At 43.7% G+C, this 141,715-nt stretch overlaps 1 protein-coding gene, 2 long non-coding RNA genes and 1 pseudogene across 7 annotated transcripts in view, besides 16 other annotated features; 1 reads left to right on the top strand and 3 right to left on the bottom strand.

Annotated features, from left to right (window-relative positions):
* Positions 1–16,357, bottom strand: part of SVIL2P (supervillin family member 2, pseudogene) — a 24,740-nt pseudogene extending 8,383 nt beyond the window's left edge. The window contains exons 1-7 of the transcript NR_036438.1: positions 16,334–16,357; positions 12,554–12,709; positions 11,119–11,255; positions 10,116–10,514; positions 8,369–8,544; positions 4,965–5,109; positions 3,942–4,218 (exon numbers count right to left, since the gene is read on the bottom strand). The product of NR_036438.1 is annotated as a supervillin family member 2, pseudogene (transcript). The remainder of the gene's footprint in view (positions 1–3,941; positions 4,219–4,964; positions 5,110–8,368; positions 8,545–10,115; positions 10,515–11,118; positions 11,256–12,553; positions 12,710–16,333) is intronic.
* Positions 2,866–3,389: an enhancer, noted in NCBI's record as "NANOG-H3K4me1 hESC enhancer chr10:30994171-30994694 (GRCh37/hg19 assembly coordinates)". NCBI's record gives its function as "activates a minimal SCP1, AML or CMV promoter by ChIP-STARR-seq in naive H9 embryonic stem cells {active_cell/tissue: H9 hESC(naive)}" and the evidence as "EXISTENCE:reporter gene assay evidence [ECO:0000049][PMID:30033119]".
* Positions 2,936–2,985: an enhancer, noted in NCBI's record as "active region_3224". NCBI's record gives its function as "activates an Ori minimal core promoter by ATAC-STARR-seq in GM12878 lymphoblastoid cells {active_cell/tissue: GM12878}" and the evidence as "EXISTENCE:reporter gene assay evidence [ECO:0000049][PMID:35858748]".
* Positions 3,506–3,565: an enhancer, noted in NCBI's record as "active region_3223". NCBI's record gives its function as "activates an Ori minimal core promoter by ATAC-STARR-seq in GM12878 lymphoblastoid cells {active_cell/tissue: GM12878}" and the evidence as "EXISTENCE:reporter gene assay evidence [ECO:0000049][PMID:35858748]".
* Positions 6,502–6,551: an enhancer, noted in NCBI's record as "active region_3222". NCBI's record gives its function as "activates an Ori minimal core promoter by ATAC-STARR-seq in GM12878 lymphoblastoid cells {active_cell/tissue: GM12878}" and the evidence as "EXISTENCE:reporter gene assay evidence [ECO:0000049][PMID:35858748]".
* Positions 6,572–6,711: an enhancer, noted in NCBI's record as "active region_3221". NCBI's record gives its function as "activates an Ori minimal core promoter by ATAC-STARR-seq in GM12878 lymphoblastoid cells {active_cell/tissue: GM12878}" and the evidence as "EXISTENCE:reporter gene assay evidence [ECO:0000049][PMID:35858748]".
* Positions 11,803–13,002: an enhancer, noted in NCBI's record as "P300/CBP strongly-dependent group 1 enhancer chr10:30984558-30985757 (GRCh37/hg19 assembly coordinates)". NCBI's record gives its function as "activates an origin of replication core promoter dependent on BRD2, BRD4, P300/CBP, MED14 and CDK7 cofactors, with strong dependence on P300/CBP, by STARR-seq in HCT116 cells {active_cell/tissue: HCT116}" and the evidence as "EXISTENCE:reporter gene assay evidence [ECO:0000049][PMID:35650434]".
* Positions 20,591–21,129: an enhancer, noted in NCBI's record as "NANOG hESC enhancer chr10:30976431-30976969 (GRCh37/hg19 assembly coordinates)". NCBI's record gives its function as "activates a minimal SCP1, AML or CMV promoter by ChIP-STARR-seq in primed H9 embryonic stem cells {active_cell/tissue: H9 hESC(primed)}" and the evidence as "EXISTENCE:reporter gene assay evidence [ECO:0000049][PMID:30033119]".
* Positions 24,150–24,649: an enhancer, noted in NCBI's record as "H3K27ac hESC enhancer chr10:30972911-30973410 (GRCh37/hg19 assembly coordinates)". NCBI's record gives its function as "activates a minimal SCP1, AML or CMV promoter by ChIP-STARR-seq in naive H9 embryonic stem cells {active_cell/tissue: H9 hESC(naive)}" and the evidence as "EXISTENCE:reporter gene assay evidence [ECO:0000049][PMID:30033119]".
* Positions 25,510–26,709: an enhancer, noted in NCBI's record as "P300/CBP strongly-dependent group 1 enhancer chr10:30970851-30972050 (GRCh37/hg19 assembly coordinates)". NCBI's record gives its function as "activates an origin of replication core promoter dependent on BRD2, BRD4, P300/CBP, MED14 and CDK7 cofactors, with strong dependence on P300/CBP, by STARR-seq in HCT116 cells {active_cell/tissue: HCT116}" and the evidence as "EXISTENCE:reporter gene assay evidence [ECO:0000049][PMID:35650434]".
* Positions 26,060–26,199: an enhancer, noted in NCBI's record as "active region_3220". NCBI's record gives its function as "activates an Ori minimal core promoter by ATAC-STARR-seq in GM12878 lymphoblastoid cells {active_cell/tissue: GM12878}" and the evidence as "EXISTENCE:reporter gene assay evidence [ECO:0000049][PMID:35858748]".
* Positions 46,207–47,406: an enhancer, noted in NCBI's record as "CDK7 strongly-dependent group 2 enhancer chr10:30950154-30951353 (GRCh37/hg19 assembly coordinates)". NCBI's record gives its function as "activates an origin of replication core promoter dependent on BRD2, BRD4, P300/CBP, MED14 and CDK7 cofactors, with strong dependence on CDK7, by STARR-seq in HCT116 cells {active_cell/tissue: HCT116}" and the evidence as "EXISTENCE:reporter gene assay evidence [ECO:0000049][PMID:35650434]".
* Positions 64,127–64,698: an enhancer, noted in NCBI's record as "H3K4me1 hESC enhancer chr10:30932862-30933433 (GRCh37/hg19 assembly coordinates)". NCBI's record gives its function as "activates a minimal SCP1, AML or CMV promoter by ChIP-STARR-seq in naive H9 embryonic stem cells {active_cell/tissue: H9 hESC(naive)}" and the evidence as "EXISTENCE:reporter gene assay evidence [ECO:0000049][PMID:30033119]".
* On the top strand, positions 78,878–102,410 carry LYZL2 (lysozyme like 2). 4 transcript variants are annotated; one of them, XR_930469.3, is made up of 5 exons: positions 78,878–79,038; positions 81,691–81,854; positions 82,368–82,526; positions 101,096–101,209; positions 102,331–102,410. XR_930469.3 is itself a non-coding variant. In NM_183058.3 (5 exons), exons 2-5 carry the CDS (start codon positions 81,716–81,718, stop codon positions 96,674–96,676), a joined length of 447 nt encoding a protein of 148 aa, NP_898881.3. In that variant the 5' UTR covers positions 78,878–79,038; positions 81,691–81,715; the 3' UTR covers positions 96,677–96,852. The 4 variants fall into 4 exon arrangements, 3 of the variants coding, with proteins under 3 accessions (NP_898881.3, XP_011517608.1, XP_011517609.1); NM_183058.3 differs by lacking the exons at positions 101,096–101,209; positions 102,331–102,410 and adding exons at positions 95,731–95,809; positions 96,607–96,852; XM_011519306.3 differs by lacking the exons at positions 101,096–101,209; positions 102,331–102,410 and adding an exon at positions 96,607–96,852.
* On the bottom strand, positions 91,761–93,384 carry LOC124902404 (uncharacterized). The gene is made up of 2 exons (XR_007062103.1): positions 93,210–93,384; positions 91,761–91,827 (listed from the first exon to the last, which is right to left on the bottom strand). It is a non-coding gene; the product is annotated as an uncharacterized LOC124902404 (long non-coding RNA).
* Positions 102,573–103,388: an enhancer, noted in NCBI's record as "H3K4me1 hESC enhancer chr10:30894172-30894987 (GRCh37/hg19 assembly coordinates)". NCBI's record gives its function as "activates a minimal SCP1, AML or CMV promoter by ChIP-STARR-seq in primed H9 embryonic stem cells {active_cell/tissue: H9 hESC(primed)}" and the evidence as "EXISTENCE:reporter gene assay evidence [ECO:0000049][PMID:30033119]".
* Positions 110,411–111,025: an enhancer, noted in NCBI's record as "H3K27ac hESC enhancer chr10:30886535-30887149 (GRCh37/hg19 assembly coordinates)". NCBI's record gives its function as "activates a minimal SCP1, AML or CMV promoter by ChIP-STARR-seq in naive H9 embryonic stem cells {active_cell/tissue: H9 hESC(naive)}" and the evidence as "EXISTENCE:reporter gene assay evidence [ECO:0000049][PMID:30033119]".
* Positions 111,026–111,641: an enhancer, noted in NCBI's record as "NANOG-H3K27ac hESC enhancer chr10:30885919-30886534 (GRCh37/hg19 assembly coordinates)". NCBI's record gives its function as "activates a minimal SCP1, AML or CMV promoter by ChIP-STARR-seq in naive H9 embryonic stem cells {active_cell/tissue: H9 hESC(naive)}" and the evidence as "EXISTENCE:reporter gene assay evidence [ECO:0000049][PMID:30033119]".
* LOC105376479 (uncharacterized) lies at positions 117,472–120,945 on the bottom strand. The gene is made up of 4 exons (XR_930794.4): positions 120,845–120,945; positions 120,386–120,477; positions 119,430–119,585; positions 117,472–119,026 (listed from the first exon to the last, which is right to left on the bottom strand). It is a non-coding gene; the product is annotated as an uncharacterized LOC105376479 (long non-coding RNA).
* Positions 134,122–134,704: an enhancer, noted in NCBI's record as "NANOG hESC enhancer chr10:30862856-30863438 (GRCh37/hg19 assembly coordinates)". NCBI's record gives its function as "activates a minimal SCP1, AML or CMV promoter by ChIP-STARR-seq in primed H9 embryonic stem cells {active_cell/tissue: H9 hESC(primed)}" and the evidence as "EXISTENCE:reporter gene assay evidence [ECO:0000049][PMID:30033119]".

The following is a 141,715-nucleotide window of genomic DNA, read 5'->3' as shown; positions in this document are numbered from 1 at the left end:
AGGTTCCATAAATGATTCTAATAATTTCTTAAAGCATTTTCACTAAAAACAGCCTTTCGTACCATCCACTGTGGATCTGAACTGGCTAAGTTTGTATGTTTTTGAGAGGGCAAAATAAAATAGGAACCATCAATGACTACATTATAAATAACTATAATTAATTTGGAAGCCACTCAACTGAAATTTCTGCTAACTTAGCAAAAAAATTTTGCCTTTGATTAGCAATCCTGTTCCTCAAAGTAGTGAAAATCTGTTGCACCAACTAGATTACTGGGGAAAGGCATGTTTCAAATAGCTCATAACAGTCTATAAAGACCTAGACATTTTTAGCACTCAAATACATTGTGTAAATACACATTTACACTTAAATAACCAATATTACGTCCTAACATTCTAAACAGACTTGACCGTATATACCCAAAATACAACTGTATCTCTTTTTAAAAGTATTTTTATTTTAGAGACAGGGTCTTGCTCTACTGCTCAGGCTGGAGTGTAGTGGTATAACCATAGCTCACTGCAGCCTTGAACTCCTGGGCTCAAGTGATCCTCCTGGCTCAGCCTCCCAAAGCGCTGGGACTACAGGCAGATGCCACTATACTGGGCTGATTTTTTAATTTTTTGTACAGATGGGGTTTTACTGTGCTGCCCAGGGTAGTCTTGAACACCTGGCCTTAAGTGATCCTCCCACCTCAGCTTCCCAAAACTCAGGGATTACAGATGTAAGCCTAGACTTTTATTTCTTTAAAGATATTTTACAAAATGGGCATTTCACTAATTTTCCTTACAGTTTTCCTGCATGTATTGAAATGTAGTCCTATATACAAATTAATTTTTCTTATGTGTATTTATTTTTAATTTTATCAATGTAAATATTCAATTTTCAGTGTGAAGAACTTATGGGGTCATTCTTTTCACAGCCTTGATCAGTTGCCTAATTTAAAGTGTAATACAAAAATTAATGGGGTGTGGTGGCGGGGGCCTGTAATCCCAGCTATTTGGGAGGCCAAGGCAGGGAGAATTGCTTGAACCCAGGAGACAGAGGTTGCAGTGAGCCGAGGTTGCGCCACTGCACTCCAGCCTGGGCAACAGAGTGAGAACCTGTCTCAAAAAAAATAAATAGGGCCGGGCGCGGTGGCTTATGCCTGTAATCCCAGCACTTTGGGAGGCCGAGGCAGGCGGATCACCAGGTCAGGAGATTGAGACCATCCTGGCTAACACGGTGAAACCTCACTTCTCTAAAAATACAAAAAATTAGCCGGGCATGGTGGTGGGCACCTGTAGTCTCAGCTACTCAGGAGGCTGAGGCAGGAGAATGATGTGAACCCAGTAGGTGGAGCTTGCAGTGAGCCGAGATCATGCCACTGCACTCCAGCCTGGGCAACAGAGCGAGACTCTGTCTCAAAATAAATAAATAAATAAATAAATAAATAAATAAATAAATAAAATAATAAAATAAATAAATAAATAAAGTTTGGATATGTTATGCCATCAAAAGAGTTTCAAGAATAAGTTTGGTACCAGTAGGAATAACAGAAAACAGAGATATGAAGACTGCTCGTGGTTAAGTATTCTTGCCCCAGAGCCACCTATTTATAGAAATTAAACCCCTATCACGCCCCGGAGGAGCCTGGCTCAGCATCCCTGAGCACCTCAAGCAGCTGTCTCCTGACCCTGGTGGGGCACGAGCAACCCTACCCTGCAGGCACTGGGCCAGGACATTGACCCTAGCAGGCCGGCCAGCATTGGCCAAGTGGAGGCTGTACCACCTGTGCAGCTGCTGCTTTTGCTGACCCTCTCCCAGAAGTGCACCCTGAGCTCTGACTCAGTCCTGTTTGCAGGTGTGGCCCTTGTGCGCACAAGTGATAGGGGAGCCGGACTAGTGTCACCAAGGGGCCAGAGCTTCCGCGTTGGCTACGGAGTGACTGCAAGTGCCATGGGGCTGTGCTTCCCCCCTGCTGGAGGGATGGTCTGGAATCTGAACGCTCCCTGCTCTATCTTAATTCTCCAAAGCTGGACTTTTTCAAAGTTATAAGTCTGCTGGAAAGAAAGAAAGAGAGAGAGAGAGAGAGAGAGAAAAGAAAAGAAAAGAAAAGAAAAGAAAAGAAAAGAAAAGAAAAGAAAAGAAAAAGAAAGAAAGAAAGAAAGAAAGAAAGAAAGAGAAAGAAAGAGAGGAGGGAGGGAGAGAGAGAGGGAGGGAGAGAGGGAGGGAGGGAAGAAAGGAAGGAAAGAAGAAAGAAAGAAAAGAAGGAAAGAAAGAAGTGAAGAAAGAAAGTGCCTGGGCAACATAGTGAGACCCTGTCAAGGAAGGGAAGGGAAGGGGAGGGGAGCGGAGGGGAGGGGAAGAGGGAGGAAAGGGAGTTCCTCCCACTGGGGGTCCTTGTCTGACACCCCACTACTCCCTGGAAGGAGAGGCTGGAGCTGCCTGGGCCCTGGAAGATCCCCTTCCTGCTGTTTAAGAAGCCCCTGAAGTTTGGTGTGTTCAGCGGCCCAACCTCAAGTCGCCTTGCTGCTGGTTCAACCCTGACCTGCTCCACAGTCTGGTGACTGGGATCTTCGGCCCCTCCTTGTAGCCAAACTCACGGCTCTCCACATCCTGTGCTGGAGCCCCACTCTGACTCCCTGCATGCAGGGTGGGTTAGCAGCACAGTTGGGTTTGAAAAGAGGCAGGCCTGGATGTGAGTGTCCCGCTCCACTCCCTGCTAGCTTGTGGCTTCAGGCAGGTTCCTTGATCTTAAGGTCCTGTTCCTCATCTGAGAAATTAGCATCACAACAGAACAAGTCTCAGGAAACCCAGGAGGCACTCAGCTAGAGGCAGGGTAAAGCCCCCAGCATCGTGCCCTGAGGGGGCAGGGGGACCTCTGGGCCACAGCCCGGCTCTGCACAGCACACAGCCCCACTGGCCGTGTGCTCAGTGAGACCCGCCTGCTGGGTGTTCCTGCACTTGCTTTACATCATGGATAACTGTCTTGGAGACAGGGTCTGAAATCTTTACTTGGTCCCTACAGAAAGTGTCTCCCATAGAGTAGATGCTCAGGAAATGGTGTCAGTTGATGAAACAGATGCATTTTGTATAAATCAGGAAAGAAATCACGTGGTTCCAAGCCTGCAGTTTTCTGATCAGCAAACAGCTGCCTGTGCTTCCTGTGGCCCCGGGGGCAGGTGCACCCGCACAGCAAGGAGGCTGAAAAGAGGTGAAAAAACTCCCTTCTGAATTGAAATCACAGACCTGTGACCTGCATGCTCTCCTAAATGGGAAGGGGTGAGGAGCGCTGTGGGAAAGGCTCCTCCTTGGCAAGGAAAGGGATGATTTCTCCGGAGTTCACCGGACTCCCCCTTTCCCCAGCGCCAAGCATCCGGGTGAGTGTTTTGCAATGGGGTCTGTCACCATCAGGAACCGAGGAGAGTTTAGACTCTGCATTTACTACACCAGACCCACAAAGCACCACCTGTGCTCTCAGTCTCAGGAGAAACAGCCTCTTTCACTTTTCAAATCAATCTTCTGTGCATGTATTTACTATAATGTTACAGCACCATTGGTTCCAGCTTTAAATCACGAAGATATGCTCTACTTAACGACTTTAGTTGAAGCAGCACACAGCCACATGGGAAATACCATTTAGAGGCCAATCATCTCTTTCCCAGAAAATCTCTGGGGACAGGGGCAGGGGAGGGAGAGAGGGAGCTGAGAAGCCTTGATGTGCAAGTTCAATTTCTACAGGTGAACACCAGCGGCCTCGGCAATGCTAGGTTGTTAGGAATTCGGCCTTACTTCTTTTCATCTCTGTGGTTTACTAACTGGCTCTCAAAGGCGTATGACTGCGGTGCCCCACTGCACGCACGCAGCAGAGGGCATGACAGGGTTCATTGGAGAAGCTGGCTCCCGCAGGGCTGCTGGGCTGACCTCTTTCAGCTGGAGAAAGCCATAAGCGCTCACTAACCTGCCGTGCTCACCATGAACTTCCACTTGACCACATAGGCATCCCCCTCGTGGAACTGCCCGATGCTTTGTTTGGGGAGCCTGCTATAGTCAAATTCCAGGATGTACCAGACATCCACGGAGACACTGGTGATCTCAAACTGCCTCCTGTGGTGTCCTTCCACCAGGCCACAGCCACAGCCAATGTTCACCCTGTCCAGGATGGCACCTGCTGTCGTCTGGGGCACGGACACCATCCGTGTCACGTTGTTCCGCTTGACATCGGCCCTGGAGTCTTCCTATAGGGGAACATGAAGACATCGGTTCAGTTGCCTGTTTCCGCAGCTATTCCTTGTCACACTCAACGCTGCTTCAGCTGTTCATGGGACAGCATAAAAATACACCTTCCACACTCTGTCTCAGGATGTTTAACTGCAGTCAGGGAAAGGCTGCATTTTCAGAAAGACTCTGGCAGGTCTGAACACCCATTGGCCACACTGGTGCATGGGGTGCCTGAAAACAGGTGCAAACCCGACTCTTCACCTCCCAGAGTCAGATTAGAATTGGAGGCCAGTCTGCTGTTCTATTAGTGAATCCTGGGAAGGCCTCTTAGCTTTAAGGGGTGTGTGTGTGTGTGTGTGTATGTGTGTCCATTTTTTTTAATTAAAAAAGTATTTTAGTTGACACATTATTATGGATATGATTTGATGTGTTGATAAATGCATCTGTTTCATGGGGAAGGGGGTGTGGGAAGGAGACGGGACAGGGAGGATAGGGAGATGTTGGCCAACAGGTACAAAATGACAATCAGAGAGGAGGAATGAGCTCTGGTTTTCTCCTGCACAGTGGGGTGACTGTTTTCCAATACTGTATTGCATATTTCAAAATAGCTAGAAGAGAAGATTTGAATGTTCTCACCACAAAGAAATGATACATCTGGGGTGACAGCCATGCGAACTATCCTGATTTGATCATTTTACATCAAGGCCACTTTTGTTGGGACCCGAACCAAGCCCTGAGGTTTGAGACTTGGTCACTGGAATACCTTGTGCTGGGCAAGTTCCCCGGGGTTCTTCTCATTTGGTCTTTTCAGTTCTGTCCAATCCAGAAACTTTTCTTTGAACAAAATCGTCTCATTGTGTTCAGTAAGTCTCCCAAATATCGCCCAGTCGGGCCGCCCCTGTCCTTTTCTGTAGGGTGGGAAGGGGGTTGGGAGAACAGACAGGAAAAGAACCAAGATGAAGCCAAGCTTAAACAAAGGAATCTAAAACACATGCGGCTGCTGGAAAAAACCTCAAAGTACGTGAGTACATATAAAATAAATGGTTTATTTTCCTGCATTTTACCAAATACTGACATTTTGTTATTTTAGTCTGAAGTCTTGCAAAGCTTTGTGTCCATGGAGTTTTTGATGTGCCTTAATGTGACATGAACCATGTCAGGACTAGACTTTTCTTACATTCTAGCAAGTTTTTTTTGTTTTTGTTTTTTGTTTTTTTTGAGATAAGGTCTTGCTCCGTTGCCCAGGCTGAAGTGCAGTTGCACAATCATAGCTCCCTGCAGCCTCGAACTCCTGGGCTGCAGTGATCCTCCTGCCTCAGCCTTGCAAATAGCTGGAACTGCAGATGTGTGCCACCATGCCTAGCTAATTTTTTAATAGAGACCAGGTCTCGTTATGTTGCCCAGGCTGTCTTGCACTTCTGGCTTCAAGCAATCCTCCCACCTCAGCCTCCCAAAATGCTGGGACTACAGGTGTGGGCCACTGTACCTGGCCACATTCTAGCAAATTCTTGTCTTTGGGATGCCCTGGGAGTGGCACGCTGGGTGGAGATTTCGGCAATAGCAGGAGCTGTGGGCAAACCTCACTTGTCATCTACTCTGTGCCACCCAGTCACCTGCAAATGCTCACCAAGTTTCCTCCAATTAATTAATAGACGTAGGGAAGAGGTAGCTCCCTCCTCAATTCTCTATTATTTTATTTCATGTTACAACAAAGCTCTCCAGAGTACAGAGATTCTCCCATCACTAAAATGAACACACTTTCATAGATCTTGAAGTGCCTTTTTGTGCACTTATTTCTAGGCCACTGACCAAGACGGCAGATGGGGAGAGCACAGAAAGATAGGAGGTCTTGTGCGGGCTTGGGATTTCAGAATTTGTGCTGTCCCCAAGAACACAGGTAATTTAGAAAAAGGTAGAGCTGAGGGCTGGGTGTGGTAGCTTATGCCTGTAATCCCAGCAGTTTGGGAGGCCGAGGCAGGTGAATCACCTGAGGTCAGGAGTTCAAGACCAGCCTGGCCAACATAGTGAAACCCCGTCTCTACTAAAAATACAAAAATTAGCCAGATGTGGTGGCGGGCACCTGTAATCCCAGCTACTCGGGTGGCTAAGGCAGGAGAATCACTTAAACCCAGGAGGTAGAGGTTGCAGTGAGCCAAGATAGCACCATTGCATTCCAGCCTGGGCGACAAGAATGAGACTCTGTCTCAAAAAAATAAGTTAATTAATTAAAAATTTAAAAAAAGAAAGAAAAAGAAATAAAACAAAAGGTAGAGAAGATATGCGTGCTGCGGAGGGAGTAGCCCTGGAATAATATGCACGATCTTTCATCCCTCCAGACCCATCTTCGGTTGTGAATCTGGCCTGGGATGCAGCCACCTCTTAGAGCAACCCCCGCTGCTGCTTGTGCCCTGCTGTGCTACTGCCTCAGTCACTTCCTGCTTGGTCAAGACCACAGCTGCTGATGTCACAGCTGAGGCACATCAAAAAGGCTGCCTGATTCAAAGAAAGCTGCCGGATAAATCATAGAGCACAGACACTTCTACCTCATGCTCTTATGGGACTTTAGGAACCAAACATAAGCACCTATGGAAAATGCACGGTGGTCTTGAAAGGCTGTGTGGTCTTTATCAGAAAATATCTGAATGACTGTCTCTTATGTCAGTCCTACTCTGCAGGCTTGCTAAGATGATAATTGAAAGGGCTTTTGGTTTCTGCTTTAGAATCTGTCACTTATGTTTTGAAGCGTTGTGAGCAAGCGATGCAGCAGATTGCAGGGTGAGGGGGATGAACCTGGGCCAGAAGCCAGATGTGTTTCTCCACGCACTGCCCTGACCTACAGCCGGAACTGGGCTCAGTGGTTTCAGCCTCATTTGCTAAGAAGGGCTGGGTGCGTAATCTTGGCTGCACCTTAAAATCCCTGGGAGCTTTTAAGACATATTGACACATAAACTGTAACTCACATGAAACGAAAACACATCTCTGGGGCTGGGCTGAGCAAATGCCTTTTTTTTAAAGGCCCCTCAGGTGATTCTGTCTCAGAGATGTTGAAAACCAGTGGGTTAGGAGCTCAGTCATCTACTTTCAGATCTGTGATTATGCCACTATTAAATACAGTTGGCTATCACATAGATTTTTATGCTTTAGCTTGTTTTTTTTTCTCTGCTATACCAAATAAAATCTTTTGAGCTGTTGTAGTTCCAGTCCTTAAAACAACAGTTGTTACCATACTGAGGTTAAACATTAGTGCATTTGCTTAACAAGGACATTAAAACTTCTTACCACACTGACATAATTTTAATGATTTCTATAATAATTAATAAGAAAATCAATAATTGGATTTTAAAGCAGGAAACTAGGCAGGAAAGTTGAAATTCATATACCAGTTCAATGGAAAACATTAAAATGTAGTTGTGTGATGCCCAATATTCTATGCTGTTTGTTGGTTCATTGGTTTCTCATCTATTGTAACAGCACCCATAGTTAAAAAGCACTACTTTTTTTGGTCTGATAGTTAAAAAGACAACAACAATCCTTTGCATGTAAGAATTTTTTTCTCATAATCACAATTTTAGAGTTTGCACATATTCTATTCAATTTCAAAAATAACTTTAAAGAGTCTAGTACCTGCAGGGAATATTACAATTGCAATCATTGTTTTAATACCATCTCCTCTCCCTCTTCCCTTCCCAAAAGGTATAAAGACATAAACATCATCTGCTGCCAAATAAATCCTGGAATTCGAGGGCGATGCTGGGAAGGTATGAAATTAGAGGGAGGCATGTTGCTTTTGCACTTTCAGATCAATGGCTGAATTCCAGACCCGGGGAAGCCTTTCAGATCCGCATGTAATTTGTTTAAACAATTGCTGTTCATCTGCCACAGCAGCACTTGGAATGCCGCAGGGAGGAACTTGCAGCATTTCTTGCTCACTTCAAGAAATCAACTATAACAAACCTCTTCTGGAAGACGACAGCATCCATATTTCTATAATAGTTAGATAAAAGTTAAAGAACTGTTCCTTTTGTGAATATTCACAGTCCACTGCATATAATCGTTTATGAAAACTGAACCCTATAAAGAGCGAGAGTAGAGGACTGTGGTGAGAACAGAGGGATCGAAGGGAATCAGCTCGCTCAGGGAGCCGTCCCAAGGTGGGGGCAGTAGTACCTGCGGATAAGCGGATTGCATTCTCCAGGATCCAGGGGATTAATGTCACAGTTCTCATAGTCAAAGGTTCCATTCCATAAGTGCTTTGCCAGCTGAAATTCTATTTTTCGTTGTGCTAACGTGACTTCTTTCCCATGCCATACGTAAACTTCACTACCAAAATCAAACACCAGTACCTGGGAGAAATGGCACAAAAGAATTTGTTAACTTCAAGAACATGCAACAGTTGAATCAGGTGCAACAGGGTCTCTGTTGACAGTGAGTCAAACGGAGGAAGACAGAAATCCTAATGGGGTGACCAGCACAGACACAAAAAGGCCAGGAGATCTCAGCTGGCACTGCCCCACCGAGCCAGCCTCTGCCCTGTGGGCACGATTCCTCCTCCCAGTGTCCTAAGTGGCCAGGATAATGTTCCCTCCTCTGAACTCTCAACCTGCTTACAACTTGCGATTCACAAGAGTTCTTTAGGTACATCTTCCTGTCGACTTCCTGCCTCTCTCCCCTATTCCTCCCCCTCTCATGTGCTCGTTCATTCACTTAATATATACACAGAGGCCACTTCATATACCCCAGGCACTCATGGTCCAATGGTGTCTTCTCTCCAGTACACAATTCCAAGATCCTTAAGGGCAGGGATCAGATCATGGTGATACATACAGGAGGGGTTGATTACTAAGTGTTTGCTGAATGAATACATGAATGTAATGCTATTTCTTACGTTCATAGTTTGTTTTATTCTTTCTCTTAGAATGATTTCTCCCTTCACTTCCAGCAATTCAAATTTTGCTTAACTCTAAACTTGGCTCAATTTCACTTTCTATTGAAAATTATTCCTGATGATTCCTGTATTTATTTTTCTGTGACGTTTCCCCCATGTAAAAGACCATACATATCACACAGTCAACCTTGCTCCAGATTACATTCCTTCTAATACTCTTCCGCCCAATTAAACTTAAGGGCCTTGCGTGTCTTCCACTTTCTTAATACTTAGCATACTTAACGGTACTGGAAAAGTATATAATTAATAAATATTTACTGGCATGACAGGACAAAAACAGCACATTAATTGGCAAATCCATAAATTATATATATGTATATGCATCTATTATTCCTCAAACTTAAGGACTGAAAAATATTCCATTAATATTTATACAAAATGCAACAGATAGGACTAAGTAACATTTACATTTTGCCTATGATGCTGTCAATGATCCATGCCACCTCTGAACAATATTCTGGATTTCATATTAGCATTTAAGATGTCAGTAAAGGGGTGAAATAACAAATACCCTGGCTGGGCACAGTGGCTCATGCCTGTAATCCCAGCACTTTGAAAGGCTGAGGCGGCTGGATCACGAGGTCAGGAGATCGAGACCATCCTGGCCAACATAGTGAAACCCTGTCTCTACCAAAAATACAAAAATTAGCCAGGCATGGTGGCATGTGCCTGTAGTCCCAACTATTCAGGAGGCTGAGGCAGGAGAATTGCTTGAAGTCGGGAGGTGGAGGTTGCAGTGAGCCGAAATCTTGCCACTGCACTCCAGCCTGGCAACAGAACAAGACTCTGTCTCGGAAAAAAAAAAAAAAAGAAAGAAGGAAAATCCTTTTAAAAAGCTGTAAATGTTCTACAATGGATACTGACACTGGCTAACCTTTATTGGGAACTTACTCTCTAATCTATTGGGCAGCCTGTGCTGAGTGCTTTCAATGTGCTTTCTCATTGAAGGGCAGAGGCCACAGGCTGTACCTCTTTGGGTTGCAGAAGAGAGCACTTTGGAATTTTCCCCCAGTAGTCGTCATCAGGAACAAGTTTGTCATCCATGAGACAGTAAATGCAGTTAGTTTCTATTATGGCTGCTTCATAGAGTTCATCTTCTTTTGGGTCTCCAGCAGCTTGGGGATAAGAACAACAGGAGAGCATCACATTTTACATTGCAAAGTAGCTGGTTTAGAAGAATGAGCTAAGGGAGAAGAAAGGAGATTCAAGTCTTGTCAGTCTCTGAAGTACAATGAAGTCTGACATTGGTAACTGGTTTGGCCACCCAGAAGCTTGCAGAAGTCTTTGGCTGCAAGAGTGTGTATATTAATTCCTTCTTCAATGATTTAGATATAAGTAGCTCTACAATCAAGCTGCAAGTTCTGAGGCCTAAAAAAGAAACGAACACAATTACCTGGGTAGAAAAGCCCTTGGCTAGACAGAGTGGCACATGTCAAAACCAGAGGGAGAAACAGTGTGCCTGCAAGGAAAGCCTTGTGACCACGGGTGTGGGTGGATGCTGGTTACTGGGTATTTTAAATGACCTCAAGAAAATGTAACTGAACGACCAGGGAGTATCAATTCTTTAGAGCAATAGTTCTCCATCTTCAATAGGTCACATATGATGCTTTTAAAAAGCACTATTCTTTGGGCTTTACCCCATGACAGTGTCATTCAATAGGTCTATGGCAGAACTTCAGAACTACCTGGGATAAAGGACTTTAAAGTGGGGCCGCTTCATTTTTTACACAGGAGTAGGAAGGAACCCAGGACCTAAACACTGGGGTGTAGGTCATAGTCCTAAAACATCCCATTTAAACATGTAATGAAAGCTTGTTTGAGAGACATTCAGGAAAAGAAATCCTACCTATCCCTTCTCACTTGAATGCAACACCTGGCTTTTGAGAAGCTTTGTGACTGACGCCAGGAAGAACACTCCACCGGTGTGTAAAGGAGATGTTAGCTAAAGCGTTTTTATTTTTCAGGTACCAACCTTCGCCTTTTCTATGGCGTTTGCGAACTCTCCTACCCACAGGAAGCAGCAGTGGGGAGAGAGCAGGAGGAAGCAGTCCCCACTATTGAGCGCCGAAGCTCGAGGTTCCACCAGCCTGGTCTGCACGTGTCTTCTTCCTGAACACGAGGCAGACACTCACCGTCTTTCCAGACAGAACGGGGATAGGACGCACCCCATATCGGAAGCATCCCTGCTGCGGACGCTTTCACTTCTAGAGTCTTGTCTGCTAATAAGAGTGCCCATGGCCCAGGGTGGCAGCAGGGGGATTTAGAAAGGGCATGATGATGGCACTAGCGGCTGCTTTCCTGGTTTGTGCTTTCCCAAATGTCACCCACTTATCAGGACCATTATCAGTGTCATGTGCGTGGGTTAATGAAGGCTCCCTCTTCCAGGGAGATGAGCACACAGGCTCCTTTTCCCTCCTTCACTCTTCTCCCGGGGCCTTTCTCTCCCCTGGCCACCTCCTGCACCCAATTACATCTGTGGCCCAGGCAAGGGAAGCCATGCCTTCAGGAAGGGTCCGATCTTCCCCTGGGGAGTTTCCACTATGAACCCTAGGGGCCTCTCAACAGGAAGGATGGAGGCGCCACCTTCTGTGGCTTTCAACACCTTTTCCTAAATATTTGTTGATTTTGAGCTTTCCACAATTACACTGATCATGTAGTCTCTGGGTTAGGACTCAGGACAGAGATTGGTTATGTGAGCTTCTCACTAGTCTTTTTAAATACACACAATAGGATAGTGGTTACACAGAAACATGTGGGAAACCCTCCTGGAGGGAGAGGATATTTCCTTCATTCTCATCTCAAGGATTCATCTATACAGTGGCCACCAGGAGGCAGCCGAGTCTCCTCCTCATGGCCCAGAGACCCCTGGTTTGTCTTTGGAATCTCCCTTGCTACGGACAGGAAGGGCACTGGAGCGGAATGCAGGTGGGCTTCATCTTCATCGACCTTCCCTTGATTCCTTCTCCAAGCTGTGTCTTCCTCCCCAGTTCTGTACTGACTCAGGCAGAACTGGGCAGGGAGCAGAGAGCCCCTCTGATGACGTAGGGCACCTCTCGTAACTGCATGGATGTGTGGCTGCCTCGTGGGGCATGGGGCGCCAGGAGTAAAAGCTGGGATTCTGGAGTGGGGGGACCTGGGTTCGAATCCAGCTCTGCCACCCAGTAGCTGCTGGGACCCCAGACACATTCCTGCCTCTGGAAGCCCTGGTGGGCAGAATACTTCCTATGTCATGGGATTTGGGGAAGCTTAAGAGACAGGAGGTTGCATAGCAAGGAACACACAGTAGGTTCTCAAAAAACGTGCGTTCCCTTCCTGGCACATAGGATGAATTACACAGTCAGGACTCCTTACGTGACCAGACAGAAACCACGGGCCCTGAGTCACCGTGCCAGGCTGCTCTGAAATACCTTTAATCTGCAACAGCATCAGCCTCTTGAAGGGCACGGCGCTGTTGTTAGAGTTCTGTTCCGTCAGGTTGACGCTCCGCAGGCTGACGTTGCTGAAGTTTTCTTTACTGGCTAAACCCGCCAGGGTGACTTCTGAGAAGCTGGAGTTGGAAGATACTGGGCGGGTTGAATAAGGAAACACAATGCAGGAGGTTCAGTTACAGTGACAATATTTACAGTCAGAAATTATTCAGAACTGACTCAACACCTTTGTCTTTTCAAGTTAATCCCGAGAGGGAAAACATACTCAAGTTTGATTAAATGTGCAATTCAATACTTAACCACCGCGTTAAGAATTAAATACAGCATTGAAAATATAAACTGCTTGTTGACAAGTGTCACACCGCGCTGTGCAGAGGGACAAGAACTGAGTGATGATGTGGACCAGCTACTTTAGCAGAAAACCAGGAGCTGGATTCACTTGTTGCAATTCCACTGAAAGCTGTTCTAAATCCTAACAACTTTTACATGCCCAAATGTATAGATGCCAGATGACTGTTAGACAGCTTTCACCAAAAGCCTTTATATGTTTAAAAAAAAAAAAGTAGACACTCTGTAAGGGATTATTAGGTTCTAATCTTTTGCTGAAGCAAAGTGATCAACTAGACATTATCTTGAGGTCTCTTGCTCTCAGAGTTGAGATTGTAATTATAAGATGCCAAGTTTTCAGTGCAAACACCTATGGGTCGGTCAGTTATCACTAATCCAACCCCTGAGCCCCCCAAGAGTGGAAGCACAGGAAACACATGTAAGATTTGTGCTAACAAACCTTTATTTCTCCAACTTATTGTTTTTAAAAATGTATATGCTTGAGAGAAATTCAGAACATTTTTCACTGGCATTATGTTTGGAGAAATATGACAATACTTGTCAATTAATTGTGGTGTCGTGATTTTGAAATATGCCGTTTTTTTTGAGAAAGGGTCTGACTCTGTCACCCAGCCTGCAGTGCTGTGATTACAGCTCACTGCAGCCTTGACTTCCCAGGCTTAAGTGATCCTCCTGCCTCTGCCTCCTGATGTGCTGGAATTACAGGTGTGAGCCACCACACTCAGCCTGAAATATACCTTCTTAGTAAACTAGTTATAATGAAAAGACTCAACCACTTCATCTAAATACTATATTTCTAAGAAAAACATTACGAAATAGGTTTATGAGTGTTATGGGAAAATGAAAATTATAGCAAGATTATTCCAAAAATCAAGATTATGCATGCTATCACCTCAAACCAAGAAAAGCACTGTTTCAGAATGATGGAACCCCACATTATTGGGCAGATAAGAGCAGTGTGGCTCAGCCTACAATGAGACTGAGAGTCTGGAGCCTATCTCCTCGCCTCCATTCATTGCCCCCAGCCAGCTCCCTCCAGCCAACATCCCAACTCCAAGAACAGGGTCTTACCAAGAACAATTTGAAAAGCACTGGTGTATGTGTTGATTAATAATATAAAAATCTAGGATTACAGGCTGGGCGTGGTGGCTCACGCCTGTAATCTCAGCACTTTGGGAGCCCAAGGCTGGTGGATCACAAGGTCAAGAGATCGAGACCATCCTGGCCAACATGGTGAAACACCATTTCTACTAAAAATACAAAAATTAGCTGGGCATGGTGGCCTGCGCCTGTAGTCCCAGCTACTAGGGAGGCTGAGGCAGGCGAATTGCTTGAACCTGGGAGGCGGAGGTTGCAGAGAGCCCAGATCGCGCCACTGCACTCCAGCCTGGGCCAACAGAGCAAGACTCTGTCTCAAACAACAACAACAACAACAACAACAACAACAACAACAACAAAATCTAGGATTAGAAATTCCAGTGATTTGAGCTGTTTTACTATAAGAGATCAAATGACTTGCTTTTGAATAAGATTAAATGAAGAATGATTGTGTGTTCAGGATCTACAGATCTGAAAATGGCCAAATTACCATACTCAGAAATATCCATCTCTTCTAACTTCCAGAAAGAAAACTCAACAAAACAGGATAATTCGTAACCAGGCACGGTGGCTCGGGCCTGTAATCCCAGCACGTCGGGAGATCAAGGTGGGAGGATTGTTTGAGGCCAGAGAGTTTGAGATGAGCCTGGGCAACATGATGAGACCCCAGTCTTTAAAAAAAAAAATAAAACAAAAGCCAAACCCCAGGACAATCTGAATTAACCAGTTGAACAGGTGATACACACTTTGAGAATTTCCATGAAAAATATTTAAAGTCTAGGTAAGCGTGCACACGTATGTGCAAACTTACTCCTTTTTACTTCATGAGGGCCTTCTGAGCACCATTATTGGCCTTCACAAGGCAGAAAACCAAGCAATGAGTAAAGCATCGGAAGAAGCCATTCCCAAACACAGAAGCAGGGTGGGGGTTCAAATACTCTCTCTTTTCTACTTTTATCCGCTTTGACTCCATGAAGGCAACGTTTAATCTCTGCTCAGTGTATTCCTGAAGGAGATCTTCTCTTGCCGCCAGCATTTTCAGGGGGTTTTTGGAGGCCTGAACCTGGCGCTTGGGCCTAACTGCCCACTTGTGCTCGGCCACGGAAGACGTCAATCTGCGGATGGAAGCAGAGCCGCGGTCCCGGTCTGTGACACCACCACCCCTGGATGACCTGGGGGTCTTGGACTCCACAAAGTATTTCCTGATTTTGTTACAAATCTTGCAACTCCTCCTCCCACCGCCACTCCCCTCACATGGAGTCATAGATTCTTGGAGATGGAAGAGGGATGCAAGCCCACTGAGTTCAAATCTCAGCCACGCCCAGACGCCCCCACTCACTCCTGCCCCTTGGTCTCCTCCTGGGAGGGTGTGGAGTACTTCCGGGCAGCTCACGGCTCTGCTAGACAGCTCTAGGGTTTAGGGAGCTCTTCCCTCTCCTTACCGCGCCCATGCACACGTCCTAATTCTCACTTTGGAATCATACACCCATGTCTACTTCTCTGTCTCTGGCAAGCCCTTCGGGAATTTGCAGACCATGGCTCCTTGATGTAATCCTTTTCACTTAGACTAAACTTTCTCCCTATGCAATAGCTTTCGGTCCCCTTACTGACCCTCCATGACTAGCTTCCACTCAACTCACTGCCCCCTCTGAAAAATAACCACTTTTTGGAAGAATATATTGAAATAAAATAGGCCCGCAATCATCTGTGACCACCCCACATTCTCACAACTCTTTGGGGTGGAAAATCAGACTAGGGTCGGTGAGCAGACCGAGCGAAGCGATCTCCCAATAGACTCCTGCTGCCACTCTCCACCTCCAGCTGCACGGCCTTCTGTTCCCAAAAGGCCTCTTTACGTACCATGGTGTCATATGTGTGTGTCAATATACATATATGTTTAAATGATGATATACAACTCTTTAAACAGTGACATTGGGTGGGCGGAAGATTGCGAAGTGGTTAAATAGCTATGTATGCAAATACCCAAAATACTATTTTGAGGTGGAAAATGGCAAAGGGTTCATTTTTTAAGATAGGAAATGAAAATATGCAAATTGAAACAAATTGAACAAACTGAAACATGCAAAAAATATCTCAAGAGCAGTTTACAGAAAAACATATGATAAGGGAAGAGACTGTCACTCTGACAATTTCGCAGTTAAGACCAGATGGATGTGGTGGATTGCCGTGGATGGAGCCTGTCTAGCGTGTCTCCCTCTGCTTCTGGTAATAGCATCTGGATTTTCCTTCGGGGAAACCACCTCCCTGCGTCCCCACCGTGGCTCTAGAGGAGACCCAGACACCCGCCTTTACCCAGTCAGCATCTTCTATCCCATTGGCCACAGTGACTGGTTTGGGGATGGACACGGGCTCAATTTGAAGCCAAGAAAATCAAACCTGGAACTTCTGCTGGGACTACTGGGAAGAGAAGCTACCCGTGCTGGGCTGGCCAGGGAGGCAGCCTTGTGACTCCAGAGGTGGGGTGTCCATCTGCCGCCAGGCCACTGCCTAACGGAGAGTGAGGCCAAGGAAAACAGCCAAGACAGACTGTGTTCTGAGGGGCTTTTAGAACCCGAGGCCACTTCCGTACTTTTCAGCGAGTGAGCTAGTAAACCCCGCCTCACTTTTCAGCGAATGAGCCGGAAACCTGCCCCCCAGCACTTTCCAGCGAATGAGCCCGGAAACCTGCCCCCGCACTGTTCGGCAAGTGAGCCAGTAAACCCCTCTCATTTTTCTTTTTGGCTGAAGTCGGTTTGAACTGGGATGGTTTTCTGGCACTTGAAATTGACGGGATCCTAATACCATTATCGCTTTTCCTAGTTGGTTTAGTCATGATCCCGTGGGAAGAGAAACCCTTAGTCATCACTGAGAAAACCCGCAGATCTATTGATTTTGTAAATGATTGGAAGCTAAGTAACATGCCTTACTGATTTTCTAGTGAGCTGTACTAATTTGAGCCCATCTCATCCAAATATTTTGCAAAGTTATGAGTAAGAAATATGTCAAATGAAAGACAGGTGTTGAACTCTCTGCTAAGTGATATAAACATAAAAACTGCAAAACGGTATTCAAATTATGTGAAAAATTCATTGACTCTTTATGGCACAGGACAAGCATCTGTGGCCCACGCGGTCTGCCTGCATGCACATCTGGTCTGCCGTCTGCATGTTTTATCTGCTGCGAGGCTCCGTGCCCCTGGCTCCTGCAACACGGTGCCCTGGCTCTAGAATACTAACGCGGCTGTGATGGAGTTAGAAAGAGAAGGAGGCCACACTGGGGGAAGAGCCTCATGGATGTGCCCTCTGCAGGCGAAGGAAGCCCTTCTCAGTGGAGGAAAGACGGAGACCCAAATAACTCACTTGGGTGCATAAGGATCGAAAATGACATCGAAGTCCTCGTCCAGCTCCACAGGACTTCTCAGCATATTACAATCCACGTTGCGGTAAAATTGGGCAAAGGTTTCGTCATCATCCGGCTTCATCAGCTCCTTCACAGATTTGCCGGTGACAGTGAGCACCGTTTCGTGCATCCCGCCAACTATCAACAAACAAGCAAATGACGTAAGAGTTTTATAAAAACAAGGACTCCAATTATGCTTCACCAATAGTTTAAAAATTCTATTTCCTCCTAAGTTCCAGGAGTGGAAGAAATACGGTTGTGATATACAAGGTCCTGCGGTTGCTTCCCACCTGAACAAATCTGCAGTAAAACGGGAGAGAGGGAGGCTGACCTTACTGCACACAGGAGCCCACTGAACGCTTCTGAACCTGCACTTGCTTCTGTTGAGGGTAGATGAACCAGCCTCAGCCTCATTCTACATGAAGGGCTGGCAAACTTCTTCGGAAAAGGGCCAGCCAGTAAACATTTTAGGCTTTGCATGGGGAGGGGTGACATGGGGCCCGTGTTACAACAACTCCGTTCTGCTGTTGTAATGCAAAAGCTATTGACAATAGTTCACAAATAGGCATGGATGTGTTTCAGTAAAACTTTATTTACAAAAACAGAGCTGGGCATGGTGGCTCACGCTTATAATCTCACCACTTTGGGAGGCTGAGGCTGGAGGATCGCTTGAGCCCAGGAATTCAAGACCAGCCTAAGCAACATAGTGGGACCCCATCTCTCCAAAAACAGAAAAAGAAAAAAAATTAGCCAGGCTTAGGGGTGAACACCCATAGTTGGAGCTACTCAGGAGGCTGAGGTGGGAGGATTGCTTGAGCCCAGGAGTTCAAGGCTGCAGTGAGCTATGATGGCACCACTGCAGTCTAGCCTGGGTGACAGAGCAAGACACTGTCTCTAAAAAACAAACAACAACAAAAAACCAAAGCAGGTGGGCAGCTGGATTTGGCAGTGGCCATCGCTTGCTAACCCACAGGCTAGATCACTGTTCCACATTTGTAATAAATGCTTTGCTGATTGGCATTCCCTGCTTAGCTAGTTTAGTGATTATATTATACTTTTATATTTCTGTTCAGTGGTGGTTGTATTATTTTTAACCTTTTAGTGGTCACTGTCAATAGTAGGGGCTCCCAGTGCCTAGTATTTGATAAGTTTCCCGGATTGGACATTTTAATCAAGAGATAAAAGGCAATTTCTGCATATTGCTCTTTTATTTTGCATATTTCTTTGACTTGTATATTGAAATATTTAGTTCAACATTCATTTGCCATAATTTTACTTTAGAAATCGTTTGTGATTATAAGAAATAATGTCAGCTTTTACCTTATTGGAAACTGATAACATACAATTTAAAGTTCACCAGGCCCAAGATCATGTTGATTTGCTGATGTATAATAATCTGCTTTCAGAGTTATAAGCAAAATCACTTAGTTCACAATTCCAATTGGATGGCATCCCAAGGGCTTAGATTCAAGAACAAATGTGATATTGGGAGTCCCCAATTTAGTATGTTATCAAATGAATTAGGGCTTGATAGTCTAATCGGTCTTGACCAAAACTTCATTTTTTGAAGATAACAACAAAGGCGGTGATTACAGTATGAATTAGGAAAGCCATAATAGAAAGAAAACAATTTAGCTGAGGAAGAAAAGCAATCAGAATTAGGATTTAGAGATTCTGAGAGCAAAGCCTTCTGGCTTCCGGTAGGTATGTTTTTGTTATTCAGTCTTCTTAGAAAGGTTTCCAGCCTGTCCAGCTTCAGGTCCCATTCTAACTGCGTATCTGGTCTGGCTTCGATATCTAGGCAAGCAGAAACCGTCAGTGAGACAGCATCACTAAGGCCTCTTCTGATCAGGCTTGGCGTGGCCGAGGCCTTGGCGACTTACCTTCCAGGGGTTTGGAAACGGGTGTGGTGCCTCTTGTTTTACCGCAAATGGCTGAGGCTACTGGGGTTATGGCAGTAGGTGACGCCAAACCTGTGGAACACACAGACGAGCTACTGAGCATCTCAGGGTCACTTCTGGAAATCTCCGGGACCCTGACCGATCTCCAGGAGTCCCAGGGTAGACGGCACAACATATAAGAATTTACACACATGCAGGCACACACACACACATTTCACACGTACCACGACTGTGGGACAACCAACTGCAGATGTAGACAGGATTTTATTATTTCCAAGGACTGTAGTGGCTGACGAGCTGATAATCCAAAATGAACGGTGGAGATGTGGGAAAACATGTCCATGACACGTAGACTTGAGCAAATGCAGCTGTGAGTTCTGAGGCCCTTTGGAGATGGTGGGGGCAGCTGAGAGTGCATTGGTGCCATCTGCAGAATGAACTGTGTCACACTTGCCAGCAAGTGGCCCCCCACACTGGAGCTCTCCTCCAGGCTGAGGGGAGGGAGGGACAGTGGCCTTGGGGACATGACACAGACAGTAACCCAAGGAGGGTCAACCTTTCAGAAGAAACCACAGAGCAGGGCAGGTCTGTACCGACTACAAGTTTTGGAAGGTCCAGTCCATCTCCCGTGTGGGCAGAAACAGGAAATGCTTTTCCTCGTATATTTACCGAGAAGCAGGGTGGGGAATCTTTAAAAGGGAAAGTGGTGAGAGACACATGAAAGGGAAAGGGAGGAATTCCTGCATGGAGAAAGTATCCAGCTAGAAGAAGAAAACTTAGTAAAGAGAAGGATGAGTATTGCTTCCCTAACCTAAGTGGAAGGCATTGGAAAGAAAACTAATTAGTGCATTTACAAAAAACCAAAATGAGATGTGAATGTTCTCTGTACTCATTTGTAATAAATGTGAAATCCTTAGATGACATTGCCACTTAGATGACAATGCAACCCTGGACGAACAACATCGACAGGATATGCAAATCACTATCACAAGGAAAACCAAATGAATGAATGATTCTGCCCCTTCCTCCTGTGAACGGGAGAAGTATTATAGCATAAAAAATTTAATAAAAATACAATTAAATGGTTTAAAACTCAAGTTTTAGGTAATATCCTAGAAGTACTTCTCATTTTATATATGTTTGATTGATGATGTCATTAAAAGTTTTAAAAGTTGTTTCAATTGCCAGAACTGCAAAGGGTTTATATCCATGAGAAATTAAACTTTCTTGAAAGATTTAAAGATAAATAAAATCTGGTATCACAGGGTGGGGAGGGAAATCATCATTCACTAGAAGGATGCTTAAGAGACATCAGAGGAGTTCATTAGCAAAGAGGCCGTTAACTCCGCAGCTAATAAACAGGACTGGCTCTGAAGGCTGGTTTCCAAAGCAACCGGAGAAATCCATCCCTATCTTGGCCGGTGCCGGGCAAATCCGCTGCCATGGCTCCCCCTGCTGGCGGTTCAGGCAGTGGCACTATCCAAAAGAGCTCTTCTCCCAGCTAGAGATAAGGATCTTTAGGCAATGAATGGCTCAGGGCATGGAGATGCAGATTACAAAATGTTAAGACAAAACAAAGATCCCACCATAGCTCTTTTCAATGAATTCTAGGTACAGCAACCAGTCACCTACTGTCTTCGGGAACATTTTCACGTCTCTCTTACTCCAGGTGTGGTTGGAGTACTTGGCTTCCAGGAGAATCCTAGAATACCACGAGAACCTTGTGGAGTGCTAACCGTTACACAGAATCAAGGAATATAAAAAAGGGAGAAAGTCCTAACGTGGCTAGCGGGAGAAGAGAGGTTTCTGGGGTAAGAGAATGAAGGTCAGGTCCCAGATGCCTCCTGGCAACGCGCTGAGAGGTGGTCACTCCTGGTGGCCTGATGTTTCTGGGAGATAGGACCCCAGGCTGTTGTGCAGGGGGTTATTTTATTCTGCAGTGAATGTTAATCGGTTACCATATCACTGCAAATCAAAAAGTGCTAATGACTCAAGTGAAACATATAACCCAGGAGGTGATGGCAAATATTAGAAACAGAAGAGACAGTTTTTTCATTAATTATAAAGTATAAGAAGATAATTTCCTCAGTGAGCCATATAACACCTGTTAAATAAAGATCTCTGATATATTCAGGAAAATATGAAAGCGAACTCATCCACCGAGAAATGGGAACTGTTGCTTCCACAAACCTGAATAAGAGCAAATCTATATCCTCTGATGTCAATGTGGACAAGGGCAGTGGCATTTGGTAGTAAGAACCCACTTACAAATAAATTCAGATTTTTAAGATGGAAGAGGAAAAAAGAAACCAAAGCAGAAAGTCATCAAGATGAAAGTCTGGGCTAGAAGTTGGAAAACCTGAGGTCTGGTTCAGGTTCTCAGTTCCAGTTCTACTTAGTCACCCTGCACCTAACGACGTGCTTCTGTTAAAGAAGGGTTGGGGCTCACGTTAAAGGAGTTTAAACATGAGTGTCCAGTTCTGTGATCTGATGCAGAAAATTGGCAAATAATTTACTGTAAGAGTAAATTATCTTCTCTCATCTTTTCACAATTCCAAGATGAGGCTGAAGAGATGTATTGGAAGGGATTCCCCACTAAGATTTGAGTTATTTACAATTCAGGGATTTCCCCTCCTTTCCTTCTGCAAACATTTATTATGTACCTATAATGAATTAGGTACTATTCATGAAAGCATGGACCCCTAAAGGTTCTGAGAAAAAGGAAAGCTAAGCCTATAAAGTTGATGACAAGATGTTAAGACAAAGTGAATGTGAAAATGTTTACCACTAAGTTGGGAAATCTGCTTTTAAATAATAGCTTAGAAAATGATGGTATGTGCATATAGGTGACAAAGGGACCCCAAATTTTAACGATTTCCTGCAGGACATGAAACAAAGCCCCAAACACTCCTATGAAGACTTAAAGCTCTCAGATGACTTTACTAAGTATTTCATATGTAAGTCAATTTCATAAATGTTTGAATACAGACAACAAATCAGTTCCAAGAGCTCAGCAGCAAAGAATGGACTGCCCCAGAGACATCCCACTGCCTTGGAACTGAGGACATATTTTAGACATCTATTAAAGCATATCCAGGATTGACTTTGGTCAGTCAGAGAAATCAGGTTTGATGGAGAAGGACCCAGGAATTAATATAAAAGGAAGAGGAGACAAACTTCTCTATTGTGAAAGGCTGACTTGGGGTAAGTGGTTGCCAGGTCACAAGAAAATGGAAACGATTTAAAAGTAATTATGGGAAAGGACCAAGATTTGCTAGCAGACCTGAATTGCTTTTGAAACCTACAATTGCATTCAATTCTAAAGGGGTAAGTTTTGAAATAGTGACAAATTAAATTATGCATTTGAAGATGACACTATTTATGACAAAAAGATATTCAGTAGGACTATCTCACAGAACCTACCCAAAAAACATGTACAGAATGTCAGTAAGTTTAAAACTTTTTAAAGAAAGCTGGACAGGGTGTCTCACGCCTGTAGTCCTAGCTACTTGGGAGACTGAGGCGGAAGGATCACTTAAGCCCAGGAGTTTGAGACCAGCCTGGGAAACACAGTGACACCCCATTTCTACATAAAAGTTTTAAAAAGCCAGGCATGGTGTTGCACACCTGTAGTCCCAGCAACTAGAGAAGCTGAGGTGGGAAGATTGCTTCAGCCCATGAGTTTGGGGCTGCAGTGAGCCATGACTGAGCCACTGCACTCCAGCCTAGGCAACAGGGCAAGACCTTGTATCTTAAAAAAAAAAAAAAAATTAAAGAGACCATGGTTTCTTCTTTTAAATTGAGCTATCGTGTACCACCATGCCCTCCATGGGTGAGTGTGCTCACATGTGTGCATTGTGCACACACCACACACATACACAGGCACACACACACAACTGACCTTTCTTCACCATCCTGCCAGCCACAGTGAACTGGGTCGAGTCGTTGGCCGCTCCTCTGCCTCTCGTCTTCCAGGCCTCCTCTCTCACAGTGATGAGCTGCTTCCTCTCCTCAATCATCATTTGGCTCTCTCGACTTTCTGTGACCCGCTGTTCATAAATGTACAGAAGAGAAAACAGGAGAGAGAAATGACAGCGGTGTGGATCTCAGCCTGCAGCATTTCATGCGTGAAAAAAGCAGGTAGACAAAGAGGAGTAAGTATATTGTCCAAAGATGTTCAAAAATGTTCTATCTGAAATGGGCTCAGCTTCCTTACGTGCAGGTTGGGTGGGAGATCACCATTGGCGATGCTGTAACTTTAGATGAACGCCTCTGTCCTGTGACTTACCGGTTTGGGGCACTGGAGCACCAGAACAATTCTTTGTAAACACAAACAATTAAAAATAGATTGTTTTCATGCCCTGGACTCTACAGGGTTTTAAAGTTTCTCTGTCTTAACCCATCTAGTTAAACTCAGTTAACTGGGAGATTTTTATCCCTATATACTCACAAAGAACATGATTGATCTAGAAAACTTTATCCATGTGAGCACACGAGGAACTTGCCCAGTTAGAGACAGGGAAGGCTGGTTAGGAATAAGGGGCAGGAGGTTTTCTGGCACTCTGCTTGGTTTTTCCTGCAGCCACTGATGTTCTGCGGGCAGGTAGACAACCAGGAGAGCCCACAGAAGTGGCTTTAAACTGTGAGACATCTGATGTTGAGGGTGAACTATGCTGTAGAAAAAACCTACATGCACGGTAACATTTCTACGTAAAATGCTCTCAGCAGTTTCTAATTGGAAAATTTCTGGAGAGATCTGCTTCTTCCATTTCCAAGCCATTGGTGATGCTCATTAAGCTTGTGGTTGGGGATGTGGCAGGAGGGGAAGGGGAAGAAGCTACAGGGGACTCAAAGGGTATCAGGAAAGGAGGAGGGGCTCAGGACAGGCCTAGGATGAGGAGATGGGACTGAGGAGGGAGGGAGAGGAGCAGCGATGGAGGCAGAGGACAGGACTCACGCCACTGAGTGATGTGTATTGGGGAGAAGAGTGTAGTTGGCGGTCGCGGGCAATACCAGGGCAGGAGATCCTCAAACGCTGGCCGGCAGAGTTTGCTTTTCCTCTGTCTTCAAGCCATCCCTCCCTGCACCACAAGACCCCTGTCTATGGCGAGGCACTGGGCTGGGTGGGGAGCGGGGGAGAAGCACAGGAGGTGTGGAGCTAATGCCAAGGAAGGAAGAGTGCAAAGGTGACCCCTCCAGAGCAGAAGGCATGTCCCTGGCCGTCACCTGCAGGTCTCCTCTGGAAGGGGGTCTGGGGGCCGGCGATAGCCTCCTAACTTTGGCCTCTCGCTTTCCCCTGTCTTTTGGATCTGAGGAAGGCCATTGCTGCTAGTGCATCTGCTTTCAAACTACATCTGAGCACTCCACACCTTCTTCTAGCAGGTCCCCCAGATTGCTGCTAGTGCATCCGCTTTCAAACTACTTCTGAGCACTACTCAACTGCTTCTGGCAGGTCCCCCAGCTTTTCTGCCTTCCTAGGGCGTTTTCCTTGGCTAAGAAGTCACCGTGGATCAATGTGATCCTAAGGCCTCGTGCTGACACAGGGGGGGACTCGGAGAGCCCCGAGTGAAGCCCATCGTAGAGATTCTCTTCCCTGATGCCTCTCCTCCTCACTGCGGCAAACCACTTCCCTTAACCAACCCACGAGAGAGAAGTTCCTAATTCAGGAGGGACAGGCAGAGAGTGGAGATGGGGGCAGTTCATTTTCTTAATGCCCTGGAATAATGGGGGTTGACAGAGGAAAGGCGCCTTCCTTTCCTTTCCAGCAGCACAAAACCAGGTCTGCACTGGGAAGATTTGGTTTAAGCTATGAACGTGGACTTCTCCATCATCTAAATGATGAATCTTTCTTTCACAGGATTCTTCTATAAAGCCCTCATAGCCAGAAGTGATTTCGAGGTCCCTGCCAACTTAAATTAGGTTAAAAACCTTTTCCTAAAGAGACATGACAACCAAACTCAATGCATGATCCTGGCTTGAATCCTAGATGGGGTGGGGGCTACAAAGGGCATTATTGGAGGAAACTGACAATTTTAAGATGGACGTGGATCAGATAAATATTGTATCAACATTAACTTCCTCCTCTTGGCCACCATATTGTGGTTATGCGAGGAAATATCTTTGACTTTAGGAAATAAAGTCAAATATTGAAAGGTAGAGGAGCACAATGTTTCCAAACTACTGGCACATGGTTGGGGTGGGAAAAATGAGATGGGGGAAGAGAAGGCAAGAAAGTGGGGTGAGGAGTGGAGGGAGGAAGGGAGCGAGAGTGAAGGAGGGGGGCCAATGTCAACAATGAGTGGTTCTGGTAAAGGGTACGAAAGTGCTCTGCCTATAATGGAAATTTTTCTATAAGTTTAACATTTTATCAAAATTAAGATTTACTGATTTTTTTAAAACCCTAACTTTTCTGCTTATGATTGGCGAGAAGCTCCTAATTCCAAGTAACTCTCTGAATCACGTATCCTTTTTAAATAAACGATGAGGTTCACTTGCCCAAAAGACCTCATCAAAATTCAACAAAGAGAATATGTTTTCTTTGAAAATGAAGTTTCAGGAGTGAATTTTAATCAAACCAAGATGGCACTTGGGTTCAAATATTTCCAAGAAACACATCAAGTGCCAAGAAAGTTGGCGTCTCCAAAGGTCCAGCCATCACTATGGTGACTCACTATTCACTTAGTCAACTCTGCGGTGAATTATCTCAGGCATCTCGACAGTCCGGGGTGGGGTAGTGGGTGTGGATGGTGACTCAGAAAGATGGTGGCCTTGAGTCAACAATTTTGTTTTTCAAAGCACTGGGATTCCCCCAGAGCCCTTCATGCACATGATGGATATGAACCCTGGGACAATATGACCTTCTTAGAATTTAAAGCTTCCATTTCTTTGCCAGATCTAGGTCAAGAACAAATAATTTGTAATCTCTGCTAAATGATAATATTAAACATAAACGTTTTTGCTTCTCTAAAAATTTCTACTTAACATTGCTACTTAGTAGGGTTGGCTTATGGCTCCCCAATTCCTGCTATCTGACTTTACATGGCTCTATAAGGAGGTAAATAATATATAGGCTGTTTATACTCCAAAGAATTTAACAAAAATCTATCACAAGTTGCTCTTCTATTTTGAACTCAAAGTGTGAAAACAAAGAAGATGGATATCTTTGTCCGTTTGCTTTTTCTCAGCTTCTTCATTATTGTCTTGTTTTTTCCTTTTAATTTTTTCTTTCCTTGTTTAGAGAAGGACATATGTACATTAATAAGTACTGTAGCATTTCCCAGGTTTAGCCGATACAAGTTGAGTGTTGACTGGAATCGTAAGAGAGAATTGGAGAAGAATCTGAACAGAAACCTCTACCCCATCTGTCCTTTATTCTTTCAAAGATAGATCCCATGAATGTGGTGGGGAGAGGCAGAGGGAGAGGGTGGAGGAGAAAATGAGTATTTGTGTATGTGTATGCACATGTGTGTGTGTGTGTGTGTGTGTATAGAAGGTAGTGAAACAGGTAGAAAGGACGGTCTTCTTTTAAAGATGGTCAGAGACTTGGTAAGTCACAGCTGGAAACTATGCAAAGAATGAATTAACATGAATGCTTTTAGGTTGCATGATGTTGCTGATGGGTTTGCTTCTGTCTTTATACATCGACTGAGAAATCATAGCAAATCTCACTTAATGTTTCTCACACAGGGATGTGATCCAACAAGAGAGAGCACAACTAAGTCGTATTATAAGGATTAGGGTAGATTTAAGGGTAAAACTCCTCCACAACCGGAGAGCTTCATGGGAAGAAAATACTGTGATCTGGCTTTTAAATTTTTATCTTATTCACATCTAGTTAAACTAAACTATAAAGGAAGAAATTATAAGAGCACGTATTAAGCAATAGAAAAAAGGTCAAAGTAATAAAGTTGTACTTTTCAGTTTTCAAAAACGCTAGCATCATTTCGATTTCTACACACTGTGAAAGAAATTTAGCTTTGCCCCTTCCTTAAGAGAAATTTCAGTCCCTTGTCACTGCATGCAGCCTCAAATAGCCTGAACAAGAGATGAAGATCACGGGTCTAGGCTCAGACCTTGAAGTAATTGTTTTCCAGTCCTGTCACCATCTACCAGCTCCTAAGATGAAAAGAAGGGAATAAAGTGAAATCTTCTTCTGGTACAGCCCTGAAGCATGAGAGAAAGGAATTCAGGCTGAAGCCTGACACAGAGACAAACAGTCCATTTAGACAGAGCCTGTGTGCTGTTTAAATGCTCTCTTTTCTTCTCTGAACCTCTGTATTATTAAGTATGAAGACACCAGTACTGCTGGAGGAAAGAAAAGGAGTGACTTGACCTCTGAGAACACAGATGAGCTAGTGCTACATACTTAGTATATAAAATATTTACATTCAGCTGGGAAAAACTGGTCAGAAGTAAAAATATAGAATTTTTTGAAATTTTAATTTTGAAGTGATGAAACATAAATGTCTTTGGCAAATGTTATTTTCTCTTAAACTTAACAATATATGGAGAGATATTCCATGTTCATGGATAAGAAGACTCAATTTTGTCAAGATGTCAGTTTTTCCCAACTCGATCTATAAATTCAATGCAGTTCCAAAGTCCCTGCAAAATATTTTGAACATATTGACAAACTGATCATAAAGTTTACATGGAGAGTCAAAAGACCCAGAATAGCAAACACAACACTGAAGGGGAAGAAAAAAGTTGGAGGACCAACACCACTCAACTTCAAGACTTACTATAAAGCCTCAGTAATCAAGATTGTGTGGTACTAGTAAAAGAATAAACAAATAGATCAATGAAATAGAGAGCTCAATAGTAGATTCATATAAATATAGTCAACTGATCTTTGACAAGGAGCAAAAGCAATAGAATGAAGAAAAGATACTGCTTTCAACAAATGGGTGCTGGAATAACTAGACACTCACATGTGAAAAAAAAAAAAAAGATCCAGGTACAAATCTTCCACCATTCACAAAAATTAACTCAAAATGGATCACAAAGACCTAACTGTAAAATTCAAAACTATAACACTCCTAGAAGATAACGTAGGAGAATATTTAGATTATTTTGGGTTTGATGATTAGTTTTTAGATGTAACAGCAAAGGCAATATCCTTGAAAGAAATAACTAACAAGCTGGACTTCACTGAAATTAAAAACTTCTGTAAAAGACACTGTTAAAAGAATGAGAAGACAAACTACGAATGGGAGAAAATATTTGCAAAAGACATGTCTGATAAAGGACTGTTACCCAAAATATGCAAATAACTCTTAAAACTCAACCATAGGAAAACAAACAACCAGATTAACAAATGGGAAAAAAATCTAAATAGATACCTCACCAAAGAAGATATACAGATAGAAAATAAGCATATGGAAATATGCTGAATATCTAATTTGCAAATCCCTAATGATGGGATTTGCAAATTAAAACAAAGTGACACTATTACACATCAATTAGGATGGCAAAAACCCAAGCACTGACAACATCAAATGCTGGCAAGGATATGAAGCAACAGGAAGTCTCATTCATTGCTGGTGGAGATGCAAAATGGTGCAGCCACTTTGGAAGACAGTTTGGAGGTTTCTCATAGAACTAAACATACTCTTACCATGTGATAAAGCAATCATGCTCCTTGATACTCAAATGAGTTGAAAACTTATGTCCAAACAAAAGCCTGCACATGGATGTTTATAGCACTTTTTTATAACTGCCAAGATGTGGAAGCAACCAAACTGTCCTCCAGTAGATGAATAGATAAGTAAACTGTGGCATGCCCAGGTAATGGAATATTATTTGGCACTAAAAAGAAAAAAGCTTTCAAACCATAAAAAGACATAGAAGAATCTTTTTCTTTCCTTCCTTCCTTCTTTCTTTCTTTCCTTCCTTCCTTCCTTCTCTCTCTCTCTCTCTTTCTTTCTTTCTTTCTTTCTTTTCTTTCTTGCTTTCTTTCATGCTTTCTTTCTTGCTTTCTTTCTTTCTTCTTTTTCTTTCAGATGGAGTCTTGCTCTGTCACCCAGGCTGGAGTGCAGTGGCACGATCTCTGCTCACTGCAACATCTGCCTCCCTGGTTCAAGCGATTCTCCTGCCTCAGCCTCCCGAGTAGCTGGGATTACAGGCATCCGCCACAATGCCTGGCTAATTTTTGTATTTTTAGTAGAGACGGGGTTTCACCATCTTGGCCAGGCTTTTCTAGAACTCCTGACCTCGTGATCCGCCTGCCTTAGCCTCTCAAAGTGGGATTACAGGCATGAGCCACCACGCCCAGCCAGAAGAATCTTAAATGTATATTGCTAAATGAAAGAAGCAAATCTGAAAAGGCTACATAGCGTATGATTACAACTAGATGACATTCTGGAAAAGGCAAAACTATGAGACAGTAAAAACTTACAGGTTGCCAAGGACTGGGCAGTGAGAGTGACGAAGAGACAGCACACAGAGGATCTTCAGGGCAGGGAAACGATTCTGTATGATAGTGTAATGGTGGACATATGTCATTATGTATTTGTCAAAACCGAGAGAATGGACCACACCAAGAGTAAATTTTAACATAATCTATTAACTTTGGGGATAGTGATGTGTCAATGTAAGTTCATCAATGGTAGCAAATGTGCCACTCTGGAGGGGGATGTTGATAATTGGGGTGGCTGTGTGTGGGAGGGCAGGGATGATGTAGGAACTCTGTACTTTCTGCTGTGAACCTACAACTGCTCCAAAAAAATAAATTCTTCTGAAAAATATATCTAGTTGTCCCTCAGCTTCTATGGGGGACTGGTTCAAGGACCTCCTACAGATACCAAAATCCACAGATGCTCAAGTCCCTGAAATAAAATGGGGTAGGATTTGCACACAGCCTGTGCACATCCCCGCTGTGTACTTTAAATCATTTCGTGATGACTTATAATACCTAATACAAGGTAATGTTATGTAAATAGTTGTTCTGCTGTATTGGTTTTTAATTTTTTAACTGTTGTATTGTTCTTTCTTATTGGTTTTATTCCCAAGTATCCCTAGTTGGTTGAATCCTTGGATGCGGAACTGGAAGAGATGAAGGGCCGACTGTATACACTTAAAGACTTCAGTAATATATCTTTTCCTTTAAAGTTTAATATTGGCTTATTTCAAAGAAACACAAGCTCATTTCCCCCGTTCGTGATGGAATAGGAAGTTTGCTCCACATTTCAGCCCCTTTCTTGGGGTGGACACTGGCTGGGTACGTGGGGCCTGGGCTCTTAAAACCAGCATTTCCAGCTTCGGGGGAAGGAACCAGGAGAGTGAGGGAAAGGCCGCCCCAGGGAGAAGAAGTGGGGAGTTTCCATCTGTGAAGAGGCGAGATGACTACGGGAGGACCCCAGACACCTTCCCTGTCAGCTTCGCATGTGAAACCCTGAGCCACTCATTCAATAACTGCTGGTGCTGCTGGAGCAGGCCCATCGCGGCACTGTCAGAGGCCACCTGACAGCTAAGAAAGCCCCAGTCCTGCTGGGGAGGCAAGGCCCTAGAGGGAGGGGACAGAGGCCCTAGTGGGAGGGGACAGAGGCCCTAGTGGGAGGGGACAGAGGCCCTAGAGGGAGGGGACAGAGGTCTTAGTGGGAGGGGACAGAGGCCCTACGAGGGAGGGGACAGAGGGCCTAAGAGGGAGGGGACAGAGGGCCTAAGAGGGAGGGGACAGAGACCCTACGAGGGAGGGGACAGAGGCCCTAGTAGGAGTGGACAGAGGCCCTAGAGGGAGGGGACAGAGGCCTCAGTGGGAGGGGACAGAGGCCCTAGAGGGAGGGGACAGAGGCCTCAGTGGGAGGGGACAGAGGCCCTAGAGGGAGGGGACAGAGGCCCTAGTAGGAGTGGACAGAGGCCCTAGAGGGAGGGGACAGAGGCCTCAGTGGGAGGGGACAGAGGCCCTAGAGGGAGGGGACAGAGGCCCTATGAGGGAGGGGACAGAAGCCATAGAGGGAGGAGACGGAGGCCCTATGAGGGAGGGGACAGAGGCCCTAGAGGGAGGGGACAGAGGCCCTATGAGGGAGGGGACAGAGGCCCTAGAGGGAAGTGATGGGGCAAAGCCCTACAGAGAGGAGATGGGAACCTGGCATTGATGGAAAAGCGGAGCTGTTTTGACACCAAGGACATTCCACGGGGAAATAAAAAAACAACTGTTAATATTTTTCATGTTATTCACCTACGGAGTGGCTCAGTCCAGGCAAGGTCTCCCTTCCAGGGTGGGAGTCCAAGGTCTCCCTTCCAGAGCGAGTACAGCGAGGATGGAGGGAAGGGTGAGGGGGTTCATGGTCTCTTGCTTTAATAGGGCCATTGGAACCAGCTCCCCCTGGTTCTTTAATAGGGTCACTGGAGGGGCCTCCCCTCTCTGAGTCTTCCTCCCTGTCCCTCCACACCCCAAACTGCCTCCACCATATCCTCCTCCTCTATGAACTGAGCAGGACAACATCCTCACTGAGCCGGAGCAAAGAACACGGACGCATCTCCTGGGCTCCTGACTCAGGATCCAGGCTTGGAGGCTGAAAGGGGACACTCTCCTCTTAAACCAGTTTCATGACTATGAGGTGAATTAATGCCATCAAGTCCACCTGAAAATCTGAGCCAAGGATCAGTGTGTGTGTGACTGACCCTAAATATATGAAGAACCAATTAAACACACATAGGCACACACTTAAAGACACACACACACTCTCATAGACACACACACACAGACACGCTCTCATAGATGCACACTCAGCACACACACTCATAGATACACACACAGTCTCATGGACACACTCTCATAGACACAGACACACTCATACAGATATACTCTCACAGACACACTCAGAAACACACTTATAGATACACACACTTTCATAGACACACACACTCATACAGACACATACACTCATAGATACACTTTCACAAACACACACTGTCAATGGTACACACAGACATTCTCTTATAGATACACAATCTCATGGACACACGCAATCGTACTGAAACACACACAGTCCTCTTTCACAGTGAAATGTAGCAAAGAAATTATTGCCCCAAATTAAACAGAAGCTCCTCCCCTGCGGCTCAGAAATTGCAGTGAGGCTTAAGATGAGCGGCTTTTCCTCACCCGATTAGTCGACACAAAAGACAGGTATTTATGGGCAGCAGGAATAGCACGATAGTAAGTAGAAGCATATACAGGTTCCTACAGAGCAAAGCAAGAGGATTTAAGATGAAGAGAAGATTTATCAGAGCGGGGCCGGGCAGGGACGTGGGGGAGGGAGAGACAAAACAATGATTTTTCTAACAGAATGTTAATTTACTCATTGCAATTTCAGTTCTCTTTTCAAGAGAGTCCTCCCTTGAATGCTAATGCTAAAGTAAATCCACACAAGCGCGGTAAATATACCTGAGTCAGCTTTGTGCAGTAATTAAATGAGTTAATTTATAGAAGATTGTCAGTTACAGAGAGAGGAACCATGACTTTCATTGACAGTTTTAACATTAAACAGAAAATATCATCTTCTTTAAAGTATCTTCATTACATGATTAAAAAATAGTTTAAGGGCACGGGCTCAGCTCTCCACTCCGGACAAAGGCTGTGTCTGGTCTGGAGATAAGAAAAGCACCAGGGAGGGTGCACGAAGGAACCACCCAGGATCAGGATTACCCACGCGAAGTGTAATTCTGGCCACCATCGAGAGGACACCTGTGTTAGAGTCAGGCTTACCCAAAGCAGATTAGAAATGGCACTATCATCCGCAACTCCTCCTTCTTCCTGCAGGTTAAAACAAACAGGGAACATGGCAGAGTACTGGAAGAGAAGAGCCTGGTCAGGGCATCGCAATCACCTTCAAGTATTTTGTGCCTGGGTTCAAACAGCAGCATGCACGTGCTCACACAATAGGGTGATGTGAACCTCAGGCCAACTCATTCCCTGACCGCAGAATGATCATCTGGAGTTTAGAGAGCATTCCCTCAGCCTTTCTCTCCCTCCCATCCTCGCACTTTAAAGTGACTTCATTCTCCTGAATTATGATCTGGAATTTCAATGGCAGCAGACACTGAGAATATAAATGTGCAGATTCACCTTTCTTAAAATTTCAGGGACTTGTTCTGGGGCTGTCATGGACACTGACCTCACAGCTGCTGAAGCACAGTGGGATATCCAGTTCCCTCTGGAACTCAGAAACAGACACAGGGTTTTAATGGCCAAGTCTATGAAGAGTTTTTTCTTCTTCGAAAAGGTCTGATTCGCTGGAAAACTATCTTCACAAAAGTTGCGGGGTCACCGTGTATGTCTTAATGCCAACTAAGCCGAAATGGGGTTGGAATTGAAAATAACTATTTGGTGAAAATAAATACAAAACCGAAAGTTAGTTGTAACAGAGAATCCTGCCAAACCACTTCTTTGAGACTTTGCTTCATTTCATTTTTCTCTCTCTGTTAAAATGAGTTACTCTGGCCTTCCCTTCCCTTCCCTCCCTTCCCCTTTCTTTCTTTCTTTCCTTCTTGCTTTGTTGCCCAGGCTGGAGTACACTGATGTGATCATGGCTCACTGCAGCCTCGACCTCAAGCAATCCTCCCACTTCAGCCTCCCGAGTAGCTGGGATTATAGGCATGCACCACCACACCTGGCAAATTTTTGTATTTTTTGGTACAGACCGGGTTTCACCATGTTGACCAAGCTAGTCTCAAACTCCTGGGCTCAAGCAGTCCTCCCACCTTGGCTCCCCACAGTACTGGGATTACAGGCATGAGCCACTACACCCAGCCCCAATATAAATCTTAATATAAAAGACCCAAAATGGGCCAGGCACAGTGGCTCATGCCTGTAATCCCAGCACCTTGGGAGGTCGAGGCAGGTGGGTCATGAGGTCAGGATATTGAGACCATCCTGGTCAGCACGGTGAAACCCCGTCTCTACTAAAAATAAAAAAAAAATAGCCGAGCATGGTGGCGGGCCCCTGTAGTCCCAGGTACTCAGCAGGCTGAGGCAGGAGAATTGCTTGAACCAGGGAGGCGGAGGCTGCAGTGAGCCAAGGCCGCGCCACTGCACTCCAGCCTGGGAGACAGAGCGAGATTCCGCCTCAAAAAAAAAAACAAAAAACAGAAAACAAAAATGAGATGCTGGCTAGAGCACCTCAAATATGTTTTCTTTTGGGACCAATGCCTTGACAGAGACAAAACAGTTATAGATTTTTCAAGGCACCCTTTAATATATTTTTAAATGTGACTCCAAGAAAATTTCAAAATGACCTGTGTGGCACACATTCTATTTTTACAGGACGGTGCTGACTTCCATGTTGCACGTGTTTTCACAGGAGCAATGGAAGGAACTTCTAGAGTCCCCTCTCTTTCCTGCCCCTTCCACATTTCCACAGACTGCACACTCACGGCAGCAGCCTCTCAGCACACAAAAGGAACGTAGGAACCGTGAAGGGCGTGATGAGCTGACCATAACGCCGGCTCCTTTCTGCCTTTGGTGCTAAAGATGGAAGGTTCCGGCACCTGCTCTCCTGGGTACCTCTCCGTCAGCAAGGCTAGAGCTACTCCGTGCAGCAAGTGCCCCTGTTCAGGCCCCACGTGTCATGACTGTCTGTCCTTCTCCAAGGCAGCATTCAGACACCCCGCAAGCAGTGGGCATGTCAAGCCTCCTCAGCTACTGGGGGAATCCCTCAAGACAGACCAGGTTTAAGGCGCCTCACCCACCACATCTGAGCACAGCCGGCGGGTGACTGAAAACAGTGCCAGCCCTCGGGAAGGAACGAACCGAGGGGTCGTCAGAGGCCGTCTGAGAAACACCTGACCTCAACAGAACCTGAGATTGCCCAGTGTGGGCTACAAAGGCCTAAAATAGATCCGCTTATTTTAGCTTCAAAGAGCTTATTGTCTCCAGCCAAAGGGAAGCAGGCCACTGAGAAGAGTGGGAGAGTTCACCGTCTGCAGAAACAGCAGCCTCCACGCGCCCAGAGGCAGCATTTCCCATTCCAGCCCTAGCCTGCTTGCAAGTCCCGGGGCTTCAGGTCACTGGATTATCAACCCCAAGGGCAACTGCAGTCAACTGGCCTCTCTTGCCTTCTAAAAACCTTAGCCAGCATTCAGGTGGTTCGGATCTCATCCTCCACTCAAAGCCTTCTGGCTTCCACACCTAAGGTGATCCTCCATTCTTCTAAGGGGGCAGTGCACCCATTTCACTATTCACCAGGAACCTCTTTTGCTTCGTGCTTTTTGGCTTCATTTAAATTTCCACTGGCTCTCTGGGACTCCCAGTTCCTGATGGGCCAGGGAGTCTCTGCACCTTCCAAAGTGATGGAGAAGGGGCCAGGCGCTGCTTGGTGCCAGGACATAGTAGTTGGCAGGTTTGCTAATGAGGAATGTGTTAAAGTCGTTTTTGAAGCAATGATTTCAAGATTCTTTTAAATAAAGTTTGTGGGTAGCAGGGATACATTATTTGACAGATGGATTTTCTTTCACTTCAGGATCTCATTTTTGAAATCTGAATTTCACACGGTGTGTGAAAAATATGCGCATGGGTATACTTTCTAAATATCTAGTTATATTTGAGAACTTTACAAATGGCTGAGGGTTAAATGTCTTTAGTTATGTTATCTTTAACACCATGTATGTCTCAAAGAAGAGAATTCAAATTGCCATTCCAGTGTAATCTAAGAAGACACAGAAGTATCAGAGGAAATAGTGTCAGAACTCCTGACTCACACTTCTATGTGCACATCTCATTTTTATGTACGTTTCTTAATGCATGAAAGTCACACTCATCATCTCTCCCTTTCACAGATGCTTAACTTATTGTAGAGCTAGAAGGGGCCTGGGGATCATCTGGTTGAAAGCATTCTTTTTCTTTTCTACTTGAAGACTTCTGATCCTAGAAAGTGACCTGGGAGTGCATCACCGGTGCATCATTTCGCCTCCAGCCAGAAGGTGCATTTGCAATTGTAGGGCCAGTCAGCAAGTAAGTCACCATCGGTTTTGAAAGTGTGCACTATCTGGTCAAAAGCTGGTCATCATCACATCTGTGATTTAACAATTCATCAATATTTTCGCATATAAATGCTTGGTAGTATTGATCACCATGCATTACCTAATTTTGTTTCAACTTATAACATACATTACTGTACATTCTCAATAAAAGGCATAGCTACTCATGAAACACGCTTAAATGATGAACTAAATACTCGTAAATCACAATTATGTGCTTATTTTTTATACTTAGGTTTAAAATCTCTGCATAGGAAACACAAGTCCGTATTTTACATGGAACTTAAAGATATTAGTGGTGAATTCAATTTTTTTCATTATAAAGGCTTTAATAACACACTAAAGCCAGACTTCATTTAGAAGGTTTTTAAACTGAAGAAGAAGTCCACACTTTAAAATTCAGGCACTTGCTTGCTGACACAGTGTGTGTGTGTTGCTGATCCCAATTCTGAAACATCTCCAGGCACAGCCTTCTGCCCAATTTTAGCTGCTCTGTGACAGGTTCTCAGTGTTTACCCTAAGGGCAAAAATGCACAAATGCTTCACAGAGTAGGAATTAGGTGGCACATGCTTGTCTTCCAAGCACTTCCAAGAGTGATGCACTTCCAAGAGTGATGTTAGTCTGAAGGCTTTTCCTAACACAGGGAATGTTACCTTCCTGACGAGGGACTGCCCTGCAGGCTGCTGGCTGGTGCCTTGCTGCCCTCCTGCCTCCTGCTGAGTCTGTTTCTCCAATCTTCCTCCCCGCTTTTCTTCAACAATGCCAATCTAGGAGGAAAACATGCCAGCCACAAAGAGTTCAGCACCAAACTCTTCCTTGTGATAGAACCATAATCTAGGTAAGTGAGGCGGCTTGGGCCAAGACACGACCACGACCACCTCATTGTAACATTTTGAATTTTATTTATTCTGAAGATAGCATGTCTGGAAAAATAATAGAGTCCCTTTTCTAAGACGGCCCCGAAGATTTTACAGTTGATTGAAACACAGAGCTGAAATCTGACTTGCTAGATAAAAGATGCACCATTATCCCAGCCAAGGAATGTTTTTCCTTGCCCTTGGGCTGAGAGCAAGAGAACCGTTCTCAGAGGAAAAAAAAAATGCCTTCTAGCGACGCCTTCTGGTCAGTTGGTGAAATAACATGAAAGGACTAAAGCTGTATCGTAGCTCCTACTTGCAGAAGAGAATGCAGACGTGGCTTAAAAACATAAAGCCATGAGGTACTAACAGTCTCTTAATATCATCCCTTTCAATTAGAGGTAAAATTTGATGTTTATGACTGTTTCTCTTCAGATATTCTAAGCCCTGTTCTTTTCCTATAAATGAATTTGGTCTTTCTAATCTGTCTTCTTTAAACAGAAACTATTTTCTACCAACCCGTTTTAAAAAAATTATCACTTCAACTTTCCTCACAGGAAAGACATATACAAAAAAGGTATCTAATTAACTGAGGTTGTTACCTAACCCACTTTAGTTCAACAATGGCATCACTAGGAATCTGCTTGAATATTGGAATCTTGAATGGTTATTTTTCACAAACATGAGGCTGTTTCAGCTAACTGTATTGTCATGAATGAAGAAATCTTAGGCATTTGCATTGAACGAACAAACATGGGAAAGATAAAAGGTAAAACAAAAAAGGTGATGATCATTAAACTCATCTGAGCTGCTGTTCAAACAATTTAAAGAGTAGGGAAAAAACCAAATAACTAGATCCCTTTCCCTCTGTGCTGGACCTGATGGGCCAGGTCTTCTCAACATCACTAATGCATAATCCATAAATGTTGTATTTTTTATTTTTATAAATTTGTTTTAGAGACAGGGTCTTACTTTTTCACCAAGGCTGGAGTGCAGCAGCATAATCATGGCTCACTGCAGCCTCGAATTCCTGGGCTCAAGTGACTCTCCCACCTCAGCCTCCAGAGTAGCTAGGATGACAGGTGTGCATCACTATGCCTGGCTAATTTTTAGAACTTTTATTTGGTAGAGACAGGGTCTTGCTCTGTTGCCTAGGCTGGCTTTGAACTCCTGGCTTCTAGCGATCCCCCTGCCTCAGCCTCCCAAAGTGTTGGGATTACAGGCATGAGACACCACGTCTGGACAACAGTGTATTTTTAAGCAGCACATCAGCTCTGGTCCCAATTTGTCCACTAACTCCCTTTGGGTATCTCGGTTCTCCCTCTCGTATCTGTCACATCAGGAACTGGACCAGATGATCTCTAAGGGCCCTTCTTGCAAGCTTCCCAATTCCCCTTAAATATTTGTTTTGGAGATGGGATGACATATATCCTATGATAAATGTTTTGTTAAGTTAATAAGAAAACAAATTTTGTTGTATTTAAGAATCCAGTGACATCTACATATGTGTACACAATTACACCTATACTTGTCTATTCACTCAGTCAAATAATGGAAAGTAAAGCCGTGAAGAAAGGAGACCCCCAAAGGAGGAAGGAGCTTCAAACTCTGGATCTGTCCCCTTCCTCAATCTCTTCCTTCTCCCCCCTTCATTTCTGTTTTCCTCTTTCTGCTAAGTGGCAGCAGATAAGATCTCAAGTGCTCAATCTCTAGAACTGGGATAAGGCTGCCTTATCAATCTCATGCAGATCCCTTTGGGTCAAGGTCTCATTTAGTCCTAACTCCTGTAATTCTCGAATGTTTAACAACACCCTGCATGCTACAAGAGCTAGTTCATGGGCTTGGACACGAAGTCTAAATTCCTTCAAGAGTTTTAATCCACACCATTTCATACTATGTAATGACTATGATTCATCTTTTCTCCTATTATTTTGAATGAGTCAGTTTTATTCTAATAAAATAATCTCACAAAATAAAATCATTAAAAGAAATTGGTATTTGCATGCTGTATTTGAGCTTTCAAAGCTCAAATCAATAAATGAGACTTTCAAAAAGTAAACATGCCAGCACTTTAATACCCAAATGAGAAGTCATTCTAGTTCATCATCTTGTGGGGCCAGACACTCATCTCACTGATATTCTCCCTGCAAACTGGCCTCAGAACCAGCTTCTCTCACTTCACCTTCGACCCAGGCCAGCAGCTACTCCTCTTGACCATCCATCTTGTTAATCAGATTGGATCTAAATGATGAATTTTTAAAAGATCAAATTCATCTTCCTGAGTTGAGTTCATTAAAAGTCATGAGCTCCGGTCTTTGAAGACCTTCTCAAAAAGAAGCTCCCAAAAGTCTGGGGCAAGGACACCAGCACCTATGTCATCGGACGGTTTCCCTGGTGGTTGCTTTGTGGCATCTAAAACTGACTTAGAAAAACACAAGCTGTGGCATCTGAGATCACCTCCTCGTCCATCTTATACTCTGCTGATCTGCACGGCGACCCCTAAGACACTGGGAATTGTTATTCCCATTGTGACGGACAAGGAATGTGGGTACATCCGGGTCAAGAATTCCATTGGCTGAGGTCACACTGGATGTTAGTGGGCAGAGAGACATGACTGCAGCCCTCGCCTGCCTGTGCGTAGCTTGTTTCACTGCGGTAGAACATTAGCTGACTGGACACATTTTTGCCACACCGTTTTAGGAAAGGCATAGGATTCTGGCTTTCTTAAAAGGTTTTTCCCACCATGGGATGGCCTCCAAAGAATTCCTCCATTCCAAAACCCTGAAATTTTGCTTCTACATGTGCTGGCAGGGTTACCATTGGGGACTTCTGAAGACTACAGAGTAACCAGAATAATCTGGAAGAAACTGTGCTTCCATGGAGCCCACCTGGCACTTGGAGCCAGCCCTTGGCTCCAGCCTACGGAGCACATGATAAATAACTCGAAAATAACATGCACTAAAACTTGAGTGTGTTCTTCCTGTCCCTTTAGATTTCCTCATTGGTGTCCACCACGCTGAGGACGGAGGGAGATCTTCCCAAATGTGTTCCTTCCTCCTGTGAGCTCACAGCCCTCCGGCTCACCGCAGACCACCAGGCTCTGAGAGGGTCGAGGAGCCGACGTCTGGGCCTACGCAGGACATAAATTCCTGCCGGTGCAATTCAAACAACTGTCAGTGCTTCTAACAACTGCCAAGCCGAAGTGCTGTTTGCAGGACTGTGATGCTGGGAGCCTGGGCAGCGGGTTGGCCTGGGCTGTGTGAACCCAGGGAGAGGCATGACACTGGCCTGCTCACCCAACGCCTGGCCCTGGGCCACCGTGACAGGTGCCTGCCAGGACACCCGGGGAAACGGTGCCTCCTCTTCCATAGCCCACACTGTTCCAGCAGGGAATGCTGGCCTGAGAGCCCTGCTTGGTGAGAACAAGGACTTCAGGCTCAGAGCAGTCAGGGCTGGGTCAAACAGGAGACATGACAACCATGTGCCCCTAATATTAAATAAGGTGTGTTTTCTCTCTCTTTTTCAGAATTTTCCCTTCATTTTAGAGAATTACAGGCACCCCATAGATCTCAGATAGGGCTGAACAGCACACATAAGTACTTATATTAGATCTTGGTCTTGGCTGGTTCACAAACTGGAGACGTGAACAAACTAAAGTGTCTTTTAAGTGGGAGATAAATCAAACATCTGAAAAGCAGGGCCAGGTGTGGTGGCTCACACCTGTAATCCCAGCACCTTGGGAGGCTGAGGTGGGAGGATCGCTTGAGGCTAGGAGGTGGAGACCAGCCTGGGCCACAGAGCAAAACTCTGTCTTTACAAAAAAATAGAAATAATAAATCAGCTGAGCATGGTGGTGTGTGCAGGTAGTCCCCAGCTACTTGGGAGGCTGAAGCGGGAGGATCATTTGAGTCCCAGGAGGCTGAGGCTGCAGCGAGCTATGATCACACCACTGCACTCCAGTCTGGGTAACAGAACAAGACTCTGCCTAGAAAAAGAAGAGAAAAAAGAAAAGAAAAGAAAGAGAGCAAAGGGGAATTGCAACTCTATTCTTATTCCCACATAAATCTGGGGCCCTCTAGGTGGCTGAAATATCCCAGCTACAAGGTAAGAACCTGGCGTTTGTGGAGACATGGAGATAGCCTCTGGCTGGGTGGGATATGGAAGGGTGGATGGTTGGGGTGGGGGCCGGCAGGCAGGAAACACAGGAGCCTCCAGCCGGTCCCTCTAGGGCAGAACGCCACAGAGGTGTGAGGTGGATTCTTCAACAGTTCAGGGAGTTCCACGAAGTCCTAACACGCCACCAACTTCCCAAAGTGAAACAATGGCTCTTGTATTCTTTTCCAATGTTCTTCTTCGCCAAATAAGAAAGCTCAGATGCCACTGTTTCTGACATTGTGGAAATAAGATTTCTAAAGGCCTAATGTACTCTTTAAGCAATAGTAAAGGTTTTATCCCTAAATAACGTAAGAATTATTTAATTCACAATCTTTCTCAAAGAAGTTCCCAAACAGGGATAATTTAAACACAAATAATTTAGACAGTTATAAAACAACGATTTTACTAATCCAGTGGGAAAGTCGGTTGCATCCTATGTTTTATGCTGGTTATGGTTCAAATTTGACATTCACAATGTCAGAAAAGATGAAAACAGAAAAATAACTTTTTGGTATATTTTCTTGAGCAGCAAACATTTTCTAAAAAAGGAGGGTGTGGAGGGTTTCCTATAATTTCTTAATTTCTCCACTTTTTGTCTCCAAGTGGGGATAATATTGCTTTCTTCTGAAGGCTGTCTTCAACATCAAATGAGATATCGTGCAAAATGTGGAAGGCAGTCTGTGATGCTGGGTAGCACTGAGCATGGAGCATTCAATATAGTCAGGCCCCGGACAGGGGAGAGACTGACGCAACAAGGCTGAAGAAGACAGACCTGCCCTCCTTAGCGGGCGCAGCCATTTATAAAAAACGATAAAGGAAATCTGTAAATTCCAGGCTCTATTTCTTAGACTCTGAAATGTGAATGTGGATGTGTAATTTTAAATAAGCCCTGTTAAGAGCATGTGAACTGAGAAAATTCATGAAGAAAGAGGGTGTGTTTTTCTAACTTGCTGTCTAGCTGGAATTTCTGTCCTTTTACCATATTCTCCTGTTTAGAGCACACGGGGTTGGCTGCTGTAACACTAATCTGAGCACACCACGGTCTCGCCATGGACCAGGGGAGAGATGGAGACGTGGCACCTGGGTCAGTTCTATTCACTACGTGGCCCTGGAGGCTACTGGAGCCGAATCCCTCCTTTAGTAAAATGAGGCAGTCAGAGGTGTGTAGAATAAAGTTTGAAAGTCCTATGATTTTATATATTTCTTTCTCAAGAAAGAAAAGTAAAGCCCAAATGTAGGAATAACATTCTTATTTTAAATAGTTTAAGCTTCATTATTTCATTTTCACAAAAGGGAGAGATGAAAGTCTCATTTAGGAAAAAGCTATCACAGATAAATTGTAAAAATCTGTGGTTTAGGCTGGGTGTAGTGGCTCATGCCTGTAATTACAGCACTATGGGAGGCTGAGGCTGAGGATCACCTGAGGTCAGGAGTTCCAGACCAGCCTAGCCAACATGGTGAAACCCCGTCTCTACTAAAAATACAAAAATTAGCTGGATGTGGTGGTGCATGCCTGTAATCCCAGCTACTTGGGTGGTTGAGGCAGGAGAATCACTTGAACCCGGGAGGCGGAGGTTGCAGTGAGCCGAGATTACTCCACTGCACTCCGGCCTGGGTGACAGAGAGAGACTCTGTCTCAAAATAAATAAATTAAAATAAAAAGAAATAAGAAAATTGGGTTTTTTGTCTTTCACAGAGAGTCCTAAACATTGACAGAATCATTCCACTTCACAGCCGTTCCCCATCTGCACCCATCCTACCTGGACACAAGGCCATGCCCCATCTATACCTGTCCTACCTGGACACGAGGCCATGCCCCATCTATACCTGTCCTACCTGGACACGAGGCCACTGACTTGCCTTTGAAAACTCTGGGGGAGAGCCGATGCGAGCACAGCGTGGACCACCTCATTTCCAGGTACCGTGAACTATTAATTTTCTTTTCTTTTTTTTTTTTTGATATTGCCCTTTTTTTTTTTTTAAGATAGAATCTCACTCTGTCACCCAGGCTGGAGTGCAATGGCACAATCTTAGCTCACTGCAACCTCTGACTCCCAGGTTCACGCAATTCGCTGCCTCAGCCTCCCAAGTAGCTGGGATTACAGGTGCCTGCCACCATGCCCAGCTAATTTTTGTATTTTTAGTAGAGACCTGGTTTCACCGTCTTGGCCAGGCTGTTTTTGAACTCTGGACCTCGTGATCCACCCGCCTCGGCCTCCCAAAGTGCTGGGATTACAGGCGTAAGCCACCGCACCTGGCCTAATTTTCATTTTTTTTTTTTTTGAGACGGAGTCTCGCTCTGTCGCCCAGGCTGGAGTGCAGTGGCACGATCTCGGCTCACCGCAAGCTCCACCTACCAGGTTCATGCCATTCTCCTGTCTCAGCCTCCCGTAGCTGGGATTACAGGTGCCCGCCACCATGCCCGACTAATTTTTTGTATTTTTAGTAGAGATGGGATTTCACCGAGTTAGCCAGGATGGTCTCGATCTCCTAACCTCGTAATACACCCGCCTCGGCCTCCCAAAGTGCTGGGATTACAGGCGTGAGCCACCGCGCCCGGCCCAATTTTCTTTTTGATATGAAATCTCATCTGCCTCCTTGTAATTCTACACGTTATTCTTACTTTTGGCCTCTGGAGCAACATAGAATAAACCTGTATTCCGGCTGACAGTGTTGTCAGTTCTTGAAAATTGCCACATGTATCTGTCTGGGTTTCCTTCACCAAGCCAAATCCCCTGAGTCTTTCAGACATTCACCCTCATCAGACTGTGTCTCGGCCTATCACCCGTTCAGTTCCTCAGGATATATTCCAATTCGTCAGCGGGACTTTTTAACTGGATTTACTTTCTATTAAAAGAATATGTTTTTTGTTCTAATTTCTCTGGGGCATGATTTTTGCTTTTTCTTTCAGAGTAGAAAAAAATCTGCCCTTCCATCAAATCTGTTTCTTCCACTGGAAGGTTTCCACAGCTCAGTCAGGATGAAGACATTTTGTGAGCTGAGACTAATGATCATTCCTTGTGCTAGTGTTACAGTTACAAAGACCAAGCAATGTTTACATCATTTCACAGGCAAAACTAGGGGGAATTGGTATACAGTTGGTGCAGACATTTTACCGCATGTGCGCCTTGACCAGTGGAAATAGTAATTCACCAAACACGTGTGAGTGCCCGCTTGGGGAAGAAGAAAGATGGTCACGATAAAGTCTGCGTGGGCTGTTCTTAGCCCAGCAGGAAGCTACAAGATGTTAAATGTAAAAGCCCTAATACTGGGAAGCATCAGGAGACCTGGGGCAGCCTCCAGAGGCAGCAGGAGTGGGTGGACAGAGAAGAGATGGGGGTATGGTCAGAACTCACTGCCCTTGGAGAAGGTTAAACAGAGAAAAGAGATGAGGGAAGGTCGATTTTATGTTCCCTGTCTCACTTGCCACACCCAGCCTCTGGCGAAAACCTGAGGATGCCTAAAATTAAAGGGCAAGAAGGAGCAGAAAGGTAAGGATTAAAAATGCATGGATGCATGGAGAGAGGGGGAAGGGAATTGAAGCTAATTCTGGGAGGAGGCAGGAAGGGCCGAAAGGAGACTGTAAGCTGGAGGTTAGGGAGAGAGTTCTGCTCAAGGAAATTCGGACAACACAATACGCATCTACCCAGACATGGTTGGTCACTTAGGAACAGCCTTACCTTTAGGAAGTGCAACTAAAAGCTGAGCATCGATTCCTCTTTCGTGGTTAGCGAGCTGTTCTTTATCTTCGAGTGAGAACTCCTTCTGCAAGTGAAACATTACTCCATTAATAAAGTTAAGTCCATTTAAATCAAGATATGAAATTAAGTAGAAAAATGCAGAACATAAAAATTATGCCATTGTAGATTGCAAGTAAAACATTTTATATTGGGGAGTAAATTGGTAGCTTTTTTCATTTACTTATATTTCAGTAAATATTGTGACTTTTTGTGCAACTAAGTAATTACAGCAGGATTGGCCGGTGGTGTGGTGTGTGGGGGTGAAAACATTGCTGAACTGGAAGTTGTATGCTTTAGCTCAGACTGACCCCCTCTTCTCGACCTAGGAATAGCTGTGCAAGCTGGATTCATTACCCAATCTCTTTGTGCTACAATTTCTTCTTCAGAAAATCAACAACTTGTCTAGGTGATCTACACGCTGTCCTCCAGTGTTAAAATTATGTTAAAGTAACAGATGCCTTCAAACAACCAAGACGGCAAAGCATGGTCAAAAGTTTGGAAAGCCTCATGAAGACTCGTGTTGGAATAAAAGAGGAAATGAAATGGGCGAATAATAAAGGAAGTGAGCCCTTACTGTGGCCTTTCCCCCATGTTAAGCACACCCCATGTATCTCCTTAATTATCTCCCCAAGACCCTAAGAGGCATGAACTACTCCGTGGTGTGGTTATAAAGGTACAAATGGCCCTGCCCTCTTGCCCCGCCCACCCAGGCCCTCCACCTGGCCCTGCAAAAAGCACCTGCTTTGTAATATTGACTGGTGGTGTCAACACTCCCACCCACCATGGTGGATCTCAGGCTCCCACAGGACTCACTGAACTCAAAGTCGGGAGAGAGGCACACATGTCTGGCCGCAGCACAACACTGGAACTAGTACCATCCTCAGTTTACAGATCTGGAAATTGTTACATGATTTGCCCAAAGACTCACATTTGACAAGAAGAGGAGATGAGATTCAAATCCATCTCCTAGTTTCATACTAGGCACAGTCACCCCAAGACTGCTGTGTACCCACCTCCATGGTCTTTGATGTGGCCAGAGCAAGCAGGGCAGAGGGTGCTGCTGCCTCGAAGGAAGAAAAGAAACCTGTGGAAACAGGGAACTGCAGTTCCTCAAGGTCAGTGTGACCTCCAGAGGGGGAAAAGATGGGCTTGAAAAAGACTCACTGTGAAGCTGACCTTCCCGCTGTACGGGTGCATTTCCATAGAGGCCAAGGAAGAGACCGAGGAAGCCGCTGTGCATACTGTGTAAGTGGGACAGTTGAATAACCTCTACCCCCTGTATAAACTACACAGAAAGAACTTCCACACAGTCTAAAGCACGGCCACCATCCCGCCCTCCTAGAACCAAGCCCATCTGAAATCTTTGTCTTTCCATATACAATGTAGCAAAGCTTACATTCCATAGGTAAGTGTGTTCACATTATTTAATGAAAAGTCTTGAGAATAATTAGGCTTCATAAGCCACTCTCTAGATTGGCTGGAAGAGCCTAGGACACCTGCCTAGTCAGAAACTTAGAATTAACACCGACTTCTAGACACTGAATTGTAAGGCAGTAACTACTCCTTTCAGTGTAGAAACCTAAAAAAATTAAATAGTGGCAGAAATGTACTCGACTTAAGGAATGGCATGTTATTTTAACTGATTATTTAATTGCTAATTTAAATATCTTGACTAAGCTCTGTACTTTGGGAAACTAACATCTTTTCAGGAAAAAACATCTACATTAGAATTAAATAATGTAATCCTTGAAATATTCAGCTTGTTGGGCCACTGACCTTGAGGTACAAATGCTATCTCTTATTTTCAAAAATAAACCTCTGTATGTCTTTGTTTTCCTCTTTCTTTCTGTTTCTCAGAAAGCTCAATGGAGCCACTAATGAAAAGCAAGAAAGTGTCCCTGAGTTAAATACTCCGCTGAATTTACAGAGTGAGCTTTACGAGTCATCACCGGACACTCCCTGGCTTCACAGGCACTTATTTTCTCGAAACACATTACAAATAGTGCCAGCACCCATGTGAAGTGCAGCCTTTTGATGGCAGGTCAGAAACCAAAGAAAACCAAAGCTCTAAGAGGAAAGTCTCTGATGCTTCTTAACGTGGTTCACTCGACATGCTGTTTCCTCCCCCTGAGCTCTCTCCTCTCCAGCCTCCTGCCATCGTGTGGCTTCGTCTCACTCTTCGTCTGGGCCTCAGTTGACTGGTCGTGTCCTCAGGGCAGAGCACCCGGACCCACTGCCTATTCGACCAGAAACAAAAGTATATTACACACCTTGGTAATCCCAGCACTTTGTGGGGGCTGAGGCAGGAGGATTGTTTGAGCCCAGGAGTTCGAAACCAGCCTGGGCAACATAGCAAGATCCCATTTCTGCAAAAAAAAAAAAGAAAGAAAGAAAGAAAGAAAAAATAGCCAGGCACAGTGGTGCATGCCTATAGTCCCAGCTACTCAGGAGGCTGAGGTGGCAGGAACCATTAAGCCTAGGAGTTTGAAGCTGCAATGAGCTATGATTATGACACTGTGCTCCAGCCTGGGTGACAGAGTGAGAATTTGTCTCTTAAAAAATTAATTAAATTATTGAATTAAATATTATTTTTAAAAAATTAAAATATGCCGAATGAATGACTACTACAAAACACTTCAAATGAATACCCTGAAGTATTTTTTGTGTACCTTTTTTGCAAAGTTGATGTGATGGCCAGAGGTAAAATCATTACAAACATTAAGAATAACTAGAAAAGCATACAGTCAATAACATTAGTCATAAGCTCCTCCTCCCTCCCTTCCTTCTCACCCTCCCTCCTTTCCTTTCTTCCTTTCTTTCCTTCTTTCATCTTTGGACAGGACATAATTTGGAACACCTCATTCTTTAGTACCTTTGCTCACCTTGCATACATGTGTGAAAAACTGGCATAATTGTACATATTTATAAAGTATTGATTTTAGAATCTGCAGCTTCCAGGTAAACATTTATTACTGAGTCCACACGGCTGTCATCACCCTCTGGTCCTGTCTCCACTGCCTCTCTCCCCTGCTCCCGCTAAATGACTGGGGGCTTCTGAGAAAGCAGATGAGCAGACAGGAAGAGCTGGAGCAGGCAGACTGGGCTGGAAAGTGTGGCTCTGGCTCAAGGTGGTGCCACAAGCTGTGATTGATGCAAGACCCCTCAAATCAATAAATGAAATCAAGTTTCTCTCTCTCTTTTTTTTTTTTTTGAGGGAATCTTGCTCTGTTGCCTTGCCCAGGCTGGAGTGCAGTGGCATGATCTCGGCTCACTACAACTTCCACCTCCCAGGTTCAAGCAATTCCCCTGCCTCAGCCTCCCGAGTAACTGGGACTACAGGCACGCACCAGGGTGCCCAGCTAATTTTTGTATTTTTAGTAGAGATGGGGTTTCACCATGCTGGCCAGGATGGTCTCGATCTCTTGTCCTTGTGATCCACCTGCCTTGGCTTCCCAAAGTGCTGGGATTACAGGCGTGAGCCACCACACCTGGCCCAAGTTTCTTTCTTTCTTTTTTTTTTTTTTAAATAATGTTTCTTCCCTGAACTTTCTTTACCTGAGGGCACTGATCATCAGTGAAATTACAGGTAAGACGCGCTCATAAAATTCAGGACGGTTCATCAGTGAGCACCTCTTTTGGCTCATCTGACGCTGATGAAACACAAGCACCTGTGAGGGTCTGGACTCTCCTCTCCTCTCTGCTTCTTCTGACTCAGAGGCCCCCCAGCAGGAGACTGGTAGGGCCCATTACTAACGCACACAACTGGTGACCCCAAAAGCAGGGAGCTCTCGGATGCTGGATCCTGCCCTTCCTCCTCAGTCACCCCCCAACCTCAACCTCCCGAGGGACAAAGGGGTGTCTGCATGGATAATCTCTGCAGGCCTTGGTGTCTCACTACAGCTCAACCCAAAGTAAGAGCCTATGTTTCAGTAGGGAAGCATCTCTCCATAGATACTAAAGTAAATGCTATCCACTTCATTTTCTGTATTTTGATTTTAACTTTCTAACAGTGAGAAACATCTTTCAGATTTTGATCCAACTCTTTGTCTCCCCTGAAACAGTGCTCGTTCTTTAGGACTGATTGTGCCACCACCCCCCTTCCTCTGCTTCAATAATCTAAGAGAATGCCCCCGCTTCCGTGGCAATTTTTCTTTAAAATGTGTCCCATTGGCCAGGCGCGGTGACTCACACCTGTAATCCCAGCACTTTGGGAGGCTGAGGCAGGTGGATCACGAGGTCAAGAGATCGAGACCATCCTGGCCAACATGATGAAACCCATCTCTACTAAAAATACAAAAATTAGCTGGGCATGGTGGCACACGCCTGTAGTCCCAGCTACTCAGGAGGCTGAGGCAGGAGAATCGCTTGAACCTGGGAGGTGGAGGTTGCAGTGAGCCGAGGTCACGCCATTGCACTCCAGCCTGGCAACAGAGCGAAATTCCATCTCAAAAAAAAAAAAAATTATGTGTTCAATTAACCTACTTAAATCACTACCCATAGCAACACGGGGGAATTTTATTAAAGGGAGAGCAGGATACTCTGCTGTTATCATCTCTGTTTTTTACAATGTGGAATATTATTACAAGGGCTATCCAGGACCCACACAGGGACTGTCCAGCACCCACCTCCACAATCTGCTCATTCCACTACTGAAATTTAAATTAGAAGATATGGGAGACGAAGCCCCATTAGCTCATATTTTCGTCTCTTTTAGCTGGTGTCTGGTTGACCAGATTTTTTTTAAGGAAGCAGGCTCTTGTACCTCCAGCCCATTTCACACTTAGCACCATGGCACACAGGCTGTCATTTTAATAGGTATGCATGACATACTGTCCATGATTTGAGAATAGCTGTGTCTCTTTGAGTCTCTGTCCACTGACGTGTGTGACTTTCATATTGCATGCTTTTCCTGTCCTTGAATGAGGAATGCCTTCCTGTCTCTTTTTCCCTTAGTCACTTATTAGCTCCATGACAGTTAAACCAACCTGCTAGGGACATATTAGAAACCAAGCCTCAGATCCTATTAAAACACGGCCAAGATGAGAAATACGGATGCATCCCATTAAAAAAGTAACATTTCGTGAGTCAGTTAAGACAACCTCACTGATGACCCTGGATCATCATTGCTCTAATTAACCTTGTACTTAGATGTGCCGCTTGATGATATTGTGTGTAAAAATTAAAGCATAAACACTTAAAAGATGTGGAGGAAATACACCAAGGATTTGTCCCATCCAGTGTGTTTACAAGATCAACTGCCATTTTCAAATGCAGAGCAGGCTCAGCCTGAGGAGGACAGGAGTTAGACCCCTGTCTATCCTAATGTTGTTGAAATGCAAACCCTTTTTGGTCAAGGAACAATGTCATAATACCTTAGGCACAAGAGCAACTGTGTGGAAATGGGGGCTGGGTCCTTCCGCTATAATGAAGCACAGATTGAGATCTTTGCCTGACTGTGTAGGGGACAACTTTGTGCCTCCATTTGAAAATATCAAACTCCATTAATGACAGTGATCTACTAAGAAGCACCTGAGATACAGCTACTGTGTATGGCACAGGCATTCATTTCCACACTTCCTCACATCTATGATGATGTGTCATGGAGTTTTAGCACATTAGGCAAATCAAATTAGCACCCATAATATTCTGCAGCCAAGGGGACTGGAAGTACAGAAAGATTGAGTTGGGAAAACCAGGGAACAAGAACTCACATGGATGGATGGGTGGATGGATGGATGGATGGGTGGATGGATGGATGGATGGGTGGATGGATGGATGGATGAGTGGATGGAGAAAGGGAGGGAGGGAGGAGGGAAAAGAAGGAGGGAGGGAAGGAGAAAGGGAGGAGGAACAAGTCTAAACCATTTCTGCAAAGAATCTAGCTCCCTTCTTTGATGGACAGATTGCAAAAGGATAGTGCCTGCTTAGAGGCAGGTGTGAGAAAGAAAAGATAATAGCCCTTTAAAAGTTTGCAATGACAAGAGACACCAAGATTCTGTTCTCCAAATCACTTCCGTAAACCGAATTAAATACAAAAAGAATTCTTTGCTTCATACATTTTAATAAATCAAATTCTAGGGAGAAAACATATTGCCAAACATTGAAACTTAAGAGTTAGATATTCAAGAGAATAATTTTAAAAGCTACGACAAATCTTCAAAATTTAACAGTCCTTGAGACAAGGCTACTTTATCTTGAAACTTTCCTTTGACATGGGAATCCAATGAAGCTTAAGTTTTTATTGTTGAAATCTAAGGGAAAAGAAATAATATAACATTGAAATAGTTACACAAAATGTTAAAAATCCAATGAGAAAAAATTCCCCAAACTCTCTCTGAACATACAATTTAGGAAAAAGGAAACCATTAACCAGATAAAAACTAGAAATACAAAAATGACACCTTCCAAGAATCAAATTCCACATGGAAATTTACATAGGCAAGTTTTTTTTTCCTCTTCTCAAAAGTAGCCAACTTTACTAAATGGGTAAAACTAATAATAACACAAATAATAATAATTCACACATAGTTCAATGCTATCATTTGAATTTGTCCTGGCAACAAGAATACCTCAAAGCAATTAAGTACTGAATAGTTCCATACTCAGGAATAAAGGAGAAAATAGGAAATTTTGGTCATGGTAACTAGGAATGTTTGAGATGCCTTTAAAGCATGGGAGTGGGGACTGAAGACCAAAAAACAACTCAGCTGTGTCTTTTGCTTTCATTAAAATCAAACAATAACAACCAATAAAAATAACCATTTATTTATTTTTGAAGACAACGTATATTATGTAAAGAAAGCTGGTAACAATTCTATACAGGAAAAACACATCCCAAGTGAACAGGTTAATCAAAACCACAGACAAAATTTATAAGCAGTCTAATGGCATGTAATCTGTTTTACATCCATAGGAACAATTTGCCCACTAAGAAAACCACAAATAGACCACTTACAGAAACTCCTTCCCCTAAGGAAGTGCCTTTGGCTGTTCAATAGTTACAGGCAGAAGCCTGAAGAAAAAGAAGTACAAAATATATCAGACGTCGACGCTTTATTATCCATCAAAATACAGCCTCGATCTTGGAATTTGGAACTGTGGCCAACTAAAGAAATACAGTAAAATGAGAAGTATAATGCCAGTAAAACATCTAAGCTTTTCTCCTAATTATACAAGTATCTTGTTATGTATTTAGCCAAAGAGAAATCAATTCAGAAAGCTTTCAAGTGCTGTAGGAGAAAATTCCTGAATCTGAGGTCCGAATTGTTCAAGTCACTTCCCAATAGTGCATTTGAGCTGGAAAGCAGTTCTGATGTATAATGGCTGAGTTTCAAATATGATACTCAAAATAACCTTAGCGTTTCATTTTTGTTCAATCAGTGAACTGAACATGCCACACCACTTCAGTAGTTACATTGAAAGCATGTATTTTCCTCTGTGCTGGAAGAAAGCCACTGAAAAGACAGTATCTTGTTCCAAACTGTCTCACATGAAGAATTAATAAAAAGACGCTACTCACCACTGCCTACTGGAAATAATTTAGTATGTATAGCATTTGATTTAGAAAACTATTTTAGCTAAAGTGCAGCACAACTAGAATTTGATCCAAAGTGTGGGCATTCCAACTGCATTTGCAATTTTTCCTACAAAAAGGTTTCAGTGGTTTAGTAGTAACTTTAACTTACTAAAGGAAAAAAATTCACATTATCAACAATCACAAATAAGCTCAGTTAGATATTTAAAGTGTCTTTTGAGAAACGTGTATAAGTAACTGGACACAGGAGAATACACAGGGCAAAATAGAGGACCCCAAGCATTCATTATGTTATAAAATCCATACATATGCATTTCATATTTCTCTTGCGTTACCTTGTTTCTCAGAGAATTTGAAAGCTCCCAAATAGCTGGAAAACCCTGGGCTTCTGAACATGGCTGCACACAGACGGCTCGGTCACACAGCCTGCTCTACAGCTAATTCTCAGCCAGCTACCACCTTTGTCTGGTCTAAGCAAAACTGGGTTGAGATTTTTCACAGTGCAGGACTAGAGCGACCAGGCACTTGTATCTTTGTGCCTATGGAACAGGAGAAGCAAGAGGCCACTGGCTGGAATAGCTCAGACCCCATAATCAGATTATGAACAGAAATTAAGCCTGGAGGCGCTGCAACAGACTGGAGCCCAGTGATGGGACGTGGGTGATGTAGATGACCAAGGCAAAGCCATGGCGCATCCCAGCATTTGCTCCGGCTAAGGAGACAGTGCTGCAACCTAACCATCCTCGGAGGAGTCAGATACAACTTCCTCTCCCTACGGACACACATACAAAGAAAAACCTACAGAGAGCCTCGTGTGTTGGGAAGAAGAGACGCTTGAGTATTTCCAGGCTGCTCCAAGTCTGGCTTTGGCTGAGTTAAATGAAGTATTTTCCTAACAGAGAGCCAAAAACCCATACTTAAGATTTATGAACAACATATGAGTGAAACTGTGGGAAAAGAAAGGCAGATATTACTAGAGATTCCAATTTTTTTTTTTTTTTGAGACAGAGTTTCTCTCTTGTTGCCCAGGCTGGAGTGCAGTAGCGAGATCTCGGGTCACTGCAACCTCAGCCTCCCCAGTTCAAGTGATTCTCCTGCCTCAGCCTCCCAAGTAGCTGGGATTACAGGCACCTGCCACCACGCCCAGCTAGTTTTTTTGTATTTTTAGTAGAAACGGGGTTTTGCCATGTTGGTCAGGCTGGTCTTGAACTCCTGACCTCAGGTGATCTGCCTGTCTTGGCCTCCCAAAGTGCTGGGATTACAGGCATGAGCCACCGCGACTGGCCCCAAAATTTTAATTTGAGGCAGAAGCCATTAAGTTAAGCTTCACCTGTTAGACTGCCCCCTGTTTAATTTTAACCACAATATGTAGTCGGTGGGCCCAAGCAATGCTCATGCAATTCCAAGAAAAATTCGCAATAATTACAGACTGACCATATTTACAGAGAAATGGAACATTCAAGAAAACCAAGGGAAATAATCTCATTTGCAAGCTAAGGAAATAGGGCTAGAAAGGTAACTGGCTCCTGGATAGACAACTGTTTGGTGATGGAGCTATGGGATCTTGGGGAGGTGGGATCAAGACTGTGATTCACCACACCCCACCTAGGAGCAGGGACTCTGAGTTTGTCTTTGTATCTTTAGTTCTGGACACTGTACCTGGTGCACAGTAGGGCTGCAGGAAATGTTTGCTGAATGACCACAGGAAATCACAAGATAATCTCTTCTAAAAACTAGACATCTCCTTCTAAAATGGGTGTGTGGAGTTAGTATCGTGTGTTCAAACCAGGTGGACTTAGACTAATTTGTAAAATACAAACACACTTAAGGTGAAAATGAAGAATTATATGCTGAATTAATAAAGACACATAAACACAAGGTACATCAACCCTGGGTACAAGAGGTGTCAGTGATAGCATTTGGTATTTTTCTCTAAACTCCTCATTACATTATAGTCACAAGGTCAGGAAAAAGTATGGCAAATAGGATAGTTAAAAAAAATTCAGCAAGGAACAATGTCAGTACCATGGATAACTAAATTAGAAACTTGATGGTAAGGTCATAGATAATTAGCAACAAAAAGAAAAGAGGGAGTGTTGGGAGGAGAAGAGGAAGGAGAGGAAATAGTAGAAGCAACTGATTCTGGAAATAAAGAGATGAACCAGTCATGGTGGCTGACACCTGTAATCCCAGAACTTTGGGAGGCCAAGGCTGGAGGATCACTTGAGGCCAGGAGTTCAAGACTGGCCTGGGCAACATGGCAAGTCCTTGTCTCTACAAAAAATAAACAATGAGCTGGGTGTGGTGGTGCGTGCCTGTAGTCCCAGCTACTTGGGAGGCTGAGGCATGAGGATCACTTGAGCCCAGGAGGTTGAGGCTGCAGTGAGCCATGATCACACAGCTGCACTCCAGCCTGGGCAACAGAGTGAGACCCTGTCTCAAAGAAAAATAAAAGAGAGAGAGAGAGAGAAAGAGAAAGAGAGAGAGAGTGAGATAGGATGAAATTATATGTTGACATGTGGACAAAAAAATCCTCGATAAAGAACGTAACACTTTACAGAACATAGTATCACTGCTTATCACACTTTCTGTGCCTGAAAACTGCTCTTCCTATAGAATAGTCAATTACAGTCATCCTAAAAGAATCTAAATGTTGATTTTGTATTATTATTAAAGAATAAGTCTATTCTAAATTTTCTTTTCAAATTGTCCTGTCACTTGCTTTTCCTTTTTTTCTTTTCTTTTTCTTTTCAACATTTATTTTAGATTTGAGGGTATGTGCTGCAGATTTGTTACATGGGTACATTAAGTGATACTGAGGTTTAGGATGCAATGGATCCTGTCACCCCAGGACGGAGCATAGTACCCAATCGTTAGTTTCTCAGCCCTTGCCCTCCTCCCTCCCTTCCAATATTTTAAAAATTTTAAATGAAATTCTACTACAGAATTTTTAAAAATGTTGGATATTCTCTTTAAGTTGGTAACAAAGTCTTATTAGAATTCTTTGCTTCACCTATGGATTATGATACAAAGCAAACTGACTTAAATATGACTTAATTGTTGAAAGGAAAAAGCATAACATTTTTTATGAAATTATGGATATAAAATTTAATCTATTATTTAAGCATCCTATCCATATGAAACCAAATAAGACTGTGAAGAAAAATCTATATTTTATGTTAATAGAAAGTATCTGTGAAAATTTTTCCTTTACTCTCCAATAATTATAATGAATTATTATTATTTTTAGTTTTTCCACTTGACATTCAAAAATTATTATTATCATCATTGTTTTAGGCTAGCTCATTCACACAGGGGAGCTACAAAATACCCAAACATTTCCTTACATCATTCCATAGGTTAACATATTTATTTGCAGAGGAATTCTAAGTTGTGATTGTGGCTTTCTTAAATTTCAGGGAGAAGACGTTTTAACTGAGCGCTGATGGTGGTGTATTCCCTTTTCAATAGCATCACACAGCTACCAGCTCAGCATGAACGCACAAACTTCCCTGCTGCTGTGTCCACTGAGAAGCACTAATCTTACTCAGGGGCAATGCTTTATGGAAGTACAATATTTTAGCGGATATTTTTAAGGTTTTCATCTTTAACTAAAGAGAAGTAAAAGCAAATATTGAAGTTGCCTTTAGATGGGCATGCGAACCTGCTTTAGGAGAAGAGGTAAAACCGTGTGCCTGGGAGAGGCTGAGGGAGGTCACTGTCATAGCATGTCATGGAACATGGTCATGTCATGGTACACATCACACTATGCCATGGTACACATGACATCGGGCCATGGTATGTGCCATGTCGTGTCATAGTTCATGGGTGGTGGCTGGAGGAGACCTGAAGGATCTATGAGTGAGCCATTGCAATGCTGACACCCCACAGTGGTATCACTGGAACAAGTGAATCAGGCCCAGGTGGACCCTGGGAAGACTGGAGCCGAAGGGGCCTTTCTGATCACCTGGTCTTCATGTAATGAAATGTTAGATGACTCCTGTAGAATACTCAAGGTCACAAAGCTTGTGGCGTGGAAGTGCCAGGCTGAAAATCCACATGCTCTGACTCTCCCCAGGACAACTCCCACATTCCTGATCAGCCTGAGCACAAGAGAACCGGGGCCATTGTTGTAAACTTGTCCTGGATTGAGGTCATAGGGCCTCCCAGCCCTGGCCCACATGGATGTCTCTAGTAAAGGGGCCAGCCTGACCCCAGAAGGAGCCGTCAGGCCAGCTGCAGTTGTCTTTCATAAACCTTATGATTTCTAGGTCTAGTTTTGATCCCACAGACATTGCTCAAAACCAGGGCCGCCCACAGATATGAGTAACTAGGGCATAGCTAAGGCCATAAGGCTCAGAGAGAAGTCAGTGTCCCTGGTGGGGTGTGGGTGTTGTGTATAAAAAGAAGCAATTGATTATTATTTTTCCTTTTCTTCCTAATTCTCCCACGTTATTGGAGAGGGATAAGATGTGGACATGGCTACTATGAAGTGTGTAGGAAGCAATGACTCATTAATTCTATTTCTGGAAATGCACACAAGGAAATTACTATGAATGAACTCAAGGATGTTTAACATGGTTTTGTTTATAAATTTATAAAATTAGAACTAGTCTACATGGGGGTGCATATAGAAGACTGCGTAAATAAATTACAGAAGCAAACTAGGGTTGAAGCTCCATTACTGATTTGAAAATTCTTAATGTTACATTAGAGATACACACACACCTAATCAGAATGACAGGAGATAGAGCAAGCATTAATTTTCTTATAATTCAGAGATAACTCTGTTCATGTTTTTCCTTCTCTATTTTCCAAAGTATCCACCATATGCATGATTTCCTTCTGTAATTAGCAAAACAATTAAATACAAATGAAGATGAAGGCAATAGGACCAGCCACAATAAAATAAAAAAAAAAAATCAAAGAGGAAAATAGGATGGTGAGGCCAGGATAAAGTGAAAGAACATATATGGAAGCACTTTGAAAATGGACTGCATTATTTAATCTGTGCAAGGAACTCTGTATTGAAAAGAGATTCAGGTGCACTACACTCTCCTGCAGAGGTCTGTACGATGTCACCTCATGTTACCTCGTTGTGCTCACCGAACATCAATGAAAGCACTCCCAGTCTACAGAAAAATGAGCTGGAATTTATTTATTTATTTATTTATTTATTTATTTATTTGAGATAAGGTCTGGCTCTGCTGTCCAGGCTAGAGTGCAGTGGCACGAGCACCGCTCACTACAGCCTCAACCTCCTGGACTCAAGCCATCCTCCTACCTCAGACTCTTGACTAGCTAAGACCATGTTCAACTATTTTTTTAACTTTATAAATATGGGATCTTGGCCGGGCACGGTGGCTCACGCCTGTAATTCCAGCACTTTGGGAGGCCGAGGTAGGCGGATCACCTGAGGTCAGGAGTTTGAGACCAGCCTGACCAACATGGTGAAACCCCATCTCTACTAAAAATGCAAAAATTAACTGGGCATGGTGGTGCATGCCTGGAATCCCAGCTACTTGGGAGGCTGAGGCAGGTGAATCGCTTGAACCCGGGAGATGGAGGTTGCAGTGAGCCGAGATCGCGCCATTGCACTCCAGCCTGGGCAACAAGAGTGAAACTCTGTCTCAAAAAAAAAACAACAAAAAAACAAAAACAAACAAAAAAAAACAAGTATGGGATCTTGCCATGTTGCCCAGGCTGGTCTCAAACTCCTGGCCTCAAGTGATCCTCCTATCTCAGAGTCCTAAACTGCTGGGATTACAGACATGAGCCACTGTGCCCGGCTATGAGCTGGAATTTAAGTGGACAGTACAGGGGAGTGTGATATTACGACCTGCAGTTGTCTGAGTACATACTGTTGTGAGTTACTGATACACTTCCAAAATTAAAAAGTGCCATGGAAGTGAGTTTAATGAAATCTACTATACGCCACTAAAGACCACAGCTGGACTGAAATTCCAAAGTGAAGGATATATTTTCATAGCCCAGTAAAGGAGAATTTTGTACACTAGCAACAGCCATAAATGGTATTCTCATTTTCTTTGTTGAATTTTCTTTATGTGTGTAGATCCTTAATCGGAGGCAGAACTGCCTGACCTGAGGCAATCCCCCATGGAAAGCCCACTTAGGCCCTTTCATTTCTCTTTGATCACATCTCACTGGTCGGTCAGACTTTCCAGATTCCTCATTTTAGTCTAATTCTCCTCCTGCGTGCACTGTGAAATGCTCTGTGAATTTTGGTTAGTGGTAATATTTTGGACAAGCCTGCAAATAAAATGTTGCGTTACATCACTGCATAAGGTAATTTAAAACAGACCACGTAGGTAGAGATGAAAAGGCAAAAGTACATTTAATAAGAAATATTACAAGTCACAACTATTTTTTCTTTATCAGATGCGTTGAAAGAAAACGGTGCCAGCCTTTCTATACTTCAGAATTCTTTTTCAAAGAAAAGGCTTATTGCAATCACCTAAAAGACTTTATTAGTGTCTTTAAAATAAATGTTCAAAAGAGTAATGTTAACATTTGTAATGAAATTATCTCCAATCGTTTTAGTTTCTGGTTCATTCCAAATCTATGACTAATGATTCTTGGGGAGAAAAATGCAGGTACCTCAGAGGAAGAAAGGGTGGAGAACTGATTGTCAGAAAAAAAGACATAGGTCAGTTCTGTTTAAAGTACACACTGAAATATACATACAATGGAATATTATTCAGCCTTAAAAAGGAAGGAAATTCTGATGCTTGCTACAATGTAAAGGAACCTTGAAGACATTATGCTAAGTGAAATAAGCCAGTCACCAAAGGACAAATACTGTACAATCCCACTTATATGAGGTTTCTAGAATGGTCACATTCAGAGACCGATAGTAGAAGGGAGTTTATCAGGGGCTGGGCAGAAGGAAAGTTGGGGAGTTGTTGAATAGGTAGAGTTTCAGTTTGGAATGACGAAGAAGTTCTGGAGAGGGATGGTGGTGATGGCTGCACACTCTGTGAGCGAATGCACCTAAATGTCACCGAACTGTTCACTTAAACATGGTGGAAATGGTAAATGTCATGGTATGTACATTTCAGTGCAATCTACAATAAAATGTACACTGAGGGCAAATCACAGCTGACATACAATGCAGGCACATGCTGAGCACCTGGAGAACAGCTCTTGTGAGGGGCACATGGCCCGCCCACCACTCGCTGGAGGCCAGGAGACGCCAACGACGATTCTGACCTCTTCAAAGCCCCAACCCACAAAGGGCTCTTAAACAATGATGGGACGAATAAACATAAAACTAGCTGTTCCCAGGAACGGTGGCTCACACCTGTAATCCCAGCATTTTGGGAGGCTGAGGCAGGAGGACTGCTTGAGACCAAGAGTTAGAGACCTACCTGGGCAACACAGCGAGACTCCATCTCTACAAAAAAAATCTTAAATTAGCTGGGCATGATGGTACACACCTGTAGCCCTAGCTACTCAGAAGGCTGAGAAGGGAGGATTACTTGAGCCCAGAAATTTGAGGCTGCGGTGAGCTTTGATCATGCTACTATACTCCAACCTGGGTGACAGAGTGAGACCCTGTCTCTAATAATAATAATAATAATAATAATAATAATAATAATAATAGTAAACCTAGGCGTTCACTGTATGAAGTCTGTGGCTGCATCCCGGGACATCATAAGGTGCAGCGTGCCACACCTTCAGAGCTGTGGGGGCCCACGCCTCTCCTCTCGTGAGAAGAAGACCTCATGCAGAGGGGAAGGGGCTGACTTGATTACAATCATCCAGGGAGAGCGGAGAAGGCTCTGCCAAATCCAGTCATTCAATGCTCACTACTTGATGGTTTTCACATGAACAGAAAGCAGGGAAACACTGAGTCGTCACAGAGGAGAATTTCCTGTGAGTCTAAAAGTCCAGATGGCAGACAAGCACGTATATAAAATGTCTGTTGATACCGGATAGATCATAGCTGTTCTAGAGCTAGACTTGAATGATTTGAAGGAAAGAGTTTCAAATCAAGTAATTTCTGGCCCTCCTTGTTCTCAGAAGGGCATCTTAATAAAATAACAACAATGACAAACTCAGCAACAATAATCGGTATGAAAATGCAAGATAAGCTCACCCACCCACCATTCCTAATGTCACCCTTGTTTTTCCTTTTCTTTTTCTTTCTTTTTTTTGAGATGGAGTCTGGCTCTGTTGCCCAAGCTGCAGTGCAGTGGTGCAATCACAGCTTACTGCAGCCTTGACCTCCCGGGCTCAAGCCATTCTCCCATCTTGGCTTCCTGAGTAGCTGGGACTATAGGCGCACACCACCATGCCCAGCTAATTTTTGTATTTGTTGTAGAGACAGGGTTTCACCTTATTGCCCAGGCTGGTCTTGAACTCATGAGCTCAAGTGATCCTCCCACCTCAGCCTCCTAGAGTGCTGGGATTACAGGCGTGAATCACTGTGCCTGGCTTCCATGGGTTGTATTAATTGGCACCAGAGACCTACCAGGCTCTCAGAACAGGTCCCCAGCCCCTTGCTGATTGATGCAGGGTAGGGGAGGGCGTGTTCGTGATATTTCACACGTTCATGATTGACTTTCTTCATGGTCATATTATTGCATCGGGAAAGCAGATCCCGTGCTCACAGTGCAGGTGCCTTGGGGAGGTCATGACACAAAATAAATCAAAGGCACATTCCACACTGTCTGTTGAAATGACTCGAGACACGTTTACACTCATGCGTGGGTGTAACATTGGATTTGAGGCAAAGGATTTGAAACTTGGGTGACCCTCAGACCACATGGGGTGCTTGTTTAAAATGAAAGTCCTCCCACCACAGGTGATTACGATACACCCACAGAGTTAGAAAACACGAATACAAGCCACAGATGATATAAAGCCCAGGAAGAAGCAGGGAAACAGCATAATCAGATGGGGTGAGTGTGATGAAGGAAGGCTTCCTGGAGGAGGAGACTGGAGAGCTTATTTGTGGAGGAGATGGTGGCAATAGATGAATGGGGAGGCCATGGGCCCTCACCTCCGTGCCAGGAAGAAGAGCGGACAGTGTGGGAGCTGGAACTGGGAAGAGGCCTAACGGGGGCGTGGGCTTAAATGGTCCCATCCCTCTGCATGGTAAATGCGCCTGACAGCAATCACTTAGGCACACCCTGAGAATGGCCCTGTATGGCGGAGGCACCTGCATGGGGTTCAGGGTTCCAAGCTAAGGAATCCAGGAGAGGCCAACTGGAGATTCGTTCCTTATCTATGAGGAACATCTGAGCAGCTTCCCCGCCCTGCTGCCACCACTGCATGCACAGGGGGTCCGGACTGTTTGTTTTGGGGTATGTGAAGGCTGCCAGGTGGAGATTGTCGGGGGAGGTGCCAAGTGGACATGCTATTGCTATATAAACTGCATGCCTTTTGAAAGCGGTTGTGCTTCTCCTGCTCAGCCCGCTGCCACTGGACTCTCTCCCCTGTATCCAAGTCCCCAACAGAATCCCGTGCCTCGTTCACTGGCTCTGGGTCTCTTCTTCGGCCTCTTAAAACTGGTGCCTTCCCATGGAGTCGACAGGGGTTCGGCAAGACAGCCACCCACATTCAGACGGAACGTGCCATGGGACCAGCCAGGGCATTTCGGGGTGGGAAGGGAGGCCGTGGACAGTGCGCGAAGAAGCATCAGAGCCATCCCTGAAGCCCAAGTGAAAAAAGAAAATTCAGACGCTTGTCACACCCAGACATCAAGCTGGGATACATCATGCTGCTTGGTCTTCAGGTAGTGAGAAAACACATTAAAAAAAAATAGGGTCTTGTTCTGTTACCCAGGCTGGAATTCAGTGGCATGATCATAGCTCACTGCAGCCTCTACCTCATGGGCTCAAGTGATCCTCCCACCTCAGCCTCCCAAGCAGCTGGGACTATAGGCACCCACCATCAATGCCCAGCTCAGTTTTTTATTCTTTTCCTCCTGTTGTTGCTGGGGTGCAGTGGCATTATCCCGGTTCACTCCAACCTCGACCCCCTCAACTCAAGTGATCCTCCCACCTCAGCCTCCGGAGTATCTGGGACCACAGGCGTGCATCACTATGCCCAGCTAATTTTTGTATTTTTCGTATGTGCTTTCGCTATGTTGCCCAGGCTGGTCTCAACCTCCTGGGCTCAAGTGATCTGCCCGCCTCAGCCTCCTAAAGTACTGGGATTACAGGCGTGAGCCACCGTGCTCAGCCAAAATTATTTCTTTAACAGAAGGAGAAAAGTGAATTTGTGCTTTCCCTGAACAAGTAGCAGATGTAAGCAGTGAAATGACGACAAGGACAAGGACACCAGATGGAGCAGAGCCAGCAGCACCTCAGACGTTGTCTCCCAACTGTGCTAAAAATACACACACACACACATACACACATACACACACACACACACACAAGCGCTGAGTCTGACTCCAGCAGTCAGAGCTGTCCCTGTTCTCATGCAGCAGCTTATGAGCCCTGCTGCCCCAAGATCTCTGGAGGGAGGGGAGAACTGAAGCCAGGGTCTGGAGCAGTCAGGAGCCAGAGTGAGCCGCGGTTTGCGTCTGTCTTCCCGGCAGGCTGTCCTACGCCTCAGCTCAATGAATGAGAAGCCGCTTAGACAAGGGATGTGAGCCAGAGCGCTCTGAGCGCGGTCACTGCCGCATCCTGAACGCAGGCTCCTCCAGGTGTTCGTTTGCCTCATGTGCAGCTTTGGTCCATGAGCCATAACCCATAGAACCTGAGGCATCTGAACGAGCATTTCAGTGCAGGAAAGTGCCGTCTTCACTAACTTTCAGCTACTGCAGCAAGTTTGGAAGAAACTCAAAAGAGAAAAGATGGATTCAGCCTTACAGGTTCCGTTGGGAAAACGGTCCCCGTGGATGCTCGGCTGTGGCTATTAACCATACACACTCATTAAGCAGTTTTACTAAAGAGAACACAAAGGAAAGGGGAGGCTGGTTAATGCAATTTGAGGAGAGAAATGTACGATGGAGAGGTAATTGAGTGCATTCAGTCTACTCTACATTTTTATTTTAGTTTTTAATTGACAACAAATGTACATGTTTATGGGGTACAGAGTGATGATTGGATACATTTAATGTATAGTGATCACAGATTCACTAGTGATCACTAGTGATTGCCCACTAAGCCCTAGATACATGAGCTATACCGTTCTGTCCTTGGGGAAGTCACCTCCCCAATGCAAGTGACTTATCCACTTAGCCCACTTGTGGCAGCCCTGGAACGCACGTCCCCTGGCTCCTAAAACTCTGCTGTTTCCATTGTACCACCTTATTATCTGGTGATATTTCCTTCCTACCACACACATGACCTCACCATTAGATTAGAAAGACTTTAGTATAAAACATAAACAAGATTGAGAGTCTGCAAAACATCCTGGGTTAAAAGGAAAACATTCCACACTTCCTGATATAGAATACTATGAAGCCATAAAAAACAATGAGATCATGTCCTTTGCAGGGACATGGATGGAGCTGGAGGCTATTATCTTTAGCAAACTAACGCAGGAACAGAAAAACCAAATACCGCATGTTCTCACTTATAAGTGGGAGCTAAATGATGAGAACACATGGACACACAGAGGGGAACAACACACACTGGGGCCTTTCGGAGGGTGGAGGGTGGAAGGAGGGAAAGGATCATGAAAAATAACAAATGGGTACTGGGCTTAATGCCTGGGTGATGAAATAATCTGTACAACAAACCCCCATAACAGGAGTTTACCTATATAACAAACCTGAACTTAAAAGTTAAAAAAAAAATCCTGATAAAGTCCATACTCCGTAGAATAAGCCCTGATACAGGACTGAACACACAAGCTACGCAGTGAAGAAAGCCTCGTACCATTCTGTCCTTCGGACAGTCACCTCCCCCTGCAAACCTCCTGTTCTCCAACCAACCCATAAAGTATGCCTGCCAAGGAGAGTGTATATTCCTGTCACCACGGAGGACTATCATTTATAGAACAGTAAGTACTAGGCCACGTCTCCGGGGCTGGGGTTCTCCGGCTTCGTACAGGACACAAGCTCACTGCCACCGCCTCTGCCAGCCAGTCCCCAGCCACCAGCCTCCGCAGTCTGCCTAATAAGGCAATCTGCAGGTTGACCGGTGGCTTACAGGTCACCACTGCAAAATGCACACTCTGGGCTTGAAGCAAAGGGAGAGGCTACCTTTTGGCAGACAAAGGGTTACCCTGTGCCAAAAACTCTTCCAAGGCCGCACTGGGACTCCATTTACATAATAATAGAAACTTGTCCCTGCAGTTGGCCAGACTCCAGCCACAGGGTCCAGCTTACAGAGCTGAAGAAAGCTGAACTTCTGCAGTGGCCTGGAGCTTGCTCAGCCTTTACATGGAAACATCTCCTCTTTGCCTTCTCCCAACCTCATCAGAGGACTCCCAGAAAGTCCATCTTGCAGGAACTTATGTGGCATATATTCGATTCTCTGAGGCTCCCTGACTTCAAAATAGCAACCTGCAAATTGACTGCATATCCCAGATGCTTAAAAAAGAGCCATAGGTCAGGGGAACAATTCTCAGCATTCCAGAAAATAATTACACACTAGCGAAAAGTGGACGTCTGTATTTCCAACTAAGGAGGCGGAGTTGTTGGTCAAGCGATGCCTGATTACAAATATTCATTATTTTTAATTCTATGAAGATCTGGACTCAGAGACTCTCCCCAACCCTGGACCCTGCACTATACTACGCATATAAGGAAAAGAACAGATCTCTGGTGATTAATTGCAGCACATTCATCATTGCATGAATTTCCTTCAGCTTTTAGCCACGGGGCCCCTTTGTCATTCAGAAGGCATCCCACCCACTGGCTCACCAGAATTTAATATGTCCCAACGGAGTTTTGAAATCTACCAGCATTTCAACAGTGGACTGGAGCTGCCGAACCACAGCAAAATTAGGAAGGGGTCAAGGAGCATGAGATAGCAATACCGTGGAGGTTAATAGTCAGCAAACCACCAGTTTAGAGTCCTGTGCCTAGTCAAATCTAGCACCGCTGAAACGTGTGCTGGTGGCAGAGACGCATCTGACACTTCGTCCCTTCACTCTGCCCTTTGTGCCGGTGTCCAGTGTGGACTCTCTTCACGTTAAGACACTTCCTGTGCAGCTTCTCGGACACCCGGCAGTGAACATACAGCACCCATTCATTCTCCGCTTCTCTGGGAAATGGAGTCTGGGATGTCTGAAACAAGACTCATGAAAAGTGGTTGCCTATTAAGGGCCATTATGTTAGAGACATAAATAGCGGATTGATTTTTAGTTTTTACTAATCCAGCATTTACCAATTCAAATTACGTTCTAGGGGGCCGGGCATGGTGGCTCACGCCTGTAATCCCAGCACTTTGGGAGGCTGAGGCGGGCAGATCACCTGAGGTCAGGAGTTGGAGAACAGCTGGCCAACATGGTGAAACCCTGTCTCTACTAAAAATACAAAAATTAGCCAGGGGTAGCACGTGCCTGTAGTCCCAGCTACTTGGGAGGCTGAGGCAGAAGAATCGCTTGAACTCAGGAGACCGAGGTTGCAGTGAGCCGGATCGCGCCACTGCACTCCAGCCTGGGCGACAGAGCAAGACTTTGTCTCCAAACAAAACAAAACCGAAAATAGTCCCTACGGAATTCTCTATAATAGAGTGGGGAAGGAAAATAAAACCTTGGGATCCCCAAACTCACTATGCCAAAGGGAAAGTGAAGCTTAGGAACTGAGTCACATAAAACTGCCTTCCTTTTGCTCCCAAAAAGATAGCTGTGACCTCACAGGCTTCCTTTACCTTATGTAAAATGTAGATAAACCATGCAAGAAACAAATATGTAATTGACTTCCCCCCCCTTTGTTTTCACAAGTAAAATGTAGATTCACTAAGTGCTCATCAGAGCCTCACAAGAATGTGACAACTTGCCTCATTCCCTACTGACATGGCTTCACTCTCTGTCCCCACCTGAATCTCATCTGGAATTGTAAACTCCACATGTCAAGGGAGGGACCTGGTAGGAGGTGGTTGGATCATGGGGGTGGTTGCCCCCCTGCTGTTCTCATGATAGTGAGTGAGTTCTCATGAGATCTGATGGTCCCAATGGGACTTACGTCTGTTTTTCCCGGGTGCATTCTCAACCTTGGCAAAATAAACCTTTAAGTGGATTGAGATGCCTCAGTTACTTTTCAGTTTACAAGAGGTTATCAGAAATTCCTGTCTAGATATTCATGCCAAAGGGGAAAAAACAAGGATGTGAGACACTCGACACCAAAAGCCTGTCCTCCAGCTCTGTGGAAAGTAGCACTGGGAAACAGAGTTTTATTTATTTATTTATTTTGAGACAGAGTCTTGCTCTGTCACCCAGACTGGAGTGCAATGGAGTGATCTTGGCTCACTGCGTCCTCCTCCTCCTGGGTTCAGGCAATTCTCCTGCCTCAGCCTCCCGAGTAGCTGAGATTACAGGCACCAGCCACCGTGCCCGCCAATTTTTGCATTTTTAGTAGAGACAGAGTTTCACCATGTTGGCCAGGTTCCTCTCGAACTCCTGACCTCAGGTGATCTGCCTGCCTTGGCCTCCCGAAGGGCTGGGATTATAGGTGTGAGCCACCACGCCTGGCCTGGAAACAGTTTTAAAAAGTAACATCAACCCCATGCTGCCCTATCACATCATCGCCCGCACGGCCTCGACACTGAAGCACTCAGCTCACACTCACCTTTGTCTCCTCCAACTTAGGCAAAGGAGGAGAGGATCCACAGCTGGCCAACAGTGTGACGGGAATCTGGAGGGGAGGAGAGCGGCTCTGGGCCCACTGTAACCCCCAGAAACTGTGGGGACTTCACCAGTCCCCTTGCATGTCCCCTGCAGCCTGTAGCCACGGAACAGGCTGGCATTTGTTTATTTTAATGACAAGCAGCTAATTTCCTACTGTTTAAAGCCAAGTTAGATGGCACTGAAGCACCACCGTATTCCCCCTTTCCTCTTCAGCTGCCGGCTTTGGGGGCTGTTTGAGCCCCAGTTGGAACTTCCAACCAGAGACCAGGCAAGAAAAGAAAAGGAGGTGAGACAATTTAGTTGCCAGCTACTGACCCTTACAGCAAGCTCTGTCAGTCAAGACTCCTGGAACAGGGGGTCTGGAGTTGCAGAGAGACCTGGATCTGCATGGATGTTCTTATATGGCCAAACCTCAAGACCTCAGGAACTGCAAACTGAAGATAGTAATAAAAGAATACATTAATTTCCCACATAATAGGCAATGTCTACCAGACTAATATTAAGTTTGTTCTCATTAAATATAATGTTGTAAAGGAAAATTCCTCCCTTCCAGTCCCTGGGACTCCCTCCTTAATAATATATTACCAGACCTCCCATCCCATAGGCACTCCCATGTTAAGTCAGTCTGCCCAACAGGTTCCCAGCACAAAAGAGCTACTCACATGCCTGATTGTACTGTGCCAGCCCCTGACACTCAGCTGTGATGGAATATATTTAGTCACTGTCTGTGCATCAGAACTAGAACCTTTGCATTTCCTCCCTGATGTTAAAACGGCATCACCCTTGATGTTAAAAAGTCAAATAGCCTTTGGCTATTAGATCACATATGGCATTTAATTGGGTATCAGAAAGTGATCGTAAAATAAGGAAAGACTCAATCGTCATTTGCAACCTATTTATATGATACTTTATTTTTAAGCACATTATCAGGCTGTATTTATGGATGTTATTTTTAACGTGGACACATGCTTACCTTGTGTTAAGCTTAAGATATGCTGCTATAGTTTTAAACCTCATCCTGCAGTGCTGATTTGACTTAGTCACAGTTATTCACATCTAAGAGTATCAGCTGAAGTACTAACCACTCTTTGAAAAATAGCGCCTTAAAAACTTGATTCCTGAATGCACTCTGTCTCCCTCTGGTGGCAGAAAAGAATTGATGCACTTCCCAAAGCCAGTTTTACAAAACACTCTTACAAATAGAAAACCTGAAGCTAGGACTTTTTTTTTCCCCATAGGTTTTTGGGGAACAGGTGGTATTTGGTTACATGAGTAAGTTCTTCAGTGGTGATTTGTGAGATTTTGGTGCACCCATCACCCGAACAATATACACTGAACCTGATTTTATCCCTCACCCCCTTCCCACCCTTTCCCCCTGAGCCCCCAAAGTCCATTGTGTCATTCTTATGCCTTTGCACCCTTGTAGCTTAGCTTCCCCTTTAAGTGAGAACATACGATGTTTGGTTTTCCATTCCTGAGTTACTTCACCTAGAATAATAGTCTCCAATCCCATCCAGGTTGCTGCGAATGCCATTAATTCATTCCTTTCTATGGCTGAGTAGTATTCCATCACATATATACACCACAGTTTCTTTACCATTCCTTGATTGATGGATATTTGGGTTGCTTCCACATTTTTGCAACTGCAAATTGTGAAGCAAGGAATTTCTGTTTAAAGTAGCTTTAATATCTCCAAGATATGCAATAAATTAACTGTTAGCAAATTATTTCATTTATTCACTCAACAAATATTTATGAAGCATCTAATATGCCAAGCCTGGTTCTGGGGCTGTGGATACAGAGACAAACTCCCTGCCCACATGGACTTAGCTTTTAGCAATAAAGAATAATGTTTTAGCAATTAAAAAATAATGTTTCACATACTCACTGGCCTTTTCATTTTTTTTTTCATTTTTATTTTTATTTTTTGGAGATGGAGTCTTGCTCTGTCACCTAGGCTGGAGTGCAGGGGCACGATCTCAGCTCACTGCAACCTCTGCCTCCCGGGTTCAAGCAATTATCCTACCCCAGCTTCCCAAGTAGCTGGGATTAAAGGCACGTGCCACCACACCCAGCTAATTTTTCATATTTTTAGTAGAGACGAGGTTTCACCGTGTTGGCCAAGCTGACCTCAAACTCCTGATCCACCTGCCTTAGCCTCCCAAAGTGCTGGTATTACAGCCGTGAGCCACCGTGCCTGGCCTGGCCTTTTCTTTTAATGTACATGAAGTGAAATGTATTTACGTGCATGAAATGTCAAATACTCTGGGAAAGCCTGTGATTTTGCATTGCTGCTTTCTCTCTTCAGTTCCTTATCTGTCATTCTCACCTTGACCTCCCCAGGCAGGTCCAGAACTTTCCACCCCGTGCCCTCAAGAAGAACCTGTTGAATAAAATGACTATGGGCCATGGAATCGAAACCCAGGGAATCCAAACTAAGAGGCTTTATTGTCAGCTAAATAAAAGGGCTTTTGCAGTTTCACTTGCCCATATTATAAGCTAAAACATTGACAGTTATAAAAGTGAGGGAGTCTCATAACTAATAGGTCTCTATAAAACTGATGCAATAACGTATCTTAGCAAAAATTTTGTATATAAACACTGCAACTGTGTGAACATGTGCCTGCAGTCCTAGCCACTTGGGAGGCTGAGGCAGGAGGGTTCCTTAGGCCCAGGAGTTTCAGTCCAGCCTGGGCAACATAGTGAGACCCTATCTCTAACAAAAAATAAAATAAAATAAAATAAAATAAAATAAAATAAAATAAATTCTCCCTTGACTGCGTACGAAAGCTCCTGTGCATATCGATGGAGGCAAGGAGAAGCAGTACCTGGAGAGGGTGGGGGTTGTTTTGGAACCTCAGCTCAGCCAGGGGCAATGGAGCTGAGGGCGGAGGTGACAATGCTGTATGACTTCTGTCTCTACTAGCTCCTGAACTGCAGCCACAGATGCCTGTTACACTTGGACCCAAGCAACCCTACATAAGCTGTGAGTCATTGTGCTCGTGAGTCACCTATTCAGAGAATGTGAGTTCTGCAAGCAGCATTTCTCTTCTCTTCACTACTGATGGTGAAGGAATATCAACAGGATGGAGAAAAGTCAATGGTCTGAATATGGTGTTTGCTCTCACCTGTTGTCTGTCCCTGGAGCTGCCTGCTGTAGGCATGTTACTGACAGCAACATGTGACGGCTTCTCCATCGTGCCTCCAAGGGGTTTCTTCACTTCAATTTCTTCCTACATACTGGGCTTGCTCATAGGTCATCCCAAACTTCAGGTCTTAAGAATACTGCCATAGATAGTCCTTTTATGAGCTAGCTGATCATATCTTTGGAATATGGTAAAAATAATTAACACTAGAAGATGGACCCACAGGGAAAAGGGCAGTCAGGTATGTCTGAAACCTAAGAAAGGATTTGGCTGTGTTTTCCAGGGATGTAAGGATAATAGTATATAGAACAGAACACCTAGGCCAAATTGTTGGTTAGGAATGTCATCTCCTTGGTTTGTTTTTTTAGTGTCTTGCTATCTGTTCCGAATCTTAGAACCACAACTCTAAAAGAGTTCTGAAAAATTTTGCCTTCAAGGCTCACCTTTATATAAAATTCACTATGGCTGAAACGAAACTCATATTCCTTCTTGTTTCTGTCTTAGGTTTTCTCTTGGATTGGTGGTGCTGAGGCTTGAAACATTGGAGAAATGTTTGATGTTTTTCTCTCTCTTTTCTTTCCCCTCTCCTTCACTAAGCATGGGACAATTATTCCTTGTGTCTTTTACATACATCTGTTTATTGCCAGTCCCCATGTGGGGATGTCTTGGCAGTTGTGTATGTTGGCCTGAACCTCAGGAGAGAAATCTCAGCCAGAGATAAATTTGGGGATGAAGAAGCCAAGAAGATAACCAGGGACAGGGTAGGTAGAGCAAGAAGATAAAACCAGGCTAAAAACCTAAAGACAAAAATGTTTAAAAAATGAGCAAGGGGATCACAGAAAAAACAGAAATGGGCAAGAGGAGCTGGGCACAGTGGTGCATGGCCGTAATTCCAGTAATTCAGGAGACTGGTGCAGGGGGATCACTTCAGCTGAGACCACCAACATAGTGAGACCTCGTCTCTAAAAAAATATTTTTAAAAATTAGGTGTGGTGGTGTATGACTGCATTCTCAGTTACTTGCGAGCCTGAGGCAGGAGGCTCACCTGAGCTCAGGAGTTAGCGACCAGACTTACCCAATGGACTTGACTTAGAGATGCATTACCTGTGGGAACCCCTGAAACTTAGGGCATGTGCTACAATCCCCAAAGTTCCCTAGAGTAGTCTTAGACTCAGCCCTGTCTGTCACCCTAATGTCATAATGACTCCCGCACTGGTCTATAACAGTGCCAGAAATCTGACTAGTAGGAGTTCATTGATTTGGGTTAAGGCAGTGACTTTTTGTTTTCTAACAAATTTGAAACCAATTATTATTCAGAGCCCAAATATTCAAGCTCCTTCCACTGCTCCTACACCCACAGAAATTAGAGCTGGAGAGCAAGTCAGATTGCTCTGGGGATTAGGAGTGGGTGTGTCCATTCCCTAAGGTGGCTCAGACCTCCTGGTGCAGGGTTTGGGGAACAGGGAGCTCAGTCCTAAGGTAACATCATGGGGATTTTAGTCTCTGAAGAGCTAAAGCTTTCAGTCTGAAAACTGTATTTGAAGATGTCTCAATTCATATTGCCATTCTGTTGGGAAAAGTTACACATTGAGTCAACCTCAGTAATTAATTCCCAATCGTAAATTCATTTGTCAAGTTGGCCAGCTGAGCCCACAGGAAAGTGGCCATCCACGGTGTCAAGGTTAATAGAAGATGGAGAGGACTAACTATTTCAGATTTTCTCACACTTTAGTGGGCATTAGGATCACCTGGGGAGCATGCCAAATCTCAGACTCCTAGAGGCCACCACACCCCTAATTCTGATTCTGCAGACCTAGACTAAGATCAAGAAAATTTTATTCTAACACGTTTTTCAGGTGAGGTTCCCAGGCTGATGGTGAGAACTACACTTTGAAAAACACTGGTAAAAACATTGTAGACCCAGTTATAGGAAATACCCAGAACAGGTAAATCCATAGAGACAGAACACAGAGCAGTGGGTACCAGAGCTGGGAAAAGGGGAAATGGGAAGTGAATTAATGGGAACAGAGTTTCCTTTTGGGGAGATGAAAAAGTTATGGAACTAGAGAGAACCGTTGGATGTGTGCTGTGAATGTACTTAATGACTCTCATTGTATACTTTAAAATGGTTAAAACAGTACATTTTATGTAATGTCTACTTTACCCCAAATTTTAAAATAAACAAATAAATGAAAACACTGCACGCATTTAAAACCTCTGCTGCCATCATCGTCACTGAGCTGACCAAGTCTATGTTTGATTTGCTTCGTGTTTCTGCGTGGTCTCCGCTTTGCAGCTGGTGACTCCATGTAGGTAAATGTGTAAGTCAGCTTAGGAGCTTGAAATTTTACCCCTGTGTTGTTTGGCTCTTGTGTCTTCATCTTACTTTCTATGGTCCCCAGATAAAAGGATGGAGAATAATGTATCTATCCATTTGCTTCTTTTAGTTTACTGCGATATGTGGCCGTTTAGGTGGCACACAATATCACCAGTGTGGTCCCATTTTATATGAAAAGTAAGTAGGATCAGACTGTATTGGTAGAGTGAAATTAATACAGTTAATTTGATTAAAATGAGACCTTCAAACAACAGAACCCTCACATAATTTATCATGAGAAGAGGAGCGACTTTGAAGACCCTTTGTGGCACCTGTGTGCTGGGTTTCTCATTGGCAACGTAGTTAGAATCATTGGCCACTGTAGAGGTTAATCACTTTTATTTTACAATAATCAAGCAATTCAAATCCGCTCACCTTTTCTGTGATAAGTGGCTATCAACAGTATGCTAGCTAACAGATTTTTAAACTTACTTTGGAATCATTTTAGATTTATAGAAAAGTCGTGCGGAGTCCAGAGTCCCACATACCCTTTTCCCAGTTTCCCTAACATGAACATCTTACACGTCTACAGCACGTTTGTCAAAACCAAGAAATTAACATTGGTACAATGCATTAACTGCAGGCTTTATTCAGCTTTCACTCGTTTTTCTAATATTGTCCTTTTTCTATCCCAGGATCCAATCCAGGACACCGCACTGTTTTTAGTTCTCATACTTGTTTAGTCTCTTCCAGTCTAGCGTTTTCTCAGCCTTGCTTTTCTTGACTTTGACATACTTGAGGATCAGCAGTCAGGTATTTTGTGGATGTCCATCCTTTGGGGTTTTATTAATGTTTTCTCATGATTTGAGTGGGGTTATGGATTTTGGGGAAAGAAAACCACAGAGGTGAAGTGCCCTTCTCATCACGTCCCATCGAGGGACATAACATGACTCATCCTTGATGAGGTTAACCTGGATAACTTGGCTAAGATAGTTTCTTCACCAGAAAGTCACCATTTTCCCCTTTCTATATTCTATCTGTGGGAAGCAAGTCAGTCAGTCCAGCCCCTACTCAAAGGGAGGAGAATTAAACTCCATTTCCTGGAGGGGGATTACACAGATTACTTAGAATTCTTCTGTGAGACAGACTTGTTTCTTGTCCTCAGATATTTATTTATTCAATCAGTTATTTATATCAGTATGTCCTCATATATATTTATTTTATTCTCTGAGTTAGAATCCAGTGCTATCGTTATTTATTTTGTTGTGTGATTGTCCCAGTTTTGGCCATTGGGAATTTTCTCAGTTTGGTTCCTGTGTTTCTTTGATATGCGCCTCCCCCAACCGCAGCATTTCCTTATTTTCTGGGACCAACAAGATACTGCACACTTATTTTGCATTTTCCCTGACCCAGTCCTGAAATCAGCCTGTTTTCTTTTTCTTTTGAGACAGAGTCTTGCTCTGTCGCCCAGGCTGGAGTGCAGGGCTGCAGTCTTGCCTCACTGCAGCCTCCACCTCCTGGGTTCAAGTGATTCTCCTGCCTCAGCCTCCTGAGTAGCTGGGACTACAGGCGCGCACCACCATGCCCAGCTAATTTTTTGTATTTTTAGTACAGACGGGGTTTCACTATGTTGGCCAGGATGGTCTCGATCTCCTGACCTTGTGATCCACCCGCCTTGGCCTCCCAAAATGCTGGGATTACAGGCATAAGCCACCGTGCCTGGCCAATCAGCCTATTTTCTAAAGAGTCCTGGTTTCTTTTACTGGAGAATGAAATGGTATTAGAAGCAAGTCTGTGTATTGAGAATGCTCATTGCTACTGGAGTGCCACTGTTTCTAGGTAGATGGACAGATTTATATTCATGTCTCCCACTCTAATCCAGTATCACAGAGTTCAATTCTAGTCTTTCTCTTTTGCTTGTTTTTAACTTCTCTCTCTGACAGTGTGAAATCTGGCTCCCATCGTCTGCAATGCTTTTCTTCATTTGTTTATATGTAAAGTAGTTTCAGAATTGCTGACACTGGCCAGGCATGGTGGTTCATGCCTGTAATCCCAGCACTTTGGGAGGCCGAGGCGGCTGGGTCACCTGAGGTCAGGAGTTCAAGACCAGCCTGGATAACATGACGAAACCCCGTCTCTACTAAAAATACAAAAATTAGCTGGGTGTGGGAGTGCATGCCTGTAATCTCAGCTACTGGGGAGGCTGAGGCAGGAGAATCGCTTGAACCTGGGAGGCAGAGGGTGCAGTGAGCCGAGATCTCACTACTGGACGCCAGCCTGGGTGACAGATGGAGACTCTGTCTCAAAAAAAAAAAAAAAAAGAATTGTTAACATTTACCCCTATGAGAAAGAAATTCACCAACTGGAATACAGTGTTTATGTACAGATTGTTTCGTCTTTAGACTTTAAATATCCAGTCAAAACACTGTTTTCCAAAGTTACCTAGATCAGTGGCTCTTTTCATACTCCTTCAGCAAATGTATGTCATACATTTGTAATACAGTTAGGTCTTTTTGTCGCAGATTAAATTCTATCCTGGTATCCCTCAACATCCTGGATGAGTTTTTAAATTAGCATACAATGAAGCTCCCCCTTTGTGGTGTATGCGCCTATGGGTTTTGACAAATTCATGAAGCCGTGTATCAACTACCTCAGTACCATAGAGAACAGTTCCAATGACCTAAAATAGAACGTGTGTGGTCCCTTTTTAGCTGATTTCTCCTCTAATCTTTGACAATCACTGAACTGTTTTCCATCCCCACAGTTTTGCCTTTTCCATAATGTCATACGCCTGGAATTATATAACATGTAGTCTTCTGGGTCTGGCTTCTTTTATTTAGCAAAATGCATTTAAGATTCATCCACATTGTTGCAGGAATCAAATAGCTCATTCCTTTCATTGCTGAGTAGTATTCCATTGTATGGCTAGATCCCGGTTTTTAAATATATTTGCCTGTTGAAGGTCATCTTGGTTGCTTCCATTTTTTAGTGATTATGAATAAAGTTGCTATAAACATTGGTTAGCTTGTTTTTGTGTGAACGTAAGTTTCTGATTCACTTGATTAAATACCTAGGCGTGTGATTGTTGATTTATATAAGTCTGTGTTTAACTTTATAAGAAACTGCCAAACCGTTTTCCAAAGTGACTGTACCACTTTGCATTTCCACCAGTGATAAATGGGAATTCTTACGGTTCTCTGTCTTCATCATCATTTGGTGTCGTCTGATTGATTTTAGCAATTCTAATCAGTGAGAAGTGATATCTAATTGTGGTTTTAATTTATACTTCCCTGGTGACAATGATATTGATCATCTTTTCATATGCTTATTTGTCATTTGGATTTCTTATATGATGAAGCGTCTGCTTAAATCAGTTGCCCATTTTTTAATTGGGTCATATGTTTGCTTATGGTAAAATTTTAAGAGTTCTTTATATATTCTGAATACAAGGCTTTCATCAGACATGTGATTTATAAATATTTCTTCCAGTCTGTAGCTAGTCTTTTCATTCTCTTAACAGTGTCTTTCAAAGAGCAAACATTTTTAATTTTGATCAAGTCCAACTAAACGTTTTTTTTTTCTTTCATGGATTGTGCTTTTGTTGTTGTGTCTAAAATGTTATTGCCAAACCCAAGTCCTGCTGATTTTCTATGTTTACTTATAGAATTTCATAGTTTCATTTTTTACTTTTATGTCTTTGATCCATTTTAGATTAATTTTTATATGAGATATAAGGTATGTATTCTTCAATATGCCTTCTTTTATTTTGTTGGTTTTGAACATGTGTTTTGAGCATAGACAGTCTTATTTTAGTACCATTTGGTGAAAAGAACATCATTTTTCCATTGAATTTAATTAGCATCTTTATAAAAAATGTTGTTGACTAAATATTCATAGATCTATTTCTGGGTTCTCTCTTCTGTTCCACTGGTCTATGGGTCTATCTTCCCACCAATATCATTCTCTCTTGATTACTACAGCTTTATATTGTCTTAAAATCATGTAGAATGAGTCCTTCAATTTTGTTCTTTTTCTGAATAGTTTTGTTTATTGTAGTCCATTTGCCCTTCCGTATAAGTTTTAAGATCATCTTATTGATATTTTCAAAACAATTTTCTGGGATTTTAATTGGAATTCCATTAAATCTATAGATTAAATCTTAACAACATAGAATTTTTAAATTCAGGAACATGGTATTTCTTTTCCACTTAGGTCTTCTTTAGTTTTTCATCTGTCTTACAGTTGTCAGAATATATATCCTGCACAGATTTTGTTAGGTTTACATTTAAGTACGTCATATTCTTGTGTGTGCTGTTGTAAATGATATTTTTTATTTTAGAAGAATCTAAAATATTTTGATTCCTAGTATATAAGAATAGAAATGGCTTTTGTATATTTACTATGTATCCGAAAACTTGCTAAACAAGCATTTTTGAAAAAAAAGACAATCTGTCTCTATTTTCTCATTGACTATAAAATTCCTATTTCAAAGCACTTTGAAAAAGATGTTTGAAGAAAAACCTATGTATTTTCTCGTATTATAGACAATTCACAAGAAAAAGCACACAGGCCAGATGCCGTGGATCATGCCTATAATTTCAGCACTTTGGGAGGTTGAGGCGAGCAGATTGCTTGAGATCAGGAGTTTGAGACCAGTCTGGCAGACATGGTGAAACACCATCTCTACTAAAAATACAAAAATTATCTGGGCGTGGGGGCACATGCCTGTAATACCAGCTACTCGGGAGGCTGAGGCACGAGAATCGCTTCAACCTGCGAGGTGGAGGTTGCAATGAGCCGAGATCACACTACTGAGCTCCAGCCTGGACAACAGAGGGAGACTCTGTCTCAATTAAAAAAAAAAAAAAAGAGAGAGAGAGAGAGAAAAAAGTCCACAAATGGCTTCTGAAGATAAGAAAAGATGCTCAGACAGCTTGAAATAAGGGAAGCTGAAATTGAAACTTTGCTGACAAATTATGTTTCATCTCTAATATTAGCAAATATCTTAACCTTTGGTAATAGGGTATGCTAGCCATCTTCGTCATACAAGCCCACGTGGAAGGCAATTTGGCAATATCTAGCAAAATTACAAAATTACAGTCCTTAACCCAGCAATTCAATTTCCAGGAATGTATCCTACAGATATTCTTGCAAATGTACAAATGACAAATGTACAAGATTACTAATTGTAATATGTTTATCATAGAAGAAAAAAATACCTTAAGTGTGAGTCAATATGGAATTGGCTAAATATGTTATATCTACACAATGTAATACTATATAAACTTAAAACTAGATTTCAACAAGATCTTTGCATTATTTGCAGATGGAATTTAATAAAATACAATAATTAGTTAGGTACAACTAACAACAAACTTATACTGAGATCTACATATTCCAATGAGAATTCATTTCAAATGTGTCATTAAATCTGAACACAGAAATAAATGGACCTTCAAACTAGCTCTTTATTGAGTCACAAAGTGTTAAGCCAAATTTTTAAAAAACAATGAAATCATGTTAATTATACATAAAAATTTTTTATTTCTTTTGTGGCCCTCCTTTGACAATATTTTATTAATTAACAATATAACTATAGCAAAGAAATGTGCTGTTAATTAATTTTTAATGTTAATTTCACCTCTCATTCATTTTCAGATTTTAGTTTTGTGTATGTTGATAATTTATGTAGCATATTAGTACAGAGGTACAGAAGTGTGATTTATAATTTAATATACATCTAAAGAGGATACATGCTTAACTTTATTAATGGAATTTGTGATAAAGTTTGCAGACTGTTGCCTTAGAGAAGAGCTCTCACTTGGACGGGAGGCCCTGGCCAAGTTGTGTAGTGAGGACAGTTGTTGAGAGGAAAAGAGAAAAAACGAGAGGTATTAAGGCCCAGAAGAGAGTTAGCACCTGCTTCAGAACACAAGCGTGCAGGATGATATAGCTTTTAGTGCCAAGAAGTAGAATTCTAGCATCTCTAGGTGGTGAGAAACAAAGGACTAAGAATTTTTCTTTCTCTAACACTCTAAAGAAAGGTTCTTGAGCTAGGAAAGGATTACTCGAGCCTTGTTAGAATCAGACATGGCTTCAGGGGATGCAGGACGCTCCCCTGAGCTGCCTGTCACCGACTAAGTGGAGCAGTGTTTCTTCCGCAGACTCAACTGAGAAGTCAGCCTCTGCGGCAGGCACCAGGAATCTGCCTTTTCAGTAAGACCTAAATTACTCTTATGAAGCCACCTGTCCCTGAGAACCAGCAATGGCAGGTTCTTGAAGGATGTAGAACATGATGCTTGGGGTTATCATTGCTACGGGTTTTGTTTTGACTTGTTTGAGATCAGTTAACATTCTAAGGCAGAGGATGGAAACCAACCTTATTTGTAAGCTCTGCATCTTTTTTTTTTTTTTTGAAACAGGATGTCACTCTGTTGCCCAGGCTGGAGTGCAGTGGCACAATCACAACTCACAACAGCCTCAACCTCCCAGCCTTAAAAGATCCTCCCACCTCAGCCTCCCAAACAGGTGGGACCACAGTCACACACCACTATGCCTGGCTAATTTTTGTGTATTTTGTAGTGACAGAGGTCTACCTTTGTTGCCCAGGCTGGTCTCAAACTCCTGGCTTCAAGCAATTTGCCCTTTTCACCCTCACAAAGTGCTGAGATTACAGGTGTGGGCCACCATGCCCAGCCTAAGCTCTGCATCTTAAACCTCGTTTGTCTGTCCCTCACAGCTTAGCACAATGCTGTACACCACGGACTGGCATGATCTCTCTGAAAAGGGCCAGATAATAATATGTTAGGCTTTGTGGTCTATACAGCCTCTAACACAGCTACTCAACTCTGCCACTGCAGCAGGAAATCAGCCACCAACAATATATTACCAAATGATGAGAGTAGCTATGTTTCAATAAAACTTTACATACAAAAGCGGGCCTGGTTTGCCCACGCTTGCTATTCACGTTTGTAATGTACATGCCCCTCATGCAATGCAGTTCCTTATCTTATTGCTTAGTCACCTTAAAGCCCTGCTTGTTACTCGGTGCGGTGGCCTTGCTGATGACTACTTATCCCTGTTTTGGGCCTAGCCTTTCAATGCAGGAATCCAGCCCCAGGGAGAGAAACTAATGACTAGAGAAGTTTCCAGGCAAGTGCAGAAAATGACACGGGATGAACATATGTAAGAACATCAAGTTCAGGATCCCGAGTAGTTGTCAGAAATTTCACTTCACCCCATCCCAGCAAGGCTGTTGTGTTTGGGGAAGACATTATTTTAAGAGGGGAGGAGATTGTGGAAAATCAGTAGGCAGCAGGAGACAGCGCTCTTGATCCTACTCCCATTTCAGACGATTCTATGGGGGCCTCTTTATTGTCCCTCTGCTCCCCCAGGTGCTTTCCTCCTTTCATGAGGCTTTGTCCTCCATCCCTCTTGCTCCCCAGTCAGGTGCCAGACTTTTAGGAGGCCGCCCGGAGCACTGGTTGTGAAGCTTAGCAAAGCAATGCATTTGCAATCTAAGATAAAACACTAGTACTTTGGAAGCAATGCTCCCACATTTTGAAATGCATCAAGAAAAGAAAAGGAAAGATTAGGTGCTTAATCTTCACCCTTCAATAAACCCCCAAACGATGAATCTTTTTTTTTTTGAGGCGGAGTCTCGCTCTGTCGCCCAGGCTGGAGTGCAGTGGCGCAATCTCCGCTCACTGCAAGCTCAGCCTCCTGGGTTCACGCCATTCTCCTGCCTCAGCCTCCCGAGCAGCTGGGACTACAGACACATGCCACCACACCCGGCTAATTTTTTTGTATTTTTAGTAGAGACGGGGTTTCACCGCATTAGCCAGGATGGTCTTGATCTCCTGACCTCGTGATCCGCCCGTCTCGGCCTCCCAAAGTGCCGGGATTACAGGCGTGAGCCACCGCGCCTGGCCTAGACGATGAATCTTAAAGTTTTCCATTCAGGTCCACGTGTATTTCATCTCTGGCTGAAATGGGGTGTCTGTTTCTACACACCCAGTTGATCCTTGAACAAATGTAGGGGTCGGGGTGCCAATGCCTGCTCAGTTGAAAATCTGCATGTAACTTTTGACTCCCCAGAAGCTTAACGACTAATAGCCTACTGCTGACTGGAAGCCTTACCAATAACATGAACAGCCAATAAACACATATTTTGTACGTTCTATGTCTATACTGGATTCTTACAATAAAGTAAGCTAGAGAAAAGAAAATGTTATTAAGAAAATCATAAGGAAGAGAAGATATATTTACTATTTGTAAATATTAACTATTTGTTAATAGTAAATATTTACTATTATATTATATTTACTATTTGTTAAGTGGAAGTGGATCATCATAAAGGGCTTCATCCTGGTGGTCTTCACACTGAGCAGGCTGAGGTGGAGGAGGAAGAGGAGGGGTTGGTCTTGCTGTCTCGGGGTGGCAGAGGCAGAAGAAAATTCACGGATAAATGGACCCACGCAGTTCAAACCCATGATGTTCAAGGGTCAGCAGTATAGGGAATGTTTCACCCCTGTATTCTATTTTTCATTCATAGAATTAAAATAGAAATCCTAAAAATGCCCCTTGTGGTTTTCACCTGGATGTGTATTAAGGAAGGTTAATTTTTTCACTTACTTAACCCTGAGAACACAGCATTGACTTGAAAGTTACTGTATGGAAAAGCATTAAGGAGACAGCCTGCAGTCACATTCCTTCCCTGGACCGTAGAGTGGCCGGTTTTCCCTGATGGTGGCACTGAATGACCAAAGTGACAGGCAGCATCTAGGCAGGGCTGTGCACAGTCACCGATGCTGGATTTCGAAGTTCCTGAATCAAGATCGTCTGACCTGTTCTCCGGCTCTTTGGCAGGTTCTGTCTCCGGCAGGCTTTGAGGATGAAGGCTGCGGGCATTCTGACCCTCATTGGCTGCCTGGTCACAGGCGCCGAGTCCAAAATCTACACTCGTTGCAAACTGGCAAAAATATTCTCGAGGGCTGGCCTGGACAATTACTGGGGCTTCAGCCTTGGAAACTGTGAGATTATTTCTTTCCTGCTCTCTTTCTGTCCTTGACCTTTCCCCTGAGATGTTGAAGGTCCTGGCTACACTCCCTGCTGTGTCTCCCCAACTACCCCTGCTCTGCCCTCACCACACCCAGGGGTGGCTGCTGGCCTAACTGTGGCTCTCTGGGTCTCCTCTCCTTCCTCCCCTGCCCCTCATTTCCTTATTCCTGGAGTCCTGTCCTTATGACACTAGCCAGGGAAGGGGAAAATAATGCCACCTCTGCTGGCATTGTGGGGAGTGGGGGGACCTGACTGTTGGTCTAGATTAGGCTCAGCCCCTGACTGGGTGTGCAGCTTCAGGTGTGCCATCCCAGCCCCTGATGTGCCCCTCGTGTGCCCCCTGGGCACATGCCCGCCCTGCCCTGCCCAAGGTGTATTGGGAGGAAGCAGTCAGGTAACAGGGATGAGGAAACTTGCCCTTAGACCAAGCTTAGAGCAAAAGATGGCACCTCCTTTGCTGGCGTTTCTGGCTTTCCCCCCTCCAGGGATCTGCATGGCGTATTATGAGAGCGGCTACAACACCACAGCCCAGACGGTCCTGGATGACGGCAGCATCGACTACGGCATCTTCCAGATCAACAGCTTCGCGTGGTGCAGACGCGGAAAGCTGAAGGAGAACAACCACTGCCACGTCGCCTGCTCAGGTGAGGCTCTGACTTTCCAGTGATGCCATCCTCAGGACCAGGTGAGAAAGCCGACAATGGGATCACCAACCATGTCTTGCTTTAACTAAAATTTGGAGTTCAGACTTGCAAATAGGTCTGTTCAAGATTGGTAAATTATGCAACAGTTTCCAAGGTGACACTCAGGATCCTGCGGCTGACTTGTCCAAAGATGACTTATTCCTTGTAGACAGTTTTATGAAGCCCTCCCCTAAAGCAGGGGGATGGACAAACAACCCTACTGTGCTTTCATGTATAGAGATATTTGATGTCTTCAGTAAGAAAAAGGAAGCTGCCTGCCAGCTGCTTTCCATAAGCAATTCACTCAAAGGATGCAGTTTGTACTTCTTTGAGCAGAATGAGATGAATACAATTTACGTTTCTTTCTCTTTTCTCTTTTTTTGAGACAGGGTCTCACTCTGTTGCCCAGGCTGGAGTGTAGTGGTGCGTTCATAGCTCATTGCAGTCTTGACCTCCATGACTCAAGCAACCTTCCCTCCTCTGGGTGGCTGGAACTACAGGCATATGCCCAGCTATTTTTATTTTTGTTTTTTTTTGTAGAGACAGTCTGTCTGTGGGGTCTTGCTATGGGGTTCTCTCCCAGGCTGGTCTTGAACTCCTGGCCTAAGGTGACTGTCTGACTTCACTCTTGTACCTTACATGGCAAAAGGGACTTTGCAGATGTGAGGAAGGATCTGAGCCTGAGCAAGAGAGATTATCCTGGGCAATGTGGGTGGAGCCAATCCAATCTCATGAGTCCTTAGAAGGAGAGAATCTTGTCCAACATACCGAGTCATTAAAATATCATTGAATTCACTTAGAAAGGAATTAAGTTTCTAATGCTGCCCTAAAAAATTACCACAAACTTGTGGCTTAAACACCGCAAAATTTCCTTACAGTCCTCTAGGCTGGAAGAGTGCCAGCGGATTCACAGGGCTGAAGTCAAGGTGCTCACAGGCCTGTTTTCCTTTCTGGAGGCTCTGTAGGAAAATCCATGTCCTTGCTCATTTGGGTTTTGGCAGAGTTCAGTTCCTTGGGGGTGTCGAACTGAGATCCTTGTTGCTTGCAGGTTGTCACCCAAGGGCCATTCCAGGCTTCTAGGGACCACTCACACCCCTTGACTCATGGCCCCTTACTCCATCTTCACAGCCAGCAATAGTGGGTCGAGTCCCTTTCACACTTTGAATCTTTCCTCCTTCTTCTGTCATGGGATCTCTCTGTAACCACAGCTGGGCAAGATTCTCTGCTTCTAAGGACTCAGGCAGAGTCCCTTTTGCCATGCAAGGTACAAGAGTGAAGTCAGAGAGTCACCTTAGGCCAGGAGTTCAAGACCAGCCTGGGCGAGACCCCATAGTGAGACCCTACAGCCAGACTCTGTCTCCACACAAATTAAAAATAGCCAGGCATATGCCTGTAGTTCTAGCCACCTAGAGTATATTTTCTGAGAATCAAGTTGTTACATTTTTTACCTCCTGTATCATAAAGAATCCTGGCTGGAAAACAGAACAAATGCAAACTGGGTAATTGGAAGAGAATATTAATAGACTCTACTTACAAGGATCTGATCAAATCATAGAAAAACCATGGCAATAGTGAAGTGAGGGATTAAGAATCCCTTGCCCAAAGAGGAATGGAAAGAGAGCTTTGACCAGCACTGAGGTACAAAAGGTCTGCCGGGAGAGGACTGCCTTCTAGGATCTGAGATCTTCCCTCAAGGGACATGACTTGTGCTGAGTGACCTGACAGAAATAAAGCTGGAAGATATTATATGTATATGCCAACCTCAGTGTCCTTCTTCTGTCCCTTCCCTGCTGATGCCTACTCTTATTTAAACCCCTCCAGAAGTCAGAGGACATGGGAATCCATTGACGCCAACTGTGTGTGTTGGCCTCTGAGTGCACAGAGCATGGTGGAGAAGGGTAGAGAGTGGATCCATCAGGGCAAAGATGAGATACTCAGCCCAGCTCCCATGCACCCTCTCTCACAAAACTATAGGAAAACATACTCCACCAAAAGGATAAACTAAAGCAAGTAAGAGGAAACATAGTTCGGGAAACAAGGGACTCGATGAGGGAGAAAGGCAAGAGGAATGCCCAGCCTGAGAGTGAAGGATGATCCCAGAATGAGCTTTTATTAAAGATTTCTAGTTTCACCTCATTACAGTAAGAGAATATGGTCTGTATCAGTGGTCCCCAACCTTTTTGGCACCAGGGAACAGTCTGTGGAAGACAAATTTTCCGTGGACGAGGGGGAGGAGGATGGTTTCAGGATGATTCAAGCGCATTACACTTATTGTCCACTTTATTTCTATTATTATTACATTGCAATATATAAGGAATAATTATGCAACTCACCATAATGTAGAATCAGTGGGAGTCCTGGGCTTATTTTCCTGCAACTAGACAGTCCCATCTGGGGGTGATGGGAGACAGTGACGGATCATCAGGCATTAGATTCTCATAAGGAGAATGTAACCTAAATCCCTTGCAAGCGCAGTTCACAGTAGAGTTCACACCTATATAAGAATCTAATGCGGCCACTGATCTGACAGGAGGTGGAGTCCAGGCAGTAATGTGGGAGATGGGGAGGGTCTGTAAATACAGATGAAGATTCACTCACTCACCTGCTGCTCACCTCCTGCTGTGAGGCCACAGACACACATAGGTCTGTGGTTCAGGGGTTGGAGATCCCAGGTCTATATGATTTCAAACCTTTAATATTTCTTTAACCTTGTTTTACAGCACAGCAAATGTGTCTTACGGTGAATGTGCATTTGGAAAAAAAATGTGTATTTTATATTTGGTGGGTGGATGTTCTATAAATGATTGTTACTTCCTTTCTAATTTTCTTACTTGTTCTACTATACGGTGAGAAATACATATTGAAATTTGCAACTATCATTTTAGCTTTGTCTATTTCACCTTTCAGTCTCGTCCATTTTTGAAGCTTTGTTCTTAGGCATATATTCTTTGAGGGTTGTTATGTCCTTGTGGTGAATTGACTCTTTTATCACTGGAGTCCAAGTTTCTCCTTAACTCTGGTGCTATTTCTCATCCAGAAATCTACTTTGTTTGATAGCAGTATAGCCCACTCTCGCTTTCTTTGAGGAAATATTTGTATAGTATGTTTCTTTCCATCCTTCTACTTTTAATCCATCTGTCTTTATATTTAAGGTGAATTATTTATAAGTCATGTAGAGTTATGTGTTGCTTTTATATCCATTCTGGTAATTACTGTTTTTCAGTAGGAGTGATTAAAACATAGGTCAGCAAATGTTTGCCTAAAGGGCCAAATGATAAATATTTTAGGCTTTTCAGGCCATATGGTTTCGATTGCAACTACCCAACCATGACATAGTGTGAAAGCAGCCATAGAAAGTATATAAATGAATGGGCCTGGCTGTGTTCCAATAAGACTTTATTTACAGAAACGGGAGATTGGCCTGTGGGTTATGCCATGATTAGGCCGTTTGCATTTAATGTGATTACTGATATGACTAGTTTTTTCTTTTTCTTTTTTTTTCTTTTTTTGTTTTGTTGAGTTGGAGCTTTGCTCTGTCGCCCAGGCTGGAGTACAGTGGCGCGATCTTGGCTCATTGCACCCTCTGCCTCCTGGGTTCAAGTGATTCTTCTGCCTCAGCTTCCTGAGTAGCTGGGACTACAGGCACATGCCACCACGCCCAGCTAATTTTTTGTATTTTTTTTAGTAGAGATGGGGTTTCACTGTGTCAGCCAGGATGGTCTCGATCTCCTGACCTTGTGATCTGCCTACCTTGGCCTCCCAAAGTGCTGGGATTACAGAAGTGAGCCACTGCACCCGGCTGATATGGCTAGTTTTAAATTACATCTTGCTATTTTGTTTTCTGTTTGTGCCATCTATTCTTGGTTCCATTTTTTCTGCCTTCTTTTGAATTTATTGAATATTTTTTAGTATTCTCTTTTATTTCCTCCATTGGTTTGTTAGCTATACTTCTATTTTGTTTTTAGTTGTTACTGTAGGGTTTCCAATAGGCATCATTATCTTATTACATCTTACCTTCAAGTAACACACCACTTCATATGTAACGTATGAGTTTCTTAACAGTATACTTCAATTTTTCCTATTCCATCCTTTGTGCTGTATTGTCATGCATTTTTCTTCTATATTTGTGTACCTCACAATGCATTTTTATAATTTTTTCTTTAAACAATTGTCTTTTAAATAAATTTTTAAATGAGAAAAAAGTTTTATAGTATCTATTACACATTATTATTTCCAATACTCTTCATTCCTTTGGTGGATTTACTTGAGCAGACAGTTAATTGATATCGTTTTCCTTCAGCCTAAAGAACTTTCTTTAACTTTGTTTTGTTTTGTTTTAGAGTAGAGGTCTATTAGCAAGCATTCTTTCTGTCTGAAAATATCTGTACTTATTTTGATTTTGAGGAATATTTTCTTTACATATAAAATTCTGGGCTGACAGTTCTTTTCCACCTCAAGTTGTTATTGTTGTTGTTTTGAGACAGGGTCGTGCTCTGTCTCAGAACAACACTGTGAGTGTAGTGGCATGATCACAACTCACTGCAGCCTTGACCTCCTGGACTCAAGTAATTCTCATGCCTCAGCCTCCTGAGCAGCTGGGACTACAGGCACGTGCCACCATGCCTGGCTGATTTAAAAAAAAAAAAATTGTGGAGATGGGGTCTCGTCATGTTACCCACGCTGGTCTCAAACTCCTGGGCTCAGGCAATCCTCTCACCTCAGCCTCCCAAAGTGCTGGGATTACAGTTGTGAGCCACCACACTTGGCTTCAAGTTTTTAAAGATATTCGGTTGCTTTCTGGCTTGCCTTGTGTATGATGGGAAACCAGTGATTTCCTTCTGTTTGTCCCCGGTATGTAATATGTGTTTTTTTTCTCTAGTTGTTTTTAAGATTTTCTCTTTGTCACTCATTTTCAGCAATTCGATGATGTGTGATATTTGTGTTTATCTTACTTGGTATTCATTAACATTTTGTATCCCTGAGTTTATAATTTTCATTAAATTTGGAAACATTTCAGCCATTCTTTCTTCTAATGCTTTTCTTTTCTCCTTCAAGAATTCTAACGGCATGTATGTTCGATCGCTGATGCTGTACCATTCATCATTGAGGTTCCTCGTTTTTTAGTATTTTTCCCTCCCTGTATTTTATTTTCAATAGTTTCCATTATTATGTCTTCAAGTCGGCTGTTACTTTTTTTTTTAATGCTAATCTGTTAAACTTATTGATTGGATGTTTCTTTTCAGATACTGTGTTTTTTATTTGGCATCATAATTTTGTTTCTTTCATTTCATTTTATTCCTGTTTCTCTTTAAGTCCTTGATATAAATCATCATATTTATAAGCAGTGATTTAAATTTCTTATCAGCTAATGCAATCAACTGTCCTTTCTGAGTCTTGCCCTTGACCGATCTTTTTCTTAGTATGTGTCACATTTCTCTGCCTCTGCGCATGGAATAATTTTTTATTGAATACACACACAGTGTATGTGTTGACGGCTCTTGTGAGTCCTCGGGTCCTGTCTTCTTAGTTTAAAAGAATTTCAACAAAAGACACATAGCAAAGGAGATGTAGCATAAAGTAATTTATTGAGAAAGAAAAAGACTATTTTGAAAGTTAGGTGCAGAATAGACAGTACACCCTGAGAGAGGAAGATATCAAGGCAGGCTGCTCGTGAAGATTGGACAACAAAGACTGGTACCAGGGATGCTCCCTTTAATGGAGACTTCCATGGTTACTCATAAGCGGGTGGGAAGAGGTGTTGCTAGTAAGCATGTTCTGGGCGATCCTCTTGGTGCACTTACTCAGTAGCTGTACATGATTGTCCATACATCTCATGTCTCATTAGCATCTTAAATCTCCACCCAGGGATCTGTTTTTTATTTTTATTTTTTGTGTGTTCTAATAAAACTTTATTTACAAAAACAGCAGTGGCCTCACGCTGCAGTTTACCAACCTCTGCCCTTGAGGAAATTCTAAACGATCCTTCTATTCTCCTTGTAGAAGATGATATTACACAATTTTTGGCATATGAAGAAGCAATCGATAAATACAAACACAAAAATATGTAGGAAAATCATATTATCTGTGCCAAACAGAAAATTGCAGAAATATTTCCTTTTTGCAGATTTTTGTGAATTTTTCCAGCTTTTTAACACTTGCAACATGCCATTTTTTAGTATTTGAAAGAGCTGTCTCTTTAATATCTAAATTTTCTTTTCTTTTTTTTAATTTTTTTATTATTGTACTTTAAGTTTTAGGGTACATGTACACAACGTGCAACTTTGTTACATATGTATACATGTGCCATTTTGGTGTGCTGCACTCATTAACTCCTCATTTAGCATTAGGTATATCTCCTAATGCTATCCCTCCCGCCTCCCCCCACCCCACAACAGTCCCCGGTGTGTGATGTTCCCCTTCCTGTGTCCATGTGTTCTCATTGTTCAATTCCCACCTATGAGTGAGAACATGCGGTGTTTGGTTTTTTGTCCTTGTGATAGTTTGCTGAGAATGATGGTTTCCAGCTTCATCCATGTCCCTACAAAGGACATGAACTCATCCTTTTTTATGGCTGCATAGTATTCCATGGTGTATATGTGCCACATTTTCTTAATCCAGTCTATCATTGTTGGACATTTGGGTTGGTTCCAAATCTTTACTATTGTGAATAGTGCTGCAATAAACATACGTGTGCATGTGTCTTTATAGCAGCATGATTTATAATCCTTTGGGTATATACCCAGTAATGGGATGGCTGCGTCAAATGGTATTTCTAGTTCTAGATCCCTGAGGAATTGCCACACTGACTTCCACAATGGTTGAACTAGTTTACAGTCCCACCAACAGTGTAAAAGTGTTCCTATTTCTCCACATCCTCTCTAGCACCTGTTGTTTCCTGACTTTTTAATAATGGCCATTCTAACTGATGTGAGATGGTATCTCATTGTGGTTTGGATTTGCATTTCTCTGATGGCCAGTGATGATGAGCATTTTTTCATGTGTCTGTTGGCTGCATAAATATCTTCTTTTGAGAAGTGTCTGTTCATATACTTTGCCCACTTGTTGGTGGGGTTGTTTGTTTTTTTCTTGTAAATTTGTTTGAGTTCTTTGTAGATTCTGGATATTAGCCTTTTGTCAGATGAGTAGATTGCAAAAATTTTCTCCCATTCTGTAGGTTGCCTGTTCACTCTGATGGTAGTTTCTTTTGTTGTGCAGAAGCTCTTTAGTTTAATTAGATCCCATTTGTCAATTTTGGCTTTTGTTGCCATTGCTTTTTGTGTTTTAGACATGAAGTCCTTGCCCATGCCTATGTCCTGAATGGTATTGCCTAGGTTTTCTTCTAGGGTTTTTATGGTTTTAGGTCTAACATTTAAGTCTTTAGTCCATCTTGAATTAATTTTTGTATAAGGTGTAAGGAAGGGATCCAGTTTCAGCTTTCTACATATGGCCTGCCAATTTTCCCAGCACCATTTATTAAATAGAGAATTCTTTCCCCATTTCTTGCTTTTGTCAGGTTTGTCAAAGATCACATAGTTGTAGATATGCAGTATTATTTCTGAGGGCTCTGTTCTGTTCCATTGATCTATATCTCTGTTTTGGTACCAGTACCATGCTGTTTTGGTTACTGTAGCCTTGTAGTATAGTTGGAAGTCAGGTAGCGTGATGCCTCCAGCTTTGTTCTTTTGGCTTAGGATTGACTTGACAATGCGGGCTCTTTTTTGGTTCCATATGAACTTTAAAGTAGTTTTTTCCAATTCTGTGAAGAAAGTCATTGATAGCTTGATGGGGATGGCATTGAATCTATAAATTACCTTGGGCAGTATGGCCATTTTCACGATATTGATTCTTCCTACCCATGAACATGGAATGTTCTTCCATTTGTTTGTATCCTCTTTTACTTCCTTGAGCAGTGGTTTGTAGTTCTCCTTGAAGAGGTCCTTCACGTCCCTTGTAAGTTGGATTCCTAGGTATTTTATTCTCTTTGAAGCAATTGTGAATGGGAGTTCACTCATGATTTGGCTCTCTGTTTGTCTGTTATTGGTGTATAAGAATGCTTGTGATTTTTGCACATTGATTTTGTATCCTGAGACTTTGCTGAAGTTGCTTATCAGCTTAAGGAGATTTTGGGCTGAGACAATGGGGTTTTCTAGATATACAGTCATGTCATCTGCAAACAGGGATAATTTGACTTCCTCTTTTCCTAATTGAATGCCCTTTATTTCCTTCTCCTGCCTGATTGCCCTGGCCAGAACTTCCAACACTATGTTGAATAGGAGTGGTGAGAGAGGACATCCCTGTCTTGTGCTAGTTTTCAAAGGGAATGCTTCCAGTTTTTTCTTTTCTTTTCTTTTTTTTCTTTTTCTTTTCTTTTTTTTTTTTTTTTTTTTTTTTGAGACAGAGTCTCACTCTGTCACCCAGGCTGAAGTGCAGTGGCACGATCTCGGCTCACTGCAACCTCCGCCTCCAGGGTTCAAGCAATTCTCCTGCCTCAGCCTCTGGAGTAGCTGGGATTACAGGCGTGTGCCACCACAGCCAGCTAACTTTTGTATTTTTAGTAGAGACAGGTTTTGCCATGTTGGCCAGGCTGGTCTCAAACTCCTGACCTCAAGTGATCTGCCTGCCTCAGCCTCCTGAAGTGCTGGGATTACAGGTGTGAGCCGCCGCGCCCGGTCGACATACTTTCCTAAGGAAATTCAGTTGTGTCCAATGAGTACTTTCAAAACATCCCAATTGTGCAACAAAATGCTCTAACAACATAGGAGGGGACAAACAACTTTACGCGGTGTCTGCTTCCTGGTCCTGCATGGCCTGACCCTTTCAGGAATCCTTACAGAACATTGCCAGCCAAGCAAACTGCCCTGCCCCCAGTACAAATGTGCACTTTCTGTACATGCCTGGGATGACCTCCAATCCCAGAATAATAGAATGTGATCTGCTTCCTCCTCACTGTGTCTCTCCAACCCCTAGAGACAGCCCCAAACCCATGTCTCCCAGGAAATACGCTAGACCACTTCCAAACACAAACGAGTGTCTCAGCATTTATTAAGCACTTATGCACCCGAAATAAAGGGTCTCTAAGTAATTTGAACATATATCAGGTACCAAATGCTTAAGTTTGGATAATCTCATAGGTAAATAATTACTAGAAAAATTAAAAGTATATTAAAAGTAAATAATTACTAGAAAAATTAAAAGTATATTTTCATTATCAACTTTATTAGCATATAGTGTTCCATGAGCAGGAATCTTGCTTAAGTGGCCTCTGTTGGAAGAAGGAATCAGAGGAAAACAGAATTTAAGCCCTCTATCGGAATACAGGCTCATTAACTGAGTGTGTGAACTTGGTTTATGGGGATAAAATGGTACCCATAGAAATGGTTGTTCTGAGGACTGATGGAGATTTTGCGTGAAGAGATTTAACATGTGCCTGACATAGAGTAAGATTTCAATAAAGTATTAGCTAGTGGTAATAGCTGTTATTATCCTAAATATTTATATCTCAAGAAGATAGGCAAAAGACTTTTTTGTTGTTGTTTGTTTGATTGTTTGTTTTGAGATGGATGTTTGTTTTGAGAGGATGGTCTCCATCTCCTGACCTGGCGATCTGCCCGCCTCAGCCTCCCAAAGTGCTGGGATTATAGGCGTGAGCCACCGCACCAGGCTGGCAAGAGAATTTTATAAGCTGATATAGCTTTAGTTTTCACTGTAGAACTATAAACCAAATGCTAGTGAATCTGCGTATGTTGTTTCAATTGCTATCTCTTATAGACGATGTATTTTGTTACTTTTTCTCCTGGTTAATAGAATTTTGTTTCAAATAAAAATTAAGCCACATTTAGAATAAATTTGCTTAAAAAAAATCTATCACTACGTTTATCTTCTAGTGAAGCCTAACTGAGAAAGCAACAAAATTAGCAACTCAAGGAAATAGCATGCTCAAGGAAAAATTCCACTTTCAACTGAGTTAACAAAATAATTTGGAATTACAATGCCTTATTGAAATGCAACATTTTATGCTAACATTATTTTTGGTTATTTTTCTGGTAATAAAAGTAGTACATTTCAATTGTAAAAAATTTTAGAAAATATACAGTAAAGACATAAAAGCATTGGTGAACCCACAGTTAAGAGCCAATCTTTCTTAAAATACTGGTGAATTAATGACTATCTTTTTTTTTCTAAACCAGTGCTATCTAATAGAACTTTCCATGATGACAAAAATGTCTTCCATCTGTGCTGTCAAACAGAACCACTAGCCATGAGTGGCTATAAAGTATCTGAGATGTAGCTAGAACAAATAAGGAACTAAAGTTTTAATTGTCTTTAATGTTAATTAATTACAATTTTTTATATTTTTCCCAGCTTTATTGAGGTATAACTGACAAATCAAAATTGTATATATTTAAAGTAAATAACATGATAATTTGATATATTTATACATTGGGAAATGATCACTACAATTGAGTTTAACATTACCTCACATAATTACTGTGTGTGTGTGACAGAGTGTGTGTATGAGAGACAGAGAGAGAGAGAGAGAGAGAAGAACACTTAAGATCCACTATCAGCAAATTTCAAGTAAGCAGTACAGTATAATTAACTATGGTCACAATAGCTTACCTTAGACCCCCAGACCTTCCTCACCTTATAACTGAAAGTTTGGACCCTTCCATCAGCATCTCCCCATTTTCCTAACCAGCCACCGCTCTACTCTCTGCTTTTATGAGTTCAACTTTTGTAGATTTTGCATATGCGTGAAATCATGTGGTATTTGTCTTTCTGGGTCTCACTTCCTTCACTTAGCATGACGTCCTTCCGTTCTTCCATGTTGTTGCAAATGTCAGCATTTCCTTCTTTTCCATGACTGAATAATATTCCACTCTCTATATAAACATATTTTTATCCATTCACCTGTCAACAAATATAATTTTAATTTAAATTATCACATGTTGCTAATGCCTGCCATATTGGCATTAGCCAATACAGCTCTCAATGGATATTTTTATGATATTGGGAACTTAACATTGCATTGGGAGCATTTCTCCATATTATTAAATATCCTGGGAAAACATAATTCAAACAGCTCTTTATTTTATTAAATGAAGGTATTATGACTAATTTGAATATCACTGATTATGAGGCAATTAGATTTTTTCATTTTAACTCTTGTAAATAATGCTATAGTAAACCACTTTGTAAAGAAATATTTGTCTAGTGTCATGACTATTTCCTTAGGATAGATCTGGAGAGAGAAATTATTAGGTGAAAGGATAAAAACCTCGTTAAGGCTCTAAACACATGCTGCTATGTTGGTTTCCTGAGACATTGAATCCATTATACTCCCACCAGCAAGTATCCAGAGAACCTGCCTCTCTGTGCCCTTGTCAACATCCAGCATTACCCAATTCTCTTAAAAAAAAAATCTTTGCATAATTGACAAGCAGTAATGAGATCAAGTGGTTTGAGTATTTTTGTCCTTGATTGGTGGTTGTGGTGGTCATGGAGATGGGCCTCCCAGATCCCCTGCTAAGGGAAGACATGCTGCCCCCGCTGCAGTTGTGTGATGAGCAGACAGTACCTGCCACCTGCTTCAGGATTGGCTTCAGGTGCAGGTTGCTCCCTTCCGGGGTGACCCACACCCATTGACGTGTGAGGCAGAGGCATTCAGACCTGGCATGTGGGCCTGACTTGGGCCACTCTGATGGGCAGTGCTCACTCGGGAGCTCATGGCTGGGCTGCCCAATGAATTGCTGGGTCTGCGTCACAAATGGACATCTCCGTCTGCCCATCCTGCTTCCCCCCAGCCGATTCCTTTCATAGGTGTGGATTGCTGAAAATATCTGGCATTTCAAACCCATCTCAGCATCAGCTCCTGGAGGACTCAACTTGCAGTAGAAGTAATGTTGAACTTGTTTTGTTTATTTGCCTTTTTCTGTCATGTTTGTGTTGAGGATTTTGAGGCCGCTTCTAAGCAAGCAGGAAAGAATGTGGATATCAACTAATACATTTCAATTCAAAGATTTGTTATGTCTGAAGCAATAGAAAAAATAATAGGTGGCGGGGCATGGTGGCTCATGTCTGTAATCCCAGCACTTTGGGAGGCCAAAGCCAGAGGATTGCTTGAGCCCAGGAGTTCCAGACCAGCCTGGTGAAACCCTGTCTCTACAAAAATAAAAATAAAAAATGGTCAGGCGTGGTGGTGCATACCTGTATTTCCAGCTATTTTGAAGGCTGAGGTGGAAGTATTGCTTGAGGCCAGGAGGTTGAGGCTGCAGTGAGCTATTATCATGCCACTGCACTCCAGCCTGGGTGACAGAGTGAGATTCTGTCTCAAAAAGGAAACAGAAAAGGAAAAGTAATAAAGACAAAGACTGGTGTATTTGATTTAAAAGGTAAAACTTTCTGCACATGAAAAACACCCTGGATAAAATTTTTTTAAGACACAAACTGAAAAATGACAATAGACAAAATTTAATATTTACCTGTAAAGAAACCTTACACGTCAAACTAACCCAAATACAGAAAACACTATACTATCCTGTCTTATGTGCCTTTTTTTTTTTTTTCTTAAGACAGAGTCTCACTCTGTTGCCCAGGCTGGAGTACAGTGATGTAAACACAACTCATTTCAGCTTTGACCTCCTGGGCTCAAGTGATTCTCCCACCTCAGACTCCCAAGTAGCTGAGACCACAGGTGTGTGCCATCACACTAGGCTATTTTTTTTACATTTTGTAGAGATGAGGTCTTGCTATGTTGCCCAGACTGGACTCAAACTCCTGGCCTCAAGTGATTCTCCTACCTTGGCCTCCCAAAGTACTGGGATTGCAGGTCAGCCACCACGCCCGGCCTGTGCCTATTTCTGTAGGACATAAGGAACATTTTCACATAGCGTCTTCTCTAAACACATTTCCAAAAACCCTTCAGGATTGGGCTCTTCCTCTGAAATGTCAGGTAGTGCAAGATGAAGATGGTCTTAAAACAAAAGCAAAGTTCTTTTCATTATGAAGAAGCTCAACAGAAATGAGATTGTGGCTTTGCAGGGAAAATTATAGTTCTTCCAACCTTCCCATCCCAAAAAGACTGAGAAAAATGAAGTAAACTTGAGTTGGGGTCCCTCTCCAACAACAAAGTCTCGCCTAACCCTGATGACCTCTCTTTTTACAGCCTTGGTCACTGATGACCTCACAGATGCGATTATCTGTGCCAAGAAAATTGTTAAAGAGACACAAGGAATGAACTATTGGTAAGAGTCTTTCCTTGGAAGACTTGGGCTGTCATGGGCAAAACCTAGTGTGTGTATTTATCACAGTTATGGTGGAATTGACAAACTCACCTCCGCAGAGTGGTCCAACCAATGGAAGGAGACCTTGTCTATATTCTCCTCCATCAGTGTGTGGGTGTGCAGTGAACATAGTAGTACATAGAAAGGGAGCAGAGACATGGGAGTGAGTTAAGATAATTTGCAATTGCTTTTCATATGAACATATTCCAAACAATGGAGAAAGGTATTTTCTAAAGTGACTTGGAAAGGGTCAATTGAGTCAATTCACCAGAGGGAAAAAAAAGCTTGAGTTTGCTCTAGATTTGGATAAGATTTTGAAGGTTACGGCAACATTTTGCAGGGAAAGAGAATGAGCAGCAGCAAGAGGAAAGTGAGCAGGTCTGTGTCATGGCGACTCAGCAGAAAGCGTCCCCAGCATTGAGCCTGGGGCCTTGCATTCCCCGCTGCTGTGTTCTGGTGAACATTGCCAGCCGGCCCCACTCAGGGAACCCGAATTTTCACAGATGTGGGTGTGACATGGAATGACCCATCCTTACAAAAGTTGATTGCTTGTTGCTGAGGCTAACAGTGGCTAGGAGAAAACCAGGAGATCAAAGTCTGAACTAGGCAAAATGACAGCGTCCTTTGATCTCAGAAGCAAATGAAACCCAACCCAGGGTTCCGCTGGCGATTTTGGTTAATTTCTGTAGACTTTGAAACTGAGACGGTTTGGATTGTCACGCTTCTTTCTGCTGCTCTTGCTTCCCTCTCGTCCTCAGGCAAGGCTGGAAGAAACACTGTGAGGGGAGAGACCTGTCCGACTGGAAAAAAGACTGTGAGGTTTCCTAAACTGGAACTGGACCCAGGATGCTTTGCAGCAACGCCCTAGGGTTTGCAGTGAATGTCCAAATGCCTGTGTCATCTTGTCCCGTTTCCTCCCAATATTCCTTCTCAAACTTGGAGAGGGAAAATTAAGCTATACTTTTAAGAAAATAAATATTTCCATTTAAATGTCTTCACCCTGACTCGGTTCCCTTTTCTCTTTCTTTCCTTTCTTTCTTTCTTTCCTTTCTTTTCTTTTCTTTCTTTCTTTCTTTCTTTTTCTTTCTTTCTTTCCTTCCTTCCTTTCTTTCTCTCTTTCTCTTCCTTTCTTCCTTCCTCCCTCCCTCTCTTTCCTTCTTTCTTTCTCTTTCTTTCTTTCTTTCTTTCTTTCTTTCTTTCTTTCTTTCTTTCCTTCCTTCCTTCCTTCCTTCCTTCCTTCCTTCCTTCCTTCTTTCTTTTTCCTTCCTTCCTTTTTTTTTTTTTTTCAGAGTCTTGTGCTCTGTCCCCCAGGCTGGAGTGCAGTCGTACGATTTCAGCCCACTGCAACCTCCACCTCCCGGGTTCAAGCGATTCTTGTGCCTCAGCCTCCCGAGTAGCTGGGATTGCAGGCATGTGCCACCACACCCAGATGGGGTTTCTCCATGTTGCCCAGCCTGGTCTCAAATTTCTGAGCTCAAGGTGATCTGCCCACCTTGGCATCCCAAAGTCCTGGGATTACAGGTGTGAGCCATCGCACCCCACCCTGACTCAGTTTCAATGATGTCTTAATGGCATCGTGTTAAGACTTGAAAAATTGCCTCCAAAATGCTCTAGCCCTGAGGGAAACAAACGTCCCTTCTTCATTGTAGGGAGTCCTGGTTCCTGTGGCCATTCGAAATAAGACTCATTCGAAAATAAGACTCCCTCATCTTCAGGGCCATCCTCAGAAACAGGACACATGCAGAAGGGTTAGGTTAAGAGCTAGGAGCACCTGAGGGGCGGGACCCCCTTAAGAGTACCCCAGAAGGACCATCGATGTATGCATACCCACAAGCCTAGACACCATTTGTGTACCTACACGCACGCAAGAGATGTGGAGAGACAAGGCAACTGAGATTCATGGTTTGATGATTAAAATTCTCATGAAGGTTTTTAGTTGTATTTTCTGTATTTTGCATTCGGCATTTTCCAAGTTTTCCATGACATATCTTGCTATTGAAGAAAACCATCCACTTTTTTCCAGAAAAAAAAATAAATAAATAAGACTTCCAGTGAGGCACAGTGGCTCATGCTTTTAATCCCAACAATCTGGGAGGCCAAGGTGGGAAGATTGCTTGAGGCCAGGAGTTCAAGACAAGCCTGGGCAACATAGCAAGACTCTGTCTTTACAATATTTTTTAAGCCCTGTGTGCATTAGGTATTTGTCCTAATGCTCTCCGTCTCCTTTCCCCCAACCCCCTCAACAGGCCCCAGTGTGTGATGTTCTGCTCCCAGTGTCCATGTGTTCTCATTGTTCAACTCCCACTTATGAGTGAGAACATGTGGTGTTTGGTTTTCTGTTCTTATGTTAGTGTGCTGAGGATGATGGTTTCCAGGTTCATCCATGTCCCCGCAAAGGACATGAACTCATTCTTTTTTATGGCTGCAACATTTTTTTTCAATTGAAGCTTTTACCCCAAATCCTGCTGGAAAGTCTAATAGGACAAAATAGATAAAATTGCAGCTCTTACCCCCAACATCCAGAGAGTTCCCCATGTTATTCCAGCTTCTACTTAAATCAAGCTTTTCAAACCCAGCCCAGATGGCTTTAAATGTGGCCCAACACAAATTAGTAGACTTTCTTAAAATATTATGAGATTTGTTTGTGATTTTTTTTTTTTAGCTCATCAGCTATTGTTAGTGTTCATGTATTTTATTTGTGGCCTAAGACAATTCTTCTTCTTCCAGTGTGGCCCAGGGAAGTCAAAAGATTGGATACCCCTGATTGGAAAACTGACTCCAAAAATAAGTGCTTCAAAATTCAAGGTGAAAGGGCACTGGGTGTGCTACCATTAGACTCATGTATCTTTTTGCAAAACTCATAAAATTTCTAAGCATGCAATCCTACTCTTCCCCCATATTTGATTTATTTCTATAATAATTTAGGGTAAAAAATGCATTTCCCAGATAATTTTCCATAATTAATGCCTTCAGAAATTCAAGAGGAAATGACTACTTCTATGCCTGAGCTATCTTTATTCAACAGAAGTATATTTTAGAAAAACCCACACTCATGTTCCCTTTATAGATATTTGGAAGTAGATTTTCATTTTCTCCCCATGGCCACATTATCTGTTGGTTACCAGGTACACTGAGCAGACTCTTGGGTATTAGGGGATAGTGACTGGCTTATGTGGGGACATGCTTTCTGTGGGGACTCAGCTCTGCCTGGTTCTTGGGACAGCCCCTGCTATCTCCAGCATCTGGCTCTTTGTATCCCAACTTGTTCTCTGTTGTTTGTTCCTGGATGCTTTCTGGTCTGGTCTGCAATTTTCTCTTGATTCCTTTTATACCCAGTATATCATTTCCCTACAGATGTCCTTGCTCCTGGTTTTTCCCAAACTTGGAGGTTGTGCTTCTCCCCTAAAGCCTGTTCAAGCCTGACCCAGCCAACATGAAGCTCCCTGCTCCTCTAACCCCCTAGTGCTCTTGCCTCTGAACTCGTGGCTGGTGTGTGCCATAGGATTAGGTCACTGGGAATTGGTGTCCTCATCCAGCCTGTAAGCTACTTGAGGCCTAGACCATGTCTTTCACTGTTATATTGTCCACAGTCCCTTCTGCAGTGCTAAACACATAATAGTTAACATTCAAAAATATTAGATGTTGGCCAGGCACAATGACTCAAGCCTGTAATCCTAACACTGTAGGATGCCAAGGCAGGAGGATCACTTGAGCCAGGAATTGGAGACCAGCCTGGGCAGCACAATGAGACCCCATCTCTACAAAAAATACAAAGATTAGCTGCGTGTGGTGGTGCACACCTGTAGTTCCAGCTACTCAGGAGGTTGAGGTGGGAGGGTCGCTTGAGCCCAGGAATTTCAGGCTTCAGTGAACTATGATCGAGCCACTGCACTCCAGCCTGGATGACAGAGTGAGGCCCTGTCTCTTAAAAAAATTAATTAATTAAAAAATTTGATGGGTTTTTTTGTGCCACTGGACACATGTGGAATCACAGAAGGAATACAAATCAGACCTCGCATTAAGAACATTTTTGTTTTCAAATCAAGTTCATGTTTATTATTTCATATGCTCCTCACAACAACCTTGGGATATAGGGGAATGTAACCTTCATTCCACACACATCCCTGAGATACGGAAGGGGTAACTATCGCCCAGGGGCCACAGCGCGACAGCAGAGAATCCAAGAGGCCCCTGCTGCCCTGCGGGGATCTTCAGAACTCAATGACAGAACGTGTCCTAGTTCCTTTACGAACAGGAAGTACCTGAGCCCTTCACCTGCGTTCCATATAGCCACTTCCTTGAGTGTCTCAAATATGGCACAAACCCTAAGCCAGCCCCTGAAAGATCTGCAGGAGCAATTTAATCTCTTCAAGGTGAATTTTAAAAGTAGAGGCTTTATCAAGAAAGCCAGAAAGATTTTCTCTGTGTCTCCAAAATGGAAGGAAAATGATCTAGATATCTAAAATTGAAACTCCCAATAAACAACAGTTACTTTTTCCAACTAGAAACCAATTACATTTTTTGATTTAAAAGGTTTAAGGGCCATGCATGGTGGCTCATGCCTGTAACCCCAGCACTTGGGGAGGCTGAGTCTGGAAGATTGCTTGAGCCCAGGATTTGGAGACCAGCCTGGGCAACAGGGCAAGATCCCATCTCTACAAAAAGTTTTAAAATTAGCCAAGTGTGGTGGTACACGCCTGTGGTCCCAGCTATTTGAGAGGCTGAAGTGGGAGGATCACTTCAGCTTGGGAGGCTGAGGCTGCAGTGAGCTGTAATTATACCACTGCCCTCTAGTCTGGCTGGGCAACACAGCAAGATACGTAGGCTAATTAGCCCACTCCAGGCCCACTCAGCCTCCTGGCGATGTTTCTCCAGGTTATCGGATTTCCTCTACAGTGCTTCTGTCTTGAAGGGTCCGACTGCTTGAGGACGGACATTGCTATCCCCCAGGGCTCAGGCTGAGAGCAGTTCTTTACACGCAATGATGTCTAAGGGTGGAAATTCACACATCCAGCTTGCAAAAAAGCCGCAGCCAGGGAGAGCTTAGGGTCCTGATCTGGGAGGAATCCTGGGTGTAGTAGAAGCTTTGGGAGTAACATGAGGCTCCTTAGGGGCCAGGAAGGCAGCTTCACAGCACTCTGCCTTGAACAGGTGATTCTTTTCCTCATTTTTCTCCCGTCTCTCATCCGATTCCACAAGTTCAGGGAAACGGAACAGGGGACACTCAGAAACTGTTCTGATTTACAGATTCAGCAAGCACCTCTGTTTAAACTGATCCTCCAGTAACAGAAAGAGAAGAGGAAGCACAAGGGCAGAAGCTAATAAGCAGAGTCTTGCTGGAGAACAGGAGAGAGGAGAGAGGTAAAGAATCCGTTTCCTTACACGAAGCTGCAGTTTGCACATTTTTTACCACTGGGGCCTCCTTTGCTGATGTAACCCAAAAGAAACGCTGGGTATTGAATGGAGGCATTGTTTTACTCACCTTATTGGTTAGGCTCTGTTCATAACAATAATCTACATTCTTTGTAGGGTAGAAAATATTTTTCAAAACTCTAAAAATAAAAGAAAATAGGCTGGGCGCGGTGGCTCACACCTGTAATCCCAGCACTTTGGGAGGCCAAGGCGGGTGGATCACCTGAGATCAGGAGTTTGAGACCAGCCTGGCCAATATGGTGAAACCCCGTCTCCACTAAAAATACAAAAAATTAGCCAGGCGTGGTGGCGGGTGCCTGTAATCCCAGCTACTCAGGAGGCTGAGGCAGGAGAATTGCTTGAATCCAGGAGGTGGAGGCAGCAAGCCAAGATCGCACCACTGCATTCCAGCCTGGGCAACAGAAGCGAAACTCCATCTCTTAAAAAAAAAAAAAAAAGACCAAAAGTATGAAAGCTGATCACAGTTTGATCCATCATCTACCATTTGGTTGGTACTAACAGAAAACATTTCAAGTTGGTACTGTACTGAAAAACCCAAAACATGCCCTTACTGTAGCTCCAGGTCCTCTGTCCCTGGTGATAGAGCAAAGTTGATAGCTGTGCAGAGTGGGGAGTAGACAGGGCGCCCTTGAGAAGCTGCCAGAGTTAAGTTAAGCCCACCTCCTCTGAGACTAGCTCCGTGAGTACAGACAAGACACTGAAGTTCTGTGTTTCACCTCCTGTAAAATAGGAATAACAATATTTGCCATGCACGGCCATGGGAAGGACTAGCAACTGTGTTAGAAGCACATGGCACAAACCAGGCTTTTAAAAAGCGTTGGTGACTAATTCAGCTGGGGATGGAGGTGCATGCCTGCTAGTCCCAGCTGCTTGGCAGGCTGAGGTGGAAGGATCGATTGATCCTGGAAGTTCAAGGCTACAGTGAGCTATGATGGCACCACTGCACTCAGCCTGGGCACCAGAGAAAGACCCTATCTCTAAAAAAAAAAAAAAAAAAAGTAATTATTATTCTATTTCGGTATTTTTCCTTCTCTATGATTTTGTACCAGGTGATTTCTAACAGGACCTGCAGACACTTCGACAAGATAAACTACATTTTATGTGAAATAAAGGCATGTTCAAAAAGCAAGAGGGCAGATCGTGGCTGAATGAGACAACCTGAAACTGAGGCTAAGTTAATTTTCACAAGTCCCTGCTACTAAGATTTCTAAGCTACAGGGAAAAGGTAAACTCATCGCTAGATTTCCCTGCCTGCTCAAGACCACACCCCAACTGGCAGCATAATTCTTGGTGAGGATGAAAAAACTAAATATATACTTGCCTTGAAAAGCAAATATAGGTTTTCAAAACAGTATCCTGTTGCCAGCTAAAGCAAACAGAGTGGTTTCAACCCCAGGAACTGACAGGCAGTGCAAAAGGGCAGATTGGAAGAGATTAAATATTTGTGCAAAAGCCCGTACCCCCCTTCACAAAGGGCTGCCTCTGTCTGGCATAAAAGGGAAGGGATGCGGGAACTGAGAAGAGGGCCTTATCTTTCCAGAGGAAGGACTGTTTGGGGCCGGAGGAGGTGGAGAAGGGGAGAGAAAATAGCGGAGAAGGGGAGGGATAATAGCAGAGGAGGGGAGACATCAGATGGGTGTGAGTCCCCTGGTCACTGTCGGGCCAGGCCAGGCTGCTGTCATCGGCTGAGGCTGCACTTCTGACCCCTGCAGTGAAGCCAAGCCACGCGGGCTCAGGGGCAGACGGAAACAGGATGACTCGAGCTTTGAAGCTGCCAGCCTGTGATGGCAGAGAGGCCAGAAAGAAGCCCGCTCCAGAACCCACTCTCTCAGCAGCAGCAACACATTAATTTGCAGGGGGGTGGGAAGGACAGAGGAGGGGAGGGGCAGAGAGTGGAGGGCAGGAGAGGTCGGGCTGGGACGGAGGCCAGGGAAGCGGGTCATGTGCACAAGGCAGCCCAAAGGCCTGCCACGGGGTGCCCAAGAAGGACCTTAGAGAAAGGAGATAAAATTGTAGTTTTCGACTCTGCTGACAGTTGATCAAAGCTGGTTTCTGCTTCTGAGACATTTTAGTGTCTGCCAGGAACTCAGAATTTAGAAGAGAAAAAAGAAGAGGAAAGGAAAAAATCGACAATGGAGCAGTCTGCGCGGGCGGTGGGGAGAAAGATGAGAGTCTTTGAGGAATTGGGATTTTTCTGTGGACTTTGGAGCTCCTTGGGGCCCACCACAAAGACCAACATGTGGCCGGCGGCACAGGGAATAACACCCCTGGGAGGCCCTTAGAACACAGCTCAGGTTACCCACATTTGAGGAGAGACAATGGGAGGGACGGCCTGCAATCCCTTGGGCCAGCTGAGGGACAGGGCTGGAACTGTGGTTCCAAACCCTGGCTGCATAATGCAATCGTCAGGACATTTCAAAAAAATGCAGATGCTGGCCAGGCACGGTGGCTCACTCCTGTAATCCCAACACTTTGGGAGGCCAAGGCAGGCAGATCACGAGGTCAGGAGTTCGAGACCAGCCTGACCAACATGGTGAAACCTCATCTCTACTAAAAATACAAAAAAATTCGCCGGCATGGTGGCAGACGCTGGAGGCTGAGGCAGGAGAATGGCATGAACCCGGGAGGCGGAGCTTGCAGTGAGCCGAGATCGAGCCAGTACATTCCAGCCTGAGCGACAGAGTGAGACTCCGTCTCAAAAAAAAAAAAAAAAAAAAATTAGCCAGGCATGGTGGCATGCGCTTGTAATCCCAGCTACTCAGGAGGCTGAGGGAGAATTGCTTGAACCCAGGAAACTGAGGTTGCAGTGAGCCGAGATCACGCCACTGCACTCCAGCCTGGGTAACAGAGTGAGACTCTGTCTCAAACAAAACAAAAAATGCAGATGCCAGACCTGGCTCACTTGAGTTAAATCAGTCTCCCTGAAGATGGGGTCCTGATGCAGGTTTTAAAAAACTCCCTCATTGATTCTAATGCCCAGCCAAAGTCATGAACCCTGAGTAAGAGACTTAATGGGGCCCTGCTGAGGACAAGCTTCCCTTGGGCTATGGCATCCTCTCTCTGCACTGGGTGATATGGTTTGGCTGTGTCCCCACCAAAATCCCATCTGGAATTGTAACTCCCACAATTCCCACATTTCATGGGAGGAACCCAGTGAGAGGTAATTGAATCATGGGGAGTGGGTCTTTCCCAGGCTGTTCTCTGATAGTGAGTAAGTCTCACGATATCGAATGGTTTTAAAAATGGGAGTTTCCCTGCACAAGCTCTTCTCTTGTCTGCTGCCATGTGAGACGTGCCTTTCACCTTCCACCATGATTGTGAGGCCTCTCCAGTCATGTGGAACTGTGAATCCATTAAACCTCTTTCTTTTGTAAATTGCCCAGTCTCGGTTATGTCTTTAACAGCATTGTGAAAATGGATTAATACACTGGGAAAAGAGCATCGGGGTCACCCACCTTCTGACTATTCCCTGAGGACTCAGGAAGCCTTTCCCCCTTGATGGCTGAGAGTCAATCCAGGGACCTCAAGAGTGGAGCCTCATCATCAAAGCAGACTGGGGACAACAGAGGACAGAACACACGCAACATTCAGCAAATATTTGAAGGTCAGGCATGGAGGTTCATGCCTGTAATCCCAACACTTTGGGAAGCTGAGATGAGAGAATCTCTTTAGATCAGGAGTTTGAGACCAACATGGCCAACATAACAAGACCCCCTCACTAAAAAAAACATAAAAATTTTAAAAAATTAGCCAGGTGTGGTGATGCACACTTGTAGTCCCAGCTACTGGGGAGGCTGAGGCAGGAGGATCTCCTGAGTCCAGGAGTTCGAGGCTGCAGTGAGCCATGATCCCACCACTGCACTGCAGCCTGGGCTACAGTGAGAATCTATGTGGAAAAAAAAAAAAAAAAGCCCACCAAAACAGAACCAAAAAACCCCAAATATGTGAGTAACTGTGCCAGGCACTATGCTATGCAAATGGTGAGTCTAACCAATTAGTTGATTCTGCAGCTCTGGGTTTTCCCTGTAACAGAAGAACAAACCATACCCTGAGGTCTACAAGTGCAGAGAGAGCAAAATCACAGTTTCCAAAAAGATAAATCCAGGACTCTTCATGCGAGTATAAAATGAATACATGTCAAACACTTTATCTGACTCATTAATTAATGAGGAAATCAGTAAGGTCTTAATACCAGGTCGGAGAGATGTGAAAAGCTAGGTATTTACAGGCAATTTACAAAAGGAATGTTAGGGTACGATTACTGGGTTAGATACAAGCTAGTTAATATCTTACAGGGAAATAAACTATACACTTTGGAGTTGTTTTTGTTTTTCCTGCCAGATAGAAATGACTTTCATCTCTATCAAGGAAAAATCTATAACTTAACACATAACTTCTCTAAGTCTAGGAATTTTAAACAACAGTTAACAGTGAGTTGAAGAAAATGCTTCTACCCCCATGTGACATTGAAAGGACATGCTGCCACCAATTTGCCTGATTTTCAAGTTTTTGACCATTTTTCTCTCTTTTTTTTTTTTTTTAAGAGTCAGGGTCTCACTCTGTCACTCAGGCTGGAGTGCAGTGGCATGATCAAAGCTCACTGTAGCCTCAAACTCTCACATCAGCCTCCTGAGTAGCTGGGATTACAGGCGCCTGCCACCACAACGGTCTATTTTTTTAAAATTATTTTTCTTAGTAGAGATGGGGTCTTGCTATGTTGCCCAGGCTGGTCTTAAACTCCTGGTCTCAAGTGATCCTTCTGCCTCAGGCTCCCAAAGTCCTGGGAATACAGGAGTGAGCCACCGTGCCCAGTGGATCATTTTTCTTGAAAGAAAAAGGTGGTGAGACCATAGGCCTAGAGAAGAAATAGGAAGGTACAAAGCACAAGAAAGTCCAGAATCGATGCAACTACAAACCCATAAAGTGCAGGTCCTGTCTGGTTATGCTGGGCACTTGTACGAAGGGGTCATCCACATATTAGCTATGGCCACTGGTCCTTCAAGATCCTGGGAAGAGTGACTCTAGGAACATTGGAAAGTCCAAGGCCTTCTGCAAGATTTCTGAGCACTAAAGAGCTTACATTCTCATGGTCTTTTCTGGCTCTGAGCCTCCACTTCTGCTGAATTTGTTTGTTTAAAAATCCTCTCCTTGGCCCAGGCGCAGTGGCTCATGCCTGTAATCCCAGCACTTTGGGAGGCCGAGGCAGGCGGATCACCTGAGGTCAGGAGTTTGAGATCAGCCTGGCCAACATGGTGAAACCCCATCTCTACTAAAAATAAAAAAAAGATTAAAAAAAAAAATAGCTAGGATTACAGGTGGTGCACACTTGTAATCCCAACTACTCGGGAGTCTGAGGCAGGAGAATTGCTTGAACCTGGGAAGTGGAGGTTGCAGTGAGCCGAGATCATGCCACTTTACTCCAGCCTGGACGACAGAGTGAGACCCCATCTCAAAAAACAATAATAATGCTAATAAATAAAAATAAAAATCCTTTCATTGTTATGGTTGTTACTGACAGAAAAGAGGTTTCTTTTCTTCCTTTCTACAACACAGAAATAAAATTAAACCTTCCATAGAAGACATTTATATGGACTTTCCTTAGAAGGTTTAGGAAGATTGAAAGATCTAGATTTCCAACGCAAAAAACTCAGACATAAGCAATTCCTGTTCCTTAAATGATGCTTCTCCTCCTGCTCCCCTTCTGGGGTTTTTCCTCTTGTTTTCTCTTTTCTCTCTGACCAAACAGCCTATTTTTCTTTTGTTCTGTTTTTTGTTTTTTGTTTTTTTTAAGACAGTGTCTTGCTCTGTTGCCTAGGCTGGAGTGCAGTGATGGTATCTTGGCTCACTGCAACCTCCGCCTTCCATTCAAGCGATTCTCCTGCCTCAGCCCCCCATGTAGCTGGGACTATAGGCACCCACCACCACTCCCGGCTATTTTTTGTATTTTTAGTAGAGACAGGGTTTCACCATATTGGCCAGGCTGGTCTTGAACTCCTGACCTGGTGATCCACCTGCCTCAGCCTCCGAAAGTGCTGGGATTACAGGCGTGAGCCATCATTTCCAGCATGTTTTTGTTTGTTTGTTTTTTTAATCATCTTGGCTTGTGATAATTCAGATGCTCAAAGTTTTATCTTCTCTTTAAGCAGTTGATGAAAAAATGCTCTTAAATGAACTTTGATCCTGCCTATAAGAAAAATTTGGTTCTGGCTGATAAGAAAGCAAAATTTTTACCCACACTTATAGTAAAATTTATAGATCCCTCTTCCCCCCACAGCACTGCTCCCTCTGTCCCAGCCCTGCACACCCAGGATCCACCCTGCTCCCAGCTTGAGAGAGGGAAAGACCTAAGTGTACATTTGGGGCAGAAGTTTCTTTGGTTCTGGTGTTCTGAGCATGCCTTAGTTTCATGAACCTCTAAGAATGTCTTGATTTGGTGAGATGGAGCAGGGACCTCTCTAAGGGTCTGCTGAGCACCCCCAAACATGAAAATAAAGGAAAATCTTGAGTTCCTTCAAGGGAAGTTCCAGGCACCTAGCTGGCCCTGAGAAGTAAATGAGCAACTTCGTAAGCAAGAAGGTAATAGTAGCTTCAAACAGTAGCCAAGGGCCGGGTGTGGCCAAGACTCGTGACTGTAATCCCAGCACTTTGGGAGGCCAAGGGAGGTGGCTGTGTCTCTAGAAAAAATACAAAAAAACAACAACAAAAAAAATTAGGCAGGTGTGGTGGTGCATGCCTGTGGCCCCAGCTACACGAGAGGCTGAGGTGGGAGGAAGGCTTTAATTTTAGCCTAAAGGGCAGAGGTTGCGGTGAGCTGAGATCACACCACTGCACTCCAGCCTGGGCTACACAGTGAGACCCTGCCTCATTTACAAAAAAAAAAAAAAAAAAAAAAGATGAAAGCAGCTGACTGGCTGGCTCAGGATATTCACTAGACTGTGATGCCTAACCATGAAGCATTCATTTTCAAAGACCTGGGATTTTATTATTTTATTTGAGTGCATCAGTTTCTTTCCTTTAAAAAAAAACGTATTTCAATAGTTTGTGGGGTATAAGTGGTGCTTTTTGTTACATGGATGAATTATATAGTGGTGATTTATCCCCAGTCCCCCACCCACTTCCCCTGTCTGCATCTTTAAAGTCCATGATATCACACTGTACACCCACTTCCCCTTTCTGCATCTTTAAAGTCCATGACATCACACGGTATGCCTTTGCATACTCATAGCTTAGCTCCAACTTATAAGTGAGATCATGTGGTTTTGGTTTTCCACTCCTGTGTTACTTCACTTAGAATAATGGCCTCCAGCTCCATCCAAGTTGTTGCAAAAGACATTATTTCCTCCCTTCTAATGGCTGAGTAGTATTCCATGGTGTATATATACCACGTTTTCCTTACCCACTCATTGGTTGATGGGCACTTAGGTTGGTTCCACATCTCTGCAATTGTGAATTGTGCTGCTGTAAATTTACGTGTGCTAGTGTCCTTTTCATATAATGACTTCTAGGAAACGCAGTTTTGATGAACACTCCAACCTACATTCCTTGCATCACTTTGGGACTTTTACACACTCCTATAATTCTCAAACATTTCCGCCCCTCTGCCTTCCAAGTAAGATGCTTACTCAGCCAACAATTCCTGAGTGCCTGCTGTCTGCTAGGTGCTGGATACACAAAGATGAAGAAAACGCAGTGCCTGGCCCAGTCATGAATTCCACTGTTGATGTGTTGAGTTTGAAGTTCCTGTAGTACTTCCGGGTGGAGATGTCCAACAAGCTGTTGACTATTTAGATTTGAAGCTCAGAAGTGACATTCAGAATCAGGGAGACATCGCACTTCATTTGTAGTTGATCATGAGCGTGAAAAGCGTGGCCCAGGACAGAGCATAAAGTGGGAGGAGCTATGAGCAGGTACAGAATCCTGCAGAACGTGGGCATGCCAGCGAGGAGACAGGCTCGCGGAGGACAGAAGGAGGGTTCCGAGAGCCGTGGGCAGAAGCAGGGCAGGGCGGTGTCAAAGAAACCAGGGGCTATGAAGGGACAAAGGAGAAGGGTCCCCTAGAAGACAGAAGAAAGTCCATTGGATTTGGAGCAGGAAGAGGCCCATTGAGAGTGGCCTGAGGACAGAGTGCTTATAAAGACAGCCCAACGACAATGGCTGCTTTTTATAAATAGTGTGGATGAGAAGACGAGAGTCAGGATAGTTACTAGGGGAACACTGAAGGTAGTGGGGAGTCGGTTTGGGGGCTATGTTGGTGTTTGGCTGTTTATTTATTTACTTATTTGTATTGGGAGAAAGAGATTTGATGACATTTACAGATAGAGGGAAGGAGCCAATAGCGAAGGACAGGTTGGTGATTAGAACATGTGAGAAGGGCTGACACCCCCATCCCACTGCTTTTCTCCTTGTCCCAAACAAGCTGTATGCCCTTTGATGGTTTCCTGCCTCCTCTCATCCTCAGACACACCACCTAGAAAAATGTACAGAGTAAAATGGTGAATCGTATGTAAGATCTCTCCTAGCTCTAAGAAAATTCCATTTCCCAATTTCAATCTTTCAGTTATCTAAATAGCAAAGGGAAGAATTATACAGGTTAAGTATGTTTAAATAACTGCCTTTGAAATGAAAGCCAGCCTTATAATATCTCACATCACTAAATGCATGCGTGTCATAAAATGCAAAGCAACCCATTCAAAATAGTCACTGGCTGGTGTGCGGTTGACCATGTAAATGGCACGTCTCCTTCTGCATGTGGATCTAGGGGCTGGCCCTCAAGATCCACCATCCACATGTCACACCCCAGTTGAGTCTTCAGATCCAGCCTGTCTGTATTTCCATTCTCGAGCACTGGGTAATGTGTTCCTGGCTTAGTTCTGTGCCAAACACGTAGTTAACACTTCAATTTATAAATTGTTTGTAATTAGCCTCCCTGGCCAATTACAATAGAGAATTTGTATGCAAGTGAAGATATTCAGGCATGCAGAAAATTAAACAGTCTATACACATATTTAAATACATCTTGCAAATTGCAGGAAACATATTCACATTACGTTTTGTGAAGGCCCCGGCTGTGTTTAATAGGCCCTTTCTAATAAGGAATGTTTTGACTATGATCCTCCCAAACCACTATAGCACTCAACAGAAAGACACATTTTTTTATTCATGAATCTTATAAACTTGAGCTCAAGAAGGCCTTGGCACGCTTGTTTTGTGCCCCAGCAATGGAAGGTGAGTGCTAACCTCATTCATTTCCTTGATGAAAAGGTATCTTGATTGCTCTGCAACTAGAAGAATGGCTACTTTAAGTCCCCGGGGGGGATCTCCATTTCCCTCCCTGGGACTGACACAGAGGGTCAGTCCATTAGGGAGGCCAGACCTCCAAAAGAAGAGGGTCTCAAAAAGACAAAACTTGGTGAGCACGTTCCTCCAACTCAAACATCATTAACACCTTCATTCTTGGGACAATGATAAAGTTTCTTGATGCGTATTGATAATTACCTACTTTAAAGATTATTCAGACCCCCTGCTCTCTTTTCTGTTCCCTCTCTCTCCCTCTCTCAATCTCTGTCTACCTTTTGGTGCAGGAAGAGAACGAGCAAAAATCAAACCAGTCATCTAGGCTCTGCGATAAGCCTTTCAGGTTGGGAGATGAGCCGCCAGGAGAGTCAGGGAGGTTTGGCCGGAAGGAAAAGATGGCTTGTTGCTGTGTTTCTGTCTCTCCTGTTGCGTTTGCTCTCATTACTGATGAACTGGGGGACTGACTGAAGAGAGGGGCTTCCTGTATCTGTGCTCTCTGGGGGCCGACTTCTGCCTGCCTTTCTGGTACCTGTGCTCTGCCAACAATGTGTGGCTTGCATTCAATTTGTCCAAACACTTACTGATTTTAATTAACCGATTTCTGTCCCAAGAACCAACATCAAATACTCTTGTGATCTTTCATGGTGAAGCAGAAACCACTGGGTGAGGGGACAGGAAATCGTCCCGCTCCCAACTCCTGCTGGTTACACTGAGCTGGGGCCAGAAACACCCTGTAAACCCTCGGGCAGTCATTCATTAGAAATAATGTCATTGAAATGGAAGTTGCCATGGTACAGTGGCCTCCAGCTGAGAGCCCAGACTCCTGGGGAGGAGGGAGGGAAGAGGCCTTCCAGCTCCTGCTGCTACTCGTTACCCTCACTCCCACTGCGCAGATAAAGCACCACAAAGGGTTAGCGACTCTTTCATTTAAAAGGTGATTCAGGTGAGGTTTCTTTATAACTCCATTGAATAAACGTTGCAAAAACATTGGGCTCAGAAGAGTAAAATCAGAAGCTGAAACAAAATGACTTAATTGCTTTGCCATATAGAGGCATATTTAGAAATGAGAGGTGCAACAGGAAAGATTGCATCACTGAGATTTTAAATCCTTGGTTACTGCAAGCAAACACAGCCACAAACCTGGATCCCAACTCTGTCCAAGTTGAAATAAAAGCAAGATTGGCTTTATTACAAATGAGTAGAGGTATGGGCTTATTGGGATGGGCAGCTTTTGAATTCTTTTTGCCTGATGTTGTTTTACAGAGATGGATAGCTGGGCATTCCAAGCCCAAGGATAGGGACTCGGATTAAACCAAGTGTGTGGTTTGGTTTTTAAGCTGTGCTGGAGGTTCTGTTACCTAATGACCCAGCCTCTGCGCTCTGCAAATAAGCCTCATCTTTCTGGTGAAATTAACAAACATAGGCTTTTCCACCTGTCACCGTGGGTATACATGGAATGTGGAATTGCTCTTCAACTTCAAGTGGCTTGGGGGGCCCAGCGTGCTCCAGCCCCTCTGAGGTGTCCAACCCTGCCCTGCCTCCTCTTACCTGCGTGACCTTAGGCAGGTTAGTTTCTGTGAACTTCTGATTTGTTACTTCTAAAATTAAATGTATAATAATAATAGTAATACCTACTGTATTTGTTACTGTGGCTGCCTAGCAAATGACCCAAAACTTAGCAGTTTAAAACAATAAACACGTGCAGCCTCACACAGTTTTCTGCAGGGTAGGAATCTGGGAACAGCTTAGCTCCAGCGCAGGACCTCCATGAGGCAGCGGTCAAGGGGCAGGCTGAGTCCAGAGTTATTCCAAGGCATGACTGGGCCCAGAGGACCTGCTTACACAATGGTGCATTCACAGGACTGCAGACAGGGAGCCCCCAATCCTCACCTCCCGGGCTTCTCCACAGCTCACTTGAACGTCCTCATGGTGTGGAAACTGGCTTCCTTTCCCCACGGTGAGTGATTCCAGAGAGAGCAAGGGATTAAGCCACAATAGCTTTTGCAGAATAGCCTGGGCAGTGACAAACCTTCACTTCTGTGTTCTGACGGCCACACAGACCAAACCCAAGTACTGTGGGAGAGGCCCACACAACGCTGCCGACCATGTGTCCCTTGAGGGGTATTAGGGAGATGAGTGTGTGTCCATGTGAAGTAAGCAAATGACACCCGGTAGAGGCTCGATAAAATAAACCAAAGTTATCATTATTTATCCCATCAATACGAAGCATCCCAATTCAAAATGTGAGGCTGAGAAAGAACTGCTAGGTTAACATACAGAAGAGCCAAATGACAGCTGGGCGCAGTGGTTCATGCCTGCAATCCCAGCACTTTGGGAGGCCGAGGTGGGTGGATCACCCGAGGTCAGGAGTTCAAGACCAGCCGGGCCAACATGGTGAAATTCTATCTCCACTAAAAATATAAAAATTAACCAGGTGTGGTAGCGTGCTCCTGTAATCCCAGCTGCTTGGGAGGCTGAGTCAGGAGACTCACTTGAACCTGGGAGGTGGAGGTTACAGTGAGCCGAGATCGTGCCACTGCACTCCAGCCTGGGTGACAGAGCCAGACTCTGTCTCAAAACAAAAACAAAAACAAAAAAGCTGAATGGGGATGACATTTATTCAACAAGTATTTACTCACAGAGTTCTTACTATGCACCAGACACTGTTCTGATTACTTGGACTATATTAATAAACGAAATCAAGATCCCTGCCTTTAGAGGTGAGACACAGACAACTAAAACAGACATAGTAAATGAGTAGATTGTATAGCACATTAGAAGGCAGGATGTGCTATAACAAGAAGAAGAAAGGAAGAGCCAGTCAAGGGGCATTAGGAATGCAGGGGCAGGAGGTGCAGATTGAAATATTCAGCATGGCGCTGGCACGGGTCTTATGGGAAAGGTTCAGCACAGCGCAGAGGGGCCATGAGGCAGGCCCTTTCCTGGGAGACACAGACTGCTCTGCAGAGATTACGTCCTGAGGCTTCACTGCAGCCTGGGACTGTCCCACCTGACTCTCCCTCTCTCTCCTGCATTGGAGATCTGACCTGCATCCCAACCTGATGCCTCCCTCAGCCTCCTCCCTCCTTCCTGATATCTTCTCTTGGGCAGATGCTCTCGGAAAAGCCTCGCTCACTGAATCCCCCCCCACCCCTCGGGCATCTGTATCTCAGGGGACCGGGTTGGCACACCAGGGAAGGATGCCAGCTTCTGCACTGAAGGAAAAGGGCAGCACTGCAGGGCTCAGAGAGAGAAGGAGTGCCATGAGAGCTGCTCTGAAAGGATTGTCCTGACGCAGTTTTGAAGAGAACCCTTAGGAGTAGCAGGAGTCACAGCAGGAGACCAGGTGGAATGTTCTAGGTTCTGCCACAGCCAGGAAATGATGACGCCACTGTGACCCGGGGCAGCAGACAGGTGGGAGAAGTGGTCTGACTCTGGGTGTATTTTAAAGATACAACCAACAGGATTTCCTGGTGGATTAAGTGTGCCGTGTGAGAGAAAGAGGAGTCAAGGATGTTCAGCCTAGGAAGCTAGACCAATGGAGCCACCAACACCTGGAATGGGGGAACCTGTGGGCGGAGCAGATCTGGGGGAAATTTGGACACATCGGTGTGACGTCTCCTAGACATCCAAGCCACCATCTCAAGGAGGGACTTGGACGAATGTGTGTGCACTTTGGGAGAAAGTTCAGGGCTGGCAATGGACATGCAGGGGTTGTTATGTGTAGATAAACAGATGTTTAAAGACAAGGGACAGGATAAGGCCTCAGTGGGGAGATGAGGAAGTGATGAGGCTGGAAACCAAGAAGGAACTGCAGCAAATCTCAACTGATTTAGAGGTTTATTTTGCCAAGGTTGAGGATGAGCTCAGGAAAAAATTACACACACACACGCAGGTTACAGGAACATATGTAGCCTGTGCTTTTGTCCAAAGAGGGTTTTGACAACTTCAGTGTTTAAAAGGGAAAGAATGGGCAGGAGAGGAAGGAGGAAAGGAAAAAAAGGGAGGGTTGGCAAAAAGAACACTGATTAGTACACACTGAATCCACATTTTACATGTGAAAAGGGGAGGTCAATTATGCATTTGTCTGTGCTCAGTAAATCTACATTCTACAGAAGATAAAGTAAGCATGTGAAATTACAGCTATCTAGGAAAAAAAGGAAGGCAGTTGTTGGTTTGTTGTTTGTTTGTTTCAGCATAACTCAGTTGCCAAGATTCACTTTTCCCTTTGGCATGGTGAGTTTGGGGTCCAGGGATTTTATTTTCCTTTTGCAAGTCCAAAGATATTGTGACATTACAAGATTAAGGTGCAGCGAATGACACAGCAGAGAAGGCAGAGTGACCAAGGAGCAGGAGGAAAACCAAGAGAAGGTGGCGTCCGGATGCCAAGGGGAAAAAGATCATGAAAGAGAAGGGACCATCAACACACCCCAGCTGCTGAAGCCCAGGACAATGAGGACAGAGGAATGGCCATTGGATCTAGCAGTGCAGAGGTCATTAGTGACCGTTAAGGAAAATGCTGGATCTGGCTTTTCCTTTCAGAGGCCACAACTTCCACATGTGGGTCCCCTACACTCATCACCAGGGACACAGGCTCCAGACCACCCTGATCCCTGATGACCGCAACTTCTGAAGCAGCTCTGCCCACTCTACATTCTCCTCTGAGCCTGGTCTCTGCTCCTTGAGGGAGGGGACAGCCTGCCCGAGTGCTGAGCCACACTCCCTGCTGACCTGAGCATGGGAGCAAAGTGCTGCACTTGCTCTTTTTACCAGGTGGTTTCCAGAGACAATGTTCCTCAACGAAAGGAAAGTGTCCTAGTGATTGGAACTGCACCTCGAAGAGCTTGAGTCTCAGAAGGAGAATCACTGGGCCAAGTGTGATGGGAGTAGGGCCCTGGTCCCAGCTCTTCTAGTGACCAGTGTTGTGGGTGAGCCACAATTATCTGGACCGGTGGCATGGGGGTAAAAGAATTTACCAAGACAGTTGTAGATAAAGAAAGGCAGATTTGTTTGTTTAAAAAAAGCATGAAAATATGTTGCAAGAAGGCAACGGGCAGCCAGCAGAAGAGCAGCTGACAGCCAGGAGGCAGAGGCTTGCTGGGGATTTTATAGGATGGTGCTTGTGCTGTGTGCTGGAGAGGGCTGTGTGTGGTACTGACAACGCCAAGGTTGCAGTGAGCCAACTTGCAGGTGTCTGGTGATACCTGGGCACAGGAAGATTGTGAGTTATTTGCACAGGAGGGCTGTGTGTCTGGACCATGAAGAAAGGCAGACTTACAGCTTACCTGTTTCCCCTTTTTGCTTTCCCCTCCTCCCACCAGCCTGACTCCTTTTTACTAATTAGGACTCCAGACCCAGCTCTGTCCCTGTACTCACCTCACCCTTCTCGGCCTTATCCGCTTCCTCTGTGGAATAAGGGGATCTGCCACCAGATTCTCACGCTATCTGGATGATAGAAGCCCCACATGCCACTCGGTGCATGTAGCAATATGACCTACTCAGCACATTGTGGATTTCTAAATAAATTTAGAATAATTTCTAAATAAATTAACTTTTAGGATAAGAAATAAAAAGAATTTTTTCCAGCAAAGAGAGGGGGAAATATAGGCCTTATCTTTATAGTCAAATACCAAACAAGGGACCTGAGCCATTGGAGGGGAAGAGGGGCAGCTGTTGATCACAGTTCGTCTGTCCCAGGGTCTCACCTAAGAGTCATCTGTTGCCTATTCAGTTAGAGAGCATAATAGGTACAATGATTTAAGAAAAATATACGGGAGGGCTGGGCACAGAGGATCACACCTATAATCCCAGCACTTGGAGAGACAGAGGTGGGAGGATCACTTGAGCCCAGGAGTTCAAGGCCAGCCTGGGCAACATAGTGAGACCTCCTGTCTGCAAATAAAAGAAAACAAAAATAGCTAGGAATGGTGGCATGTGTCTGTGGTCCCAGCTACTCAGGAGGCTGATGTGGGAAGATTGCTTGAGCCTGGGAGGTCGAGGCTGCAGTGAGCCATGACAGCACCACTGCACTCCAGCCTGTGTGACAGAGCAAGACCTTGTCTCAATAAAATAATATTAAAAGAAAAAGAAAAAAAATAAGTGGGAGAAAACTCAGAATTGAGAAAATCGTTCTTATTAACTTTCTTCCTGTGACTTGGGGGAAAGATTGGCTGCTAATTGATTGCAATTCTGGAGCCAGAGAAAACCCATTTTCTAGGCTGAGGATCACTTGCTAGACAGTCTCCAAAGCTCCTTCCACCTGTTAAGTGTCTAAGATTCCACAAAGTGACACCTACCTCCTCCAGGGGCTAAAGTCACCTGAAATACTACAGCGTGGGCTCCCAAGGCGAGGCTGCCTCCCTAGAAGCGTGAAATGAAATGAATGGCTTTGTTTTATTTTTTAATTAAATAAAGTCCTTGGGCAGAAGCTTGAAACAGATGAGACATCTAAAGAGGCAAGCTATGCTCTTCTAAGGGAGCCAAAGGAGAGTGTGTGGAAGGGCCAGCTAGACCTTGCAACCTCAGAATGAAAGTATTCGTGAAGAGTCAGGCATGCAAACCATCCCTTAGGCAGCAGAGCGGGAAAGATGAATTGATGGCCCTGCGGTCTCCACCACCCTTTCCTACCTGGGAAGTCTAGTGTCTGTAATTACTCCTGTTGGCCTCTAGATGGCAGTCGGGGAAAACAAAACTCTGATGGGGCCGAGCCACAGAAACTAACAAAAGGTTGGAATAAAGCTACAAAACAAATATGATTTTTTAAAAATACAGCAGAATAAGGGTAAATAGATAAAATGTGAAGAAAACTAACCAATGACTTCCTGCATATAATACACAACCAATGCTTTAGGAGAAATCTCATTCAAAGCTACTTAATTTAGAATTCTGAAACCAAATTCACAGCTTACTTGGGTACGTTTTTAATAGTCCACAGTCACAATGCCAATATTTATGCTTCACTTTATGCAATAAATGTTATTGTACTAAGCAGCTTTTGAAAGTCTCTCTAAATTCTAAAGATCCCCTGAATATGCTCTTTTATTTTGCAGTGGGGGGCAGGGGAAGGGTGAACTACACCTTGATTTTTTTTTTCAACTTTTAAGTTTGGGGTACCTGTGCAGAATGTGCAGGTTTGTTACATAGGTAAATGTGTGCCATGGTGGTTTGCTGCACAGACCATCCCATCACCTAGGTGTTAAGTCCAGCATCCATTAGCTATTCTTCCTGATGCTCTCCCTCCATGACTTACCCACAACAGGCCCCAGTGTGTGTTGCTCCTCCCAAGTGTCCATGTGTTCTCATCATTCAGCTCCCACTAATAAGTGAGAACATGCAGTGTTTGGTTTTCTGTTCCTGCATTAGTTTGCTGAGAATAATGGCTTCCAACTCCATCCGTGTCCCTGCAAAGGACATGATCTTATTCCTTTTTATGGCTTCATAGTATTCCATGGTTTATATATACATTTTCTTTATCCAGTCTGTCACTGATGAGCATTCAGGTTAATCCCACGTCTTTACTATTGTGAATAGTGCTGCAGTGAACATACGTGTGCATGTATCTTTATAATAGAATGATTTATGTTCCTTTGGGTACATACCCAGTAGAGGGATTGCTGGGTCAAATGGTATTTCTGCCCCTAGGTCTTCGAGGAATCACGATGCTGTCTTCCATAATGGTTGAACTCATTTACATTCCCACCAACAGTGTAAAAGTGTTCCTTTTTCTCCACAACCTCACCAGCATCTGTTGTTTTTTGACATTTCAGTAATAGCCATTCTGACTAGTGTGAGAAGGTACATTATTGTGGTTTTGATTTGAATTTCTCTAATGATCAGTGATATTGAGGTTTTTTTCACTTGTTTTTTGACCACATATATGTCTTCTTTTGAGAAGTGTCTGTTCATGTCCTTTGCCCACTTATCTTTTTTTCTTACAAATTTGTTTAAGTCCCTTGTAGACTCTGGATGTTAGACCTTTGTTAGATGGATAGATTGCAAAAATTTTCTCCCATGATTCCCTGAATACACTCTTGATAAGCAGAATATGAAAATTCAGCTTTTGCAATTTGAATCATATTTTCCAGTAGATTTTAACACGATCTTTATATTGATTGTTCTAAGCCCTGCAGTTCTAGCCCTTTGGAACTAATATTTGAAATAAGCTCAGGGATATTCTCTGGATCCACGCTCTCATAGGAGAACCTGTTGGTGGTTCCATTTTCTCCCCTGGGAGGCTCCTCTGGGGGGTGTTGGTGCTGCAGGAGTGACAGGTGTGTAGCAGGTGTGGGTGAGCTGTGCTGACAGCAGTGGAGGGACCTGTGTGTCCTGAGTCCTCAAATGAGGCAGCAAATCTGCTAGATGCATCCTGGGATGCTGAACTGCGGAGGACTTCTTCCCAAGTACCGGCCCGCAGCCCAGTAACACAGCGCTTGGGCCGCCCAAGGCCACTTCCTGTTGGGGAAGAGAGAGAGACTTCAAGTGCAGAACTTGGTGACAGAGCGCTGAGGCCAAGTGGCTGTTGGGACTGATACCCAAACAAAAAGAAGGCAGACCTCACATCTCAGGTCAGTCACCACTGACACAACCCAGCACCTGACGGCACCTGGGACATCTGACAAACGCAGAAGCCAAAACCCAAATGACAGACGTTCAGAGGGATGAATTCCTGCTGGCAACTTGTGCACCGAAAACATCAGAAATATGCAGCTCAGAAAAAAAAAAAAAAGGTGATTGACCGTCCAAAGTGTCTACTTTTGAAAATTATTTCTTAAAGTTAACATTTTTCACAAAAACATAAATTCATTGGGTTAGAATCGACCCCAAGAAATCACCTGGTCTAGTGTCTAATTCTTACCTCCAGAAGGAGCAGCTCTTAAGCCATGCCAAGCAAAACAAAACAAGACCAACAAAACCACCTGCCCCTTCCCTTTCTTCGAGTTTCTAGAGGAGATTTGACCAGGAACCGCTGCTTTTTTCCCTTCGCCATTAGTACATCGTTGTTAACGTCTGACTGTGGATTAAAACAGACCTGGATTAGAATTCATACTTCTCCATGTACAGGCTGTGCACACTTAAGCACTACCTAACTCTCAGAGCCGCACTTTCTCCATCTGTAAAATGAATACCAGGATATGCACCAATTAGAGGTGCTGCAAGGCTTGAATAAAAAAAATATGTTAACAGCTATACGTGATGCTTGGCCACTATGAATAGCCAATCCATAAACACTTGGCCCCTTGTCTTCCCTCCTCCCTGTCAGGAATAGTTGGGTTATCATAATAACTCCCCCAATATCATAATAATTGGGGGAACACTACTAAAGTTTAATGGTCAGATGTTCCACTTTGCTTATGTCAGCCCTGTAAAGTGAAAAATCATCCCATGTCCTAGACGATTTCCAAGTATACAGCTGAACATTCATACAGGTGAAAAACCCACAGGTAATGATCTCAGCCCAAACACAAATTTTGCAGACAAATGTAGGCATTTTTTGTTTTATTTTATTTTATGTAGAGATGGCAGTCTCGCTATGTTGCCCAGGCTGGTCTCAAACTCCTGGCCTCAAGGAATCCTTCTGCTTCAGCCTTCCAAAGTACTGGGATTACAGGTCTGAACCATCATGCCCAATTAGGCCTTTTTATTAACATGGTTATAAGTATATGACATTTTCTCGTACATTTTGTTGTCAATCAAGGGTAGACTTTTTGTGTGTGTTGTTTGTAACTTGGCCAAGAATTGTTGACAATTTTGTAAAATCAGATTAATAATGTTAATGCCCCCAGAAGTATATAAATCATGAACACAGCATACCTATGTCAGTACATATTGTAGTGGTTAAGTTCCTGAAGATTCCTCACAGAGAGAAATGGACTCTACTGATTCCTTATGTCACAGTTGTTGCACTGCATAGATTTAAAAATAAATTTTGGGTTGCAATTTCAAAATAGTAAAAAGACTTTTTAAAAAATATTGTATTGATAAGCAAATGGGGTCACTGGGTGTGACAGGGCTGAGGGCCCTTGCAGTTGCAAAAGCTTGGACTTCCCAGCCAACCAGCCCTGGAAGGTTCTCCGTGGCCTCCCACTCCATTCATTCATTTGCAGGAGCAGCCCTTCATTGGGGGGATCCCAGGGGCTGCCCCTAGGGGCCCCTCTCATGCACCATCGGCATCAGGCCTTGATGCTTAGAAGCAGCCGGCTCTGAGTGAGTGTGGATGTGGCTGCCTTCCCTGCTGATCCCCAGGGAAATCCCCTAGCATTCCCCACTCACCTGAACTTGACTTTCCCTCCAGCCACAGGCCCTAAGAGAAGCCAATGATCTTCCTCCTCGCTGCCTGTCGCTGAGAGGGGAAGATCGCCAGGGGATCCAAGGCCAAAGCCCAGTGCTCTGGGGCAGTCCCAGCTGGGATCCCACTTCCTCATTTGCTCTCTTCCGTTCCCCTGCCAGCTAAGGTTGTCAGGCTTAGCAAATACATCTGCAGTATTTGAGATATGCTTCTACTAAGCCATGCGATGTTTAAGATATCTAATACAAAAAAAAAATTGTTGTCAATCTGAAACTCAAATTTAACCAGCATCCTGTATTTTCTCTGGCACTCCTACTCCCCATGCCTCTCTGGAGTTGAGAGGTAAGAGGCCAGCAGGGAAAGAGGTCTGGCAGTCACCTGCCTCAAACTTCGGCTGAAGAGGCAAGAGCTGCCCTGGGGGGCCTGTTGCTCTCTTCATTCCCAGAACCAAATGCTGTCCTCAAGTTATCCCCAGTCCCCCCTTCTCCTGAGTAAGGAGCATTATATTTAGGGTAGGAAAACACCAGTATGACTTTTATACTGATGATCTCCAAGATCTTCTAATTTTAAAGTGAAACAAGGAGATACATAACCTTTGTGATCCCAAGAGAATGGCTGCATGAAGCTGTATGGATTCCCTGATAATGCTAGTCTCAGAATCAGGGCACAATGGCAGGATCTTAGGGATCATCCGCTGCACCAGCCCATCTTACAGGTGAGCAAACTGAGGCCAGAAAAACCAAGTGACTTCCTCTTGAGTCCCAGAACAGCATTCTTTCTAGGCTGCTATATGAATAAGACAAAGGGGGGGGTCTTTTCTTCATGGAAGTCCCTTCTCTCTCACTAGAGCGAGAGCTGTTTTCCTTTCTCTGTCTTTTGCCTATTAAATCTCTGCTCCTAAACTCCTGTGTATGTCTGTGTGCTAAATTTTCTTAGCACAAGATGATGGACCCAGGTATTTACCACAGACAACATAGCTGCTTCACTGACATGTCAGCAAAAGGGACACAACTGGAGATACTGGTTATTTTACCAAGGCTTTGACTGGAATGGTGAAATTTGCTTTAAGGAATCAAACTTGACTTATAGAGCCAATACAAGCTCCTTGGGAAAACTGGCCTCACACCTTGTCTACACAGTCCCTGTACAGGGTTCCTGACCTTTGGCTGACACAGCAAGAAAGCCCTCACCAGATGCTGATCCCTCAGTCTTGGACTTCTCAGCCAACAGAACCATGAGCAAATAAATTTCTGTTGATTATAGATGGAAAAAAAAAAGGCAAAGGGGATCCTACATTACAGTCCCAGTGGGCAAAGCAGTCAGCCCCTAAACTTCCTATGCAACTCTTGAATCTCCAAAAAAGTTATAAGCAGATGCATCACAAAGAAAACTCTGTCTATGGGGCAATAATCAGCTATCAGCAAATCTTGATACTTTGAAGGTGGAACCCAGGGACTGTGGAAATAAATAAGGATCTTCTAATTCTAGATTTTCTTGAAGGCAAAAACTTTGTGAGGCTTACATAAAATGTGTGACATGGAGTACATGCCCTCTGCTTTCAACAGTGAGGGTCTCTTCAATCTTGTACTAGTCCCTGGAGGGCTTTAGCACCCTCCCAGTGGCTAACTTACGACATTGTATTTCCTAGAATCTAGGCAGGTGTCTCAACCTTAGTGCTGAATAATTCTTTCTCACAGGGCACTGATAATTCTGTGTCTTGTAGAATGTCTAGCAGCATCCCTGACCTCTACCCATTAGATGCTGGCTGCATCCCCACTCAGTGACATTCAAAAATGTCTTCTAAACATCTGCACTAATATGTTTATCACAGCTCTATTCACAATAGCAAAGATATGGAATCAACCTAAGTGTTTAGCAATGGAGAATTGGACAAAGAAAATATGATATATATATCATTATACTATATATAGAATAATTATATATTATTGTACATATAATTGTATATAAAATATTTAACTATTATATATAATATATTAATATAATATAGTATATATAGTGTATACATAGTATAACATATAGTATATATTTATATATTATATTTATATATTATAGTAATATAATAATATATAATATATAATTATTATGTATATAATATAATATATTGTTTATATAATGTAATATATTAAATGTTATTATATATTACATAATATATTATGTACATGTATACTAATATATAATATATTATATAATTATATATAATATATACACACATCATGAAATACTATTCAGCCATAAAAAAGAATGAAATCATGTCTTTTGCAGCAACATGGATGGAACTAGAGGCCATTATCCTAAGTGAAATCACTCAGAAACAGTCAAATATGGAATGTTTTCATTTATAAGTGGGAGCTGAAGAGTGGGTACACATGGACACACAGAATAGAATCACAGATATTGGAGACTACAAAAGGTGGGAGGGTTGGAGGGGGTGAGTGTTGAAAAATTACCTATTGGGTACAATGTTCACTATTCAGGTGATAGGTACACTAAAAGCTAAGACTTCATCACTATGCAAAATACACATGTAAGAAACCTGCACTTGCACCTCTCAAATACCTAGGAACAAAAAATAAACTTAGGCCGAGCTGGGGGTGGCTCACATCTGTAGTCCCAGCACTTTAGGAGGCCTAGATGGGTGGATTGCTGGAGCTCAGAAATTCGAGACTAGCCTGATCAACATGGCAAAACCCCGTCTCTACCAAAAATGCAAAAATTAGCCAGGTGTGGTGGCTCACGCCTGTAATCCCAACTGCTCAGGAGGCTGAGGCAGGAGGATTGCTTGAATCTGGGGAGGTGGAGGTTGCAGTGAGCCTTGATCACGCCACTGCACTCCAGCTTGGGTGACAGAGTGAGACCACAACTCAAAAAAAATTGAAATAAAATATATAAAATTTTAAAGTCTTCAAGCCTGGCATGGTGGGACACCTCTGTAGTCCTAGCTACTTGGGAGGCTGAGGCAGAAGGATCACTTGAACCCAGGAGTTGGAGGCTGCAGTGAGCCAAGACCCTCTCTCTAATTAATTTTTTTTTAAAAAGTCTTCAGACATTACTTATTGCCCTCTGCCCATTGAGAATCACAGATCTGAAGCATTGGACCAGTTCTTGCTGTACTGCTGAGTATGACATCCTGCCTGGGTCCTTGTGATGGCCAAAGAAACACACTTGGTTCAGCCTCACCAGTGAGTCCTTCAGGCAAAACTCAAACCCCAATACTCCAGCTGTCAGGACCAACACCCAGATGTGCCTGAGGAGACACGATCATCTCAGTGGAAGTCTTTGCACACAGCCACCAAAAGCTTATAGCCTGGTAAACCCATCTGCTCACATCACTGGCCACAAAAGCAAGTGCGAGCTACAGACTCCATTGGAAGCAATCATCTCTGGCCTCCTCTATGTCTTCCATTGCCCAAGACCCTGGACACCTCGCTCCAGACCACAGCTGCACAACTGCCGCTGCGCTTTTCATTTTGGTCACTCTCCAGATGGTCCGTCTAGCTTCTTGGCCTGTAACATTCTCATATCTAAGCCCTCCTTCTGGCTACTGTGCCTCCTTTGACTCAAAGGAGAGACTCCTTGCTCCTGTCCCAGCCAGCCACAACTCCCCGAAAAGCAAGGGTGTGTGGGATTCAGACAGAGTTTAAGAAACCAGCAAGAGTACACAGGTGCCCCAGCAGTTTCCATTCCTGACACCGGTAAACAAATCCAGAGGTTCCTTCTGAGCTTCCCACTCGGCTTCAGAAGGGCCACCGGGACTGGGAACAGCTCCAAGAGGAAGAACGGAGGGGAAATGAGAAGAATGTTTGTATTGTTTCATGTTTCACAAAGACCTGTCAGGGTGAGCAGTAACCCACGCCAACAGGGCTTAGTCAAGCAACCAGTACCGGCCAACGGACAGTGAAACTGAAAGGAAAACTTGCAGAGCTTTCGTGGAAAGTCCATCAGTGAGAATGTCCTGGATGAATACGGTGTAAACTGTCTCCCAGGCCCTGTTTCATTTTTCCTTAGATGTCAATGGGAAACCACACATTTGCAGAATCAATTGTTTCTGCTTTCTAGAAGAAAGCGTCCTTTGAGATTAGCAGCATAACAATAAATACGTAATTAAATAAATAAGGAAAAACAATTCACAGGTTCCAAGGATTAGAAGGACAAAAAATAAATAGTGGCTGGATGTGGTGGCTCATGCCTGTAATCCCAGCACTTTGGGAGGCTGAGGCGGGTGGAGACCATGAGACCAGCGTGGTCAACATGGTAAAACCCCATCTCTACTAATAATACAAAAATTAGCTTGGCATGGCAGTTTGCACCTGTAACCTCAGCTACTTGGGAGGCTGAGGCATGAGAATTGCTTGAACCCGGGAGGTGGAGGCTGCAGTGAGCCAAGATTGCACCACTGCACTCCAGCCTGGGTGACAGAGTGAAACTGGGTCTCAAAAAAAAAAAAAAAAAAGACAAAAAATAAATAAGAAGAATAAATTAAAAAATAATAAAAGAAAGAGATTAGCAGGGTGGAAGCAGACGGCACAGAGAAGAGGGGGCACCGGCCCCCAGATGGGCTGTGGGAGCAATGCCAAGGTTGGAGGTGGTGGGAGAAAGGCGGAATCTCTATAGCCTGATAGAGGTTGAAGATGCTTTTGCAAAGCTAGTGTACTTAATTAATTGCGGGAAACAAAGGGTCTTTCTGATCCATACAAAGTATACTTTCATTGGGTAACCTGATCATTAAAAGAGATTTCAACTAAGACAGATGATGAGGACCTTCCAAAAGTCAGTCACTCGACAGACGTCCAAAGTGCCAGTGCCCAGTAAGAACGCACGCTGTCTCGCCCAGGTGGCATGAAACGCCATGAGGCCCTGGAACAAGGGTTACAATTATTTTCTTCTTTAAAAAATTTTTTATTTGTATAAATGTATGTGGTGCAAGTGTAACTTATTACAGGGATATATTGCATAGTGGTAAATTCGGGGCTTTTAGTGTATCCATCACCCGAATAATGTACACCGTACCTATTAAGTAATTTCTCATCACCCCCCTTCCTCTAAGTCTCCAATCTCTATCATTTCACACTCTATGTCCATGTGTGTACATTATTTTATTATTATTATTTTTTGAGACAGGGTCTTTCTCTGTTGCCCAGGCTGGAGCACAGTGGTGTGATCACAGCTCACTGAAGCCTCAACTTCCCAGGCTCAATCAATCCTCCAGCCTCAGCCTTCTGAGTAGCTGGGACCACAGATATGCACCGCCATACCCCAAAGAGATGGGGTTTTGCCATGTTGCCCAGGCTGGTCTTGAACTTCTGGGCTTAAGTGATCTGCCCGTCTTGGCCTCCCAAAATGCTGGGATGACAGGTGTAGCCACCGTGCCCAGCCCTGCACACATTATTTAGCTCCCACTTATAAGTGATCTCAGCCCTTGTTGCTGCTGTTTCTTGAGAAGGGAAATTGAATTTCTAATATGCAGGGGATCTCTTCCCTAATTTCCTGCACTGTTATGGAGTCTTTTCTGTTTTTCATATTTCTTCATCAATTCATCGGAGGTCTAGAAAGGAGATGCCTTGGGCTATCATTTTACTCAGAAACTGTCTTTTTTTTTTAATCTTTTATCAAAATTCCTCTCTTGTCTGTTGACTTCTGGGTAGAATCCCAAGCTCACAGGACAGACTACATGGATCATTAGATTTAGCCAAAAAGAAAAAAGGACTTGTGCTGGAAAGTCAGGAAAACAGACTGAAGGGCTATAGCAGGAGGATGTGGGAGGTAGCTAGGGCCCCCTACTGGCCAAAGTGGGGATAATGTAAAAATCAAACCAAGTGGTGTAGAACAAGAATCCATGAGTTCATATTGATATAAACGAATAAATGAAAAATAAATAATAAATTGATTAGGGAGAGGGAAACCCTTCCTTATAGCAGCGTGCAAGCTGATAAATGTGGAAAGAATGAAGGAATTAGAAATGTATTAATACCAAATGCTGGGCCAGGCACGGTGGCTCATGCCTGTAATCCCAGCACTTTGGGAAGCTGAGCCGGCAGATCACGAGGTCAAGAGATCAAGACCATCCTGACCAACATGGTGAAACCCCGTCTTTGCTAAAAATACAAAAATTAGCTGAGTGTGGTGGCATGCGTCTGTAGTCCCAGCTACTCGGGAGGCTGAGGCAGGAGAATCGCTTGAACCCAGGAGGTGGAGGTTGCAGGGAGCTGAGATCGCGCCAGTGCACTCCAGCCTGGGCGACAGAGCGAGACTCCATCTCAAAAAAAAAAAAAAAAAGCTAAACCTGGTGGGTGAAGTTTTGATACGAGCAAGATATTTACTTAGTCTCAAAGTATTGCTCCACAAGTTACTTTTTAATTTTTTTTGTGTGTGTGTGTGTGTGACAGGGTCTGTCTCTGTTGCCCAGGCTGGAATGTAGTGGTGAAAATATGGCTTATGGCAGCCTCGACTTCCTGGGCTCAAGTGAATCCTCCTGTCTCAGTCTCCCAAAGTAAAGAGGTTACAGGCATGAGCCACTGCGCCAGGCCTACTTTAAATTATAAGGGAAAAAAATTAGTGACTTTATTTGGAAGAAAGCTAACGAACACTACCTTTACACAAAAGAAGATTTTTTGGCTTGATAAGGTGATAAGGTGAGCAAAAGGCCAGGTGGAGCTTAGAAAAATGTATAAGAAGGGTTGCATCAGTAAGGACTTGTAATTAAATCTCTGAAAATAGCAGAAAAACAAATTAAACAGAGGCCTCTTCCCTCTGGCGCTCCAGATAATTGAATCTTGCTGCCCAAGCAAGCTGAAACAGGGCAGCATGGAATAAAACCACTTGGCATGTGGGTAATTCTGTTATTTCCAAAGGACTTTCCCAAATATCATCTTGCTTTATGCTATTTCTCACAGCAATTCTGTGATGCAAAGCAGCTATCTCCCGTGTAAGCCATCTCCTGATTTACATATGAGCACACTCAACCCAGAGGGTACGTGACTTGCCCAAGGTCACACAACAGAGCCAGGATGTGACCCCATGCTGCTGGCACCATGGCCAGTGTCCCACCGCACTGACCCGTCACTTGAGCTCACTTGCACCATCCCTGAAAAATGTCAGGTGATTCCTACATCACAAAGAAAAATATTTTTGAGGGGGTAAGAAAAACCCATTAATATCGCTTTTTAGTCCCGTTTCATCCATACACTTAATCTGGATCACTCTACTCCTTTTGATAAATTGCCTGAAAATAGGGAACTAACATCAGAAAGGTAAAACTCATGAACAGAAAGAGTCTTTCCTGAAATGCTAATGAAGCCAATTGTGAAGGAGTAAAAAGCTTCGGAGATTGTATCTGGAAAAGCCAGGGAGACAAACACCATTCAAACGCCGCTCCATCTCTCCTCTCAGGAGCCCAGGGATGTTCCTCTCTGCTCTTTTCTTTGGTTGTGGTACAATGTGCACGAAGCAGTTGGTGGAAAAATCATCCTCGTGGGTACTTTCCTGCTTGTCTTCATTGTTCATATTTTCATATTGATCACAAATCAATCCCTTGCTTTTTGAAGTTAATGTCATGGTTGATTTTTTTTTTGTTTTTTGAGACATTGTCTACACGATCAGTTGACACCTTGAAAGCAGGCTGGTCTTGAAAGTATGAGTTCCCTTTTAACTGATGGCCCTTTCCTGGGATAATGAATGAACTCAACTTCGGGTTCGAGTTGCTCCAACAACCCACTTCCAGCCACAGAACTCCCATGAGAGCCTCTGCAGCCTGGGCCCCTCCAGCTCATAGGGATGCCCACCCAAGTCAAGTGCTTCTAAATGAGCGACCTCCTCAAAAGAAAGCACAGGAGAAAGCAGGAATCAGTAAGACTTTTCTGGTTTTCTCTTCAAATATTAACAAGTTGACACTTAAGAAGATAAGGCAAACTCTTAGAGCCAGAGGATAAAAAAGGCTCCTTCATGCTGCTTTCAACTCATTAGAACACGTGCCACTTACCATGCAGCCTTCTGCTGTCTCTCGTCAGCAGTACAAGCCTCAGCCCCTAATCCTGCCTGGCTGCTGAAGGATTAGACCCAGCACTTAGTATTTAACCTGCTCCTCCCCTGCAGATCTTGTGGATTTGGTTTTTCTTTTATGGGTTGCAAAAGCAAAATAATAATCCCAGATACCTGTCACTTCAGCCAAGGGAGATTTATTACTTTTAATCAAAGGATATTTGTTATAAAAGGAGTTATGTATACATGAATACACACACAGATACACTCATATTTATGCATGTGTACAGACAGACACACATCAGCAAACCTAAGGCCCCATGTGGGGGACTCAGGGCACTGTCTGTTCCCCTCCTCCACTGATGGATTTTTGTTCACAGTTTGTCATCTGTGTCCTGGAGGCCACCAAAGGCTCATGTGCCCTCATAGCGTGGTGACATCTTAACCTCTAACACTTTTGTGTGATCATTTGAAAAGGTACTGAAAAACTGGAAAGTCAACATTGAAAAAAAAAATGACAGGCCAGGCGTGGTGGCTCACTTCTGCAATCCCAGCTACTCGGGAGGCTGAGGCAAGAGAATGCCTTGAGCCTAGGAGTTTGAAATTGCAGTGAGCGATGATTGCACCACTGCACTCCAGCCTGGGTGACAGAGCGAGACCCTGTCTCTATCAAAAAAAAAAAAAATCCCTCATCACTTATTCCTGAGTCTGTCCAAGCCAACGAGGTCATTGACCTTACAATTGCTAGCAAGAGGGGTGAGGAGAGGACAAAGGAGGAGCAAAGGCAATAAAGTCAGTGATTAGGTGGACACCAGGTGGGTGTCCAAGTCAATATGGAAGGTGAAGGCATTAAGAAACAAGAAATTGAAAATCTAAAAAGAAAAAAAAAATTTAAAGCACAGCCATTCTTTTGCTGACTTATTTATTTCTCTACCACCTAAGCCCCTCTCGTAGGGAAAAGAGGCTGCATCCCAGCACTCAGAAGCACAGACTTACCCGTCCTTCTGAGCACATGAGCCCTAGGTGTTTCAAACAGCCTTGCAGACAGCCATAGCACCTAGCACTGTGCTGAGCATGCGGTAGCCTCTCCGTAACTGTTTGCAGAATTGAATTTAATAGCCAAGTGCTAGAATTATGTTCAAGTTAAAAGGGGTTACCAACATAAATCAGAACTGATGCAGTGTGGCGACGATTGCTGGTCATCTTCTAATCCCAGCTTCCCATCCTCCTTGGTGACGGGCCACCTCTGCACAGCTGGAGGAATGGTACATCAGAGTGCATCTTCTTTTTATTTTATTTTTTAGAGACAGGGCCTCACTCTGTCACCCAGGCTGGAGTGCAATGGTGCTGTCATAGCTCATTGCGGCCTTGAATTCTGGGTTCAAGCGATCCTCCTGCCTCAGCCTCCCAAGTAGCTGGGACTACAGGGGTGAGACACTGCACCTGGCCAGAGCACCTTATTCTTGCTATTTCTTGCTCATCGGTTTGACTAATGTGATGTCATCAATATAGTGTGATATTGGTTTTGATTTAATGTCTTGGCCTGGGTGAGAGGGTGGTTTCAGTGCCATCCACTGGGCCTTTCCTATTATAACATTATTTTCTTGCTTTACAGATCAAGAGACCAATATGACAGTTCCACTAACTGGTAAGTATGTCCATTCCAATTATACATTCAGTAACTGGCAAACTGACCCCCAGGTGGGTCTGTGGACCTGAGCCAGGACTTCATTTATCACAGGCTCCTGTGATGGTTAATACTGGGTGTCAACTTGATTGGATTGAAGGATGCAAAGTATTGATCCTGGGTTTGTCTGTGAGAATGTTGCCAAAAGAGATTAACATTTGAGTCAGTGAGCTGGGGAAAGCAGATCCACCCTTAATCTGGTGGGCACAATCTAGTCAGCTGCCAACAAATATAAAGCAGGCAGAAAAACATGAAAAAGAGAGACTGGTCTAGCCTCCCAGCCTCCATCTTTCTCCCATGCTGGATGCTTCCTGCCCTCAAACATCAGACTCCAAGTTCTTCAGTTTTGGAACTCGGACTTGTTTTCCTTGCTCCTTAGCTTGCAGACAGCCTATTGTGGGACCTTGTGATTGTATAAGTTAATATTTAATAAACTCCCCTTTATATATATGTATATGTATATATATACACACACACACATATATGTATATGTATAAACACACACACACACACACACACACACACATATATATATATATATATATCCTATTAGTTCTGTCCCTCTAGAGAACCCTGACTAATATAGTTCCCATATATCCTTAACTGAACAGGAAGACCTATATTGCTTTGAGTGTCAACCTTAATATTCTAACAGCATTAGAGAAATCTGGGCATTCTGCTTTCCCCATTGCATGGTGATCTGAGTACATGGCTATAGATAACTTTGGGGAAGGTCTGGGGAAATTACCTCTTTCTACATCTGCCATAGGATGGCAGGTGTTTCCCACAGGGACCCAGCCTTTCCTTCAATAGATGGGTTCCAGGTGCAAGAACTGGCTTAGGTCTGGAAAGCAAGCAAGGGATCATGACTTTCCATTTGGGGTAGCTGACCTCATCCTTCTGCTCATCCCTGCTTGGTCTTTAAGATCAACATGACACACATTATAATATATTTATTCCAACTTTTGTTGGCTACCCATCTCTCTTGCTCCTACTAATATCATTTTCTTTTGCTGTCTCCATAGATCTTTGCAGATCAACACTCCCTGGATACGTTTTCAACCTTTCTATTCATTAAGGTGACTTGCTTCTGATGGTTCAGCACTGCAGGTGGCCTCTCCTCTTCAAGGACCCTTTCATCCCTGTTGCTGTTAGAGGCTCCAGTTCTGTAACAGCATCTCCTCTCTAGGGAACAGCCTCCCCCCACCCGCTCTGAGCTTCTCTGCAGTGCTGGCGCTCCCAAAAACTCACTCCTTGGTGTCTTGGTACACGAGTCTCCTCCAGATCCTGCCGAGAATCAGGCTGGGGAGAGCAGATCCAACTGGCACGCTCAGTTCTCTAGGCCTTCCTCCACAGTCTGCCTGGAAACTTTTTCCAGGCTTCCAACTGTCATATTAGAACAGGCTCCCAGGAACTAAGAAAAGGTCTTTAAAAGATATAAAATCTTTCAGCCTCAGAGAAACACATACAAAAAAAAAATCAGTTATTAACTCCAAGAAACAAAACTTACACCAAAGTTTAGGCTGACCAATGTGAAATTGCCATCTTCATAAGTCAAAATAGATGGATACTGACCATGTCAAGTAGTTTAATCAGATATCATCAGAGGACATTACTACTTGGCTTACCAGTGACCAGCATTTACTTATTAAATTTTCAAAAACTTTAACGAAGACATCAGCACATTAACATTAAACAAAAATTGTGCTATAACAATACAGGGGGAGTTGGGCATGTTGGCTCATGCCTGTAATCCCAGCACTTTGGGAGGTCGAGGTGGAAGGATCACTTAAGGCCAGAAGTTTAAGACCAGCCTGGGTAACATAGCAAGACCCTATTTCTCTAAAAAAAAAAAAAAAAAAAGGGATAAAACGAAGTAGAAAAAAACTAAAACGGTCAATTATTATGATAGGAAGTCAAAACAATGCATATTGGCATATTATCTAAAAGGTATGAATCAGTAAGTAGATAGCAGAAAATAAGTCCAGAGGATTCAGTCTTTTAATGCTATTTGATGATGTGTGTGTGTTGCTGTAATAAAAATAGTCTTTTTTTTTTTTTTTTTAAGAAATGATCATCTTATGGTGGGGCTAGAACAATACCTGTAACCACAGGGTAAAGGAGATTCTATCCCGTAATTCATGAACCTGGTGCTGAGGAGCTCAGGGGAGCTCACGGGAGGAAGGCCCTGCAGCACATTTCTGGGCTCTGCTGCCTGTCATAGCCTGGTCATAATCTGGTGAAGCGGTTGTCCTTATCCAACCAGAAGCTCCCCTGGCAGATCACAAGGTCTCTTTAGACCAACATCCAATGACAGAGGCTGGGGGATGCTGATGCCTAACTTCAGCTCCATCTCTGATGAAAAGATGCTTCCAGGCTGGGCACAGTGGCTCACGCCTGTAATCCCAGCACTTTGGGAGGCCGAGGCAGGCAGATCACCTGAGGTCAGGAGTTCAAGACCAACCTGGCTTTCAACATGGTGAAACCCCATCTCTACTAAAAATACAAAAATTAGCTGGGCTTGGTGGCATGTGCCTGTAATCCCAGCTACTTGGAAGGCTGAGGCGAGAGAATCGCTTGAACCCGGGAGGCAGAGGTTGTAGTGAGCCAAGATTGTGTCACTGCACTCCAGCTTGGATGACAGAGCCAGGATCCATCCTAAAAAAAAGAAAGAAAATGCTTCCAACCTTTGGGGGAGGTCCCTTGCCACAGTTCTGAAGGTTGGGGAAGTTCATAAATCATGTTTTTCCTCAAAATAATTTATGCAACATATCTCAGAGGAGGCAGCCTTTTAAAGACTCTTTCCACCTGTACAGGAAACTAACATTCTGATATTGCTGGAGGAGGGCCTGGGGAGGGTGTATAGGTTTCCTTTGGGGCTGTTGGAAGGTGTGCTAGAAGCACGTTGACCCAGTTTGCTGTGCAACTCTTTGCTCCAGCCATCGAGGTCATCTTGCTGTTCCTGAACACACTACAGTCTTGCCACTTAGGTCCTGACTATGTCCACACTGCTTGCCTTCCCTGGAATGCTCTTCCCTTCTTGGCTCTTCCCCTAAATGCATCCCCTTCCTTGAAGGTTTTGTAACACAGGGATTCAAGGCTTTAGATTTGCTCAAATCTGGGTTTGGATGTAGAAGGGCAAATCCCTTAATCTCCTTGAGCCTCACTCCCCTCCTTTGTAAAATGGGAATAAAAGCTGCAGCTCTACCATGAGGCTACTGTGTTGATTAATATGAAAATCATGTCCAGGAAGTGCTCAATGAGCACTAGCTGCTTTTAGCCAAATCCTTCTTTATAGAGAATAATCAAGGTGGGAAGGAACCTCAGGGAGATCATCTTTCCTTTTACAGATTAAGAAATTGAGGCCCAGAAGGCTTGAATGGTTTACTTAACACAACTGGTTCTAGACCCCAAGTCCAACAGCAGTTGGTGCGGCCATCAGCCTCGTGAGGTCATACTGTTTCTTCTTCATGAAGAAGTCTCTGTCCTCTTCATTTCGCAATAGCACCCCTCTCTGGAATCTGGGCATAACAACTGCATCCCTTTGTTATTATTGACATTATCTTTTTTTTAAAAGGACTGCATCACTTTGAAAACCTGAATTATCATATTTATATTCATACGCATCTTCCCAGGTGCATCAAAAGTTCCTTAGGAGCAGGTCCATGTCGGATGCATCTTTGGATTCACTCACTGTGCCTAGGACAAGGCTAGCACTTAGAAGGAAATCAACAAACTCTCTCAATGTTTGACGAAATCAAGCTGTGAAACCAGTTCCAGAACAGAATCTGGTTTCTCCATTTCCTTGAGGTTAAGTCTGGGCCAACAAGAGGCACTAACATGCCCACTTCTCTGTAACAGCATGCACCATTTTGAAAGGTCCCTGCTCACTCAACACATTGAAATCACAATAGGAGAATGGCTTCCTTCCGTTGAAATCAAACTGGGTGGCTCACCTGTGCTTTTTGTATTCACATTTCATAGAAAACACCTTTATCACTGCTCCTGTGACTCTCTTCGGGCAACCACAGTGATATTAAATCTTGCAGAGTTCCATTTTTAGAAACATTACTAAAGGCCAGTGTCATTTGCATAAACTCTGCACAGTCCTATTATGTCCTCAACTTAAGTTAAAAGAAGGAAGTTTAGGAAAAGCACACTTCCATATCTGTGCAGAAAGTTGTCATGAGGAAAGTAAAGGCTCAAGAGAGGAGTGTGCCAACCCCATGCAGGACCCATGAATAGAAGGCTCAGCTGAGTGGCCAGAGTAGGCCGTTGGCACTGACCTGGCCAATCTCCCTAAACCTTATTTGGATAATAAATTATTTCATCTAATCGCCTGGGGCTGTTTACCTCGGGTTAAATAATTTCATTACAGTACTATGATTTCTGCATTAGCATTTTTTTTAGGTTAATTAAATGATTTACCACATTGCGTCCAGGCACGGTGGCTCACGCCTGTAATCCCAGCACTTTGGGAGGCCGAGGCGGGTGGATTGCCTGAGGTCGGGAGTTCGAGACCAGCCTGACCAACATGGAGAAACCCTGTCTCTACTAAAAATACAAAAAATCAGCTGGGCGTGGTGGTGCATGCCTGTAATCCCAGCTACTCGGGAGATGGAGGCAGGAGAATCACTTGAACCCGGGAGGTGGAAGTTGCGGTGAGCCGAGATCACGCCATTGCACTCCAGCCTGAGCAACAAGAGCAAAACTCCGTCTCAAAAAAAAAAAAAAAAAATTTACCACGTTGGTATCTTTACAAAACTATCGACTCAGCAAACTGCAGCCCCTCTCTTCATCATATATGTAACAATAAGGCAGTACAGTGTTTTAGTGCATGGACTCTGGCCACACAAACCCACATTCAACTCTTGGCTCTAATACGTACTACTGGACAGCCCTTGAAGAGTTTATTTAATCTCTCAAAGACTCAGTTAACTCACCTATTAAGTGGGAATCATAATACTACCTACCTCAGCGGATTGTGAGAGGAGTTAAGGAGATGTTGTATGTTGTGGGTATGACTGGCTGGGGACAGTTTCATGGGCAGCAAAGAAAGTTACCAAGACAGTTGTAAGTAAAGAAAGGCAGATAAATTAGAGAAAGTATGAGGATACGTTTCATGGGTACAATGGGCAGCACAGCAGAAAAGAGGCTGTCTACAAAGAGTCAGTGACTGGGGGAAGTTTTATAAGGTTGTGCTGGACACGCTATGTGCAGATGAGGTTGTGCTGCTGAGGCTACATGTGGAGTAAGGTATTTGGGAACAGGATTTGGGTTGTCAGTGATTAGCCATCTCTTGGAACGATTGTTCTCTCCTACCTGGGACGCCTTCCTCATTGTTGCTTACCTATCTTATCAGGACTCCACGCTGAGGACATGGCATACTCTCTGCATGTAGTGAGTGCCCAGTCAATACCAGTTTTGGTGCCGATGATAATGATGAGGATGAGGATGAGGATGCATTTGTCTAACAAACACAGAGGATGGTACCAGTCTACCAAGAGTAGGGCATGTGCTCCCAGATGTGTTTCTGGCTGTGGTGATAGTGATGACGATTCCCAAATTTATCCCCACCTTTCTTACCAAGTAACTACTCTTGTTTATGTCCACACGAGAATCACTAGCAGCAGTTAGAGAATGTCAAAGTGGCTGTCTTAGTCTGTTTGGGTTGCTATACTATAATAAAATGCCGTATATTGGGTGGCTTATAAGCAATAAGAAACTTACTTCTCACAGTTCTGGAGGCTAGGATTTCCAAGATGAAGGTGCCAGCAGATTTGGTGTCTTGTGAGGGCCTGCTTCCTGGCACCTTCTCACTGTGTCTTCACATGGTGGAAAGGATGAAGGATCTCTCTCAGGCCTCTTTTGAAAGGGCACAAATCCCATTTATGAGGGCTCCACCCTATGACGTAATTATCTCCCAAGTGTCCAATCTCCTAATATCATCACTTTGGAGGTCAGGATTTTGTTTTTTTTTTAGACAGAGTCTCGCTCTGTCACCAGGCTGGAGTACAGTGGCACAATCTCGGCTCACTGCAACCTCCACCTCCCAGGTTCAAGGGATTCTCCTGCCTTTGTCTCCCAAGTACCTGGGACTACAGGTGCGTGCCACTATGCCTGACTAATTTTTGTATTTTTAGTAGAGACGAGGTTTCACCATGTTGGCCAGGATGGTCTTGATCTCTTGACCTTGTGATCTGCCCACCTCGGCCTCCCAAAGTGCTGGGATTACAGGCATGAGCCACTGCGCCCAGCCGGCGGTTAGGATTTTAACATACACATTTTAAGAGGACACAAACACTCAGACCATAGCAGTGGCCCATCACAAAGTAGAATGTCTATTTGCAAAATTGTGGTCCATTACTTTTAACTTCCTTATATATTTTGCTCACCTCAAAACCAACTCCACCATGGTAGGCTGATAGAATGATGGATAAGCAGTGGATGATAAGTATACGCATGCATCTGCTTCAGGCTTTACATATTGACACATACTGTTGAAAGTCAACCTGTCAATAAAAACACTGAACCAGGCGAGGCACAGGGGCTCACACCTGTAATCCCAGCCCTTTGGGAGGCTGAGGTGGGTGGATCACCTGAGATCAGGAGTTCAAGACCAGCCTGGCTAAGATGGTGAAATCTTGTCTCTACTAAAAAATACAAAAAATTAGCTGGGCATGGTGACATACTCCTGTAATCCCAGGTACTCAGGAGGCTGAGGCACAAGAATCACTTAATCTGGGAGGCAGAGGTTGCAGTGAGCCGAGATCATACCACTGCATTGCAGCCTAGGCAACAGAGTAAGACTTCATCTCAAAAAAACAAAAAACAAAAACCAAACAAAAAAAACCACTGAACCATACAAAATGTTTATTCCTTTTACACATACCAATTTAGTATAAGTATAAATAATTACAAAGATAATAGTCAAATATACAAAACTATTTTCAGCAGAAGTATTAATATTCAAGAACTGTAAACAACATATAAATCCAACAATTACAGAAGCTAAGTAAAGTATGGGATATTATTTGATGGAATTGTATTCAACCATCAAAATTATAAATATGAAGACTACATGTAAAAACGAAATGGTCAGGATACAGGATCAATATACAAAACCAATTGTGCTTTCATACATTTACAATGACAAATTCAAAAACTGCATTTAAAAGACAGCTCCATCAGGAACAAGGCAAGGATGTCCCCCCTCATCACTCCATTTCAACATCATATGGGAATTCCTAGCTAATGCAATAAAGCAAGAAAAGGAAACAAAAGGTATATAGATTGGGCAGAAAGAAGTAAGTCTGTCTTTATTTGCAAATAACATAATTATCTATGCAGAAAATCCAAAATAATAATAACTTTTAAAAACCTCCTGGCTCTAGCAAGCAACTACAGTAAGATTGCAAGCTTGAAGGTTAATATACAAAAGTCAATTGCTTTTCTATATACTAGCAATAAACAAGTGGAATTTAAAATTAAAAACACAATACCATTTACATTAGCATCCAAAAAATGAGATACTTATGTATAAATCTAGCAAAAACACGTACAAGACCTATATGAGGATAACTACAAAACTGTGATTAAAGATGTGAGAAGAACTAAATAAAGAAAGGGATAACCCATGTTCATGGATAGGAAGACTCAATATTTTCAAGATGTCATTTCTTCCCAACTTGATCTATAGACTCAATGCCATCCCAATCAGAACCTCAGCAAATTATATTGTGGTTATCGACAAACTGATTCTAAACTTTATATGGAGAGGCAAAAGGCCAAGAATAGCCAATGCAATGTTAAAGGAGAAGAACAAAGTATGAGGACTGACACTACCTGACTTCAAGGCTTACTGTAAAGCTACGGCAATCAAAATTGTGTTATATTGGTGAAAGAATGAACACATAGATCAATAAGACATAATAAAAAGCCCAGAAATAGATGCACATAAATATAGTCAACTCATCTTTGGCAACAGAGTAAAGGAAATATAATGAAGGAAAGATAGTATTTTCAACAAATGGTGCTGTAAGAACTGGATATCCACATGTTAAAAGATAAATCTAGACACAGACATCATGCCCTTTACAAAAATTAACTCAAAATAGACCTAAGTGTAAAATGCAAAGGTATAAAGCTCCTAGAAATTAACATAGAAAATCTACTTGATCTTGGGTGGGTGGTGACTTATTGGATACTACATCAAAGCATAATTTATGAAGAAAATAATTGACTTGATTTTAAAATGGGCAAAAAGATCAGTGGCTGGTGGGGAAAGGCATGAATCAGTGAAGCATGGAAGATTTTTTAGGTCAATGAAAATATTTTTTGTAAAATTATAATGATGGATATGTATCATTATAAATTTTTTAAACCAATACAATATACACCACAAACAATAAACCCTAATGTATACTGTGGGCTTTGGGTAAAAACGCTATGTCAATGTGGATTCATCATTTGTAACAAATATGCCACTCTGGTCCAGGATGTTGACAGTGGAGGAAACTGTGCGTGTATGGGGACAAGGGCATCTGGAAACCCCTGTACCTTCTGTTCAATTTTTCTGTAAATCTAACACTGCTCTAAAAACAAAGTCTGGGCTAGGTGTGGTGGCTCATACCTGTAATCCCAGCACTTTGGGAGGCCAAGGCAGGCAGATCACCTGAGGCCAGGAGTTTGAGACCAGCCTGGCCAACAAGGTGAAACCCCATCTCTACTAAAAATACAAAAGTTAGCTGGGGGTGGTGGTGCGAACCTGTAGTCCCAGCTACTCAGGAGGCTGAGGCATGAGAATGGCTTGAACCTGGGAGTCAGAAGTTGCAGTGAGCTGAGATCGCACCACTGCACTCCAGCCTGGGCGACAGAGCAAGACTCCATCTTAAAAATATATAAATAAATAAATAAAAATTAAGTTTGTTAAACAGCAGCTCCCAATTACAATAACATCACAAAGAGTAAACTATTTAAGAATATTTTATTAAATAAAATTATTTTGTTTCTGAGACAGGATCTCCTTCTGTCTCCCAAGCTGGGATGCAGTGGTGTCATCGTGACCTACTGCAGCCTTGATGTCCTGGGCTTAAGCCATCCTTCCACCTCAGCCTCCCAAGTAGCTAGAACGACAGGCATGCACAACCACACCCAGCTAATTTTTGTATTTTTTGGTAGAGATGGAGTTTTCCCATGTTGCCCAGGCTGGTCTCAAATTCCTGAGATCAAGTGATCCTCCTACCTCAGCCTCCCAAAGTGCTGGGATTACAGTTGTGGGCCACCTGCCCAGCCAAAATATTCTTAAATACTGGAAATATTGGTGACACATCCCAGATCCTTGGGAGGCTGAAGTGGGAGGATCACTTGAGCCTAGGAGGTTGAGGATGCAGTGAGCTGTGGTTGTGCCACTGCACTCCAGCCTGGGTGACCGAGCAAGAGCCCATCTCAAAGAAAAAAAAAAAAAGAATAAATTTAACAAAAGAAGTTAAAAAGTTCTCTGAAAACTATAAAATATCATTGAAAGAAATTAAAGAAAACCTAAATAAATGGACTAACACCCCATGTTTGTGCTTCAGAAGATTTCCTGTTGCTAGGAGGGCAATACTGCCCATATTCATATAGAGATTCAATGCGGTCCTCAGCTGTGTTTTTGCAGAAATGGAGACGATGATCTGAAAATTCACATAGAAAGAAATGCAAGGAGCTCAAAATAGCCAGAACAATCTTGAGAAGGAAGAACAAACTTAGAAAATTTACACTTCCCAATTTTAAAATTTACTACAAAGTTACAGTAATCAAGACAGTGTGATACTGGAATAAAGAGAGACATATAGATGAATGGAATGGAAATAAGAGTCCAGAAATAACCCATACGTTTATGGTCACCTGATTTTCAACAAAGATGTCAAAACTATTCCATGGGGGAAAATACTCTTTTTACCAAATGGTGCTGAGACAATTGATAATCCACATGCAAAAGAATGAAATGGCACTGGGTACGGTGGCTCACACCTGTAATCCCAGCACTTTGGGAGGCCAAGGTGGGCAGATCTCTTGAGCTCAGGAGTTCAAGACCAGCCATGGGCAATATGCAAAACCCTGTCTCTATAAAAAATACAAAAATTAGGCCAGGCATGGTGGCTCACGCCTGTAATCCCAGCACTTTGGTAGGCCGATGTAGGCGGATCACTTGAGGTCAGGAGTTTGAAAGCAGTCTGGCCAACATGGTGAGACCCAGTTTCTACTGAAAATACAAAAATTAGCCGGGCATGGTGGTGTGCGCCTGTAATCCCAGCTACTTGGGAGGGTGAGACAGAAGAATCGCTTGAACTTGGGAGGTAGAGATTGCAGTGAGCCGAGATCGCACCACTGCACTCCAGCCTGGGTGACAAAGTGAGACTTCATCTCAAAAAAAACAAAAAACAGAAAAACAAAAAAGCAAAAATTAGTGGGGCATGATGGTGAGTACCTGTAGCTCCAGCTAATAGGGAGGCTAAAGTGGGAGGATCTCTTAAGCCTGTGAGGTCGAGGCTGCTGTGAACCATGATCTGGCCCCTGCACTTTAACCTGGGAAACAGAGTGAGACCCTATCTCAAAAGAGAAAAAAAGGATGAAATTGAACTGCTTCCTTATACCATACACAAAAATGAACTCAAAATGAATCCGACCTAGATGTAGGAGCTAAAATGATAAAACTCTTAGAAGAAAACACAGTAGTCTTCATGACTTTGTGTTAAGCAATAATTTCTAGGACACGACACCAAAACTACAAGCAAACAAACAAAACAATAGACAAATTAGACATCAAAATTAAAAACTTTTGTGCTTTCAAGACCACCAAGAAAGTGATAGGACAACCCAGAGAATGGGAGAGAATATTTGCAAATCTTATATCTGTTAAGGGACTGGAATCTAGAGTACATAAAGAACTCACACAACTCAATTGTAAAACCACAACCCCCAGCACTGTGGGAGGCTGAAGCAAGAGGATCGCTTGTGCCCAGGAATTTGAGATCTGCCTGGGCAACATGGTGAGACCTCGTCTCTACAAAAAAAAAAATTTTTAATTAGTCAGGTGTGGTGACGCATACCTGTAGTCCCAGATACTTGAGAGGCTGAGGTGGGAGGATCACTTGAGCCTGGGCGGTTGAGGCTCTAGTGAATTGTGGTC

This window comes from Homo sapiens, chromosome 10, assembly GCF_000001405.40.
Source record: "Homo sapiens chromosome 10, GRCh38.p14 Primary Assembly".
Lineage (NCBI taxonomy): Eukaryota > Metazoa > Chordata > Mammalia > Primates > Hominidae > Homo > Homo sapiens.
This window is presented reverse-complemented; position numbering and strand designations above follow the sequence as displayed.

Bases quoted from the DNA above. Each gene is read 5' to 3' on its own strand.
- LYZL2 (XM_011519306.3), top strand. From the start codon at position 78,926: ATGCAGGACGCTCCCCTGAGCTGCCTGTCACCGACTAAGTGGAGCAGT. The intron at 79,039-81,690 runs GTAAGACCTAAA...GCTCTTTGGCAG, and splicing joins ACCAGGAATCTGCCTTTTCA to GTTCTGTCTCCGGCAGGCTT. The intron at 81,855-82,367 runs GTGAGATTATTT...TCCCCCCTCCAG, and splicing joins GGGCTTCAGCCTTGGAAACT to GGATCTGCATGGCGTATTAT.